Below are 111,891 nucleotides of genomic sequence, written 5' to 3'. Positions count from 1 at the left end.
AAAATAAGATGAGAAACAATTGGTCAATATGTTTGGCCATGTGAATCGAAGACTTACAGATACTCTGGTTAGATGAAGCTATTATAAGAATGAGACTCAAAGCAAAAGGGCATGAAGACCTAACAAGACCGAAAAAGAGACGCTACGAAAAAAAATATGAAATACTTAAAAGCTAACAGAAAACTTGGACCAAAACCGAGCTCAATAAAATTCTAGGATTCATACAGCCCACTTCACTTAGTAGAATAAGACATTATAGTATTTTATATAAAAGAGAAACTAAGAAAAGGAGATTCTAACACAGGACCTTCGTCTTCAAGGATAACAGCTCTTAAAGAGGCGAAATTAGCAGAGTACTCTCAACTTTATACTTTGAAATATCTTAAAGATTTGACAAATCATGAGCTCCAACAGTATGGCCAAAACAACTACAGCAGATATACATAAGAAACGTTACACATTGACGATTTATTTTCGAAGTGCTGAAACTTATTTCATTTCGATGAGTTCTTATTGGCCCCACTCGCTCTTCCGAGCGACGCCTCTGTCGGATAATGTTTACCAAAACCAGCAGACTTGGCCAAGGAGCACCAGAGGATGAACCATAAACAATCACAGCATCGGCAGGAGCACCAGAGGCTGCATATTTCGGTTTTTCATCCGGCAACCTGAAATAAATTTATGTTCTATAATGGAAACTCTTTCTGGAGAACATCTAGATTCCGAGAATCGCAAGCTTCTAACATGTCATTCCTAGAAGCACAGCTGCAACAAAGACAAGAATAATAACGTAATTAATAGGTATATCGCAGAGAGAGGCGATAGATTTTTCCAACTTTGATATTAACTTACCTCAAAGAAATTCTTAAATATTGCCAACCGTTATCTGCCTTTGGATTCATGGTCAGTGCTCGGACATAGTAACGTATGGAATCCTCATACATACCCTAGTTGCAAAACAAAAGGGGAAAATAAGTAACGGGTCGGGCACTGTTGTGAATCGCAAATTTAAGACACTGGGAGACAATATTCTGAGTTCGAAATTCATGCCCACATGAATAATTAAAATCATGGACCGATAACACGCTCTCTCAGCAGCGAAGTTTCACACCAAATTCAAACTCAAAACAAGGCAGGAAAAAATAAAATTCATTCCCCGTCTAAAATTTCAAAGAGATACTAAGCATGAATCAGTGGAGAGATAAACCTGGTTGGCATAACTGATGCCCATATTTGCCCATGCACGAACATAGTTAGGCTTCAAATCTAGGGCCTGACACCCAGATAAAGAACCAAAAACAAAAGTTAGTCCAAAGTCGATAAGATAAAATATTCACAAAAGTCGATTAAACACAGAAATACAAATATGCACACTATAGTAATAAAATTGTACGATATATCACGTAGTCTATTTAATTAATTGAAAGGAACAAAAGGAACATAAGTAATAATTATAAATAAAAAAACATTGAATTGTTACTTTGTAAATGAGGAAAGATGTGAATAAAACTATTGTTACATTCTATCCTCAAGCAATGACAATAAGTGCTGCAGGAAAATTGTAAACTCGTCTTTGAACAATGTTGGAAAGCCGCTAGTTCAAGAAGCGTATGAGTAACAATTTCCTTAATACTCACTAACAAAAGCTTATATTAGTATTATAAATGGCAGACAGTTTCTTATTGTTACAGTGACTAAGGTGACTATTTTGTCCTACATTCAGTCTTTCAAATGCAAGGATTCATTTGCCTTTTTCCATATAAGGTAGTTTAGGAAGAAGAAACCCTGTAAGGGTTGATAACACAAATTACCTGTTGATAAGCCAATATCGCATCAGCACTCTGAACACTGTTTGCTTGTGTTGCTCCAAGCTTGTTCCAAAGTGAGTAATCTTGCGGCTTTAGTTTCAAAGCTGTCCGGAATGACTCGATAGCTTTGTCATATTCTCTTGACAAGTTGTAAAGCACACCAAGTACTATGTGCACATCAGCATCATCAGGTGACATCTGAGCAGCTTCACTGAATAATCTTGCTACCTGCGCATTAAAATTTTATTCATACCCTATATAGGCTTAGGGGTAACAGTAAGCAACTCAAACCTGAATCTAATATGCACTAAAAACCAATTTCGGGAAAAGAAAATATCCTCTGCTGAATATATTTGGAATATTAGGACCCACAAAACTACAAAGATTCTAAAAGTGAACACTTACATCAGCATAGTACAAGGAATCAGACAGCTCTGGTTTGGCAAGCACCCCATACTTTTGGTGATGGCGTAACCATCCATATAAATATTTCAAAGCAGCTGCCTGCTCCAGTTCTGCAATTTGAAGAGTCATATCAGTTCTTAAGTACTTTAAAGAAGTATTTTCTCGGGTTCCTAGAGTTTTGATTCTAAAGAAAAAGACCACATTTTTTGGCAAACAGAAAAAACCATATATATATATGTATATATGTATATACAGATTTATGTATTTGAGGGGTGTCATTGACTCGATACATTGACCAATTCTTTAAAGAACGTTCAACCAATGAATACTCAAATGAGGTTCTACTATTTTCTTATACATGCAGAAAGAACGACTGACCATTTGTATGACTCACTCCGAGAGCAAGAAGCACTTCGAGATTTGTCGGATCAGCCTCCTGTGCACGCATCATACCTGCTATAGCCTGCAAAGATTACAATTGAGGACATTAATTGTCATTCCATAAAAATAAACACACGCTGAAACACATGTATGAGTCAGACACAGGGTTGAAATAAGGTGATTCTTTGACTTAAGCTTGTTTCAAGGAGTTCATATAGTACGACTATATGGAGACCACCAATTCTATAGGGTTATAAACTTACATGGATAATACCACAAGTATACAATTTCTAAACACTAGATAGTAAATATCAAGATAGTAGGATTACCTGTTGATCATCATCATTTTCTGCATGCGCTATTCCAAGTAGCCTCCAACCTTCAGCATTGTCAGGGTTCTTGAGAACTTCAGCTTCTAATGCAAGCACTGCTTCACTCAGAAGACCCTTGTGGAACATTTCCTGGCCTACTTTTAGTGGGTTTGGGTGACCAACATATGGATTCATATCGGAAAATACGTAAACTCCCCTTGCAGCATCACTATGCTGTTTAGTAGCTACTTGCTCATTAATGTACCTGTTTGTCGTGTAAGGAAGGTAAGTTGCTTTAAGGAACTAAATAATGAATACCATAAAAGGTGAGTAATAACACACCCCTTTGACGAATGAGGACTTGGAGCAACATTTATTACTCGAAATATCTCAAACAGACAGACATATAAGTTGACAAACCCATTAAGTATCTATACAAATCTTTTTTCTGTTTTTGATCTAAAATGATAGGATACAAAGTTGGTAACAATACAAGAAGAAACAAGAGAGCGGGGAATCTCACAAAGCCCATGCTCATGAACTGCAAAATCCACTCTTCATTACTCAAGTTTACCTCTTTTGCGATAAAGAAAGTTGAGTGACGCTTAAAAGGGACCAATATTTGAACATTACATCACTTGAATTTCCAGTACTTAAGTCATCAGATACATTCGTTTCAGCAATAGGTGTCAATGTGCACACCAAAACCAACAACAGAAATGCATGATTCACTTAATTGAAATAACTGCAAACTTAAGGGACATGCTTAGTACCTAGGATTGGATTGAATAACTCATTAGATTCAAGGTATGGAAGGAAGAAATGGAGGCCAACTTCCAACTTTTGTCCAACTTGTCCCTTTCAATTCCCCACAAAATGGTAGATATCAACACCATATAACTAATTCAAATAATTATTTCACCTTGGAAAAAATTAAGAAGTTCGCCTTCATTTCTTACTTCAACTAACATACCTGAATCTAGTATGTTATCTGATTTAATCCAATCCTAGGCACCAAACGTGACCAAGGTTACTGTTGTGTATTTTACAAATATATGCCACAAATTCATTAGCTATTGGATTATATATCATACCAACTTCTCCAAAGTAGAATATAAAGCTCATAAAGTAGAAAAACATTTTATTTTTTTAAACAAAAGAACAATTTGACTTACTCATCGTATGAATTAACCCAGGTATCAGCTGAACTGTCCCCCAAGAGTCCTTCACCAACCTGATTTCCAAATTCCTCTGCCCAGTCATCAACATGCAACTTAGAAAACTGATTGACCCACTGATCATCAACTGACCCATGCTGCTCTCGTTCAGAAGTAAACTCATTTGCCCATTGATTGGGTCCATGAGATAGCTGGAAAACCATCATAATTAAGACAGCAGAAATTGGAACTGGAGTGAACTCATTGCATAACAAATCAAGGTCGTACCCAGTGCACAAGGCTCCCGCTTTACGCAGGGTCTGGGAGAGGTGAATGTCGGCTAGCATAACAAATCAAGGTATTAAAAATAAAAGCTTATATATGAGTTTGCTACCTTATAGAAGGATCGTGTAGATCAGTATTATACTCCAATTGTGACAACAACTTACCAACAAAAAAGTTTATAAATGGTTTCATTTTCCTTCAAGTATGAATGTCTGGCCTTGTCGCATTACAATCGAATATTTTATTTTATTATTTTGTAAACATCTTTGGTTTTTTCCGCTTCAAAACAAGCTCGATCGCTCCAAGATGTAGAAGCATATTCTTAATTTAGTAGTATTGTGTATGTTAAACTTTGTTTATGTGCAAAAATTTAATTGCATTTGAAATACAACCACCTATTCAGTTACATTAGTTTTTGTCTGTATAAGCTTTTTCTTGCGAAATGATTTTCGGACACCCCTGTTTATTTTTGTCCTTGATTCTCCTATGATTTATTCAATCCAAAGGCCCAAAATAAACAGGGTTGTGCATGGGAGAAAAGGGTCTGAGGAAACCACTTCCCCTTTTCTTTTATGTGTCATCCCGCACCATAAGTCATGCAACCCTTCTTAATATCATTCATAAACCAGAACCATGAACACCTCACCTCAACACCCCAAAATAAGTAATTTGGTAGAATCACTTGTACAAATAGGAAAAATTATCTCAAAATGTGTTGGTATATTTCAGATACTGAAAGGGAAAATAAAAGTAGGGAAACAATATTTTGCATTCAGACTAGATTCCTACCTCGCCACGTGTATATTCGTCAGCCCAACTAGGACCTGCATTATACTGCTGTTGATATTCTGATGCCCAGTCCCCTGATGATGTGGCCGGCTTGACTTGATTATCATCAATAATGAGTTCACCACGACTCATTTTTGACACAAACTGGAGAAACCTTGACTTCTACATGCCCCAAAAAGTAAATATATGAATTATGATAGTAATAATTCCAAAATGCAATGTAAATAAATCATTAGTAATACCCTTCATATTTGAGAAAACTCACATGTGATTGGGGCCATCATAACGTTCTGACTAAATGTCATGATAATTAACAGCCCCCAAGCTATTTAATGCCCAAACATCCAGGGATTAATTCATGTAAGCGTTTGCTTACAAAAACTGAAAGTGACACAAGCTAACAAGGACACCTAAAACGTGAATACAGTTAACAGAATTTGGAGCATTTCATGAGAATTTTTATGGGACTTTGCATGATGAATCATCCTTGGGAATTCTATGTTTTTTAAACTTAGAAGCACTAAAAGTAAAAAAAATTGTGTAAAAATGACATAAGCTCAAGGGAAAATTTTATAGGACGGCAATAAGGCCGGCGATGCTGTATGGCACATAATGTTGGGCGGTGAAGCATCAACACGTACACAAAATGGGTGTAGCGGAGATGAGGATGCTTCGTTGGATGTGTGGGCACACGAGAAAGGATAAGATTAGGAATGAGGATATCCGGGGTAAAATAGGAGTAGCCGAAATTGAAGGAAAGATGAGAGAAAATCGGTTACGGTGATTTGGACATGTGCAAAGAAGGCCTACTGACGCTCCGATTAGAAGATGCGACTATGGGACAGAGGTTCAAGGCCGAAGGGGTAGAGGAAGACCTAGGAAAACTTTGGAAGAGACCCTAAGAAAAGACTTAGAGTACTTGGATCTAACGAAGGACATGACACAGGACTAAACACAATGGCGTTCTAAGATTCATATAGCCGATCCCACTCAGTGACTGGGATTTTCCAAGTCTCCAACCGAGAAGTTTTCCTCACTCGGGAAATTAAGGGAACACTACCTCAACCTATATACTCCACTCACAAAGCTTCAACATACAAGCTTCAACAAAAGAAAATTCAAAGAACTTAGCGAAGAAGGCTTTGGTGTATTTAACACAATACGTTGAAATGAAGGAAAGCTTATTTATTGATATCCCCGATAAGTTACAAATATGTACATATACTTGAGTCAAAATAAACAAACATGAGGGAGCCTTCACAAAGGTTGCTTAGGAGAAGTCTCAGCAGTCGGTAGAGCCCCAGAAAGAGAAGGCATCGGAGAGGGATCATTCGGAGCCTCAGTACTGGACAAAACCCTAGAAGGAGGAGGCATCAGAGGTTGATCATTTGGAGCTTCATTACGCGGTACAGCCCCAGAAGACGAAGGCAATAAATGCCTTTGGAATAAACCCACACATCTCTGATGATCAAGTAAAACCTGACCATCAGATTCCTTCATCCGGTCAAGCTTCCTCTTCATGTTTGTAGCATAGTCATGTGCGAGCCGGTGCAACTGTTTATTCTCATGCTTGAGCCCTTTAATCTCCTGTTTGAGACTCATCACTTCAGCCGCCAATGATTCAACTTGGCGGGTTCGAGCAAATAGGCGTTGGGCCATATTAGACACAGAACCTGCACACTGAACACTGAGAGCCAGAGAATCCTTAACAGCCAACTCATCAGACCGTTTGGAAAGTAGTCTGTTATCTTTGGGAGTCAGAAGGTTCCTGGCCACTACCGCAGCGGTCATATCATTCTTCATCACGGAATCCCCAACGGTAAGAGGACCAGTAGGGGAGACGAAGGATGGGCGCCATATGTTGTCTGGAGAAGACGGGGCTGCCTCTTCAACAAGGTTCAAGTCAAAACGACGGTCGGAGGGGCCAGACATTTTCAAAGGTGTTGAAGAGAGAAGAGGTCGGACAAATCAAGATCTTAGAAGTGCAAGAATGGAGCTTCTACCGGTGGATATTCAAGTGTGCTTTGGAACTTAATGTCAGCCCCTATAAAAATCTGCACTCGACGAAGCTTCAGAAATCGAAGAGGCGCCTGCTCAGAAATCGAAGAGGCGTTTGCTTTCTCAAAAGCTGGGCTGCTTAGAGATCACGAGGGTCGATCTCAGAAATCGAAGAGGCGTTTGCTTTCTCAAAAGCTGGGCTGCTCAAAGACCACGAAGGCCGATCTCAGAAATCGAAGAGGCTTGCTTTCTCAAAAGCTGGGCTGCTCAGAGACCACGATGACCGATCTCAGAAATCGAAGAGGCACCTACTTTTCCAGCCTTGTCATATAGCACCTGTCACACGCACACTCAGCTTTGCGGAAATTATGGGCATTTTGTCGAAGATTTCTGGCGAAGTAGAAAGCACATGAATCGTACTGTTCAATCATCCACTTCCCACACGCAACAGTAGCTCATGGGTACCACAGATAACTTTGCCAAAGTTCTCTGACAAAGTTGAGACACGTGAAGCTTGCAGCTCCCACTACATCGCTCTGACCAAGAAGGGTAAAAGAATTGCAAAGAAACAATACTAACAAAGTTTAGACACATAAATTTTGAAGGTCTAGCTACCATATTATTACCCACAAGGGTAAAGGAACAGTACCACTGTTGGATAATTGGAAAGTCCCGGTGTGTCAACCTCTGTGCTTCGTGGCAAGGTAGACTAGCAAACATGCCCAACCTTTACTCACATTCGAGAAAACACTCCCAACAAGATTGCTTGCTCCAAAATCGAAGAGGCACCGCCCTCCGAATCTCGAGAGCCAGACTCCCAACATGATTACTTTCTCAAAAATCGAAGAGAGGGTAAAGGAACAGTATCACTGCTGGATAATTGGAAAGTCCCTGTGTGTCAACCTTTGTGCTTCGTGGCAAGGTAGACTAGAAAACATGTCCAACCTTTACTCACATTCGAGAAAACACTCCCAACAAGATTGCTTGCTCCAAAATCGAAGAGGCACCGCCCTCCGAATCTCGAGAGCCAGACTCCCAACATGATTACTTTCTCAAAAATTGAAGAGACACCGCTCTCCGAATCTCGAGAGCCAGACCCCCAGCAGGATTGCTTTCTCAAAAATCGAAGAGGCATCGTTCTCCGAATCTTGAGAGCCAGATCTCCGACAGGATTGCTTGTTCGAAAACCGAAGAGGCACCACTTTCCCAACTTCAAGAGCTGGATCTCCTTGGATAAAGCTTGTCTGTAATCTTCACACGTAACATCAGCTTTCCAAATACCACAGACCACTTTTTCAAAGTGCTCTGACAGAGTTAAAACATGTGAAGCTGGCAGCTCCCACTACCGTGCTATGACCAAGCAGGGTAAATGAATAGCATTATTACTTGATGTTAGGGAGACTCCTGTATATGTCGACCTCCATCTGTAACGGACAGGCAGACCTGCAAAAATGCTCAACCCTTTCTCTTATCTGAGAGGGCACTCCCAACGAAGCCTTTCGAAATATTCAGCTTTCTTTCCCCCCGATAATACCTCTGTAAACAAGCTATACTAGAGCAAGAATATCTCATATCATCAGGGTTAAAAGCAAGAGTATCCCATATCATGCTTTTTCCCTGTCTTTTCCTTTGGCCTTGTTCTTACCTGCAAGACAAGGAGAAAGAGAGCAATCAGTCAGAACTTGGAATCAAGCTTCCAGCCAGGAACTGACTGCCTGGAACCCCTTACCTGATTACTTACCTGGCATTGCTCTCGAGTACTCATCTTCAACATCTTATGCTTCCAGGGAAGATACCGCATCTGCCTGAGGAACAGATAGGGCAAGTGAGAAGGATACAAGGAAGCATGTGGAGACAAGCGTAACAGCACACGTGCCGATACATCCACTACTCTGTCAAAAGCAAAAGTATCCCATATCAGCAGGGTCGAACGTACTCTAGATTTGATGGACTTGTTTTGACCCTCAAATTCTTCAGTCGGCCTTATACTCTGGAGGAAACCAGAAAACCCTCCAGCCCAGTTCAAGAATAAGCCTGTGGAAAGTTACTTCTTCAAAAGCAAAAGTATCCCATATCATCTCTTCTCATTTTTCTTCTCTTTATCCTTCATGCTGCCTGCAAGATAGGGAGAATGTGAACAATCAGCCGGAGCTCTGATTGCTTACCTTGTCTGTCACCTCTTTCAGCAGATCCCCTAGCTCGGCGACTTGGGGGACTCCTACTACATGGTTTGTATCGCGCTTGACCAAGCATGAAACTACAAGTAAGCTTCAAGTGAAATTGATACATTACCTTGTGCATCTCCACCAGTTACAGATACCACCCCTGGATGGAGGAAGAGTACTTCCAGAGAAGATGCCACATCTACCTATGAGACAGATAAGGCAAGTCAAGACGATACCACACTCCGGTACTTAGAAGTTTCGTGGCTACGAGATCATTCTCCCACAATATTTCCTAATGTCATTTGTACTAAATCATTCACTTGTACTCACTAAAGGAGAGCTTGAACCTATGTACTTGTGTAAACCTTTCACAATTAATGAGAACTCCTCTATTCCGTGAACGTAGCCAATCTGGGTGAACCACGTACATCTTGTGTTTGCTTTCCTATCTCTACCCATTTATAAACTTATCCACACTAATGACCGGAGCAATCTAGCGAAGATCACAAAAAGTGACCGTTTTCGCTACCTAGGATCTATCTTGCAAGAGAACGGAGAATTAGATGGAGATCTCAACCATAAAATACAAGCTGGATGGATGAAGTGTAAGAGTGCATCCGGCGTGTTGTGTGACCGTCGTAGGCCACTGAAGCGCAAGGGAAAATTTTATAGGACGGCAATAAGGCCAGCGATGTTGTATGGCACAGAATGTTGGGCGGTGAGGCATCAACACGTACACAAAATGGGTGTAGCGGAGATGAGGATGCTTCGTGGGATGTATGGGCACACGAGAAAGGATAAGATTGGGAATGAGGATATCCGAGGTAAAATAGGAGTAGCCAAAATTGAAGGAAATATGAGAGAAAATCGGTTCCGGTGGTTTGGACATGTGCAAAGAAGGCCTACTGACGCTCTGGTTCGAAAATGTGACTACGGGACAGAGGTTCAGGGCCGAAGGGGTAGAGGAAGAACTAGGAAAACTTTGGAAGAGACCCTAAGAAAAGACTTGAGTACTTGGATCTAACGGAGGACATGACACAAAACCGAGCGCAATGGCGTTCTAGGATTCATATAGCCGACCCCACTTAGTGGGAAAAGGCTTTGTTGTTGTTGTTGTTGTTGTAGTCATCATTTACAATGGTCTTCAATTCTGTGACTATTGCAGTTCAATGGGTTCAGCAAAAAATGATAAGTCAAGTACAAGGCGTGCAAAAGCTTGGAAAAAGTAAGCTTGATTCCAAAACTAATTTGCTAATGTAGTATTCAGAAATAAAAAAAGTTTAAAAATTCAGTCTTGGAAACTACAGAAGCACATGATTGAAGAACGTTTATAAACCTGAAACTTTGGGTCTTCACTCTGTGCTAGCGTATTTGCAAGCATACGAGTTTGCTCCATTGCAGCTAAGCTTGCCATATTTACACCTCTCATATGATCTGCAGACATCAACTGGGACTGTTCCTGTAACCATGCGAAACAGAAAATTATGCATCAATATAGCTCTCATATAAATTTAAATTGATTATAGTTTTGAAATCCAAATCCTGTTACAACGGGGTATCAAGCAGCATATAAACATAGTCTTACTCTTTCAGTTCAAGGTCAACTCACATACAATAGTGTGATGCACCCAAATTAAGGTTGATAAGCCTAGCGTATTTTTGAGGCCAGAACTTGGACATTCTTCTACTTTTCTTTTCTTTTCTATTCCCCTTATGTTAAATTTATTTTGGTGCTTCTTTATATTACAAGCATACTCCACCATGTATTACGTGTTCGAAACCTCAAAAACATCTTTAGGGCTCTTTTATCTTCATCTCGAACAAGGCCCCTGGTTCCAGGCCAAATACATTTTCCAACCCCAGAATACTGCAACTTAACCTAAAAAACTCAGATACATTGACACCTAAAACCCTCAAACCCCAGAATATTGTAACTTACCCTAAAAAACCTAACATATTGTTACCAGCAATTTTAACTCAAGCACACAATTCCAACCTCCTTGATTAGTAAATCGATTATAGCAAGAACTAGTTGCTAGTGTCGTTCTCCATCACATTATGAAGGTCAATGATTGATCAATAGAAAGTATAGAAACAATGAATGCGATTGAAATACAAGTTACAATACTCCTTTACCTGCTCAAATTCAGAAGCCCAGCCATTGGCACCATGTTGTCGCTCAAATGAGTGAGCCCATGAATTAGGATCACCATGATCTACCCTATGTTGGCTAAATTCAGTGACCCACCCTTGCGCAGCATGAGCACCAGGTTTTGTTATAGCTTGGGATTCATTCCAATAATCGTCTAGTTCCCGAAACCTTGAAGGCAGAGGTCCTTTACTATTGACATCACTGTCAATATCTAAAGAAGATAAAAGTGCATTTACCTGGAAAAATAAAAATAACAAACTTAACATAAACTGTTGAGACTATGAATCTCTTTGGAGAGAAATGGAGCAACTCAAGATACAAAATTCTGAAACAAACCCCTAAGACAAGCAAAAAATGATAATGAGGCCGAAAAACATGCAGAATTGAATGCTCATAAAACAAACCAAGCTGACATCTTCTACTAGAAAAAAAGATACATTTCAAATATAACATAGGTATGAGAAATTTCAAACCTGCCCATTAATAAAATCTTCACTTTTATCAGCAAAGAAGTGCCGTGCCATGATGCTGGTGCGATCACGTATACATTGTTTGTCACCAGCAGACAATCCTAACACTGGAAGTGGAGCAGGACGAAACGGCATTCCACCACGACTACTTTCAACAAATGAGTGCAAAAAGCTTGACAACACCCTTTGTGGTGGCCCTGCAACACATATTTAGAAGGGAAGAATATAAGATAAATCTCAAAATAAACTTTTTAATCCTTTATGCTGAAGATAGACACTACCCCTGGTTGTTTGATGATCAGAAGCACAACCAGACGTTTAGGCTAAGCATAAAGTACTACTGCTACCACAAAGCGGGAAGATGATAAGCAACATACAACTCATCCAATAAGAGAAAGTAACACAAAAAAGCTTTTCCTTTTTCTGGATGAACTATAAAATCTCAATAAAAATGCATATTGATCACTTTGCGAGCTCACTTGAGCCAACGAACTGTTACGTATATTAACTGGCAACTGAAAAAATAAACTAAATTTTCAAGATTCTACCTCACTTCAAAGTTAAACCTTTGAAGATATAGCATGATTAAAAGTAGGCCTGAAATCCAAAACACCAAAAGTATCACCCATTATGTGTTTTTCTTATTCAAATGCCAGGTTTTGTGTATTAATCCTCTGACAAACACTCGGCCACAAGCATCTCTACTAATCTCCGATGTTGATAAACAGAGAAACCATTATCCATTCTTGATCAAGCAATCTTGCCATTTATGTCGTTCACTCATTACTTATTTATAAAAGCGAATAACATGTACGATGCGAAAGTCCTAGCAAGTTGTGAATGAAGTGCAACAACCATGAGGTAAATACTACAAAGACAAGCACTTCGAGAAATTTACCATCCAAAGTCGGTTGAAGCTGAGGAGAAGCTCCCATATCATAAATGGGGTCGTGTTGAGGCATATGCATAGGCCCGGGCTGAGAACTCTGTATCTCATCCCACGCATTGTCAAGCAGTCTGTTGCCATCAACGGAGTTGAAGTTCCGAAGAAAGTCCGAGCTCTGACACAAAACGAATGCCAATTAAGCAAAATTAACAAATGCTAAGCAAGTAAAGACCAACGCTAAAACTAAAGCAGTGGAAAAAGATTGGAGCTTTGGAAGTAAAACCTGAGTGCCGGGCTGCATAAACGGCTGGTCAAACTCGGAGCCGGGGAGCTGTTGCAGGTGGCCATGGCCGTCGGGATAAAACTGCGGCTCAGAAGCAGTCGGCGTCGACGAAGGTATCTCCTTCAACCTCTCCTGCTCACAAAAGAAATCGATTTTCAACAAAACGACGCCGAATTGCTGATCGAAATGAACGAAATACAGAGAGATAGAAAGGACGAAGAGAAGACGAACCTGCTGCTTGGAGGAGGAGCCGATGAGGGCGTTGGCGAGGGCGCCGAAAGGATTGGAGGAAGAAGATTGGCCTGGAACCGCACAAGCTGCTCCGCCGGTAACGAGGTCGCGCATCGCCATGGCGGCCGATGTTCTTCTCCCTCTTCAATCCACACCAGAACTACAAAACAACCGCCACCACTGTATAAATATATATCTCTGTATATCTTTTTTTCTGCGAATTATTTAAATATGAATTAAGAAAAATATGAAGAAATTCTAAGTGGGGTTGTTGGGATTTGTATTGGGGAGATAACAGGAGAGAGAGAGAGAGAGAGGAGAGAGATTTGATAGCTGTTTGAGTTCCTCTTCCTCTTCTTCTTCTTCCCCTGATGGGCTAAAATTGTCTTGGTATGTCAAACTTATCAGATGAATTTAATTAATTAATTTATTTATTTATTTTGGTTCGTCTTCCTCGTTGGATCGTGTGACGCCGCTGACATGAGTAGAGAAGGGTGGTCAAACGGTTAAAAGTAAAAAGTTAACAAGAAAACTAGTTTGGTGTCTTTTTTTCTTTTCTTTTTTATAGGAAAAAGGGAGACAGGCAAAACAAAAAGTGAAAGTAATGAAAAATGATTAAAAATTTTGAGTTTTAACGATAATGATAAAATAAAGGGTAAATTGAATAGTACTAGAATTGACTTTTTAGTGTAAAAATGTGATTTTTCGTTAAAGTGAACAGTACCGTAAGTTTTTCATTATAACTCCCAAAACAAAATCGGAAGATAGAATATAAAGATGGATATTCTTAACCGATTGAATTATAATTACCTTTTAAAAAAAATGGACTAAAACTTTCTCACTAAAATGTTTAAAAAGTTCTAATTTTGTTGTCAAAACTATAGTTGGTGTGTTAATTGATCACTTGTTTGGAAGAACTTTTAAAATGATGAAATGACTTTTGGTGAAATTGATTGTGCACTTAAAATGATTTTTCAGGATCTACTTAAATTTGTACTAATAATTGGTTTTGAAAATATCTTTACCAAAAGTGCTTTTAGTTATTTTAAAAGCACTTCCTAACGAGTTCGAACAACAAAATTGTATGAGAGTTGGGGAAATTTTTGCTTGTGATCAGAATACGGGCCGGTACAATACATGAGTAGAAACAATTTCTTGGAAAAAAAATGCAGAAAATTGTACAAAAAAGAAGTTGAAAATTTGAACTTCTAGGGGACAAATGTTTAATCAAATTCTTAAAATGAATAAATATGAGTTTAAGAAATTAAAAAATAAGGCGTTTATTTCAAAACGGCTCTTAAAATTATTTAAAAATAGTTTAACTAAAAGCGCTTTTAAATCACTAAAAAAGAGTTTTTAACTAATTATAATAAAAAAATGCTTATTGATAAAAAAATGGAACTTTAACCAAAAGCTCTCAATACGGTTTATTTTAACGAAAAATCACATTTTTAATCCTGATACTATTCACTTTACTCTTTATTTTGTCATTTTTGTTAAAAATTCAAATTCTTTTTATTAGTTTTTTTTTTAATCACTTGCATTTTTATTAAACTTTGACGGAAGTGATGAGTAAGCGCTTCGGTTAGTTGGGCTTATATTTATGGGCTTGCACAGATGCCATAACATCGTTTCAAAGCCCACTAGATTCAGGCCCAACCCCTGCAACGAGCTGAGCGAGTCACTCGGAAATTAAAACAAAATAAAATCACAATTAAAATAAATATAAAAAAAAATAAAGAGAGGGGAAAGAAGAGCAAAAGCAAAAGCAAAACCCAAACCGAAACCGGAGCTCCGAAGAGCCAAAAACCAAAACCACCAAATCGCGAAATCGACAAAAAATGGCAGAATCCTCCAGCAGCGGGCTGACGTTCAAGCTCCATCCACTGGTGATCGTCAACATCTCCGATCACTACTCTAGGGTTAAGTCCCAGATGCACCCGCCGATCACCAACACTCCAACACCACCACCCAACAACAGCGCTGAAGGAGCAGTAGAAGCAGCAGCAGCCTCCTCTTCTTCCTCCTCCTCCACCGCCTCCGCCTCGTCTCCGCGGGTCTTCGGCTGCGTTATCGGGGTTCAGAGAGGCCGCACGGTCGAGATCTTCAACAGCTTCGAGCTCCTCTACGATCCCGAGACTCACTCCCTCGACCGCGCCTTCCTCGAGAAGAAGCAAGAGCTCTGTGCGTTCTCGTTTATCATGGCTTTTAATTTTTTTTTCTTAATTTTTTTGTGCGGATTTAGGGTTTTAATCAGTGGCAGTATTTTGCTTTTGCAGATAAGAAGGTGTTTCCACACTTTTACATACTGGGGTGGTACTCCACTGGAACAGATGCTCAGGAATCTGACATGAACATCCACAAAGCTGTAATTTTTTCCGCCCTGTTCTTATTTTATCCGCAATTTGTAATTTATATTATTCGAACCCGTAGATACTGCATTATGTGATAATGTGCTGTTAGGGACCAAATCATGTCAACTATGAACCCGTTAATGATTCTTGAATTTGAAAATCTATAACCAAAGTTTAACTAATTAAACTTGTATAGTTGTAACCGTTGTGTTCTAGTTTTTCGGCGATATGGTTATGGTGCATTTGGTATTCCCCATGATAAGATTGTGTGTTTCTATTGCCACAGTTGATGGATATCAATGAAAGCCCTGTTTATGTTCTTCTCAACCCTTTGATCAATGCTGCTCAAAAGGATCTCCCAATCACTATTTACGAAAGTGGTACGTGTGTATGTAAGATTCTGTGGGCAATTCCAGTTAATTGTAAACTTATAGTTTCCAATTCTGTGAATTTCTGCTATCTGGTTCCTCCATGGCTGAAGCGTGTATTTTTATCATGGCATCTGCATGTAGTTATTTCTCTTTCGTGTATATACTATATACCCTGATTGTTAATGCTTATTTTGGTTTGAACTGGTTCGTTGGAGTTTGCTTGAGATACTGTATTGGATTTCGGCCATTTTTGGTGTTTCTTTGGAAGTAATCCTTAACAAACTACAAGGGCTCTAGTGCCGGTTCCAGTTCTTTCTTTACTCTGTCATACATAAGTCTGTCAAATAAACTTATCTATTATTCAGGGTTGGTCATTTTGAAATGAGTCGCATGCTGTTGTTTACGCTTCTTAACATGATGAGAATATCCATTTGACTAGTTTTCCGGAAAAAAAAAAAAAAAAAAAAAACCCACATTGATGGTGTTGTGCTACAATGTTATCTATTGCTTGCTGCCATTTTCTCAATTTTAATTAAGATTGGTATTGGGTCTTTCTTTTTCTTTTTTTTTTCGTTGCCTTCTGTTGTACAATTACTAGTTCTTGCAACATTTATTAGTCATATGAAATCGTGGTCCTAAGTGAAATCCATTGTGCAATGATTTTTTATCATATCAATATTTGTGAATGATGGGGCTTGCTTATTATGTTTCTATTCGCCTAGATTCCTATCTTATGGAAAACTTGTGGGATTTAGACAGATTCTTGGTTCCTATTAGAATCATTTAATGTGGTTTATCATGTTATCTGTTTAAACTATTTGTGGTCTTATGAATGTTAAATATTACAACTGTAGAGATGCATGTCATTGATGGGATTCCACAGCTAATCTTCGTCAGTTCAAGCTATACTATTGAGGTTAGGCTTATTCAATCTTATCTATTTTAAAAGTTATTATTATCAACTAGAGTTTACTGAGACATTTTCTTGTGTGTGCGCTTCAAAGACTGTGGAAGCTGAGCGCATTTCAGTTGACCATGTTGCCCATCTTAAACCATCTGATGGAGGTTCAGCAGCAACTCAATGTGAGTCCTCAGTTGATCACGTTGCTTGTCTCACACCGATTCTTCCCCCCAAAAGATAAGTGGACGTTCGCATCTATTTCTGATACAAACTAATACAACCTGGGTTGTGTGCAGTGGCTGCTCATCTTACTGGAATTCACAGTGCCATCAAGATGCTAAATAGCAGAATTAGAGTGCTTCATCACTATCTTCTTGCTATGCAGAAAGGTAAGCGCATACTTTTAGTATAATTACAAGTCTTTGCCTGGAGCCATGTTTTAGAAAGGTCCAGAAGTCATACTAATTGCTCTTGTTTCTCTACCCGCAGGTGATATACCTTGTGAAAATTCACTGCTAAGACAAGTATCAAGTCTTCTGAGAAGGTTGCCTGCCATAGAATCGGGGAAATTTCAAGATGATTTCTTGATGGTGAGTGTTACTTGTTTGAATTGTGAATTCACTAGTAGAGGCATGCATTTAATTGTAATATTAGAGAAATAAGCATTATTTAAAAATGGGAAGATGGCATAATAATTTTGGATGGTATTGGGCAATGGTAAAAGATTTGGTCGTACTCTTCCCAGTTTTATATGTTTCATCAGAATAAACTAGTTATATTAATCGTAAGAGCTGTATTCAGTAGAGCTCATTGTTTAAGCTTTATGGTTCAGAAAAGCTCTTCATTTATGATTCATTTCTCCAATAATCAATTTTATCTTCTTGTTTATTTGAATTAAAAGATTGTGTAATCCATAACTGTAAATAAGGCCTCTTTGTCGAGATTTTTCCTCTCTTTTCACGATTTACATATAATGTATGATTGTGGATACTGGATGATGATTAAGCTGACATATTTATCCCGTGAATTACTCATGTTGCTGACTCTTTTTTTATTTTTGGTAGGAATACAATGACACTTTGTTGATTACATATTTGGCTGTGCTGACCAACTGCTCAAGGTATGAGATGTTGCCTTTCTTGCACTAATATGTTTTCCCTTGCATGTGATTCTTAACGAACTGAATGAAACTTTTCAATGTCGATTATTTTATTACAATTGAAGTCATGTAAAAAAGTTGTTGCACCAAAAGGAAAGATAAACATAGAATGTAACCAAAACTTTTTCTATGCCAATGACTTTGAAACGCGAGAGTACCTATCTAGCAATTGCTAGTACTTCCTGCCCTGAATGATTGTAGGGTTTGGCAAATGGGCGCCATTTTACAAGCTTTTGTCAACAAATGCTGACTGATGGTGTCCTGAATTATATACGATAAGTCTTTGATGTGCGGTCACAAATATTGTTCTTACTCCTAGACTAAACTTGTTTATAATGCGGGTGTTGTCATAAGGTTGAATATACGAATTACGTTCATAATTAGGATCTTAGTCGATACTAATGCAATTACCAAGTTTGCATTCCTACAGTTGCACTGTACTCTTCAGTAGTTGAATATGGCATTGTATTTTCTATTCATTGATCGTTTGTTACAATATTTTGACAAGTTCTCTTTGTTTCTTTTTGTTCAGTACAACGAATGAGCTGGTCGACAAGTTCAACACCGCATATGATAGGCACAGTCGAAGAGGTGGACGGACTGCTTATTTCTGAAAGCTGCTTTGCCATAATATGTAGTAGTGTTTAGTTTCTTTGAGAACCTTTTGGGTGCTGCTGGATTTGTTTGACTGCATAATGCATAGCACATAGAAGTGTAGAAATTGAAATATTACTCGGACCTTGATCATTCGAAAAGAAAATCACACCTTACATTATTTCACCGTATAAATGCTATAATTTGAACGGTTTTTCTTTTTATTATCATCCAAACAAGGTTTTTATTATCGGACAAGGATTGTCTGCTCTCCTTGTTCCCGTGCCCTCCTGTTTGTGTGATCACGGTTAAGTCACGTCAACATTTTATATTACTATTCATTTTTGTCTTATTATCTCTATAAAAAAACAATATGAAATGTTGACGTGGTTTAACTGTGATCACACAAAACAGGAGGGCATGGGAACAAGGAGTGCAGACAATCCTTGTCATTTATTATCATCCAAAGAAGGGAATACTAGCAATTGCTAGATAGGTACCCTCGATTGTCAGACTTTGCCTTGCTACCCTTGATTGTCAAACTTTGCCTTTCTTAATGTTCGTGAGAGGACGTATAAGAATGTGAGGACAAAGTCCCGCCTCAGGACCCTAATGTGCAATATTGCATATATTGTTGAGTCGTTCAGGGATTTTATTGGCCCTGTTGAGATTCTGTACCTGCTTCTAAATGACCCTCATGCCATCAGCGCCAAATCAACATTTGAATGGTTACGATTAAACCATATTAACATCTTAGATTGAATTCTTTAGAGAGAGAGAAAGAGAAAGAGAGAGAGAGAGAGTGGAGAGAGAGGAATTAGTCTCAGAGAAGCAACATCATGGACTTTTCTAAGGAGTTGAACGACTCCCTCTATTGTCAATTAGTTTCCTTCGCCACATGTCTCAGCTAACATTACTAAACTATCATTAATTTCAAACATGGGTTTTATAAACTGATTGTTGCAAGCCAAGACTGGAATTTGTACCTCTTCTGCTGAGCACGCTCTCTATTTTCAACTGGTGATAGCAGCTAGAGCAGATTAGGCCGCCATCTTTACCTCGTCAATGGCTTTGTTGCTCGGTACTTCGACAGAGAAATAACTTTCGATAAAAGGGGAGTTTCATAGAGGATATCTATTTCCCTCCATGGAATTGCCATCCATCATAACATCCCATTTCACAACATTCCAGACATATCTTCAGCCATGGCTTTTGGTTACAAATATCACTCAGAGCTCCGTATCCTTTGCTAGACAGATAAGTATTCCCAATACCAAGCCAGTGTAGTCCCGCGAAGGAAGGCCTCTTCAGCAACACCAATGAATCAATAGACAAACCACTGCAACTTGTAAGGTCCAGCCTCCGAAGTGGTTTGCATTCGTCTCGGAACCTTTTCCTTGCAGCCAAAACTTCCAGGGAAGAATCAGTCACAGAGAGGCAACATCTTAAACACAACTCTGTAATCTCCGTACCGACCATGGCAATTGTAAGAACGGCTTTATCTGATATATTCGGGATATATCCTAAATCCAGGGACGACAAAGTTTTGCCAATTGTGCCTCCACTATCGAATAAAAGAGAAACTCCTTCGTCGGTCACCCTTGTACAGTATCTGAGACACAAATGAGTAATGGGTGGAGTCCCCTGGCCAAGAATGGACAAGCCGTAATCAGTGATATCAGCTCCTGTGAGATTCAGCGTGGTTAAGCTACGCAGACATGAGATGGAACTGAGGCAGGAATCTGCTATGCTCTTACAGCCACAGAGGTAAAGCACCTCCAAGGTGCTGGAACAGGTCAGCTGCTTCACAGCTTCACTGGTTATAAAACTACACGACAGCAATTTTACCTCAACAAGGGAACATGGGAACTCATTAACATTAAGAAAGGCCAAGTCTGACAATCGGAAGGCATTTCGAGCTTCAAATTTCTTCAAGTTCAGACATGATTGTAAGATCGATGTATAGCCTGCGTCACTGACTTTGGAGAACCCACAGAGTCTCACTGACTGTAGACCTTTGCAGCCCTCAGAAAGAAGAAACATGCCCACATCAGTTACTCTTTTGAATGAAATTTGGTAGTTTTGTCTCCTTCGTACAAGAGACAATCCAATCAAATGATGACAGGATGCCACATATTGAAGCCCGGTGTTTGTCAAGTCGAGGTTCGGAAGTGGTTCCATATGTGGTCTATCTTCAAGATCTAGCTCTACCAAATGGGGAAGACTGCGGGCAATGACAATGATCAGCTGATCAGATATAACATCTAAGACGAGGGACAAGCGCTGCAATGTCAATCCAGATGACAATGGAGAGATGGGAAAGCTGATATGAGCTCTTTGCACATTATTCCTGCCAGCACCAACTCTACTTTGATCAACTAGACGAATCGCGTCATGCTCAAGCACCGACTGCAACTTCATGCTTTTAAGAGTACTAGGTAGGACGAAATCAATGGACTGAAAAGCAGTTGAATCGAAATCTCTCCCTCGAATCTTAAGAGATAAAGACTCCAAGAACAAGCATCCATTAAGCATGCAGTCCAGGTAAAACTTAAGTTCCTTATCCGAGTCTACCAATTCTAGCATAAGCACCCTAACCACACAAACAAAAACTTCCCATTACAAAAAACATCAAGATGCGGTCTTTCGTGATTATAGCACGTGAATTAGTAACACCATGTAGCTCGGTGACAAAAATAAAAAATTCGGATACCTCAGATTAGGGCAGGTCTGTCCAATGGAAGCAAAGACTTGATAGGACAGCATAGAGCAGCTCAACAAATTCAGTTCTTGGATATGTGGCCCCAGAACATTTCTGATTGCCGAATTTTCGAGGCGGAGGCAGTTAACGGTGAGGCTGATGAGGCCTGTGCAGCCACCAACAATGCCACTCAAAATCTGCGCATCCGGATAAAATGCCTGCAAATACAAAAATAACTTCAAAATTTCCATCTTTTCAACAAATTTCAGTTCCAAAAACAAAACCCAGATAATAATTTCAACCAAAATTCAGAAAGTGAGAGAATTTTACGGAGAGATCGAGAGAGGAGACAAAGGGAAGGGCCCGAGAGACTGAGAAGTTCATGGCTTTGCTGACGCAAGCAAGCGAGGAAAGAGATTCGATGTCCAGCTTGAGAAGAATCTCCTTTATTAATAGGCAGATGTGCAGTCTCTCCAAACCCATCGTCCTTTCTTCTTCTTCTGCTCCGTCTTCTCCGATCTCCTGTTGCTCGCTGGTTTCGAGCTTTTTGTGTAATCAGAGGACGAGTTTTGGGAAATGCATTCTCTCGGTTGGGCTTTTATGTGGAAACGGAGCTCGGCTGCTGAAAAATCAGCAGCAGCTCTTGATAGCGAATTACGGTCGATGCATATCCAAATAATTAATTTTTTAATTATAATTTGAACACATGTTTATTTGTGTGATTCACTAGCAGTAAGATTGTTTTAGCAGCCAAGCTTTCTCTTTTATGTGGCGCTTCTTTTTTATTTTTTTATGTTTTTTTATGGGTTTACCCGATAATCCATCACCATTAGTTTTTTTTTTTTTTTTTTCTTTCAAGAGAGAGATGGTGTTTTCTATTTTGGACAAGAAGATTGGCTTCTAAAAAATTGAGGAAACTCGAGTAGGATTATCTTCATTCCTAATCTATCTTCCCTCCCAATCTCTCTTTTCTGTCATCCTTTCTTATTTAAACAGTTGCGATTATGTCACGTCTACTTCTTGTTTTGAATTTTGTATATAGAAATAAAACAAAAAGAAAAGTGTGAGAGGAGGGGATGGAAGGGAATGGAAATAGAAGGGGAGATAATTCTACTCCCTTTAAAAGAGGCCAAGATCTATTTACAGAATTTCATGTTTATAATATATATCACTACATCTTTATAAAAAATTAATTAAAATTAATATTGTTTAGTTATTAAATTATATAAAAATAAATTGATGGATCCGGTAAATACATTATGAACCGTTTATTTATATGCTATGATAGATTGACTAAACGGTCTTACATTTAATTATTTTTTTACAGAAATGATCTTTACAGAGTGATTTGTAATATGAGCAATTTGATCATAAATACGAAGTTTTGTGAATAGCTCACAAAGTATTCTAAGGTGGAACTCCTCCTCAACCTAACCTTCAAATCAACAGTACTTAAAATTTGGTATTCCTACTCAAGTTTTAGGTGGACGGTTCAATACTTTGTTGAGATTTGGTATTCCTACTCAAGTTTTAGGTAGACGGTTTAATACTTTGTTGAGTTAGATATGTAGATGTGGCAGACTTATTATGTAGTTTAACCTTAATCGCTAAACTTTAATATTGTTATTAAAAAAATTAATGGCAAGTGTCATGCATAAGTTCTTCTGGTTCAAGGTTGTGGATATGTCTTTGCGCTGGTGGTGAGAGTAATCAATCTCTCCCTAACTTTTTCATTACAAAAAAAATTAAAAAATTAATGGCAAGGGTAACATGAACTTTGATGGAGTAAATAGTAGTGAAACAACAAATTCCAAGTAGAACTGAATTTGAGAACTCAATCCTCTTATTGGTACGACAAGCATAAAACGTGAACCAACAATGCTGATTCAAACAGACAATTCAGATGTCGAAATAAGGACGCCATCGTTATCTGCATACAACCATTCGCCTTCACGAATCATGGTTCCCGCAATGTTGATCGGAACATGCTTTTCTCCGACGCCTTTTTTGTTCGATTTCATCGGATGAGATGCCAAAGCCCTCACCCCAATATCACACTCATTGATCTCATCTACATCTCTAATGCAGCCATTCACCACAATACCTGCCCATCCCATGTTTTGAGCCAACTGTCCCAAGTTCCCTCCAACCAAAGCACATCTCATGCTTCCTCCTCCGTCAATGACCAAAACTCTTCCCTCGCCTTTGGTTTCGAGAAGCTGTCTGACTAAGACATTGTCCTCAAACACCTTGAGTGTCGTAATGGGGCCTGAGAATGCTCGGGATTGTCCATATACCTGGAAAATTGGTGGCAGCACACGCAAACCTCCGCTTCCCACAAGAGTTGTATTCGTATCACAAATTTCAGCAGTTGCTAAGGTAGCCATATTTCGCCTGCAGATGCATACAGTCTGCATATCATCAAAAAGTGGTAATGCACATAAAAACTACCTAAGAATAAGCTCAAGCAAAACAACCAACAATAACTTCTCGTCGCAGTTACAGATTCCTAGCATGCTAGTACACTCGAGAAAATAGAGGGAAAGAACCGGAGTTTTGGATAAATATAGGAGCAGCATTGTGCATATTACTGGTTTACTAGCTCGTAAATTCATAGACTGACCACCATATTTCCATTCCATATAACCAAATAAGTGAGAAAACATATTAGGACACACTTTGTTAGGACAATTCATCCCACAATCTGAAAAATAGTGTATCTTGGAGTGGTTTACGAGCTCCTCGACACCCTTCCTTTACAAGCCGGATTTTGGGGGCAAGTTCTACTCATGACCTGTTAACAATTGGTATCAGAGCCTTATTTCAGCGCGCAGCTAAGCCGCCTCAAACAAAAGGAAAGGACTACCACCGGGCCAAAGACAGAAATTTCTTTGTGCACAAACGTGTGTGCAATTTCACTAAAGAACACCAAGGTTTTAAGACATTCAGCAATTCTCAATCCATACATGCAAATTTGGATTCACGAGAGATACAGTGACCATCACAAACATCCGTGCCTAAAATTATTTCTTTTCCAAAGTATGGATCAAGGATAGCACAACACAAATAAAACTAATCGAAGGCGAAAACCCCGATCTTCATATGGAAATCTAGAGAAAGCTAATGAGGCCAAGCTTAAATCTTCCTATATGTTCCAAAAGTTGAAAGAGCAGCATGAGATTAAACAGTCTTAATTAGCAAAAGGAAAGAGGCGCAGACAGGGATGAATAAATTGATCAAGTTAATAGCTAGAGGCATAAATTCACAATATTTTAATAAAACATGAGGATTTCATATAAAATATAACAGAGAAGCCAACTAACATCTCTAATCCATAAGAACTCATCCAATTATACAATGAATTAATCAGTAACAACTGAGAGGATGCTAAAGGGTAGTTTTCCCCACTCCCAAGTTTCTCGTCTGCACTCCTCTCCTTGTCTTTGTCCATTGATTCCAGGGAGGAGTGCAGCGGAGAAAATGAGAGTACGAAAATCACTTTCTAAATACAGATACGAACATAAACTTATTTATCTATACCTAATGCCACATAAACTTACCTAAATTCAAGATAATAACGGTATTTCAAGCCAAATACTTGTCGTAACATCTAATTTTCACACACTCTCAACATGAAAATATTATCTTCACCAATCTCCGAACACAGACAAATTTACACAAGGAAAGCAGAAAACAGGAAACTGAAGCTTACCCAGAAGAGAGAATGAGATGACAGTGTTTGTTCCTCTCTTTTTCTATGTTTGCTTACAAGTTACAACTCACAAGGTGAAGTCTTTCATTCCCTTTTTTATAAAAGTAATTATAAAAATAAAAATAGTTAACAGAGAGTCAAAAGAAGCTGATATCAGCCCTGAATAGGCTCACTGGTCGTTACCAATTTGGCTGCAGATTATCCTGTTGAGTTCTGTGCCCCAGAAATTTCTTGGAAGTTGCACTACCCGCCAAAGTTAGTTAATTAGCCTTTCCGTCCCTCGAGGGATTCTTGGGCTGGTCCAAGTTAGAAGGGTTGGGCTGCTAATTTCCTTAGGTTTCATGGGTCATGTTGTGGACTAATGCCAAGCCGAACCAGATAATGTGGTTCAAATTGCTACACATAATTAGGTACATAGGCCGACCCAGCACTGTAAATTGATCGAGCCGAGTCGACTGATAAGACGAGAGCCGGTTTGGGTCAATCTATCAGGCTATCCCTGATTTTCAGAGGATAATCGGTTAGGTTTTCAACGATGATTATGGGTCGGTCCAGCCCAATGCAGGAGTGAATCGTGATGTGGTACCAAGAAAACAACTTGGTCTGAACGAGGCTCGAACTTAGGTATGGCCGAAAACAATTGGCCTCTTCACTAGTTCGTTTGGCAGTGCGACGGACAAAATTCTAATTCAGCCTCAACCGGTTCTGTAAAGTCTCATTTTGAGACACGATATGTTAGACTTTTGTCCGATTTAATAAGTCAGGTTCGTTTACTAAAAGATCACCAAATATTAGCCAAAATAGCACTCCAATTTATTGAAATAGTTAAATCCATACCAAACAACCAAATAGCTGTGTCACTCAAAATTATGATACCATGAAAGAAACAAAGATCAAATACAAGAAAGTGGAAGTTGAAAAACCCAACAGAAACTTACATTTTTTTATTTTGTGAACGTTTACACAGATGAGTAATCGTAGCACAACTCTTTCTTGTATCATTCAAATACCACGTAATGTCATTGTTAAACACAATACACAATAGTACAATACCACCTAATGGTCAAATGCAATAAACCATTTCTGAATATACTGAATTTGGCTGCTAACGTTTCCAAGATTTACACATTCCCTCCAACTTCGTTGACCTAAATTGAAATGTCGGTTCCTGCCCCACATTTGCTTCTTACAGGCAGAGCAGCTGTAATTTTTATAGGGCAACATCTGCAGCAGCTTTTGTTGCCAAGAATATAGCAGCAGCTGCCCCCATTGTAGACTTGTAGTAGATAAATACATATTGCTCTTTTTATTCTTTTTGTGGCATTACAAACAAAAACGCAAGGGATTACCACCATATCCTTTGTTTTAAGAGAAATAATAACAAATAAGGCCTATTTGAAATTGCTTTTGTAGGAAGCACTTCTATTTAAAAGTGCTTTTGCTAAATGACGCTTATAAATATGTTTAAAATTTAAATTTTTTTAGTTCTTAGAATTGTATTCTGAAGAAGCACATAGCAAACGTTTCTGCATAAACCACTTCTTCAACATATAAGTGTTTTTAAGTTTTTCTACAACATAATATATAAGAATCAATTTTAAGGTGCATATATATTTCTCTTTCTCGATTATTCAAATGTTCATGAAAAAAATGAAAAAGCAGTTATATATATATATATATATATATATCAATATCATGAAAGGTGATGTTATCAACACTCCTTATATTAATTTTTATTATTTGATTTTCTTTAATTCAATCGATAGCCGAAAAATAAAAAAAACTTGTGAAAGATAAAAAAATAATGCGTGAATATCACCACGAATCATGAATTGATATGATATCACAATACAGCCACACGGCCTTGGTTTATATGTAAGTTATAATGAATTCAAAATCACGAAAACGATATGTAGCATAATCATGGCTAGCTATTGCTTTCACTTATAATTTGGTCGGCTCAAAATGTCAAAGCAAAAAGGTTATTAGGGAAAGAAAAGAAAATTTGAACAACATATGGGCTGGTGGGTAGGTCAGAAGAAGAAAATAAAGATTTAAGAAATAAACGTGGTACCCACGATTTATAACTTTTGAAGAAAATTACCTTGCCAACCCATGATTATATTTCATGATTGCAGGTAAGAAATATGGATCCCTTCAATCTTCCATAATCCATATCACTTAAAGCATTTAGCTATATATGGGCTATTTGATTTGATCTAGTCAATGAGTCCACAATGGTGAAAACGAGTTACTCAAATCGATACCTTTCACATGGCTCAAAGGTTCGATATTTTATCCGAGGCTTATTTTGGTTGGGTTTATTTTTCGAAATGAAAAATTAGTATCCGATCCTTAGTTTCTAATGTTAATTGATTAGAATTTTATCAGTTTTCAGATTTTGATCAAAGTCTCTAGCATTAGTGTATTAATGAATTATATGTCAGTTACGTAATTTTTTAAAATAAAAATTAGTAATTGATTTAGAGTTTTAATACTCACACCCTTATTAAACTCTTAAGGAGCTTTTAGATCCAAGTCCAAAAACATAGAATTTTTTAGGAGTGAGTTCAGTTATCTAATTATATGTTTTTATTTCTTTTATACTCATTTTATATTTTCTAAAAATATTAAAAATCAATTAAAATCTTCTAATATTATGCATTTTCCAACTCCAAAAAATATAATTAATATATTATAACAAAAAAACTAATATACTAACATAAATTTATCTGCAAAACATTCTACCCTAACTCAAGTAACAAATATATGAATGTATATTATACCTATACGTGAGATATGAAACCTAATTAAAAGGTAGAAAAAAGATAACATACTTACAAGTAAGACACATTAATCTGTGACAGGTTGATTGTTAAAAAAAAACTGTCATATAGGTAGATAAATATAATTAACCTGTGATATAGGTTGATTATAAAAATTAAAAATAAAATCTATAAATAGGGTTTAAAGCCGAAGGAAGAATGAGAAATAACAAAAAGATAAATAAAAAGAAATAAGCAAAGAGATAATTGGGAATAAATTTGATTTTAACAATAAATCTTATCATTGAACAGATAAGATAACTATTGATAATTATATAATTAAATATAACAAATTGGACTTATTTTAATAAATTGGACTATTCCTACTATTGGCTCAAAAAATTGGACTTATATCAAGTTTCCCCAACTCTTAATTAGTTTTCAATTCAAACATTTCCAAAATATTAAAATAAAAATAGAATAAGTTTATTCCCATTAAATTTTTATCTTATATGTACCCATTCATATAATTTTTCAGTTTTTTCTAATCTTAAATGACCAATTCTTAAATATATCAATGTGTTATATGAAAAATGTATCCTTTTTAATATAAAATTCATTCAATCATTTCTCTAATCTATTTTTTAAACTTATAAGGGTACATTGTAACATCTCACATCGTCCATGGGAGTTGATCATGTAAGCCTTATATGTATATTCTCATCTCTACCTAGCACGAGGCCTTTTGGGAGCTCACTGGCTTAAGGTTCCATCAGAACTTCGAAGTTAAGCGAGAGTTCGCGCAAGAGCAATCCCAGAATGGGTGACCCACTGGGAAGTTCTCGTGTGAGTTTCCAGAAACAAAACTGTGACGGCATGGTCGGGGCCCAAAGTGGACAATACCGTGCTACGGTGGAGTCGAGCCTGGGATGTGGTGGGGGCCCGGGCCGGGATGTGACATACTTTCTATTTCGTTAATTTGAGAATGTATCCATGTCAAGTTTAATAGAAGAAATTTAATAATGTTATTAAGCCTAATATCATTTTTTTTGTGTGTTTTGAAAAATGTACCCATGTTCTGGTACAATAATATTTTGGTTAGTTTTGGAATGTGCCAATGTATATATATACCCAATATATTGGAGAGTATAATTTATCTTTAATATTTTTTTAATCCCATAAATTATGGGTTTTATATAAAATCTCATTAATATAAATAACTACAAATTTCATTTTTTATTTTAAAATATTATAACCTATATAGAAATACATTATTACATTAATGTTAGGAACTTCGATCAAAATATAACCACAAAGGTTTTAGTAAAAAAATATTGGTATTTAAGGACCACATCCAAAGTCTCAAGAATGAAAGAAATGATAAGGATAACAAATTTAAAAGATTTTAACAGCGTCGAGCATGTTCATGCACGGATGAGTGAAAACTATTAAATAAAGTAAATTTTAGGGGAGATGTTAGCAATCTTTCACTCGTACATTTTTATTTAATTTATTCAGTTTTCACTATTTAAATATTACTGTTGAGAAAATAATCAACCAAATTAATTAGAAACTGTTTAACCATTTAATTAATATTTTAAATTTTTTTGTATTTAACTGAAAAATAGTTCGCTTATTTATTAAATGATGTATAAACGATTTATTTATTTTTGTAAAATGATCTTTAAAGGGTGACCTAAATAGAAAGTAAACAATTCAGATATAATTGTGCAACATTTGCATGATGAAAAGCTAATAAGTTAAACGAGAAAATCCAAATAAGAAAGTTGTTGACATTGCTGGTAAGTGGATTTGTGTTTTTGTTCAGTGATCCAACCGCCTTGCTTCCGGTTATATTTATAATTCTGTCATTGATCTCCGTATAATTCACAGCTTTGGCGCTTGTAATAAAGTTCGCCGCAGCGCAAAAACTGTAGAGGTTCTTTGGCATTCACCTCCTTTCGGTTGTATTAAAATTATACTGATGAATACTGATGGTGCCCTTAAGGGTTCCTCAGGTACGGTGGTGCTGGTTACGGAGGGGTCTTTAGGGCTTTTCAAGGTACAGTGCTGGATGCTTTTTGTGCTAATCTTGATATTCCTAGCTCTGTGGCACCAGAGGTTGTGGCTGTTATAAAAGCCATAAAGGTAGCATGGCTTCATGATTGGAAACATGTATGTATTGAGGTTGATTCCATGTTGATTTTGAATTTTTTTTCGCTCGCCTAATCTGGTGCCCTGACGGTTTAAGGTGGAGTGGAGAAAATTTGTTTGTTTTGTTTGTCTCAAATGTAGTTTCGAATCTCTCATATATTTCGGGAGGGAAGGTAACCAAGTTGCAGACGCTTTGGCTATCAATGATGTTTCTGTTTCGGATTTGGTCTGGTGCGATTTTCCTCCACCTTTTATAATGAATTTTGCAATCGGGATTTTTTGAGCTTGCCTAATTATCGTTAAAAGAAGAACGTAAACCCTACAAGGATTACATTCATCAATTAACGACTATTAACGTAAACCCTACCAAGATAGTATCCATCAATTAATGAATATTAATGTAAGCCCCACAAAGATAACATCCATCAACGACTATCAACATACACGATCGCGGCAAAGCTCTAGATTTCAAATTACTTTTTAAAGAAATCAAAGTCATGATTTTAATTAGGGATTTTGCGTGTGTACCACTTGAACTTATAAGCATGTGCGATAATTCTCCATGAATTTTCAATTTTTACATTTTACCATTGGACTGTCTTATCTATTGAAATCTACCACCTACGTTACTTTCAATCAATTTTGTTGTTAAAATATGTCGCACACCCCCTCATGTGGAGGGATATTTTTGACATTCAATGTTTACCATAATTTGGGGTTTGCCCAGTAAATTTGAACTCATTATCATCCATCCCTCTTCACTTAATGTCAATGTAGATGTCAGCAACCAATTTTCACTTCAATTCTTCAACAACCCTTGCCAAAACCAAAGCCAAAATCAACTTCTCTCTTTCTCTTCATGACCTATCTCCACTGCCACTACAAAAAAAAAAGCATTTTGCCTTTGTACAAATTGATTACAGTTAACGCTAGAAAGTGAATTGACAAAAATATTCCTCCACGTCAGGGCATGTGACATGTTTTAACGGTAAAATGGATAAAAGTAACATAGCTAGCAGATTCCAACAATTAAAAGAGTCAAGCAGTAAAAATTAAAAGTTCAAACGGTATTGACGCACATACTTGCAAGTTCATGTGGTACTTATGCACAATCCCTTTTAATTATTTATATTTAATTCCTACTATTGTTATTATTTGCTCACTTGACTCACATCCAAAAAGTTTAAAACGCTTGATCTCCTCATCATAAAAGTGATCGACCTCGGTCCAACATTAGAAAAAGTACGAGCATGCAAAGCTTTTTTTCCTTAGTATTAGAGACAAAAATCTCATAATATCAACATCTTTCGTAATCTTTTAAAAAGAAAAGAGAAAAAACTATTCGTGTCATCGAACCTTTTTCCTTCTCTTGTGAACAATATCACCCAATTAAGTAATGATATTATAGTTATATGGGGAAGGGTGTATTTCACGAACTAAAGCGTTTTTGTTAACATTTCTTTCGTATTTCCTTTTAGGTTCTCATTAATTTGTCACATGTAGTTAATAGTACTTATCGTAAATAAATAGGTTTAATCATTTTTGTTGAGTAAAACAATGATTTTGTAACTTGAGCAATATGCATGAGGTCTTATATTCGATTCTTAAGTCTTAATATCATTTGTATAGAAAAAGAAAGAGAATAGGATAACATAAATAGGACTTCCGTGCTGGTGTGGAAGAAGCAATCGAGACGTCTATTTACAAGCCAACCAATATTTCAACTAACCCTAGCTAGGGTCTCAAAGACAAGTTCTAGAATTTAGAATTCCCCATGGAAAACGCAATGTACCAATTCACAACTAAAGTCAAATATTTCGGAGGGTTCTACCAGCTACCGACCAGTCTCCCCTTCTTCCTTAGACGTCCCTACTTGGGGCTGACCATAGTCCCTGGCCACCGGAAGAGTCAGCACAATTTGTTGCTTTGCCTTTTGGTGCACTCCAAGCTCTTTATTCATTTGATAATTAATCTTAATCACATGTATATATCTAATCAGATTGTTTATTACATCCTTTGCATAGGTGAGATTAAGTCATATATATTACTGGCTACATACATCTCTTGTATACGTAAATCTCGCTTATGAAAGGATTTATAAATGTATAGGAGACGTGGTTCACAAGATGATGGTAAATACTAATAGAGTTCATATAATTAAATCGTTTTCCTCTAAAGAGATAAATAAAACAAAAACTGAAATATATTTTTTCCTTATGCTAAAAATGATTTTGGTTCTTATAGTTGGAGCGGAGTTTTATTTTATTTTTTGTGATTTTAGGTATGTAATTTATTAATTGTGGCAATTCAAGGAGAAATTTTTAATTGTGACGGGAACACAAGTGGTACACTACGTGTTTTAATAGAAGTTGTGAGAAATTTTATTTTTTAAGTTATTAACTTTTTAGCACACTTAACCCATCATTTGAATAGTGACACATGATGTACCAACTTATGTACTAGTCACACTGAAAAGTCTCTCCAATTCAAGAAGCTTGTTTGGAAGTGTTTTGCATGAAAATATTTTTGGAACTATTTCTTAGTAGAAAAATACAATAAATTCTAGAAAGCTTCTTGCAGAAAACATTTCAAGTACTTTTAGAACCCAAAAATATGTTCTCTAAAAATGCTTTTAGCTATTTTAAAAGCACTTTCAAACGAGACCTTAATTTTTTTTTAAAAAAAGTACTATATGAGCGAAAAATGTGAGAGTAAATGTAATACCCTGAAAATGTAAATATAGGAATTGGGTATTCATAATTATGAATATGTAAAAATAATTGGGAATTTATATTAATTCATAAAATTTTAGTTTTAATTAAACTAGTTACGAGGTTTAAAGTTTGGATATTAATTATTGAAGATATGTAGACCTTTCAAGGTCAAAATTTATGTTTTTGAATAAAGCTCAATCTCACGAACGCGTAGGCGTAAACGGAACGCAATTTGGAGATATAACGAAGAAGTTATTAACGCTTAAAATCGAGGGTAAAATTGTAAATTTATCATTTATAGAATGCTCCAGATTTTTGGAGCCAAATCTGGAAGGCCATGTGTGTGGCCCAGATTAAAAGTAAGAAAGTTAGGCGGTGGAGATGGAAGATAAATGAGAGAAAGGAGGGAGAGATGAGCCAATCAGGAAAGGGGGAGATGAGAGAGTGACTAATGAGAGAAGAGAGAAAGGAAGGGAAAGGAGAGGAAGGAAGTGCACCGGATCATTCGACCCAGTTCTATGCCATCGACCCGACCCAGCTTTCTCCACCTCCTCCGGTGGCTTTTCGTCGGTTTTTCTGACGAATTATGTTACCAAACCATCTTAAAAACGTTCCATGACCTCCCCTTGACTGATTCTATCATAAATTAGATAGATATTGGCCCTGAAACTGTGCAAAACCTCACCGGTGGGTGCGTGAGTTCATAGGTGGTGATCCACCAAATCTGAAACAAACTCTTCCAATTACCACCACCAACATGTTCCTTGAGAACCCAGGAATAAAGCCCAAACAAGGTTTGGGGCGTCGGAGCTGCTATGGAGTCGAGTCGAGGACACCAAAATTTATAGGGTTCCGGCGAGTTTGGGCCAAATTGGAGCATTTCTAGACCAAATTGGACTTGGTAACAAGTATAAAGTTTTATCTACTCTTTGAGATCTTCATTTCTGTAATTTTTGAGAATTTTTAGAAATAATTGAATTTTTCGGCAAGTCGGAGCCGCCGACCGCCACCCGTGGCGGCGCACGGCCAAGGAGCCGACAATTATTCTTTATGCGAATTTCGTTATTCTAATTATGTTTTTGAGATCAAATTGTTGTGGTTTGAATATTAATACGATTTTGGTATATATTGGATTAACTGAATATATTCAGATTTTGTTTAATTTTGGAATATGTAAACTACGAAAGGTATAATATTCAAATAAAGATGACTAAAGATATTATACATGACAGTTTTAGTTACTTTATTATATTGTTTAATTGTTGTATTTATTTACTGGATTAGGGTGCAAAGGGCGAATCTAGCGGGAACTGCTGATGGGGTTTTGGGCCTATATTTTTTTTGCCCTAATTTTTGTTTAGAAATCGATGCACTCGTGTATAAAGCATACTGACAAAATGCACCCTCACTCAGCTACAAGCTCACAACAATTACAAATATTTTGGCAGACTTGGAGTTTTAGGGTTTTGGAGTTTTTGAGTGAGAGACCCCCGATCGAGAGAGATCCCCCAAACCCTATGTCCCGCGGGCCGCGCCTTCTCTCAGCTTTTCGAAAATTTCTATTTTTATACCATCCACCACCACCACCACCTTATTATTTTAGTGACTCGAAATGGCCGTATACGCACGAGACGCGTACATAAAAAATAAGTTATCTATTCATTTTGTAATGCCAAGGTAAATTATATATTTAAATCAAAAGTTGCAAATCATTTTATGTGATTTTTAATGGTTGAATTATTACTTAAGTATTGATTGACTAAAATGATTTATTCAATTTAACGAAGGTTTTTCACATAATGACTAAAATAGTTTACGATAGACAATTTCATGGATCACTTCTATCTATTTTAAATATCAAAGACCATAATGAAGGATTATAACAATCTCATAGACCATTTTGACTAAAAAGTCATACTAAAATATTAACACTTGCAAGAAAAATCCTAAGGGAATGGCCTCTTGTAAAGCAAGAATTTAGTATTTAAACATACAATATGTCTTTGGAGGAGCAGCTTATCGGGGACCAATACACTTACTCAATGACGATATTCTTATAATAATTATAATATATATTAGTTGCTCCATTCTCTCATGCAACAGATAAATTTTTTAGTGTGCTAGAAACACGGTTTGATATATCAAATGTCATATACAATTAGTTTTATATATATATATATATATATTATTTTTTTTAAGTTTCAAAACTAATTATATTATTATATTTAATATACCAGTCCGTGTTTCCGCCACACGGAAAATATATACATGCAATGAACGTCCACCACTTTAAAGTCCTTGCTTGGTTTTTTATTAACTTTTTTAGTCTTATAAATATATTTTTTAAGACTTTTATTCAATGTTATGACGTATGAAACCTCGCTTAATTTCTTGCTCCTCTTTTTCTACGTAAATAGTGGAGTATTATTCAGCATAACTTATATACTAGCCTTCATGCACGCGCCTTAAAGGTATTTATATGTGTAATTTGACAAAAGAAAAATCAAATATTTGAAGTAAATGAATAATTTTAAATCATACTAGAAGAAACCCCTCATAAACCAATTAAAGCAACTGAATTCACATAATAAATTCGGTTTCTATAGAATTTACATTAAGAATAGAGAAAATAATATTTAATAAACAATTGATTGAATCACATTATTGCTAGCGTATTGTGAGACTAAGCCCACCCGTACCCCTTAGTGTAGATAATATCTTTTGTTAAAAAAAATCATTTGACAATTAATTTAATCACATTATTATCCGCTTGCGAAATACCTTTTTTATAACCAGCATTACACTCATTTTAAGATGTTTTGAACGTGTTTAAAAATAGAGAAATTGAATCACATTATTGCTAGGCTATTGTGAAGTACTAATTATAAAAAAACTGCACAAAAAAAATAATTATTAAAAAAATACTGTTAAAATTACAAAATTACCCTTGTATTATTTTATGCAATTTTTTTTGGCTGCTTTTGATTTTTGATTTTTTATTTTTTGGCTGAAAGGTATTTGGGCCATATTATTTTTGGTCGAAGCGGTAACCCCAAAGTGGGGCTCTATCTTTATATATAAGATATGTGATAGTCAATGTATGAAGAGGCCTTAGTAATCACTCAAGTCGAGTAAATAATGATATATTGTATTTTCAAGTGAAAGATGAAAGGTAGAAGTATTGATAAATATTTAAATACACTAGATTCGCATACATGTTCAAGACAAGATGGAAAAACTTGTAATAAGTAATAACAATTGGAATATTTTTGCTTCTCAAGTGATGGTGATGCTGCCACTCAGTACAACGGTTTGGTGGTATTTTTTTTCACTTGGTAGTGAAAGGTTTTAGGTTCGAATCTCGTGAATGGCGAATTCGATATCAAATTAGGTTGTCCACTGTGTGGCTTAGCTGAACTCCCCTCCCTTTAGTGTAAAAATATCGACGTACTAAAAAAAAGTGATGGTGATGCTCATCACTTTGTTTATTACCGTTGGATGAGTTTAAATTTCGAGATCTGTGTAGTAGATAGACACAAATCTCAAAAGGATGGTACCCACACACTCATTTTTTCTTCTCACACACTTTTTGTTAATTTTTGTTCTTTGTCTTCTTTAATTCACAATCGAAAATTGAGAGAGATGTGTGAGAGGTAAAAAGGGTGAATGGGACTTGGCTGCTGAAGAATTAGCAGCACCTCTTACTGATCACCAATCACGGCTGGACACATGTCTAAGTTGTTGATTTTTTAATCACAACTTGGACACGTGTCCAGCCGTGATTGGTGATCAGCAAGGGTGCTACTGATTCTTTCAGAAGCCAAGTTCTATCCAAAAAGGGGTGTGTACACCCCATTTCAAAATTTAAACTCATTCAACGGTGATAAATAGGATAGTGAGCATTATCTCCACTTGAGCGTGGTGAACAAAAATACACTCTTATAACAATTTAAAGAGAAGTACAAGAGACAAATCCTCTTTATCCTACATTGACTGATATATCTCAATGCCTTTTTATTTTGTTAATGTATAACCTTGTTGATATATATTGAGTCGATCTCAAACTTGTTTTTAATCTATTTGTGTTGGGATTTGAAGATTGTGTTTCCAAAACTACCAAGGAATATATCCCGGCCACTTTGAATTTGGTATTTAATATGCTTGTATAGTATATACAAAAATGACAGCGATGAAAGCAAACTAATCACATTTCTTGTGGATAGAAAGGAGAATAATATAAGAAAATGAGTCATACATATAAAAAAATATCCTATAGAGATACTCAAATTGGACCAATGATCGATTTTTAGGTTTAATGTAAAAGAATATATACTTAATAGTAGATGTGATATTACATTAGATGAACGCTTTGTACTCCTATCTGTTTTCTTCCAACAATGTAATTTGATCTTGAAACATTGTAAAGTGTCCATTTTATAGGGTCCTTTTTAAAGTTCATCTAAGAAAGCAATTCAAACAACTTGAAAATTGTTTCGTCATTTAACTGTTATTAAATAAATAGGTAAAAACTCAATGTTTTTATTAATCACTAAGAAAATAAATCGACAAACTCAAAAATCATTTAGCTAATTGTTATTAAGTAAATATATCAATCCAAAAAAATCAACCAACTAAAAAGCGTTTAACTTATGTAACTGTTATCAAATAAAAAGTATGTTCACTATTTTGACTATTGACTATTGCAATTATCACAACGTTAAACAAATGATTAAATATTTTCCGACGTTATTGAATCTAATACTTTGTAGCGATAATCTTTGAATAATAACTTAGAAAAGTAAATATTTCCAACCATATTTCTACCTTATTACAATATGAGAATGAGAACAAAACATACTTAAAAAAGGTTAAACAAAGAGAAAACTAGCTAACATTACTCTAACCCAAACATTTTTGGGCAATTAACAAAATTGTAAACATTGATAAAATTAATCAGATATTTGCACATAATTCTACAATGGTATTAACAATCAAAACCCTATAATAAAGAAAGGAAGAAAATCACAATCACGTTTCAGAGACGTACGTGCGGGGTAATCCGTCCAAGTTTCCAACCAAATGCCCCAAGAGCCCCGAAATTGCCAGAAATTGACACGAGAGAGAGAGAGGGAGCATATCCAAAGTTTGACTGGACCCAGAAGTAGAGAAAAAAGATGGGGCACCGTGACATCACTCCCCACAATTTACTCTCTCTCTAGACTTTATCTCTCCTCTGCCCCAAAAGCCCACCAACTTGTCTTGTATTATATTCTTATTTTCTGTCTCTCTTTACTTCCCCTAAAGCATCCTGCCAGCCCTTCCCTCCCTCCCCTTCTTGTCCAAGGCCATTTTTTCTTTCTTTTTCTTTTTCTTTTCTTTTTTTTTTCTCACCTTCCAAACAGAACCATTTATCATATGACACTTCTGTGTGTCACATTCACAGGAAATATTTTTGGGGTTTCTGCTTCTTCTTCTGGGTTCTAAAAATTCATCACTCAAAACACCAAAGAAAAAGAAAAAACAGAAGAAATATTATTAAGGTTGTATCATGTGAAATGCTATATAGTATGTACTACTACTGTACTTTGGTTTGATGTTTACCAGAGACCCGACAGTTCTGAACATCGTATCCAGAGACTCTGTCAGCTCCGAGGTCTCTCTCTCCCCCTCTCTCTCTCTCCCCCCCTTTCTTTTTCTTCACCATCTCTGACTGCCCATTATTTCTGAGCACTTGCCCTTTAAGTTGAAGCCCTACTTTTCTTTTTTCCATTAATATCATCATCTTTCTCTATCATTATTCATTCATGTTATTATTTTTCATGGTATTTTCTAGCTCTTAAGTCTTAAATGTTGTGTTTTTGATGGGTTTCTTTCAAAGTTTGATGCTTTCATAAATTTTTGATGCTTGACAGTGATTTCCACCACCAATCCCACCAACCCTTTTGTTTATTTTAATTGTTTTATTTCTGAATTTTAATTGGGTTTGTTTAAATTTTCAATTTTGCAGCTTCCAAGCAAGCCCCACTTGATGAAATGTGTGGAAGAAAAGATATGGAAGTTCAGACTTTCAGCTCAGATCTGGAATGAGGAAAACTGGTTGAGTTTTAGGTGAATGAAAATTGTATAGTTTCTATATTTTTCTTCATTTTCAGAAATCTGCAAAAAAAAAGATACCTTTCTTTCATGGAATTCTGAAAGGTTGATGATGTTGGAGAGAGATTAGAAGTTCAGATCACAACAAAGGATGATGGGATTTTTTTCCTTTCTGCTTTTGTTTGTTTTTCACTTCCACCTGCTCCTAAGTTTGACCTCAGGCGCCAGAATTTTGTCTTCAAGCAGCGGTGGCGGTGGCGGTGGTGATGTGGTGGAGCTGTTGTATGCATTCAAACAATCTTCTGTTGTATCTGATCCCCATGGCATCTTATCTGATTGGAAACCTGATTCCACCACTCCTCTCTGCTCTTGGAAAGGCATCACCTGCTCCTCCGACGGTGCAGTCACCTCCCTCAACCTCTCTAACGCCGGTCTCATTGGCGGCCTCCACCTTCCGCCTCTCGCCGCCCTGCCGAGCCTCCAGCAACTCCACCTGCAGGGCAATTATTTCTCTGCTGTTGATCTCTCTGTGTCCAATGTAACATCATGCAGACTTGAAACCGTTGACTTGTCCTCCAACAACATCTCCCAAGCGCTTCCAATCCGATCGTTTCTTCAGGGTTGCGACCGCCTTGTTTTCGCTAACCTGTCTCACAATTCAATCCCCGGAGGCGATCTAGGGTTTGGTGCTTCTCTGCTTCAGCTGGACATCTCTCACAATCTGATTTCGAATGCGGATTCGTTGACTTGCAACAGTCTGAACTTGCTCAATGTTTCACACAACAAGCTGACCGGAAAGTTGAGTGATTCTTTCTTGTCCTGCAAGAATGTATCAACCCTTGACCTTTCAAACAATGGCTTTTCCGGGGAATTACCGAACAGCTTCATTGCAAAGGCTTCAGCTTCTCTCGAGTATTTGGATCTCTCAAGCAACAATTTTTCGGGGACGTTCTCCGCCCTTGATTTCGGGCAGTGCGGCAGCCTCACTTTGCTTAGGCTATCACACAATGCACTCTCCGGGGATCAGTTTCCTCCGAGTTTCGAAAACTGTCAGGCTCTGGAGACGCTGGACCTCTCGAATAATAAGCTTGAGAACGAAATCCCGGGTGTTTTGTTGGGAAATCTCAAGAAATTGAGGCAACTATTTCTTGGTCACAACTATTTTTCGGGTGCAATTCCAGCCGAACTAGGAAAAGCTTGTGGGACTCTTCAGGAACTTGATATTTCTGGTAACATTCTCTCTGGAGAGTTCCCTTCGAGTTTTTTGTCCTGCACTTCATTGGTTAGCCTCAATCTCGGACACAATCAGCTCTCAGGGAATTTTCTCAATACCGTTGTAAGCCGTCTTCCGAGCTTGAGATATCTCTATGTACCATTCAACAACATAACTGGTTCTGTGCCGCTGTCTCTTACCAATGGCACGCGGCTTCAAGTGCTTGATCTCAGTTCGAACATCTTCACTGGGAACATTCCTTCAGGGTTTTGCTCCTCCAATGCTGCATCAGTTTTAGAAAAAGTGCTTCTAGCTAACAATTTGCTGTCCGGGAATGTGCCCTCGGAGCTTGGAAACTGCAAGAACCTGAATTCCATTGATCTGAGCTTCAACCACTTGAGTGGTCCAATTCCTTTAGAAATTTGGAGCTTGCCGAAGCTCTCTGACTTGGTTATGTGGGCAAACAACCTCACCGGTGAAATCCCAGAAGGCATTTGCATTGATGGAGGAAACCTGGAAACTCTGATTCTCAACAACAATCTCATCACTGGAACCATTCCGCGGTCGATTGTCAACTGCACCAACATGATTTGGGTGTCACTATCTGGTAACCGCCTTAGCGGAGATATCCCATCTGGCATTGGGAATCTCCATAAGCTTGCTATACTCCAGTTAGGCAACAATTCGCTCTCGGGACAGATTCCAGCTGAGCTTGGCAAGTGTGAGAACCTCATTTGGCTTGATTTGAACAGCAATGACCTAAGTGGTTCTATCCCACCAGAGCTGTCCAACCAAGCCGGCCTAGTCCTTCCTGGGATTGTTTCCGGGAAGCAGTTTGCATTCGTAAGAAATGAGGGTGGGACATCTTGCAGGGGTGCAGGAGGACTAGTTGAGTTTGAGGGAATCCGAGCAGAAACACTAGAAAAGTTTCCTATGGTTCACTCGTGCTCGTCGACTAGAATTTACTCTGGATGGACAGTTTACACATTCACCAGCAATGGCAGCATGATCTTCCTTGATCTATCCTACAACTCCTTGACTGGAACCATTCCTGAAAACTTAGGTATGCTGTCCTACGTACAAGTCCTTAACCTAGGACACAACAAGCTATCCGGAAACATTCCTGATAGCTTTGGAGGATTGAAAGCAGTTGGAGTCCTTGATCTCTCTCATAACAACCTTCAGGGTTTTGTCCCAGGATCGTTGGGGACTCTCTCTTTTCTGAATGACCTTGATGTGTCTAACAACAACCTCACCGGTCCCATCCCTTCCGGAGGTCAGCTGACCACTTTCCCAGCATCTAGATATGAGAACAACTCCGGCCTTTGCGGGGTACCCTTGGCGGCCTGTAGCTCTCAAAGGCACTCAACAGATTCCAAAGTTGGAGGGAGAAATAATTCTTTGACTTCAGCAATGGTAATTGGCGTCACGTTCTTTTTCTTCTGTATCCTTATACTTATGTTAATGCTGTATCGGGTGAAGAAGTACCAGCTGAAGGAGGAAAAGAGAGAGAAATATATCGAAAGCCTTCCAACTTCCGGTGGCAGCAGCTGGAAACTTTCCAGTGTTCCCGAGCCTCTGAGCATCAATGTAGCCACATTTGAGAAGCCTTTGAGGAAACTGACCTTCGCCCATCTGCTCGAAGCCACTAATGGTTTCAGTGCAGACAGCTTGATAGGCAGTGGAGGATTTGGCGAGGTCTACAAGGCACAACTGGGAGATGGCTCTGTTGTTGCAATTAAGAAGCTAATCCAAGTCACAGGCCAAGGTGACAGGGAGTTTATGGCAGAAATGGAAACTATTGGGAAAATCAAGCACCGAAACCTGGTTCCTTTGTTAGGGTACTGTAAGATCGGCGAGGAGAGACTTCTCGTGTATGAGTACATGAAATGGGGAAGTCTGGAGGCTGTTCTTCATGACAAATCCAAGGCAGGGGTTTCAAGGCTTGATTGGGCAGCAAGAAAGAAGATTACTATAGGTTCCGCGAGAGGTCTAGCTTTCCTTCACCATAGTTGCATACCTCATATTATCCACCGTGACATGAAGTCTAGCAATGTTCTTCTGGATGAAAATTTTGAGGCCAGAGTATCTGATTTTGGCATGGCAAGATTGGTCAATGCCCTTGATACTCATCTCAGCGTGAGTACCCTTGCAGGCACTCCGGGTTATGTTCCCCCCGAGTACTACCAGAGTTTTCGATGCACAACAAAAGGGGATGTCTACAGCTACGGTGTTATTCTGCTAGAGCTTCTCTCGGGGAAAAGGCCTATAGATCCGTCAGCATTTGGGGATGACAACAACCTGGTTGGATGGGCAAAGCAGCTTCAGAGAGAGAAGAGATGGAATGAGATACTGGACGCCGAGCTGTTGACGCAGATATCTGGTGAGGCTGAATTATACCAGTATCTGAGGATTGCCTTTGAGTGCCTTGATGACAGGCCATTCCGAAGACCAAACATGATCCAAGTTATGGCTATGTTTAAAGAGCTTCAGGTTGGTTCAGAAAATGACGTCCTCGATGGCTTTTCGCTGAAAGAGACTGTTGTTGAGGAACCATAAAAGAAAGACTTAGTTCATAGCACATGTCATCCGGAGGTGGTTCCAATGATGAAAGAAGTTTCTGCAATCGAAGACGGGAGGTCCTATCCTTCGCAGTATGCGTGCTGTATATAATAGAACCGTGAATCGGAGAGAGATGTAGAAGAAAACGCATAGGGAGAACAGAGTAAATGATGAAGTCTCTTGTTAGCTCAAAGTTGGGGTGAAGTGTATATTCGTTTATTCGAAAAATCGTGTGTATAACCAAGGCTTCGAAAAGGACTTTGTTTCTTTCTATTTGGCTTGTGTTCCTTCCTCTCTCACAGTTTTGCTAACTAGTTTCGCCATTGTCCATCACAATTGGTTTATGTTCATAGAAAGCTGATATGTGGTTTTGTAAAATTGTAATAGCAGTCTTTGAGTAATTGGAATCTTTTGCAGTTTGCTTAATATATTTCTGTGATTGTTTTCATACATTGTTCATCATTTATCGTCCTGCTTTGGTGCTAAACTTCCACCCTGCACCAGATTGTTAGCTCCGAAACTCCAACCTTTTCTCTTGAGCTCACTGCTGAAGACAAGAAAAGGTTCTTGATATTGTACTAGTGAAGTCAGTCTCTCATCCTCTCATCCCTTGCCTTTGTGGTATTGTAATTCTAGAAAAAAGAAAAAACCCGAAAGTCTTACGCCTCGCCTTGCAAAACCCTAAGTGCCTCGCTCGCTCTATGCCTTCGCCTTTGAAGACACTAGTAACCCAACTAAAAAAATTCATATTTTTCAGTTACACCGAGAAAATTTTCATCTCCAAATCCTCCTTATCAAATTTGTTTAACATGTTTGTACATAATCTCAATGTGAATGCACTAGTTCTTAAATTTATTTTATCTTTAGGGCTAGCAATTCCTGTTTCAATTTTACCTTGAATTTGAAAGATATGCATGGTTTTATATGAACAAATATGACTCAACTTTATCACGTATTTTCTAGTAAAAACTGAAAAGCTCTATAGAACTTAAAGTGAGCACTTCCTTCACCTTGTTCGATGTCTTCTGTTACTGTTTAGTTGTTGAGGGTACAAGGCCCACTGCAGCATGACCTCGAATGCGGTTGCAGCAGCACATTCACATCCATTTTTTGTGAGTGTGCCGCCGTGTATAGCAACTGTACAGTATAATTTGTCCACATACTTGAATTTTCAATAAAAATGTTAGTTAAGTAAGTGTGCAGACTAAAACAAACTAGGTAAAATTAAAATTACCATTGACCAAAAAAATAATGAACTAGGTAATATTAAAGCTTTTTGTCACATGTTTTGAGGTTTAATTGGTGATTAGTCCTGAAAAGTTAAGGTGATATGTATGGTGCATTTGAGGGGCAAGCAGTTCATGATGACATTCTGAGGCCTACCATAGACTTCATTCCAATGTTTTAAATTTTTTGTGGCAAATTTACCGCTATCAAAATTCAAATAATTTCCTTCAATATCCTCCATTCAAATTAGATGTAACAGTCGTATCACGTGTTTATGTGACTACACACATAACTCGAAACCCACTGCATTTTCTCGACATCTCTGCCCATCCGTAGCCCCACCCTATAAGAATTTGTATCCTGCTGGTCGCACACAAGGCCACCCCACGAGGATAGATTATCAACTGATTAGCTGACCATTATTGTTGTAGGTCGAACTTAGTCAGCAAACTTAAGTAGGAACCTAATTTCGAGTTCAAATCTTCTGTATTTATTTTACGTGTGGTTTTTTTGTAGTCTCCACCATTTATTGACACGTGTTCGTAATTTTAACCCCATTTAACTCTGTTTTCATAAATTTAACACGTATCAATTCATCAATAATATAAACTACCGAGAGACTACACTCAAAATTAATACATAAGATTTGAACTCATTAATCTCAATGTTTTGAAGTTTTAGTAGTAAGTTGTCTTCAATGATGATGACAAAGCATGTGGATTCGTTTTCTCTGTTGGAATTATGAGCCCAAATCATTAATTAGTCTCTAATCACAGGGCTAAGTTTAGATTACTTTATGGAGCTTTATGCATTACCTCCATAATATCTGCATTTTCTTTCGGTAATGTTGGGTAATCTTGAGGACTTTGTGCGGATTTTCTTGTCGGTTCTGCCCATTAAAAAATGAATAAGTTGAAACTTCTTTTGGTTTTTTGTGGTGACTTCTTCTTTAACCAATATCTAAATTGTGATTATATTCTAATTACTCATATGCTTATATGTTTATCTAATCAATCTTTTTCAGATACTGGTTTACAGCCTGAAACTTTAAATTTGGTCTTGACTAATCAAACCCCTTTCCCATTGTGATCTAAACATGTGAGGAAGTGAGAGAGAGAGCTATGTTATATCGGAAAGTTAAAGAACCTTCTATAAGCTTATACGAAATTGTTTGGTCTACTCTTCCGATTAGTTTTGATGTGGAATCTAAAATTTCTTTATGGTATTGGATGTGGAGAGTCGCCCCACATCAAAGAGCTATGTTTTATCGGAAACTTGGAGAACCTTACACAAGCTTATATGAAGTAGTTAAGTTGGTCTACTCCTTCGATTAGTTTTGAGGTAGAATCTAAACTTTTTTCATAGTATTAGATGTGGAGAGTCGCTGCACATGAAAAAGGTGAAAGACTCTTAAACATTTTTCCTATTGACACATTGGGCATGTTTTGAACTTCTTCTTCAAGGTATTTGAGTCAATGAATGGTTATCCGTCTCATGAATTCAAACATATCAGTGGTTCTTTATCAATTAGTCCAAGTAGATTTTCTCACACTTAGTACATAAGTAAGTAGTTTTATAAACACTAGCCTTTCAGCATGGGCTCACGCTTAGGCTTGTCAATTTTTTGCGCGACCTGTTAATCCGATACGAAAATAACAAGTTTCGTATCAACTCATTAACAAATTGTCGTTGTTGGATCACCAGTCAAGAACCCGTCACGAGATCTAGACATTAGGTATGTTAATTCTTGTATGACCTGTTAACCCGACACGTAACGACACGATCTGTTAACCAATTGGGTTGTTATCTGCTCACATGTTAAGAACTCGTTAAGATAATTAGTTTGACACGACACGACACGACCCGATAAGATAACATGCATGACATGAAAATGACACGAACAAGACAAACACGACCCGTTTACCAGGCCTAGCTCACACGTATGCCAAGTGACGTTCTCTATCTTTGTTGTAATTCTATTCTTTTTATTTTTCAAGAGTAACAACTATTTATTTATTTATTTATTATTATTTTTTTTTTTGGAAGTGAGAGTGACAACTATTTAGGAGCAAGAGAAATATGGACTTATAAACACAAACTCTTAGTCACGAGATTATGCAATTTTTTCTTTAATAGTGAAAATAAACTTTAAGAAATGAACGATGAAAATTGTTTAAAAAGTCAAACTATTGAATAGACTGGACTACTAAAGACAAACCTGAGATTATGATTCTCTTGTTTTTCCTTCAACAACCAGTCCTATTGAATTGACGGAATTTTATTTTTTAAAATTTGTGAATTTTTTTTGTTTGGTTAGCCTAAAAGAACAATGAAATTGAAAACGGAATTTGTTATTTTTAGTTCTCAATCATAGAATTGAGAAATAACACCTATTTACATGGAATTTAAACTTAGGAATTGGAGGTCCCAAATTCCAAGTTTTTTTCCACGCGGAAATTCTAAATTTCTATGTTTATGAATCCAAACAAGAGAATTGGTGCATGTCAATTTACAAATTCTAACTTTTATCCAAATTCCAAGTTTATTTCACTTATCCAAACATAGTGTTAAGAAATGAACGATGAAAATTATTTAAAAAGTCAAACTATTGAATAGACTGGACTACTAAAGACAAACCCGAGATTATGATTCTCTTGTTTTTCTTTCAACAACCAGTCCTATTGTGTTTTATATGATTCCATGCTTTATCTTCAAGAGCCTTAAGCCTTTAATTGTTATTAAGATTTTTCTTCTAGTGGGGTAAGCTCTCCAAGTGCTTTTTGTGTCCTTTAAGACGAACAAAACAAGCTTCAAAGATCCTGATGGCCAAAAGAAAATCACATACACTGTTAGGGGATTCTAGCGCTAGTTATAGGGGCTACCCGAATTCAAGATTCGGATACTAATTATCTATCATCATCGATGGTATATAACTATGTAATGACAAAGCCACAATGCAGTTAGTGCAGTCATTTGACTCAAACAATTTGTATTTTCTTTCAATCATCTTCAGTTGAGATATATAATTTGGCCGTAACATTTGATTTTTTCTTTAACGTGAGAAACAATATATTTGACGAAATATATCTCATAAAGTTTTTCTCTGTAAAAAAAAACCCATTACACTCCCCCAATCACCACAAATTCATGAGTCCGTCACTTTTAACTATATACATGGTTCTTTACTCACATTACTTACGCGAATTCAAACCACGTTATTACTATCTCATTGCGGCTAAACCCACCCCTCCCCCTTAGTGTATATAATATCATTTGTTCAAAAATAAATTGGACATCCGTTTGGTCATCAGTGTTAAGTATTGAAGCGAGATAGATGTCATTACAGCATATATGACTGTCACATGATGATAGGACCAAGTATTTGTAAGTATTGTATTCAAATTCAAGAATTTGAGCTGTATTTCTTATTCGTACGACTATTTCAAACTTGAGACGTCTTTCAACAAAATGAAGAAAAACCACTTTCAAGAAAAAGGTTATTTATGTAGAATCAACCGTTGCGCATCGATGATTTGTATTTCATTTCATGTTTTCGAACCATTTTGCTTGCATTATGATTTTCATTTATAAGGTTAGATCATATGAATTGTGCTTTCCATGTACAATGAACAAATTGGTAGGTTACATAAAAGAATATGTGGTATCAAAAAAACCCCGTACGAATTCTCAAGCTTCAGATGAAGGGCCTGGAAATATACACTTGGTTTCGAAGCCAAACTCCACAAAATCAAAGAAAAAACCAGTCTGACAGATCAACTTTCGTTCTCCCTCGCTTTGCTCGGAGCTTTGAGCTTCTCTTTCGCGTTGGCAGTCCGTCTCGCATTAAGGCCGCCTGGCAACGGCTCTGTCGCTAAAAGCTAATGGCCATTGTTAATCTCGTCGAGATTCTCTATTCTATGTTGATGAACTGTTTTCCTGTGATTTATCTCCTCTCTGCATAAACACGATATCATCCAATGAGACAAATTATGGCATCAAAATTTCTTCAAGTGCAACCATAAATTATCACGAAAGGAAAAAGCGACTAGAATATACAGTAAATTTCCCAAGCATAAACAGCAGCATGATTTGTAACTAATGAACGGGCAATTTCACATTTTTGTTTACACGAAAGCGGACAACAACAACAACAACAACAACAACAACAACAAAGCATTTTCCCACTAAGTGGGGTCGGCTATATGAATCCTATAACGCCATTGCGCTCGGTTTTGTGTCATGTCCTCCGTTAGATAAAAGAGGTGGGGGGGATGTGCAACACGAGGACTTTCCAGGAGGTCACCCATCCTAGTACTACTCTTGCCCAAACTCGCTTAACTTCGGACTTCCCACGAGGGATTCAAAGTACATCCTTTAAGGTCCATATTTTGCAGTTTGGCCGTAAGTATTGAAAGTAAAAGAGAACAATCAGATGAAAATATGAGGTTAAGGGCAAGGTTATTAGTGCCGGTGTAGTTTAAGAACAGGCATCAAATATAGGAGAGGAAACAAGGTATCATATCGTATAACCATAAAGTGAGAATGTATTGAAAACCTGAGACAGTTCAAGATTGAATCGTAATGAAGAATAGCAACGATTCTTCGCTTTATTTCTTTTGGTGGCTCTCTGACACGCTTAACCACAGGCAACTGCCTTATATCCTTGGCCTCCATTAGCTCCTTGGCCATTGCTAAATCTGTGTCCGGATAACAGGTAAATAAACCACGCGCTCGTCCACTGTAGAGAGCTCGTCGAGTGCAAACAGATGAAACAAGACATTTATTTGCCTGCAAAGATTCCAAGTTCGGATATAATTAGAAGACCACAAACTTTTATGGTAGAAATAACACCAAACACATTATGAAATAAAGAAACTCGGGATTAACTAAGAACAAAACTTATGGAAGACATAACACGTGTGCATGTCATCACATACATCCAAAACTCTAGTATCGCTCTCTGATGTATCACTAGAATTCTTCGATTGAAATCGTCTAACATCACCGTATGTTAATACTCCCTCCAGAAAATCTTCACCATCAACCACCAACACACAATTCTGATGACTCTCGTGCATGCATTTTATTGCCTCTTTCAGAGTCAAGCTCACAGGAACCTTCACATATTTCTTTGACATGGCTTGCGAAACCTGATATAAGGGATAAACAAGTGAGCAAGTCAGGTATAATGAAAGCAAAAAATGAATATAGATGCTGCAGTTGCAAAAGAAAGTGAAACAAAATCAAATTAATTGATAACAACTTGAATTACACATTGAGGGTCGATTTATGTGTGAGTGAGTGAGACAAATAGCTCTTGATAAACAATTTTAAAGAAGAAATGTGAAACCTTTAGATCTTCCAGAAGCAATTCTTCACTAACTAATTCGGAGTCAGAATTGTTTCCAACAACAGTGAGTTCCAAGTCATCTCCATCATCACGTTGTCTCCAACTAACTTCGTCTTTTTCTTCATCAGCCGAAACATAAGAATAAACTCTTGCTGAATTCTGTGTTTCAGATGGTTCAGTCTCCTTTGCCTGGTTTACCACAGTGGGCACCCATATTGCCAATCCAACAGCCCCCTACTTACACGCAACAAATATTAACACCAAGCAATAAAAACTTGTGCACCAAATACAAGAATTAAAAAGTATATAAGCATAAGAATACCATGAGAGGGAGCAATATCCGGTAGTCTTTTGTGAGCTCAAACAGAAGCAGAACTGATGTCAATGGTACTGAACAAACTGAAGCTAGCGTAGCAGCCATTCCAACCTGCCGAAGTTTAAAACTATTTCAGTCATATCATATGGACTAAAGTACATATTTACCATTGCAGAGATCAAAATGAGCCACTTATAATGAGCTGTACCAGTGCATAAGCCTGTGGCTGGGCAACAGCAGCATTTCCTGGAATTGCTGAGTTTATCAGTTCTGCAGCTGAACCCCCAAATACAGCACCAACAGCAGCCCCAATCATCAAGCTTGGTGCGTATAGGCCACCTACCAGCCCAGAACCCTTGCATAAAGCTGTTGCCACAACTTTAGCTGCTGCTAACTGAGTTAACAGCCAGATTCCAGGAGCTGAAGCAGTCCTCCCAGTGTGCAAAATTTCTTCAACATTTGTAAATCCCCAATACAGAATTCCAGGATACTTAAGAGCGATAATCCCAGCACCTAAACCACCTAAAGCTGGGCAGGCAACATCAGGAAGACCAAATCTTTCCTTGATGAAATCAAAGAACTTTGTGAACCAAGCAACCAATCGAGTCAAGGCTACACTTACAGCACCACATAGCATTCCCAATATCAGGTATAGAGGAAGTTCTACAAGGCAACATCAAAACATATAAAAAGGAATCTCAGAACAGATGCACTGAAATCATTTATCTTAAAATTGAAAAATGCATGCAAGACAGAAATTCAGCAGTTTAGTTGTCCTAAGAAATTTTCATACCAAGTTGCATTTTGAACAATTCATTAATAGAAAAAAGGAACTGATGGAATCAAAATGTGGTACAAATCATATGCAAAGTGACTGCTCCACACCATCAAGTCAGTAACAGGTCAAAAGCATTCCAACAAAAATCTCACTAAACAATCAAGCACAAAACTTTTGCCATAGTTGTTTGAGGAACACTCACATGAGCGCACATAAATCAGATAATGTATATGCATATATGCCTAAATAAATTGAAAACATTACCTATATGCCTAAATAAACTGAAAACATAGTAAACACATACATACACACATAAAATAAATTAACATTACGAATTAATTTTATTGAAGAAAAGGAAAAAAAAATTATAAATGAGAAAAAGAAAGAAAGAGAGGAGAATATACACGTACCAGCAGCAGATTTTAAATCATATGTAGGCACTGTAAATGCTGACTGAGTCCCTTGTAAAACATTAGATACAGTGGATGATATAACAGAAGCCAAAATAATCATTGCAGTTGTAAATGGAGGTGAGTTTTCTGCTCGAAGAGGCCTTAACACCGTTTCAATAGCGAAGAAACAACCAGCAACTGCCGCGTTGAAACCTGAAGAGAAAACATCCTAAAAGTTTACTACCAGACTTGTTCACTGGTAAAAAGATTCTCACTGTTATAGGAGTACAAAACTAAATTTGTTCATATTTGTGATTAAGGCACACAAGTGAACATAATACGAATGACAAAAAGGTGAGTGCATCTCATATCGCAAGGTAAAGTTACTCAAACATGTTACTCACATTTAGAAACAAATTCTGAGATTAACATCAATAAATAGCACATTCGTTATCTACATAATTTGTATTTCATGATCTCAAAGACAGCTGGATGTTGCAAAACTAAAGAAATGAATCAACTGTACACCACATAATTACATTCAAATGAAGTTTCAATCTCCCACAGTTGTTAGTCATAAAGAATAGATTCTTTTCTTCTTTTGAAAATAATATATAATAATTGTTCAAGACAATACTAAATTAGGGTGTTTCCTATAAAATATTGTATCAGTGAAAACTAATTGAGCACAAGAAAGTCTAGGTAGTACCTGAAGAAATTCCAGCTGCTGCACCTGCTGCAACAAGGGCAATCTTCCTTTCTCTGTTGTTCTCCATCATTAATGAGATTCCATTGGCACAAGATTTTCCAATATCTACACTAGGGCCTTCAGGACCCAAAGAACAACCAGTACCTAAAGTGACAGCTGCTTGGACAGCCTTTATTGAGGGAAAGACTGCAGCAAGTAAATCAAATCCTTGTCTTTGAGAGGAACCGGACTGCCTTATCTGGCCTAATATTTCAAGTAAACCATGCATCATGCCAACAATAACCCCACCCGTGACGGGTATTAAGAGAATTCGATGCCAAGTATCACCCAGTCTCTGCAGACGAAGCCATGCAGCACCATCACTTGGAGTACCAGCCCAGGCCCATTCATGTATAACATGTACCTAGATGAGCACTAGGGCGTCAATCAATGTTAATAGAATAAACAAAAAAAAAACATACTGTTATATAGACTCTACAAGCTAAACAACCGTAACAGGAAGCACCATCTTTTATTTGTTATTGGTATCATTTCAAAATGTAGACCATTTTGGATCACACCGAGTCATACAGACATTGGCATAGAAACAAGCAACAAGTTTCCACATTCTTTTTTCTTAACTTAGGAACACTGTAAGTTTTATCACAATAGGCAGATTTAGAAGCTAAACAATCGAATTAACTAAAAATGACACATACTTTTACAGACGATAAAAGCCAAAAACCATGCAGAGAAGCACAATATTTTTATCTCTTATTGCTAACCACAAGAACCATGCCCATCAAAACAATTGACATTATTTCCAAATACAAACAACTTTTGATATAACGCAATACATTCTAACAGAGAAATTGAGGTTGGAAATGTGCAGAATCAGCATCCTAAGAACCGCATCAAATGTCAAACACAAAAACCAGTGCTGTAAAACTAAGCAGCAAGTTCATACCTTTTCATAAATTTACAAACGTCAGAAGTTTTTTCACGATGGGTAACAATTGGATATCCGAAACATCAATGGGTTTAAGCATTGGAGGTATTAAAGCATTCTAAGAAACTTAACAAATATCGAACACAAAATACAGTGCTGAAAAGCTAAGCAACAAGTTCCCATCTTTTGCATAAATTTACAAAAATTACAAGTATTTTTCATGATGGGTAGCAACTGGATCTCCCAAAACATTACTAGGATTAAACATCGGAGGTTTTGAAGCATTCTGAGAACCGTAACTAGTATCAAAAACCTAATCAACAAGTTCACATCATCAAATCATTAATGGTATTACACAATTGGAGGCTCCGAAAGATCGAAAACTTACCCCTTTGTTAAATGCGGCAACAAGGAGACCAGTGGCGAGGCCGAGAAGGCAACCAAGGAGAAGCAAAGCCCATTCGGGCGGCGCACTATCGGCAAGCTCATCATTACCGTCTATTCCAGCCGAAGACTCATGATGCTGCTGATTATGATGGTGGTGGTGATCTACAGGGGGCCGTTGCTGGTCTCTAATCTCTCTGCCGCCGTGATTTGGGGAATTATCTCGGCCGCGCTTGACATTGAGACGGCGGCCGGAAAGCCCACCTCCGCCGTCCAAATGCTTGATCAGCAGATCCTTGAAGCCTCCGACTCCGCCTCGTCTACTGGTGGGACTAATACTGCTTTTCCTGCTGCTTATTAATCCCTCCTGAGCTTCCAAGTCGTTGTCTTTCTCTGCCGAAACGCCGGCGTTTTCGTCGTCGGTAATGTCGTTGGAGGATCGCAGCAGATGATTCTCATCGCTGTATTCCTCTCCTGACATCTTCTTCCCCAACACCACCCCCAAACCCTAGAACCCCAATTCCCTCTCTCTCCTCTCTCTCTCTCTCTCTCTCTCTCTCTCTAGAATTCTGTACAATCAACAGTGCTCTGTTGCATCTCGATCTTCCTCTTGTCGTAATTCACTGTGCAATCACACGCATTCCGTGTGTGCTTCGAAAGCTTGCAATGTCGTTTTTGTCTTTCAAATCTATCATTTTTGTTTTTGGGGTTTCCATCCTGTCACTATGTGTTGGTAACTACGCCTTTTTACTTTATTTGGGTCAAACCGTTCGAGTCACCAAAACACCTCCTAGGTTATGCATTACCAGTTGCGGGTTGGAACGGTAAATTGGATTTCAATAAAGTATATGTTCACGTATGATGGTGCAGATTCGATTTTTATTGTTTTTTTAATAACTAGTTATTTAGCTTATTAATGTTAATTTTTTGTCAAATAAATAAAGAATTATTCTTTTTCTTAATTGAAATTCTTAGCCCATAAGTTAGGATGAGGTTTTCGATTCCGCTAGTAAAATTTCCGAATTCAAACCTAAAATTTCGAATCAGAATATTTTCTGAAAAATTAGAATGGACATTGAAACACATTTAGAGATTTCTAAAATTTCTAAATTTCTGATCTGGATTTTTCCGAAGTGTTTCGAACTTATTATAACAAATTTAAAAAAAAAACTTCCAAAAACTTTCGGTTGTTTATACTCACATTATATACTTGTAAGCAACTTTTTGATTTTATTGTTAACTTTGAATACATTTTTTTCATTATTTTTTAAGGAAAATTAATGAAAAGGGCTTCACAACTTTGAATCTTAACCAAAAACCACCTACTAATTTTATTTAATGGTTAGGACAAACCCAACATTAAATCAGCCTAATAAAACTGATCCAAAGAATGAGTTTTCAATTATACCCTGACAACAACTTCTCCCGTTTATTTAATCCGTTTCACTTCAGACGAAATAAAAAATGCTTTTGTACGGTTTCTACAAGTTTCTACATATCTCATGTTATTTTCTCTTTGCTATTTTCTCAATTTATAATTCTGATCTGATCATCGATAATGAAGATGACATCACCCTTGTGATCCATGAGGAAGCCAAGACCAAGAAGTGTTCGAGAAGTTCGCGATGCTCCCGACCAGTCTTCCTTTGATAAATGGAGGTTCGAGCGAGTGCTGCAATCATCAGAGATGGCTTAAAGATGGACTCCAAGAGGTACCTCTAACATTGGTTTCGAATTTGTGAAAAAATGTGGATTTGTATTTCCCAGAAACAAATTACAATACAATTTTCTTTTTTCCTTCCATATCTTTGCCCGCAAAAGATAAATTGGATTATTAATTGGTTATTAGCATTTGGGTGCGAAATATATTGCTTGAAATCTTGAAAATCTGCTGCTAAATATTGGACAAATTCCAGAATTATTATTCTGTTTTTTTCTTTGTTTATGGTAGTTAACTTAATTTTTTCATATATTTTTTTGTTATAATTATTGGTTCTTAAAAATTTAGGTTGGGTCCGTCACCATTGGTGGATTCCGTGCACTAAACGTCACTTTTTTAGCACCGTTAGTGGGTTAGAGGCTGCTGCCACCGCCGGCAGGCAATGCTTTCTACTGTTTTGTTTTTGTGGGCTGTGCAATGTCAATGAGATTGGGAGATGCTTCTCCAGATTATTAGAAGAACCAAATTGAACTATACTTAATTATAGGATTATGTTTGTACTGCTCTCTCTCCCACATTTATTTTGTTTTGACATTATAATCATTATAATCATTTTTGTTAAAAAAAAAATTTCTCTATTTATTTTCTGCATATTTGGGGTCTTCTAGTTTTGATTATGTTGACTATTTCTAGCCTTTTGCAATATTTTACTCATATCTTTTTCAAGTGAGTTTTTAAGAAGATGAAATGATTAAGTGTTTAGTTTACGAAACAGTGATAGTACTAGTGTTCGTTTGATAAATAGTCAGTGTTTAGTTTACGAAATAGTGATAGTACTAGTGTTCGTTTGATAAATAGTCAATGTTTAGTTTACGAAACAGTGATAGTACTAGTGTTCTGTTTAAGAAATAGTCAGTGTTTAGTTTACGAAACAATGATAGTACTAGTGTTCGTCTGATAAATAGTCAATGTTTAGTTTACGAAACAGTGATAGTACTAGTGTTCCATTTAAGAAATAGTCAGTGTTTAGTTTACGAAACAATTATAGTACTAGTGTTCCGTTTAAGAAATAGTCAGTGTTTAGTTTAAAAATTAGTGATAGCGCAATTTAAGAAATAGTGATGGTACTCTTGTTCAATTTGAAAAATGGTTAGAATTTAGTTTAAGAAATAATGATAGAGCAAGTTTTCAATTTAATAAATAGTCATTTTTCAGTTCTAGAAATAATCAGTATTTAGTTTAAGAAATAGTGACAGTACATGTGTTTAATTCTAAAAATAGTTAGTGTTTAGCTTAAAAAATAATTAGTATTCAGTTTAAGAAATAGTAATAATATTAGTGTTAAGTTTAAGAAATAATGATAATACGCGTGTTCAGTATACAAAATAGTGAGTATTCAGTTTAAGAAATAGTGATAATACCAGTGCTCAGTTTACGAAATAGTTAGTGTTCAATTTAAGAATAGTGATAGTACCAGTGCTCAGTTTAAAAAATAGTGATAGAGCTAGTGTTCAGTTTAAGAAATAATAATAGTAGTGTTCTACTTAAGATATAGTAACGGTACCCCTATCCAATTCGAGAAATAGTTAGTGTTCAATGTTTATAATTGATAATTTTGTTTACTTGGGGAAATATTGTAGCTATTTGATCTTTTTTTTTCTTTTTTTTACTTGAAGATGTAAAGTATCAAATTGTTAGTATGATATCAATGCATTTTTTGTTGATTTGTTGTTGTTGCTGGGACAGAACAAAGCCACAAGCAACACTTCCGGTAAAGGCAGATAATAAGGAGAAGGTGGTGGTGTTGAAAACACCCGAGGCGGTGAAAATACCGAAGCTTTACGGGCAAATCTACAAGACCATTGTTTTATCCATCAAGAGTTGAGACCCCACTGGCAAATCTACAAAGTCTCAAAAACTAAAAATGAAACTGGGATAATTTCCAATGGAAGTGGCTCCTGCATTCTAAGAAAGTGGGTTCTATGTGGTAAGCAAAATTAAGGGTGAAAATTGATCAACAAAAGAATCTAAACCACCTAATTACAAATAAGTGATCAATTAATAAAATAATATTAAAATATATATAATAAAAAAGGTAATTGGGGAAGCAATTGCTCCCATTTTCTTTAAACGTGCAAAATGGTTTGAGGATGTGGCCACTCTCCATCACCCACGATGAGTTTTACCTCCGTTTCAGGAGGAAGGCGGACGACAAGAAGAAAAAAAAACCAAAACCTGAAGGGGGAACGAACAGCCACAAGAAATAAGAAAGAAAGAAAGAACTGGCTGACATAATGGCATACTTGTAAATAAGGGAAAGTTTATTTCTAACAGATTTGGCTGACAGAATAGCATCGCTGTTAGGGGCAAAGGTGGAAAAAAAAATCATTTCGTTTTGGGCTTTTAGTTCAGCCTGTGTGTGTTAAATGTTTGTGGGTCTAATATAAATTAGTTTTGTCCTTATGATTAAATATGAAGCCCTTTTGGTTAAATAATAGTATAGGGTGGTTTTTTATTAAAATAAACTTAGTTCAAGCCCTTTTCATTAAAACTCCCTATTTTTTATTGAACATACACTTATATATTAAAAAGGGTAAGCATACTACTATACTATAAAATTAATCAAATTTATACATAGGCATATACCATTCTTCTTTGGAGTATAGGCATATACCAAATATTAAGAAAGAACAATAAATTGCATGTACGAAAAAGTTAGAGAACATTAAAAAACATATAGAATATATGAGTTTCGAATTATGTTATAAAGTTTTTGAGTTTACTCTGATGATTGATTTTAATCGGAATCAAAATACGAAACTGAATTTTGGTTATGGGATACTTTGGTATTTACTAAATATTAAGGAATTAAAAAGTTGGTTCCCATGCAAATTTTTGAACTCTAAAATTTGAAAAAATTGGATTCCCTATATTTATGTAGTATTCAGATCCGAGAACAAAGAAGAAATCAAGAATCCACTTTTTGTACCTATTATACCCTCACATAATCTCTAAATCCCACACTTGCCCTTCACTTTAACCCTACAGCAGTTTCCGCGTTCGTTCTTCCTCCTCTGCGCGTTCTCCGAACAACTGTCTCCGTCCACCACTAGCAACCCCCTCAGTTGTACCTTCCCCCACCACATGCAATTAGAAGATTCTCAACGTGCAGAACTTCTAGTGGAGCCAAAATACTATCAGCTACTACGATTTTTTTTACAATAGTCCAGACTGCTAGGGAGTTCGAAAGAAGAATTAAATAAGACAACAGGTAAGCGGTTGAATTACGGTCCTACCTCTTTCATGCAGCCATCCCATCTTCACCGCCAAAGCTCGTCGTCGTTATTCAATCTGGCCTGGATTCGAACGTCGAGAGTTTCATAGGCATGCTCTCCCCTTCGATATCCAGTCTGCATTCAACGTGAGGGAGCACCGGAGCAGGTGGTGATGGTGGTTGTCTGTGCATCTGCGGGAGAGGTTTTTAGAAGATTCTCAATATTCAGAACTTCTAAAGGAGGCAATATTCAGAACTTCTAAAGGAGGCAAAATATACTGTCAACTACACGGGTTGATAGATGGATTACAAGACCTTTTGAATAAGAGCAAATTAAGGTTTAAACTCCGATGTCACTCGTGCTGATATTATAAAGTACTATCTACCTGGGAAAATCATCAAGCTTCGAGGTCTACTAATCTTTCTGGCATTGATCTCTCTGGATTGAATCTATGGAAAGTAGACTTCAGCAATCCATGCATGAGAAATGTTCTTCTCTCAAATGCATTTCTTGAAGGGGCTATGTTCTAGAACGTGGATGCTGATGAAGGTGCTATTTTTGGCCATGCAAATTTGTTTAATTCCAATTTTGCTGGGGCAAATCTACGAGGAGCTTCTTTTGTGGGTGCTAAAGGTTACCTTGCTCATGCATCATGTGTGAAAGATTGTAGGAAAATGAGGATTACGATGGATTTGCTCAATGTTCTATTTAATTAATTTAAGAAAAACTAACCAAAAAAATCCAAAACAAAACTTTAGTTTCAATGAAAAATGACAAATAAAGGTGTAAATGAATAGTACCAGCAAATGTAAAAATGTCATTTTTCGTTAAAAGTGAACACTACCGGGAGTATTTCGTTAAAACTCTCATTATTTTATGGGTGGAGTTTATTTTGCTGGGTAAAAGATATTACTTTTGACATTTATTTGTTTGTAAAATGATGTGTTTTTTAAGTTTTTATTCACAGTATAGTGCACGAATTGTATTTGGTCAGAAAAATTTGTTCCCCAAATTTGAGAGCCAAGTGATAGAATACAATCCTAATTAGGATTCCTTGTTTCACGAATAAATTTAAATAATTGTATTGTAATTAGATTTCCTTCCTACCTAGGAATCCTAATTCTTATACACCAAAGGCTTGTGGATTGTATATGAGGGGGTTTAACCTATGAATGAAATTATCCCATTCAATTTACTATTTTTACATGGTGTCGGAGCCTAGGGCAGGGCAAATAGTATTTTCCGGCAGTTCCGTCTAGGTTAAGGCTTGCATATTGGCATATTGCCAACTCACTCGTCAGTTTATCTCTCTCAAAGTTTCGAAGCCATGGCAGATGGCTATGACTCTTCATCCTTGGTTCACCTCAATGTTGGAGGAAGAAAGTTTTCCACCACTGTTGGTACTCTAACTCAGCGCGAGCCTGATTCGATGCTAGCTGCAATGTTTAGTGGCCGTCACACTTTACGCCAAGATAAGAAGGGATATGTTTTTATCGATAGGGATGGTAAGCTTTTTCGGCACATCCTTAATTGGTTAAGAGACGGTGATATTCCTAAACTGGAAGATACCCAATATGCAGAACTTCTTAAGGAGGCAAAATACTATCAACTAGTTGGGTTGACAGATGAATTACAAGGTGAACTTCTGCATAGGAGCAAAGGTGAAAGTCTAAACTCAGATGTAACACGCGCTGATATCATGAAGTACTATATACGCGGGCAGCACATCAATCTTCGAGGTGTTAATCTTTCTGGCATTGATCTCTCTGGATTGAATTTATCGAAAGTCGACTTCAGCTATTTGTGCATGAGATATGTTCGTTTCTCAAATGCAGATATTCGGGATGCTAAGTTTAATTATGTAGATGCTGAGGGTGCTACTTTTGACAATGCCGATTTGTGGGATTCTACTTTTTATGGAGCAAATCTACGAGGAGCTTCTTTTGTGGGGAGTAAAGGGTACAGACTCTTTGGGGCATCTTGCGTGGAAGATTGTAGCTGCTGAAAGAGATCCTTGACAATGCTGATTTATGTTAGAAATGCTTCAAGGAAGCTAGATTAATCAATTTTTTGTTCTATTTATTTTGATTTATCGTAATTGCAATGGGATGATCTCTGTGTATTTCATGCGTGGAATTTACCTAATGATTATCAATGGATTAAGTTTTGCAGAGTAAAATTCTTTATTTTAAGTTTGTTTTGAAGTGTTTTTTAAATAATTGAAAGCATTTTTCTTAGTAAAAATTTAAATAAATCCTTGAAAAACACTCGCAAGAAGCATTCGTTAGAAGCACTACTTTAAAAATTAAAAAATAATTTCACCAAAAGTGTCTTTAGTTATTTAAAATTATTTCTAAAAACGAACTATTATTTCTACTTAGAGCATCGCTATTTTATAAGTTCATTATTATAGATAGTTCTTTGAAATGATCTTACTAACGACATATACAGTACTTAAATTTTCTGATATAAATGCTATATAGTTGGTTCTCATTCTTCACAAAACATAAGTGTATAGAAGCATACGTCGATGAAATGATCACCCTAAGGTCCTTCTAGCTCTATAAAATGGTACCCTTGTAGTCGGGTTTTGGATCCGATTATTGGGGTATGGGCTTGGAGCCTTGAATGACCCAATACTAAAGTGTTGGGTAGTAACAACTGGACCTGAAAGCCCAAATTCAACAATTTTCTTCCTTCATTTTTTTACCAAACTCAAGATTTTATAATTTCCGAGTTGAAAATTAGTTAAAATACGCCATTACCGATTTTATATAATTTAATTTTCATCCTTTTATTTTAGGAAACTTCAACGAAAAGCTCTCGGTACTGTTCACTTTAACGAAAAACCATATTTTTACACTAAAAAGTCAATCATGTTACTATTCATTTTACCCTTTATTTTGTCCTTATCATTAAAACTCAAAATTTTCAAGCCATTTTCATTAGTTTTCTTTTTATTTTTTATTTTATTCCTCTCCTTCCCAAAATGTAAGTACCTAAAAAAATCAAAATTTCTGAGTTTCCAAAAAAATAAAAAAGAAGAAGCTGCTGATCACAAAAAATTGACTGATAAACAAGCTCGGGTTCCATTTCTTGGAAAAAGGGGGAGAAAAAATGGAGGGAGCCAGGGTTCTGAGATTGTGAGTGGGAATTTGACGCAGATCCGCTATTGAATACTCCGATGACACAAATTGGGAGTTGGGTTTGAATGAATCGAATTCGAAATTCTTAAATTCCAGAAAGTAAAGGTCGGAATTTCAGCGGTTATTCCCCCATAAAGACCGAATCTGTTCTTGGAAGCTTTGAATCTTTGAATCTTGGGTATGACAATTTGCGAGGATCAGAACAAAGGGTTGTGATTTTTCGGTGTTTCGATTTGTACGAACAGCTGGTGATTGGTGGGTAACCGCCATTTGAGCTCAATTCTGTGGATTTGCAAGGTATCTGAAACCCCCAAGAACCCTAATTTCAGCGATGCGCTGAATTTCTGAGGATAATTTGTAGAAATAACTTGTATTTGATTTGTGTAGACACAATTAAAATATGCATGCCCGGAATCGGAATCCAGGAAATGGGTACAGGTCCAATTCCATGGGCATGGGGATGAGCATGGCTCCCAACTCTCGGATCTCCCCGGAGGGTTCTATGAGGGGGCATGGCTTTTACAGCACCGAACACCGCAATTTCAATCGGGGTTTTGGCCGCCCGAAGTCTTTCCAACCGCCTCCAGCTCCGCCACCGCCTCCACCTCCTCCACCCCGGAAAGGCGATATTTTTATGGAGGCGGGGCGCCTCGCGGCGGAGTATTTGGTAGCTCAGGGACTGCTGCCTCCAAATGTGCTGTCTGCCAAATGGCAGAACTCCAAGAAGCAAGTGGGGGAGTTTCAGGAGGCTGATCAGTTGCAAATTGCAGCAGAGGGCCGGACTTCAGCTCTTGCCCGGTTGGGGAATTCGGTTTCGGATGGAGGTTCTAGAAGGGGAAGATTTGGTGTTGATGAATTCTGCAGCAATGCAAGGAATCAGTTCAAGGGAAGGAGGAGAAATGCGGCTGGATCAAATAGGGGCGCTTATGGTTCCGACTGGGGCCAAGACTATGGGAGGGGTGGTTCGTTCACTGATAGGCACAGTAGGGCTTCCTCTGATATGGAGGGGGATGAAGGTTCTGTATCTGGACAGCATGAGGAGCAGAAGCTCAGTAAAGATGGTTGTAATAATGGGTTGCAACAGAACTCCAGTCCAAGTGAGTTGGGGCCGAAGAGTGAGGATGCAGTGGATTCAGAATCTAAATTGGACAAGAGTCAAAACCACGATGAGGATATGAGCTCAAAGCCAAGTTCTTCTGGTGCTTGGAAAGATGGTCCAATTGAAACCGATGAAGTTGGTGAGGAACCCTCCAAGGTATCTGATATAGAGATGAAGGATCAAGATTCTGCTACCAGTTATGAAACCGAGAAACATAATGTATTGGAGAACTTACCGATTCAGCTTAGTGTTTCGGAGGCTGAGGTTGAGGGTGATTCCTCAGGAAAGAATGGTACTGATTTGCTGACACTCTCCAAATTTGCCAAGGTGCCCACCAGAATCCGCTCGTCGTTGACTTCTAGGGGTCCAAAGGTTGATCCAGTTACAAATATCCAGGTGGGGAGCACCTCTGACATTGCTGTCCAACCAGAAGATTGTCAAACTTTAGTTGAAAGCGGTTCTCTTGATGTTCCCACAGGTGCCACTCTATCAGATAAAACTCCTCATGATAATGATCTCAACCCCGAAACTTCTAAACCTCAGTCCAGTCAGTCGGCTGAAATTTTAGTAGAATTAGATCCTGAATATGGTATCGAGCAAAACAAATATGGAAGATCTCAGTCTTTGCCAGGTAGAGCTTTTGTTCGTGAAAACGAGCAAGAATCAAGTCAGGGACCAGTAGGGTTTAGGAGTTCCAGCTTTGTAGTTAAAGAAAGAGTTGAGAAAAGAGCTTTAGAAGTACACGATAACCTGGAGGGAGCCAAAAAGCCGAGACAATGGCTTCCTTACATGGTTGCGGACACAGATGAGTGTTTCCAACTTTCTAACTTGGGTGAAACGAAAGAAAGTTCAAAGGAAGAAAGCGATTCTGCTGATGAGCAGGTAATTATAGCTAATGATCATGAGAGGTCGGTAATGAATGATTCCCTTTTCCAAAAAAATGGAAGTGAAGCCTGTATCGAGTATGTGCAAGAAAAGCAGCTTTTTCCAAATTCATTCAAGATCTGCGACCTTAATCTCATGGATGCACATGAGAATCGTGATAGTGATCGTGCAATAGATTATCCAACTGTTTCTGGAATAAAGAAAGAAGCAGAAACTGTTGATATTGATTTGTCAATGAGTAACTCAAACGTGTCTGGTGAAAACAGTAGACGGACTATCGATGTTAAAGAGATTGAAATCATAGATTTAGAAAATGACTCCATCCAAGAAGATAAGACCTTCAACAATACCGAAAGAAAGTAAGTTTTTCCTAGCTGCATTCCAGTTCATGATTATTGATTTAGTTCTCCCTTCAGTATAAGTTTTTTCTGGGTGTGTCAAGTAAAGCTGCTAGTAGTTTGTACTTTTATATTTCTTTCTTAGTTTCTTTTACATGTATTTATGTTTCTGTTTTCATGTTGTTCAATATACAGGACAGAGGCTGAATTTACTCCTCTAGATGGCTTTACCAACCATGCGCAGAATCCTAATGATATCCCTGATGTTCAAGATGGTTATGGGCTTATGATTTCAGAGTTGCTGGGAACTGATTTCCCAAGTTGTTCAACGGTACCAGGGGATCTTAATCCAGTGCATAATGAAGTTGACCTTCATAACGGACAGGTACTAACATTTGTTGCTAGATTCAGTTGTTAGTTCTGCAGATATGAAACTTATTTATGAATCCATTGTCCTGGTGGTTATTTGGTCTCAAAAACGTGTAAATGGATTACTTGAACTTATACAACTGCACATGCGCTTCTATTACATAATTGCCCATGTGGTGTTTTGTCCTTGGCTGCTTAATGGAAAAGCACTGCTAAGTGATTTAGCATACAGTATACAACTGATATTTCTGTTCTTTTACTTCTTGTTTCAGCCGGCTCTTGCTGACGATGATTCGATATACATGGCACTGGGAGAAATACCATTAAGTATGCCACCTTTTTAATCACTGGTTTGTTTTCTAATGAATCTCAAATACCTTATACCTGTCAAGTTCTGTTGGGATGGTGTTGGATTTTTATTGTGTGTGTTAGAACAGAACATGTATAAGTTTATGTGCTTTTAATTGTTACATGCCTTGTACCAACTACCTACAAGTTGGGACACAAATGTCCCGATATTTAATCAATTCTGACAGCATTTGGTCTGCTGAATCTTACAATGAGTCGAATAAGTAGTTTCTTTTATACACTTTTAAAACTGTTTCAGTACGGCGATGGTGGGTGAAAGTCTTGAGGGAGATTTTTCCTTTCCCTTCAACTGCTTATTTGTTTGAATGTGTTGCATGCACACTTGAGATTGGTGATACTTGATGTAAGAACATGTTTCTCTCCAAGAAAAAGCTGAATTAAAAAGCAAAAGGCTAGGGTGAGTTTTATTCTTTGCTTGTGGTAACGAATAGTCAGTAACATACGTTTGCTTTCATAGTCTTGTCTTCCATTTTGCAACATTCTGGAAGAGAACAAAATCTGATTGATTAGTCCAGGAAACTTCTTTCCGCAAAAATTTCGGTGACCTAAGAATCATTATGTGGTTTGGGAATTACAACTTGAAGGGTTATAACGCTATAAGAAAGGAAAGGAGAGGTTGCACTTGGTGCGATGGCAAGTGCCTTTGCCCATGAGCGGTAGGTCTCGGGTTCGAGACTTGGGAGCAGCCTCTCCATAAATGGGGGTAAGGCTAGCCGACATTCATCTCTCCCAGACCCTGCGTAAAGCGGGAGCCTTGTGCACTGGGTACGACCTTTTAGGTTCTGATTATATAATAACTGAGAGGTAAGGAAGTGTGAAGTCTTGGGTTGATCAGCACATTTTGCAGCTAGGACTGGAACTTGTACTAACTTGTGGGTTTTCAGTTTCTTCCAAAGTCTAGGAAGTGCAGCTTATTACATTTTGTTATGCATTTACCTTTAACTGTATTGTTATGAGTCTTGTGACAACAACGCGCCAGCAGTTTTTTATTTAACAGGTCAAAACTTTGTTCCTCTTTTAAAAATGTTTCTCTGTTCGTTTAATTTTCATATCTAATACTTCTTAAATTACCTGTGCAGCCTTTTTGAGGCCTTGGGAGCAGCCAACCCCACAGGAGTATGAGAAGCCATTTTGATCCAGCCATTCATAATATTGCTCGGATGTATAATTCGGTAATGCTTAGATCATAGGGGTTTCTTTTGTCCCATATTTTGCTTCATTCAAGTGGCAATCTTTGCTTTGATTGATTTTTATTTTTTCAGTTTGTTAAGGGTGCAAGTCTCTTCCTCTGGTAGGAAGTTTTAAGGATGTTAAATACTTTTAATTTCCTGTTACACCTTGTTTTTAACATGAAACATGTTAATCGTTGATTCGCATTTGGCGGTAATGGTTGATCATCGTATTTGGTGTTTGATACTTGGAGGAGGAGATTGGTTCCTTCTTCCAGCAACGTGCATGGCATTGGCTTTTGCATTGCACTTTCCAATAAGCTTAGGAAAATGTAGAAAATATTTCTCTTGATTTGTTTTTTTTTTTTTTGGAACACTCTCTGGATTTGTTTGCTGCACGTGGTTGGCTGCTATGTTCCATATTATTTAACCCAAAAATTAAATACCAAAATTAAACTTTGGCACTCTATTCATTTGTATTTACTATTTATAGCTAAGGAGTCATTTTTCTTCATAAAAGAAAAGTTTATGTATATGTTTTTTTATTGTAATTTGTTTGTAATGAGAAATAAGTTATCATATGCAAGTAGTTAGGTGTTTTCTCGCACTCAATACAAAGAACTTGATATAAAATTGGCAAAACTAAGAGTCATTTGATAAGCTTTTACTCTTACATTACGTTTAGTTGAGAGAAATAAACTTGAAATTTAAAAAAAAAAAGTGAGAAAATTGATATGCATAAATTTTCTTGTTTCGATTCATAAACATAAAATTTTAGAATTTCAGCGTTAGAAAAAAAAACTGTAAATATGTGTCATTTTTAAATTTCAATAAATGAGTGTTTAAAAAAACACAAAAAAAACTCAATCATGAGTGTCCACCACCACCTCATGTCCCCACCACCTACCATTACCCACCAACACAACTGCCACTACCACCATATGTCGTTGTGGCCCCTGCTGCTGCCATCGCCACCACGGTCCACCCACCACCATCGCTACTATTGCTGTCACCACCCCCACCATCATAACCGTCGTCACCCACCGCCTCTATTAGCACATTTCATAACCACTATCTTTTATTTATGTATTAATAACTCAACATTAAATTTCTTATTCAAAGTCCATTGTTTTTTAGGTTAATCAAACAAAAAAGTTCACATATTCTAGAAAATAAAAGTCATTATTTCTATTTTCGTCATTTTGAAATTCTTCATCCAAACACAATGTTAACCTCACGGAAGAGATAAGAAAAGTACGTGACACATAATTTGTAATTGCAAGAGTATATTTTTAGAATCATTATTTCTTTCTTGGATTGATAATTACCATGTGGGAAGTAGATATGAGTGAAGAAAGCTATGCGGTGAGACATCATCCTAAAGACATTTTGGACTAACCAAAGTAAACAAAGACACGAAAAATTCTATGACAGTTAAACGCCAATAGCATGAACCAAGTGAATGAATGGCTGAATATACAGTCAAATATGACTAAGATTCACGACATATACTATACTCAGATCCATACTAGAAAAAAAAAAGACCCAAAAACAAGTTATGGTGCTGTGAAGTTGTGAACAGTTATCATGTTTGAGGACATGAACTCTCTGTAGTAGTACTTCGGTCGCACAACTAGGAACCCTAAAAAGGAAAAATGTTCCTCACAGCTGCAGATGACATCTATCATTATATCCTGGCAGACAGCGGCTGTACAAGAGTTCTACTTGATAATGGTAAAATCCTCACGGTCACAGTAATTATATTTTATCGACTAATTTAGCACGACAAGGACTCAAAAGTTTTTTAAACTAGCTAGTTTTAGAAAGTTTTTTCATTTACTACAAACAATGTCGTTAAACTGGAGGGTTAAACCTCAAGTCCAAACATAGATTTTTAGTCGTAATTTTTTTCTATCTATTGTTCGAACGGTGATTTTGAAAACGAAGAAGATGCCAAATGAGTGGCGAATGAGCACTTTGGTGCCTATCTACAAGAATAAGGGCGACGTACAAAATTGCATGAACTATAGGGGTATTAAGCTAATGAGTCATACAATGAAGCTCTGGGAGAGAGTCATTGAGCATAGATTGAGGCAAGAGACACGGGTTTCGGACAACCAATTCGGGTTCATGCCAGGGCGCTCAACCATGGAGGCAATCTATCTCTTACGAAGATTGATGGAAAGATATAGAGATGGGAAAAAGGATTTACACATGGTCTTTATAGATTTGGAAAAAGCGTATGATAGGGTCCCAAGAGACATTCTTTGGAGGATTTTAGAGAAGAAAGGAGTACGAGTAGCATATATCCAAGCTATAAAGGATATGTATGAAGGAGCAAAGACTGCCGTAAGAACTCATGAAGGACAAACCGAAAGCTTTCCCATAACTGTAGGATTACATCAAGGCTCATCCTTAAGTCCTTACCTTTTTGCGTTGGTAATGGATGAGTTAACACGACATATTCAAGATGATATTCCTTGGTGTATGCTTTTCGCAGACGATATAGTGTTGATAGATGAAACTCAGGAAGGGGTAAATGCAAAGCTTAACCTTTGGAGAGAAGTGTTGGAATCTAAAGGTCTTCGCCTAAGCCGATCAAAGACAGAATATATGGAGTGCAAGTTCAGTGCAAATGGAGGTCAAAACGAGTTAGGGGTGAGGATCGGAGATCAAGAAATACCAAAGAGCGACCGTTTTCGTTACCTAGGATCTATCTTGCAAAAGAACGGAGAATTAGATGGAGATCTCAACCATAGAATACAAGCTGGATGGATGAAGTGGAAGAGTGCATCCGGCGTGTTGTGTGACCGCCGTATGCCACTGAAGCTCAAGGGAAAATTTTATAGGACGGCAATAAGGCCGGCGATGCTGTATGGCACAGAATGTTGAGCGGTGAAACATCAACACGTACACAAAATGGGTGTAGCGGAGATGAGGATGCTTCGTTGGATGTGTGGGCACACGAGAAAGGATAAGATTAGGAATGAGGATATCCGGGGTAAAGTAGGAGTAGCCGAAATTGAAGGAAAGATGAGAGAAAATCGGTTACGGTGGTTTGGACATGTGCAAAGAAGGCCTACTGACGTTCCGATTAGAAGATGCGACTATGGGACAGAGGTTCAGGGCCGAAGGGGTAGAGGAAGACCTAGGAAAACTTTGGAAGAGACTCTAAGAAAAGACTTAGAGTACTTAGATCTAACGAAGGACATGACACAGGATCGAGCACAATGGCGTTCTAAGATTCATATAGCCGATCCCACTCAGTGACTTGGATTTTCCAAGTCTCCAACTGAGAAGTTTTCCTCACTCGGGAAATTAAGGGAACACTACCCCAACCTACATGCTCCACTCAGAAAGCTTCAACATACAAGCTTTAACAAAAGAAAATTCAAAGAACTTAGCGAAGAAGGCTTTGGTGTATTTAACACAATACGTTGAAATGAAGGAAAACTTATTTATTGATATCCCCGATAAGCTACAAATATGTACATATACATGAGTCAAAATAAGCACACAAGAGGGAGCCTTCACAAAGGTTGCTTAGGAGAAGTCTCAGCAGTCGGTAGAGCCCCAGAAAGAGAAGGCACCGGAGGGGGATCATTTGGAGCCTCAGTACTGGACAGAACCCTAGAAGGAGGAGGCATCAGAGGTTGATCATTTGGAGCTTCATTACGCGGTACAGCCCCATAAGACGAAGGCAATAAATGCCTTTGGAACAAACCCACAAATCTCTGATGATCAAGTAAAACCTGACCATCAGTTTCCTTCATCTGGTCAAGCTTCCTCTTCATGTTTGTAGCATAGTCATGTGCGAGCCGGTGCAACTGTTTATTCTCATGCTTGAGCCCTCTAATCTCCTGTTTGAGACTCATCACTTCAGCCGCCAATGATTCAACTTGGCGGGTTCGAGCAAATAGGCGTTGGGCCATATTAGACACAGAACCTGCACACTGAACACTGAGAGCCAGCGAATCCTTAACAGCTAACTCATCAGACCGTTTGGAAAGTAGTCTGTTATCTTTGGGAGTGAGAAGGTTCCTGGCCACCACCGCAGCGGTCATATCATTCTTCATCACGGAATCCCCAACGGTAAGAGGACCAGTAGGGGAGACGAAGGATGGGCGCCATATGTTGTCTGGAGAAGGCGGGGCTGCCTCTTCAACAAGGTTCAAGTCAAAACGACGGTCGGAGGGGCCAGACATTTTCAAAGGTGTTGAAGAGAGAAGAGGTCGGACAAATCAAGATCTTAGAAGTGCAAGAATGAAGCTTCTACTGGTGGAGATTCAAGTGTGCTTTGGAACTTAATGCCAGCCCCTATAAAAATCTGCACTCGACGAAGCTTCAGAAATCGAAGAGGCGCCTGCTCAGAAATCGAAGAGGCGTTTGCTTTCTCAAAAGCTGGGCTGCTTAGAGATCACGAGGGTTGATCTCAGAAATCGAAGAGGCGTTTGCTTTCTCAAAAGTTGGGCTGCTCAAAGACCACGAAGGCCGATCTCAAAAATCGAAGAGGCGCTCGCTTTCTCAAAAGCTGGGCTCCCCAGAGACCACGAGGGCCGATCTCAGAAATCGAAGAGGCACCTACTTTTCCAGCCTTTTCCAGCCTTGTCAGCACCTGTCACACGCACACTCAGTTTTGCGGAAATTATGGGCATTCTGTCAAAGACTTCTGGGGAAGTAGAAAACACATGAATCTTACTGTTCAATCACCCACTTCCCACACGCAACAATAGCTCATGGGTACCACAGATAACTTTGCCAAAGTTCTCTGCCAAAGTTGAGCACGTGAAGCTTGCAGCTCCCACTACATCGCTCTGACCAAGAAGGGTAAAAGAATAGCAAAGAAACAGCACTAACAAAGTTTAGACCCATAAATTTTGAAGGTCTAGCTACCATATTATTACCCACAAGGGTAAAGGAACAGTACCACTGCTGGATAATTGGAAAGTCCCTGTGTGTCAACCTCTGTGCTTCGTGGCAAGGTAGACTAGCAAACATGCCCAACCTTTACTCACATTCGAGAAAACACTCCCAATAAGATTGCTTGCTCCAAAATCGAAGAGGCACCGTCCTCCGAATCTCGAGAGCCAGACTCCCAACATGACTACTTTCTTAAAAATCGAAGAGAGGGTAAAGGAACAGTACCATTGCTGGATAATTGGAAAGTCCCTGTGTGTCAACCTCTGTGCTTCGTGGCAAGGTAGACTAGCAAACATGCCCAACCTTTACTCACATTCGAGAAAACACTCCCAACAAGATTGCTTGCTCCAAAATCGAAGAGGCACCGCCCTCCGAATCTCGAGAGCCAGACTCCCAACATGATTACTTTCTCAAAAATCGAAGAGACACTGCTCCCCGAATCTCGAGAGCCAGACCCCCAGCATGATTGCTTTCTCAAAAATCGATGAGGCATCGTTCTCCGAATCAATCGAAGAGGCGCTCGCTTTCTCAAAAGCTGGGCTGCTCAGAGACCACGAGGGCCGATCTCAGAAATCGAAGAGGCACCTACTTTTCTAGCCTTGTCAGCACCTGTCACACGCACACTCAGCTTTGCAGAAATTATGGGCATTCTGTCGAAGACTTCTGGTGAAGTAGAAAGCCCATGAATCTTACTGTTCAATCACCCACTTCCCACACGCAACAATAGCTCATGGGTACCACAAATAACTTTGCCAAAGTTCTCTGCCAAAGTTGAGCACGTGAAGCTTGCAGCTCCCACTACATCGCTCTGACCAAGAAAGGTAAAAGAATAGCAAAGAAACAGCACTAACAAAAGTTTAGACACATAAATTTTGAAGGTCTAGCTACCATATTATTACCCACAACTGTAAAGGAACAGTACCACTGCTGGATAATTGGAAAGTCCCTGTGTGTCAACCTCTGTGCTTCGTGGCAAGGTAGACTAGCAAACATGCCCAACCTTTACTCACATTCGAGAAAACACTCCCAATAAGATTGGTTGCTCCAAAATCGAAGAGGCACCGTCCTCCGAATCTCGAGAGCCAGACTCCCAACATGACTACTTTCTCAAAATCGAAGAGAGGGTAAAGGAACAGTACCATTGCTGGATAATTGGAAAGTCCCTGTGTGTCAACCTTTGTGCTTCGTGGCAAGGTAGACTAGCAAACATGCCCAACCTTTACTCACATTCGAGACAACACTCCCAACAAGATTGCTTGCTCCAAAATCGAAGAGGCACCGCCCTCCGAATCTCGAGAGCCAGACTCCCAACATGATTACTTCCTCAAAAATCGAAGAGACACTGCTCTCCGAATCTCGAGAGTCATACCCCCAGCATGATTGCTTTCTCAAAAATCGAAGAGGCATCGTTCTCCGAATCTCGAGAGCCAGATACCACAGACCACTTTTTCAAAGTGCTCTGACAGAGTTAAAACATGTGAAACTGGCAGCTCCCACTACCGTGCTATGACCAAGCAGGGTAAAGGAATAGCATTACTACTTGTTGTTAGGGAGACTCCTATATATGTCGACCTCCATCCCCAACGGACAGGCAGACCTGCAAAAATGCTCAACCCTTCATCATATCTGAGAGGGCACTCCCAACGAAGCCTTTCGAAATATTCAGCTTTCTTTCCCCCCGATAATACCTCTGCAAACAAGCTATACTAGAGCAAGAATATCTCATATCATCAGGGTTAAAAGCAAGAGTATCCCATATCATGCTTTTTCCCTGTCTTTTCTTTTGGCCTTGTTTTTACCTGCAAGACAAGGAGAAAGAGAGCAATCAGTCAGCACTTGGAATCAAGCTCCCAGCCAGGAACTGACTGCCTGGAACCCCTTACCTGATTACTTACCTGGCATTGCTCTCGAGTACTCATCTTCAACATCTTATGTTTCCAGGGAAGATTCCGCATCTGCTTGAGGAACAGATAGGGCAAGTGCGAAGGATACAAGGAAGCATGTGGAGACAAGCGTAACAGCACACGTGCCGATACATTCATTACTCTGTCAAAAGCAAAAGTATCCCATATCAGCAGGGTGGAACGTACTCTAGATTTGATGGACTTGTTTTGACCCTCAAATTCTTCAGTCGGCCTTATACTCTGGAGGAAACCAGAAAACCCTCCAGCTCAGTTCAAGAATAAGCCTGTGGAAAGTTACTTCTTCAAAAGCAAAAGTATCTCATATCATCTCTTCTCATTTTTCTTCTCTTTATCCTTCATGCTGCTGCAAGATGGGGAGAAGGTGAACAATCAGTCGGAGCTCTGATTGCTTACCTTGTCTGTCACCTCTTTCAGCAGACCCCCTAGCTCGGCGACTTGGGGGACTCCTACTACATGGTTTGTATCGCGCTTGACCAAGCCTGAAACTACAAGTAAGCTTCAAGTGAAATTGATACATTACCTTGTGCATCTCCACCAGTTAAAGATACCACCCCTGGATGGAGGAAGAGTACTTCCAGAGAAGATGCCACATCTACCTATGAGACAGATAAGGCAAGTCAAGACGACACCACACTCCGATACTTAGAAGTTTCGTGACTACGAGATCATTCTCCCACAATATTTCCTAATGTCATTTGTACTAAATCATTCACTTGTACTCACTAAATGAGAGCTTGAACCTATGTACTTGTGTAAACCCTTCACAATTAATGAGAACTCTTCTATTCCGTGGACGTAGCCAATCTGGGTGAACCACGTACATCTTGTGTTTGCTTTCCTATCTCTATCCATTTATATACTTATCCACACTAATGACCGGAGCAATCTAGCGAAGATCACAAAAAGCGATCGTTTTCGCTACCTAGGATCTATCTTGCAAGAGAACGGAGAATTAGATGGAGATCTCAACCATAGAATACGAGCTGGATGGAAAGAGTGCATCCGGCGTGTTGTGTGACCGTCGTAGGCCACTGAAGCTCAAGGGAAAATTTTATAGGACGGCAATAAGGCTAGCGATGTTGTATGGCACAGAATGTTGGGTGGTGAAGCATCAACACGTACACAAAATGAGTGTAGCGGAGATGAGGATGCTTCGTGGGATGTGTGGGCACACGAGAAAGGATAAGATTGGGAATGAGGATATCCGAGGTAAAGTAGGAGTAGCCGAAATTGTAGGAAATATGAGAGAAAATCGGCTCCGGTGATTTTGAACATGTGCAAAGAAGGCCGACTGACGCTCCGGTTCGAAGATGTGACTACGGGACAGAGGTTCAGGGCCGAAGGGGTAGAGGAAGACCTAGGACAACTTTGGAAGAGACTCTAAGAAAAGACTTAGAGTACTTGGATCTAACGGAGGACATGACACAAAACCGAGCGCAATGGCGTTCTAGGATTCATATAGCCGACCCCACTTAGTGGGAAAAGGCTTTGTTGTTGTTGTTGTTGTTGTATTGTTCGAACGGTATCTATATATATAAGCCAGTTTTACCAACCTTGAATGTTTTAAATCTGAGGGGTTAGGTTTATGTCCCACCTGTCTAGGTGTAACTTCTTTTTTCCTATCAATAAATTTCCCTCGTACCGCCGAGGTTCTCCAAAAAAAAAAAAAAAAAGTTCGAACGGTATCTATATATATATAAGCCACTTTTACCAACCTTGAATGTTTTAAACATACAAAATGCAGCAAAATTTGATTTGTTCTACCATCAATTTCATAGAAAGCACAAAAAATATTTAGCAAAACCTATCAAGTTTCCCCTTTATACCCATCCAAATGTCATCCTCTTGAAGGATTTTGCTTTATACTAACCTTCTCGACAAATTTGTCGAGCTGTTCAAAAAATCGATCTATAGACTCTTTCACATTGGTAAACGATTATATAGTGGACTGATCACTTAAATGTGACTTCATTGTTTTGTGCCCCTTAAAGTAAATAAGCACACGTAGAAGTTGTGCATGAAACAAAGATAACATAGATATTTTAGTAGGTTTGTCATAGCATTGAGTTCATAAATTTTGAATCAAAATAGTCCCGTAACATGGTTAATCAGGCTATCGGAGATGCTCTAATGATGTGGACTAACCAATTATTAAGAGAGGGAGATAGGAGATATGTAGTGGATAGGTTTTCTTTTTCGGATGCGGGATAAATTGTTGACATGCAATATGAGCTTCATATGCATCAACCGTCTTGATCAATCTACGTATGCACATTTGACTAGCGTTGTTTTGTACAATTGATGCGTTGAATTTGATATGCATCAACGATTATGATGGTCACGATTAGCCTACACTTGCACTCATGAACTATTCTTAACCTTTGACAATTTGACGTGTTATGAGTCTCATATGCATCAATGGTCACAATCAACATGAGCACACGTGCCCAAATTCTAGCACTGCTCTGATGAGGCAAAACCTCTTCCTACCTTCCTCATCCGTTCATAATGACTAGTGATATTTACTCTTTCTATACGTATTGTACCTTATATCAATATACTTACAACAATGTCTTTTCGCGATAGCAATGCTGAAGTGGATTTGACATCATTGCAACAAAAAGATTATTTACCTTTCTTCTGGCATCTTATATTCTTAATCCATGTAAGTTCTAGCAGCAGACAGAAAAGTATAGCCTTGAATTGTAAATTGTCAAGAGACCACAAAAGAAAGGAATTTCCCACTAATCCAAATGATATATTTTTAAAATAAATAAAGTTCGTAAACGAAAATAGAAAAGTAAACTAATCCAAATGATATTATTTTGTGCACAAAAATTGTATATATGTGGACCGAAAGGAAAAGAAAAATAAAATGGGTTCCACACATGCAGTCCCGACACCTAAAAAACTCCCAATACTGGTTCTGGTTCTGGATGTATGTTTCTGAAAACAATTCAAGCTCATGAGCCAATTCAGAAATTACCTGTAATTCGTCCGACATGAATCTCTCAGCCACGTTAATATATATATATATATATATATATATATATATATATATATAGGAGTAGAAGACATTTGGATAGAAACCGCGGGTGTTTTTGGAAAGAATGAGAATTTAAGTTTAAAGATGGTATGTAGATAGAAAAGCGAGTTACTCGGGTTAAATTTATAATTGTTGATTGATATTAACTGCGTACATGGAGTACGTACTGTTATTTTCTTATGAAGGCATGATTTCTTGTTCATGAGTATATGATGAAAAAGAGCCAAAGTGCAAAACATTACGTCAACAATGATGAGACATAAAAGGCATTGAGAAAAGAAGTTAGAACTTGAAAGCAATTTACCAAAGGATAAGATTTCTGGAAGCATTAAGGAATGAAAGAATAAATGAACGAGAAGTAGACGCATATCTAAAGCAAATAAGAATATATCCTCAATTATATTAAGAAGGGATACTTTGGATGCGGTACCTAATCCTTAACATTCTTTGACTAAAACCTTAATGGTATTCAAAGTTTGACCAAAGTCCATTGACTTTGTACACCTCATTATATTACAATTAATATTTATATTTTTATAGTTTTGACATTAATTGTTTGATATTTTATGAGATTTATAATCCTATAAATTTAAAATTCCTCATTATAATACTATTAGAAACAGTTACAATACAAAAAATTCAAACATTTTGATTGAATAAATGGATAAAAACTATGTAAAAATAAGAAATAAGAAATGGCAAAAGAATGTATCCATAGGGTTAAAAAATTGGTACATTTTACAAAAAATTGGTACATTTCACATATAACAAAGTGGTACATTAATAAAGAAGAATGGGTACATTATAAATAAATTAGGGTACAGATAAAATATTAAAAAATTATGAGTACAAATGAATTTTTAAAAAATATAGGCGCTAAAAGAAATTAATACATGGGTACAAAATAAAACTAAAAAGAAAATACTACAAATTTAAAAAAATGTTGCAAATTAAAAGTGGGTACAAACTCAACATATAAATATATGATACAAAGTTTAGGCATAAAACATAAATATACCATATGTAATTTTTCTATCATGGATTAAATATACAATGTCACGTGACGGTATACACATGGGTACAAACTGTCACATCCCGGCCCGGGGTGGACCACTTCCCGGGCCCGCTCCACCACCGTAGCACGATATTGTCCGCTTTGGGCCCCGACCATGCCTTCACGGTTTTGTTTCTGGGAACTCACGAGCAACTTCTCAGTGGGTCACCCATCCTGGGAGTGACCTAGCCCCCTTCTCGCTTAACTTTGGAGTTCCTACGTAACCCGAAGCTAGTGAGCTCCCAAAAAGCCTCGTGCTAGGTAGGGATGGGAATATACATTTAAGGATCGCTCCCTTGGACGATGTGGGATGTTACAATCCATCCCCCTTAGGGGCCCGACGTCCTTGTCGGCACACTTCCGGGCATGGATTGGCTCTGATACCAATTGTCACATCCCGGCCCAGGGTGGATCACTTCTCGGGCCCGCTCCACCACCGTAGCACGATATTGTCCGCTTTGGGCCCCGACCATGCCCTCACGGTTTTGTTTCTAGGAACTCACGAGCAACTTCCCAGTGAATCACCCATCCTGAGAGTGCTCTAGCCCCCTTCTCGCTTAACTTCGGAGTTCCTACGGAACCCGAAGCCAATGAGCTCCCAAAATGCCTCGTGCTAGGTAGGGATGAGAATATACATTTAAGGATCGCTCCCCTGGGCGATGTGGGATGTTACACAAACACCAATAAAACTTTAAAAAATATGGGCACAAAAAGAAACTAATATATGGGTACAAATTAAAAATGAAAAGAAAATTGGTACAAATTAAAAATAGGTACAAACTAAAAATAAAAATATATGATAAAAATTTTAGCCATAAATATAAATATACTAATTTTAACATTTTTAACACTAAAGGAATATATTTAAAAATAAAAATATTTTATTATTCAAATAATTAATGATGTTATTAATACCCAAGGACCTTGATCAAAAATTGAAAATGAATAGGATTTTAATCAATGGAGTAGCAAAAAGAAGGATGTGAACCTAATTTATCCTATTAAGAATCTAGACGAGAAGGTACACCCAAGGAGAAGAAGTGGGCATATAATGACCAGGGCCGGCGCTAAGGGGGTGCAAGTGGTGCTACCGCACAGGCCCCCAAATCGGAAGGGCCCCCGATTTTTCAATTTTGCATGCATTTACTTATATATAGTAGTATGTGTAAAATATTACAAACTTGAGTCTTAGTGCAAGTGGAATTATTGCTTCTTTACATCGGCTTAGGGGATGGGTTCGAAACTCATCTCTATCATTTTTTCAGTTTATATTTTTATTAAATGCATAAGCTTCCACAAAATAATATAAAAATTCCACATAATAACATACAAATTCGAACCCTAACCCTCTAAATATTAAGGAAAAACAATACGCCGCATTTCCACTTGTGGATTTGTTAAATTTGTTTGTGCTATTAGAATTTATAGAAGCTTAATTGAAAACTAAAGGAATCAAGGAGGAATTAAATTCGAAACGTAAGATACTTGAACGCGCCATGGAAAGAAGGAAGGAACTAGGCGTGTCTAAAGCAAAGGATCAACAAGGAAGAACTAAATTCAAAATGTAAAAAATAAAAAATTAGTAACATAAAAAATAAATTTCCCACCACTTATATAATAACACGTGATATATCACTTGTGTTACGAGCGCAAGGAAAAATTTCTCCTAGATTTGAGTTTCATTGGTGGTTTGAGCCCGGGTCATCGCTATTTCAATTTTATTTTTCATTTCTATTTGTTTCATGTCTCTCTTAACTTATTGTACCTTAATTTTTTTTTATCAATATATTCACAACGATGCATTTTTATGATATAAATGTCGAAGTGGAATTGACATTGTTGTTTGATTAAAAAAAATTTATTTACCTTATTCTGGCATCTTGTACTCTTAATCCATGTAAATTTTACTAGTAGATAGAGAAATATTGCCTTGAATTGTCAAGATGCCACAAAAGAAAGTATTTCCCACTAATCCAAATGATGTACCTTTAAATAAATAAAGTTCGTAAATGAAAATAAAAAGCATGATTTCTTGTTTAAGGTTATTTGATGAAAAGGAGCCAAAGTGCAAAGCATTACGTGACATCAACGAGACATAAGGGCCAATATATACAATAAGGTATTGAGAAAAGAAGTTAGAATTTGAAAGCAATTTAACAAAAAATAAAATTTCTGAAAGTATTAAAGAAGAAAAGAACAAGTGAATGAGAAATTAGACGCATATCTAAACCAAAGAAGAATATATCAATTGTATTAAGAATCAAATATATCCTAGTGTCACGGGATGACTCTTTAAGCCTTCCGCCCGTGCGGCACTTAGACTTGAATACCTCGATGAACAAGCTAAGTAAGCCTTCGAAGCCTCGCTTCCCCGGATCGAATCACAAAGAAAGCTAAGATAGCTTGGAGAATGCTAAAATCACTTAGAAGATGGGAGAAAGGAAGCTTTGTATTGAAACTTAAGAGAGCTTTACAATTGCTTACAACTCTTGGATGGTTTGGCCAAATGGCCTTACCTCCTATTTATAGGCCTAAGTCACCTCCTCAATGGAGGGTTCTAGAATCCCCTACTTACATCCAAAAATATCTAGCATAGTTCTAGATACAACTTGCCTAATCTAGATTATTCTAGGTGAGGCTTAAATATGTACACTTGTGTGGAATGTTCCGGAATGCCCTAGATTATCTTGAATGCTCCGCCACGTTCTTGATTTCTCCGGGACGTTCCAGAAGCTTCCATGAAGACAGGGCTTCATGGGCTTAGATATATGATGTCTTGGGCATTTTCTTTGTTTTTAACATGCGGCCCGTGACACTAGGAAGCACTACCAAACAAATATTTCCTTGCAAGCACCACGGTAGGAAGGAAATATAAGTGTCTAAAGCAAAGGATCGAATGTATCCTTCAATTGAATTCACAACGTACGTAAGATAGTTAGCGCACTATGGAAGGAAGGAACTCGTGGTGTCTGAAGGAAAGGATCGAATATATCCTTCAATTATTGAATACACCACTTTTTCACGTTATAAAAAGTTAAACCTACTGACATCTCTTGTCTATCATATCATCCTCCATTGTACTTGCATTGTATCCAAGAGAGAAATTAAACACTGTGATTAGCTGAGTTGCAGGAAATTGAAGGAATGGCGGCTGAAGCTGTGCTTACTTTTGCTACCGAGGGAATACTGAAGAAGGTGCTTTCACTTGCTGCTCAACCATTCAGTCTTGCATGGGGTTTCAAAGCTGAGCTCGGAAAGCTTCAAGAGTCATTCACTAACATTGAACTTTTGTTGAATGATGTTGCCGACAAACCACAAGGTAGTATATATTTTTGAATTGTCTTATAATCTCGCACACACATGCTACAATTACAAGGTATTTAACTTATTTTCATTCTCTAACAGGTCGGCCAATAGAGGCATGGGTGAAGAAACTCAAAGACGTAGCTCATGATGCAGAGGATGTCTTCGATGAACTCGAGTACGAAGGTTATCGGCGTAAAGTCGAAATCCAAAACCATATGAAGAAAAAGGTTCTTAACTTCTTTTCACTCTCCAATCCACTTGCATTTCGTCTTCAAATGGCCCATAAAATTCAGAAGATCAATGCATCCTTGGTGGATCTCGAGAGGAAAGCATCTCCTCTTGGATTAGCTTCCAAGAATAAAGTTGCAACCACTCAGGGGATTAGATGTGACAGACAAACCAACGCATTCTTTGGCAAAGACGAAATAACTGTTGGAAGGAAAGATGATGTGTCAAAAATAGTCACAACCTTGACCGACTCCAAATACAATCAAGAAAATCTTGCGGTTATGGCCATCGTGGGAATGGGAGGCCTCGGAAAAACAACATTGGCCAAGTCAGTTTACAATGAGGATTCGATAGACAAGTTTTTTGAAAAAAAAATTTGGATTTGTGTATCCGACACTTTTGACGTTAATTCCATCCTACATCAAATGTCTGAACAACTTAATCGGGAAAAAGCCCCTTCTAAAGATAACCAGAATACTCTGCTTTTGTCCCTCAATGAAGAGTTGAAAGATAAAAAATACTTGCTCGTACTTGATGACGTTTGGAACGAAGATTCCAAACTATGGGAGAGTTTCATGGAATGTTTGTCAAAGCTCAGTTCTGCTAAAGGATCCAAAATCATTGTCACCACTCGCAAAGAGAAAGTCGCATCAATCTCAGAAAAGATACTTCCACGACATGAATTGGGAAAACTTTCCGGAGATGAATGTTGGTCCATCATGAGAAATAGAGCTTTCCCAACTAGCAGTGATCCTAAGTTCGATACAATTGGAAGGGAGATTGCTGAAAAGTGCCGTGGTGTTCCATTGGTGGCAAAGGTGCGTACTATTATTATGTATCATATTCATCACATGGAATTTGCACATTAAAAACATATTTATTTGTTTACATGGAATTTGCACATTTTTTATATTTATTTGTTTGCATGTTTTCATTTATAAACTAAGGATTTTAGACATTAGGGCTTAAATAAGATGATTTTTAGATTATAGTCTGAATAGTTTTGTAATTCTGAGATCCTTCTTTTAAAACACGTTGACACGTCATCTACAATGATATCCATAAGTTTTGCTATTATTTACAAGCTTGCCATTTTTTCTTACCTATTATATGTAATGCTAGATAATTCTAACACGGCAATTTTAATTATCACGTTAATGCTTAAGTCAATTCGATCTCAAATAGAAAAGAAATTCCTATAATCAATTAACGCCATATTTAGGTGCAACTATTTTGCTGAGTTAATTAGTCATTATTTTCATTTGTATGACAACGTTTTGTATTGTATTTATAGTTGCTTAGGCACTTTAACTTAGGTCCCTTTGTATCAAACCAAAAAAGGTACAATATTTTAGGTCCCTTGATTTAGGTGCAAATATTTTGTTCAGTACATCATAGGTTTATGATTGAAAGATATATGGTTACATGCGACCTCGTCATATAATAAAATTTAAAAAAATGATTAATTTGAAAATGTATGGAAGGCATATATGGTTGGTCCTCAAATATGTTTAGTTCAATTCAAACGAGGTAAGAAAATAAGCCATAAATGGCTCCTAAAAAATGTACAACACAAGACACATATCCCTTAATTACACAAGGGTATTATAGTAAAAAAAAGTTAATCTAAAAGGAAAAAAATAATAAATATGATGTGGAATATAAATGTTGACTTGAACACGAAGTCAAATGACTATTTCAATATATAATCCTACACCACACATTTATCTAAAAGTGAAATTATTTAAGGATTAAAGTTAAAATTTCTATTTATAAATTGGGACGGTATTTGCATCCACCTCGTTGGGTGCACCACCTTATAAACAAGGACAAGTTCTTGTGAAAAACGTATTTTAACTGTATAAACTTTAGAATCAAAACCATTCATGTTTGTAATCATCATTTGAATATATATCATCATTACAAAAGTGGTTATTGAGAGATAGGTCATTGCAGCTTTTACTTTCTATACAAAAACTCATCCAGTGTTAAACATTCAAATAAAACCTAAATTTGAAAATCTGCCGTATATGCAAATAAATAACTGGTTATTATAAATATTTGCAACATATGCCACAAAGATGTTATTACTCACCCTAATTTTTCAATAAATGTTATTCCTCACACTAAATTGTGTCTTCCACATATACCAAAAAATAATATTTCTATAAATAATATATAGGTAGATTAATTTATATAAAAATAATATATATAGCTATATTAATCTATCTTGTTTAAATTTCAAGGGATCGGTAAATTAGTTGTATTGCAATATATATAGCTATAATGTGCTAGATCAAAAATAATAATATAAAATTTTGCGTACATTATATAGCTATAATGAGATAAGTAAATTATTTTTACTATTAATATTTTTATTCTATGTAGGTACACTAACATATAGATACATTAAATCCTATGAAAAAGGAAAATAGATACATTATTTTGTGTGTGTTTCAAACCAAAAACAACATAATATATCTATTTATATTTTAGCTAGGTAAAATAGAATGCTAATAGGTAAATTGCTTTTACCGTAAAAACAATTTTGAACCCTAAACCAAAATAGTGGTGGTCGTTGATAAAAAGAAATGTAATTAGAGGTATTTTAGGCATTCAAAAAAACAAACAAAATGTGTGAAGTCAAATTAATTAATGAATTTACTTATGTACAACCTGTTTTCTACATTATTTTAGGACGCATTTGAACTCACTAATCCAATTAACAGGTTTTGGGAGGCATTTTGCACACTAAAAAAAGTATCAGAGAATGGCCGTCATTTAAAAACAATACAATATGGGACAACCTATCAAAAGAAGAAGATATAATTATGCCAGTCTTGAGATTGAGTTTTGACAATTTAGAATCACCATCATTGAAGCAATGTTTTGCATATTGCTCAATATTCGAGAAAGACTTTGAAATTCAAAGAGAGAACTTGATTCAACTTTGGATGGCTCAAGGACTACTCCGAGCTTCACATGACGAAAGTAAAGATATGGAGGACACAGGCAATGAGTATTTTGATATTCTATTGCATAGCTCTTTGTTTCAAGATGCTACGATTAGTGACAATGGCACTGTTAGCAAATGCAAGATGCATGATCTTGTGCACGATTTGGCAGAACTTGTGTCCAAATCTGAAAGCTTGAAGGGAGACTTATGTGGCAGAGATAATACACTTGAGATTCGACATGTTGCTCGGGTTTCTACTTCTACACTGGAAAATATTCCAGCAAGAAGTGCTAGGAAATTGCGGTCACTGTTTTCCGACAACGGTGAAGTTCCTACTAACATTCTTCCACAGTTCAAAGCTTTACGCGTCTTGAATTTATGGAATGCTAATATTGAAGAACTTCCAGTTTCAGTTGGTAGGCTGAAACACTTAAGGTATCTTGACATTTCTGAAACAGGATTCAAAGCACTCCCCAAATCTATAGGCAAGCTCTATAACCTTCAGACATTAAGAGCAGTGAATTGTGCCCTTGAAGAGTTTCCGAAAGAACTGCAAAACTTGATCAACCTGAGACATATTTATTTTGATGAGGATATCAAATTCCCAAAAGGGATACGTCGGTTGACTTGCCTTCGAACATTACCTTACTTTTCGGTGGGTAATGAGATTGGTCGTCGAATTGAAGAGTTGGCTAGCTTGAAACAATTGAAGGGTGAATTAATTGTTTCTAATTTGCAACTCGTAAAGAATGGAGAAGAAGCAAAGAAAGCAAAGTTAGAGGATAAGACGAAAATACGCCATTTAAGCTTCAATTGGACAGAAGATAGGTCAACAACAGACAACAACGAGGACGAAGATGTCCTAGAAGGCCTCCGACCACATCTTGAGTTGGAGAGCTTAAGTATTGCAAACTTCATGGGCAACAAGTTTCCACCTTGGATGATGAGTGGGTCATTACCGCTCAACAACTTGAAGAGGATTCAATTACTTGGATGTGACAAATGTGAAGGAGTCCCACCGCTCGGTCATCTACCCAGTCTTACGGAGCTTAAAATTAGAGGAATGGCTAACTTGAAATGTGTTGGAGATGAGTTCTATGGTTATGATCTTGTCCACAATCTAGCCACGACAAGTGAGGAGGTAATTACTTTATTTCCAGCGCTTAAAGTATTATATATTTCTGATTGTGGTGATCTAAATGAATGGAAGCAAGCACCAACAACGTCAAGGAAAAAAGTTGTGGTTTTTCCTTGTCTCGAGATGTTGACCGTCGAAAATTGTTCCAAATTGAGAAATGCTCCGAGTCATTTTCCATGTCTCCAAAAGTTGGAGATGTCTTCTTGTGATAGCAGAACGCCAATAGAAGAAATAAGCAGTGGATTAACAACTCTTACCTCTCTTGAAATAAGAGGTATTAAGGAGCTTACTTGTTTGCCGCGGGGGATTTTGAAGAAGAATAATAATCTCTATTCTTTGGTTATAAAGAAATGCGATGATTTAACGTGTATTACCCCAGATGTAGTCGGTTCTCGCGGTTCTCTTAAAAAATTAGTCATTTGGAATTGCGACAAGCTGAGGCATTTGCCAGATGGGCTAGACACGCTCCAGCTCCTTGAGGAACTGACTATTAAGGGATGTGATAGTCTAGAGTTGATTCCAATTGCACAGGGCATGGCATCTCTACGGGAATTAGAGATTGGAGGTTGTGGACGATTGTCACTCCTGCCGAGTGGGTTAAAGAACTGCACCTCTCTCCAGAAATTGAGTATAACTCACTGCGATGGATTATCAGGCCCATTGAGTTTATGGGCCTCTCTCGTGGAAGTGAGTTTAATGAATTGCGATGGATTATCAGGCCGATTGAGTGTGTGGGCCTCTCTCGTGGAATTGGATATGAGGTATTGCAATAATCTGACATCAATTGAAATGAAAGGCAACGGGTCCCTCACCGCCTCTCTTCAGAACTTGATAATCTGGAATTGCCATGAATTATCAAGCATACCTGCTCTTCCACAACAATGTCCCTCTCTTCAGTACTTGGAGATAATTGGATGCCCAAAGCTATCATGGGTTGGTGTCCAAAGTAGCAGAGTTGAGAAGGAGGAGAAGTGCATTAGTCTACAATCTACTTCAGATTTGCGCACCATGACCTCCCTTCAACAACTGTTTATTATAAATTGTGAAAGATTAGAAAGTTGGGTGAGCAGCCTGCAATTCCCACTCTCTCTTGACACGCTGTCCATAGTCAAAATCCCTAATTTACAGATTCTTCCAAGTTTAGACAGCCTCAATTCTCTCCGTGATTTGGGGATCGGTGGGTTCTGGGAGGAGCTCGATTCCTTCCCTGATTTTGAAGTTGGATCATTAATGCATCTTAGATCGTTAAGTTTGTCTGGTTGGCCTAAGCTCAAGTCTCTGCCTCAACAAATTCAACACCTCACTTCTCTAACAGGTTTGTTTGTATATGACTTTGAGGGAGTGGAGACTTTGCCAGAATGGTTGGGTAGCCTTACATCCCTTACATATCTGTGGATTTGGGGTTGCAAGAATCTGAAGAATTTACCAAGTGTCCAAGCTATGCAACGCCTCACCAAATTACAAACTCTAGGGATTCGTGGTTGTCATCCCCTTTTAGAGCAAAGATGCACCAAGAACTGCGGCACAGATTGGCCTAAGATTTCTCACATTCCAGATATCACAAGTAAGTTTTTAAATTATTGAAATCAAATATCCTAAGAGTTGTATATATTATATGTTAATCTATTTTCTTATTTTATTCCGTGTCTCCAGTAGTACTACACTCAAATTTAAACTAGTATAACATAATTTGTTTATCCTTCTCCCTCTTCTTTTAAATGATCAGTACGAGGTCCGAGACAATACTTGGATTGAAACTACGCAACTGGAACGATGTAGTGCAGTAGGTGCAAGCAGAGGCCAGGTACTGATGCACAAAATATTAATTCTCTCGATCTACCTTCCTTCTCAATGATGTACCTTTAAGTTACAGTCCTTATCAAGCTAGCAAGCCTCTTTTCGTGGTACCACGTGGGCATTCTGTTTTACATGTTATCTTTATTAGTTTCGGCAACATCAGTTCGGTATATGCTTACTTTATTTAGTTCATTTGTATAAGTGCTGAACCGCAAGCTTGAATATCCATCATAGTATTGAATCTTGTTTAATCACACACTGCCCTCGCCCAAGTAGTGTTAGATGAGTAATGCCAAGATTTGTAGTCATGTAAAACCATGTTCATATAATATATAGAATTACTGCAATTCCTTTGTTATTATCCTTATGAAGATTTTGGGCTGATATAATTTATGGTTACTTGTGATTTATGAACAGTGATTTGAATTTGGTTGATTTCTTTATCTCTATTTCACATCCCTTAAGTAACATGATGAAATGTCAAATGCCCGCATTTTTGCAGAAATTAGGTAAAAGAATCTTCAGTTGCTATGCTAGATGATATTTCCAAGCATTGTACTATGACAAGTTTAAATCCGCGCCCAAGTAGTGTTAGATGAGTAATGCCAAGATTTGGAAATCGGTGGGTTCTGGGAGGAGCTCGATTCCTTCCCTGATTTTCAAGTTGGATCATTAATGCATCTTACAAGGTTATACTTGTATGGTTGGCCTAAGCTCAAGTCTCTGCCTCAACAAATTCAAGGCCTCACTTCTCTAACACATTTGTTTGTATATCACTTTGAGGGAGTGGAGACTTTGCCAAAATGGTTGGGTAGCCTTACATCCCTTACACAACTGTGGATTTGGGGTTGCAAGAATCTGAAGAATTTACCAAGTGTCCAAGCTATGCAACGCCTCACCAAATTACAAACTCTCCGTATAATTATATGTCACCCCCTTCTAAAGGAAAGATGCAAGAGGGACAGCGGCACAGATTGGCCTAAGATTTCTCACATTCCACGTATCTTAAGTAAGTTTTTAAAATTATTGAAATCAAATCACAGAGCTGACATTATATGTTTATATCATTTTTCTTCTTTTATTCTGTGTCTCCAGTAGTACTACACTCAAATATAAACTAGTATAACATAATTTGTTTATCCTTCTCCCTCTTCTTTTAAATCAGTTCGGGGCAGATACTTGTGAGACAACAGTTGGATTGAAGCTATGCAACGCCTCACTGAATTACAAACTCTGTGTATTGAGGGATGTCATCCCCTTCTCAATCAAAGATGCAGGAGGGACAGCGGCACAGATTGGCCTAAGATTTCTCACATTCCAGATATCACAAGTAAGTTTTTTAAATTATTGAAATCAAATTACAGAGCTGATGTTACGTGTTTATCTCTTTTCTTCATTTATTTCGTGTCTCCACTAGTACTACACTCAAATTTAAACTAGTATAACATAATTTGTTTATCCTTCTCCCTTTTCTTTTAAATGATCAGTTGAGGTCTGAGACAATACTTGGATTGAAACTACGCAACTGGAACGATGTAGTGCAGTAGGTGCAAACAGAATCCAGGTACTGATGCATAAGATATTGTTTTTTTTTTTTTTTCCAGAAATGTGTTGTTTGTTGTTTAAGATATTGTTTCATCCTTTCATCCATTGCATGCTAATGACTTTTTATCCTGATCACAATAGTAGTGGTGGATTTACCACATTTGTTTCTTTGATCTCTTACAGTTTGCGTATTTCATTGATTCCTGCACAATGAGGAAATTTGTCTATAACTCTATATTATCTCAAGACTTGTTTTCAGGATAATGATGTTGATATAATAAATAGAACTGCTGTAATTGCTTTCTTATGAAGATTTTGGACTGATAGTTTTGGGGCTACTTGAAATATCTGAATTGTATGCAGAGTGATTTGAATACTATTGATTTTGTGTCTGTAGTTGATATTGCTAGAGTAACTTGATGAATCTGATGAATTTACCAAGTGTCCAAGCTATGCAACGCCTCACCAAATTACAAAAACCATGGATTTCTGGATGTCATCCCCTTTTAGAGGAAAGATGCACCAGGTACATCGGCACAGATTGGCCTAAGATTTCTCACATTCCAGATATCACAAGTAAGTTTTTTAAATTATTGAAATCAAATTACAGAGGTGACGTTATATATTTATCTCTTTTGTTCTTTTATTCCGTGTCTCCACTGGTGCTACACTCAAATTTAAACTAGTATAACATAATTTGTTTATCCTTCTCCCTTTTCTTTTAAATCAGTTGGGGAAGGAGACTTCTTCTGAGACAACAGTTGGATTGAAGCTATGCAAGATTTCTCACATTCCAGATATCAGAAGTAAGTTTTTAAATTATTGAAATCAAATTACAGAGGTGATGTCATATGTTTATCCCTTTTCTTCTTTTATTCCATGTCTCCACTAGTACTACACTCAAATTTAAATTAATATAACATAATTTGTTTATCCTTCTCCCTCTTCTTTTAAATCAGTTTGGGAATGAGTCTTCTAAGACAACTAGTATAAGCATACCTGTTCTTCCACAACAATGTCCATCTCTTCAGGAATTGTGGATAAGAGGATGCCCAAAGCTATCATCGTTTGGTGTCAAAAGTAGCAGAGTTGGGAAGGAGGAGTTAGTCTACAATCTACTTCAGATTTGCGCATCATGACCTCCCTTCGACTTATGTGGATTGAAAGATGTGAAAGATTAGAAAGTTGGGTGAGCAGCCTGCAATTCCCACTCTCTCTTGAGACGCTGGCAATAGTCAGTATCCTTAATTTAAAGATTCTTCCAAGTTTAGACGGCCTTAATTCTCTCCGTCATTTGGATATCGGTGGATTTTGGGAGGAGCTCGATTCCTTTCCTGATTTTCAAGTTGCATCATTAATGAATCTTACAAGTTTAGTGTTGTGGGGTTGGCCTAAGCTCAAGTCTCTGCCTCAACAAATTCAACACCTCACTTCTCTAACACATTTGGAGATATGTTCATTTGACGGAGTGGAGACTTTGCCAGAATGGTTGGGTAGCCTTACATTCCTTACAGAGCTGACGATTTGGTCTTGCGAGAATCTGAGGAATTTACCAAGATTCCAAGCTATGCAACGCCTCACCAAATTACAAACTCTGTATATTTCTGGATGCCATCCTCTTCTAAAGCAAAGATGCATGAGGAACAGCGGCACAGATTGGCCTAAGATTTCTCACATTCCAGATATCACAAGTAAGTTTTTTAAATTATTGAAATCAAGTAACAGAGCTGACGTTATATGTTTATATCCTTTGTTCTTTTCTTCCGTGTCTCCACTAGTACTACACTGAAATTTAAACTAGTATAACGTAATTTGTTTATCCTTCTCCCTTTTCTTTTAAATGATCAGTTGTGGTCTGATCAAATTACAATTCCTAGAGATTTGGATTTGTCATCCCCTTTTAGAAGAAAGATGCAGCAGGGACAACGACACAGATTGGCCTAAGATTTCTCACATTCCAAAAATCGACAGTAAGTTTTTAAATTATTGAAATCAAATAACAAAGCTGACGTTATATGTTTATCTCTTTGCTTCTTTTATTCCATGTCTCCACTAGTACTACACTCAAATTTAAACTAGTATAACATAATTTGTTTGTCCTTCTCCCTCTTCTTTTAAATCAGTTTGGGGCTGAGACTTCTGAGACAACAGTTGGATTGAAGCTATGCAATGCCTTGCGATACTACAACAAATGTGTATTGGGAAAATCAAATTTCATGATGTGCAAGGCCACAGTTCTCCGAGATTACTTGTATTCCAGTTTTATGTACAAACGACTCCAAATGGCTCAAACTTTTGCATTGAAATTAAGTCATGTAAGATTTTCAAACCCACATCTCCTCTTCTCTTCTACTTCTAATTGATCAATACATTCTACTGTTGACTTCTGACTTACTATATATGTTGTGTGTTTCCCAGTGCCATCTATATTTCTTTTGCTATGCTGTGGCGTTTTTCATGATGCTCAATAGCTATAAACTGACTCCAGGTACTGATGCACACAATATTAATTCTCTCGCTCTACCTTCATTTCTCAATAATATACCTCTTTTTATAGTCCTTGGGCATTCTCCTTTACATGTTATCTTTCTTAATGCCGGCAACATCAATCAATATTTTAACTTTCTTTAGTTCATCTGTATGAGTGGAGTGCTGAACCACTAGCTTGATCACCCATCATGGTATTGAATCTTGTTTAATCACACACTGCCAGCACCCAAGTAGTGTTAGATGAGTAATGCCAAGAATTGTCATCATGTAAAACCATGTTCATATAATATTTAGAACTACTGCAATTACTTTCTGTTTGTTATTGTTATCCTTATGAAGATTTTGGACTGATATTTTTATGGTTACTTGTGATTTATGAACAAGTGGTGCGATGGCAAGTGCCTTCGCCCATGAGCGGTAGGTCTCGGGTTCGAGACTTGGGAGCAGCCTCTCCATAAATGGGGGTAAGGCTAGCCGACATTCACCTCTCCCAGACCATGCGTAAAGCGGGAGCCTTGTGCACTGGGTACGACCGACTTGTGATTTATGAACAGTGTTCAAATCGTATAAACAGTGATTTGAATTTGGTTGATTTATTTATCTCTATTTCATATCCCTTGACTAACTTGATGAAATGTCAAATACCCTGTTATTGCAAAAATTAGGTAAAAGAATCTTCAATTACTCAAGATAATTTTCAAGCCTGCAATTCCCACTCTCGTTTGAGGCGCTGACAATAAGAGACATCCCGAATTTAGAGAGTCTTCCAAGTTTAGACAGCCTCCATTCTCTCCATCATTTGGAAATCGGTCGGTTCTGGGAGGAGCTCGATTCCTTCCCTGATTTTTAGCCTTGTATGGTTGGCCTAAGCTCAAGTCTCCGCCTCAACAAATTCAACACCTCACTTCTAACATTTTTGGTGATATATCAATTTGACAGAGTGGAGACATTGCCAGAATGGTTGGGTAACCTTACATACTTTACAGAGATGGACATTCAAGATTGCAAGAATCTGATGAATTTACCTAGTGTCCAAGCTATGCAACGCCGAGCCAACTTACATACTCTGACTATTTATGAATGTCATCCCCTTCTAAAGCAAAGATGCACCAGGGACAATGGCACAGATTGACCTAAGATTTCTCACATTCCACTTATCCTAAGTATGTTTTAAAATTATTGAAATCAAATTACAGAGCTCACGTTATAGGTTTATCTCTTTTGTTTTTTTATTCTGTGTCTCCACTATTACTACACAAAAATTCAAAGCACGTACTATAACAAAATTTGTTTATCCTTCTCCTTTTTAAGTCACACAGCAGTTGAATCGATGGTAGGCAGCACCTTACCAAATTTCATGGTGTGCAAGGCCACAGTTCTCCAAGATTACTTTTATTCCAGTTGTATGTACAACGACTCCACATGGCTCCAACTTCTGCATTGACGGAGTGGAGACTTTACCAGAATGGTTGGGTAGCCTTACATCCCTTAAGAGCTGTGGATTTGGGATTGCAAGAATCTGATGAATTTACCAAGTGTCCAAGCTATGCAACGCCTCACCAACTTACAATCTCCAAGGATTTATGGATGTCATCCCCTTTTAGAGGAAAGATGCAGCAGGGACAGCGGCACAGAGTGGCCTAAGATTTCTCACATTCCATATTTCAGAAGTAAGGTTTTTAAATTATTGAAATCAAATTTCTGAGCTGACGTTATATGTTTATCATTTTTCTTCTTTTATTCCGTGTCTCCACTAGTAGTACACTCAAATTTAAACTAGTATAACATAATTTGTTTATCCTTCTCTCTTTTCTTTTAAATGATCAGTTGTGGTCTGAGACAATACTTGGATTGAAACTACGCAACGGGAACGATGTAGTGCAGTAGGTGCAAGCAGAGTCCAGGTACTGAAGCACAAGATATGTTTTTTTTTTACAGAAATGTGGTGTTTGTTGTTTTAGATATTATTTCATCCTTTCATCCCTTACATGCTAATGACTTTTTATTCTGATCACAATGGCAGTGGTAGATTTACCACATTTGTTGCTTCCATCTCTTGCAGGTTGCTTATTCCATTGGTTCATGCACAATGAGGAAATTTGTTTATATTATCCCAAGACTTGTTTTCAGGTTAACGACGTTAATATAATATATAGAACTCTTGTAATTGCTTTCTTGTGAAGATTTTCGACTCATAGTTTTGGGGCAACTTGTAATATGCACAGTGATTTGAATTCTATTGATTTTGTGTCAGTAATTGATATCGCTCGAGTAACTTGATGAACTGTTGAGTACCTGTATTATTGCTGAAATTATCAAGAGAGATTATTATGAGAGTAGCCATATGAAATGTTTATTTTGCAGCAAGTTCACTGGACCTTGATATTACTCATGAAAGTCTTCGAGGGCTTGTTCATTTATGGAACTCGCTATGACTCAGCGGTGGCAGGGTATTCTGTTGAGGATATAAAATTCTATGGGATAGGAAACGAAAATGCTAGAGGAGAGGTATTCCTGTTGCCAAAATTGCAACTTAAACAGTATGCAAGCTTTTCTGCTGTGGTCATATCAGGCTATCTGTTTTACTAATACTATACAGAATTAGTTTGAAAGTTAAAACTCAATAGTGATTTCTTTCTTGCAGCTTTTCACTTGCTGTTGGCACCAAGTTGGGGCATGTAATTTCTCAAATGTCTCGCGAGGTTGCTGAGAAATATATGATGCTAACAAATTTGAGGGGACTTAATTGTTCATCCTTCAGCGGATTACCTTTGGTTCTACAGGCCCAGACTTGTTCTCTTTGTGATTTTATTATACTGTGTTATGTAATTCTTCTCAACTGGCATTTTCTTCATTAGCTTCAATTGACAATCGAGAATTCCAAATTCCGAGGTACCAGAGGACTTGAAGAGTTTCTCAGTTAATGGCGTGGGAGTACTTATTGTGAATCTAAGTGTTGAACCATGACTGGAATGTTTCTTCAAGATGTGAGAAAGATTGAAATTTGTTGTTTATATTTTTCTTTAAGTTGTTTTGGTGTTATCTTTGTACAGGGATATTGGGATTCCGATCAAAGCTCATAGGCGGATCAATATCATTCTTCAACTTCAATCATGTTTCCCTAAAGGTCCTGAGAGATACCCAGTAGTATTCCACTCAGAAGACTCGTATCGTTCCTGATGTGGGATTAGAATGTGCAACGCTGTCCGGGGAGTTTGGGAGTTAATTATGGTGGTCTTCTATCCACAGGTTGAGTCACAATGTTGCTTACTTTTTTGTGGACATGAACACTGCCAAAATACTCTTTACGTATCAGCCTACGGCATTGTTTCTTCCTGGGTCAGTTATCCACTGACTTTTTCTAAATTCATCTATTTGCATTAGGCGGCTTTCTCAATTGAGAATTCATTTTGATCCACTGTGTTGCTTACTCTTATGTATTCACCCCTTCTCTAGGTTGTGGCAATTCCCTAAAGCGGGTGGAAGCTTCCACGGGCTATCATGTGTACATAAGAGGAAAATGTCCAATCAGAGATATTGACAAGGTAAAATTATTCACAGTTTTGTTATTTATTAAGAAAAGAAACTTTCATTATTTTCATTTGACGGAGTGGAGACTGTGCCGGAATGGTTGGGTAGCCTTACATCCCTTAAATAGCTGAGGATTCTTTCTTGCAATAATCTGAAGAGCTTACCTAGTGTCCAAGCTATGCAACACCTCACCAACTTACAAACTCTCTATATTTCTGGATGTCATCCCCATCTAAAGGAATGATGCACCGAGGACAGCGGCACAGATTGGCCTAAGATTTCTCACATTCCAAATATCACTAGTGAGTTTTTAAATTCTTGAAATCATATTACAGAGCTCATGTTGTATGTTTTTCTTTTTTGTTCTTTTATTCTGTCTCCACTAGTACAACAACAACAACAACAACAACAACAAAGCCTTTTCCCACTAAGTGGGGTCGGCTATATGAATCCTAGAACGCCATTGCGCTCGGTTTTGTGTCATGTCCTCCGTTAGATCCAAGTACTCTAAGTCTTTTCTTAGAGTCTCTTCCAAAGTTTTCCTAGGTCTTCCTCTACCCCTTTGGCCCTGAACCTCTGTCCCGTAGTCACATCTTCGAACCGGAGCGTCAGTCGGCCTTCTTTGCACATGTCCAAATCATCGGAGCCGATTTTCTCTCATCTTTCCTACAATTTCGGCTACTCCTACTTTACCTCGGATATCCTCATTACCAATCTTATCCTTTCTCGTGTGCCCACACATCCCACGAAGCATCCTCATCTCCGCTACACCCATTTTGTGTACGTGTTGATGCTTCACCGCCCAACATTCTGTGCCATACAACATCGCTGGCCTTATTGCCGTCCTATAAAATTTTCCCTTGAGCTTCAGTGGCCTACGACGGTCACACAACACGCCGGATGCACTCTTACACTTCATCCATCCAGCTCGTATTCTATGGTTGAGATCTCCATCTAATTCTCCGTTCTCTTGCGAGATAGATCCTAGGTAGCGAAAACGGTCGCTTTTTGTGATCTTCGCTAGATTGCTCCGGTCATTAGTGTGGATAAGTATATAAATGGATAGAGATAGGAAAGCAAACACAAGATGTACGTGGTTCACCCAGATTGGCTACGTCCACGGAATAGAAGAGTTCTCATTAATTGTGAAGGGTTTACACAAGTACATAGGTTCAAGCTCTCATTTAGTGAGTACAAGTGAATGATTTAGTACAAATGACATTAGGAAATATTGTGGGAGAATGATCTCGTAATCACGAAACTTCTAAGTATCGGAGTGTGGTGTCGTCTTGACTTGCCTTATCTGTCTCATAGGTAGATGTGGCATCTTCTCTGGAAGTACTCTTCCTCCATCCAGGGGTGGTATCTTTAACTGGTGGAGATGCACAAGGTAATGTATCAATTTCACTTGAAGCTTACTTGTAGTCTCAGGCTTGGTCAAGCGCGATACAAACCATGTAGTAGGAGTCCCCCAAGTCGCCGAGCTAGGGGGTCTGCTGAAAGAGGTGACAGACAAGGTAAGCAATCAGAGCTCCGACTGATTGTTCACCTTCTCCCCATCTTGCAGCAGCATGAAGGATAAAGAGAAGAAAAATGAGAAGAGATGATATGAGATACTTTTGCTTTTGAAGAAGTAACTTTCCACAGGCTTATTCTTGAACTGAGCTGGAGGGTTTTCTGGTTTCCTCCAGAGTATAAGGCCGACTGAAGAATTTGAGGGTCAAAACAAGTCCATCAAATCTAGAGTACGTTCCACCCTGCTGATATGGGATACTTTTGCTTTTGACAGAGTAATGGGTGTATCGGCACGTGTGCTGTTACGCTTGTCTCCACATGCTTCCTTGTATCCTTCGCACTTGCCCTATCTGTTCCTCAAGCAGATGCGGAATCTTCCCTGGAAACATAAGATGTTGAAGATGAGTACTCGAGAGCAATGCCAGGTAAGTAATCAGGTAAGGGGTTCCAGGCAGTCAGTTCCTGGCTGGAAGCTTGATTCCAAGTGCTGACTGATTGCTCTCTTTCTCCTTGTCTTGCAGGTAAAAACAAGGCCAAAGGAAAAGACAGGGAAAAAGCATGATATGGGATACTCTTGCTTTTAACCCTGATGATATGAGATATTCTTGCTCTAGTATAGCTTGTTTGCAGAGGTATTATCGGGGGGAAAGAAAGCTGAATATTTCGAAAGGCTTCGTTGGGAGTGCCCTCTCAGATATGATGAAGGGTTGAGCATTTTTGCAGGTCTGCCTGTCCGTTGGGGATGGAGGTCGACATATATAGGAGTCTTCCTAAAAACAAGTAGTAATGCTATTCCTTTACCCTGTTTGGTCATAGCACGGTAGTGGGAGCTGCCAGTTTCACATGTTTTAACTCTGTCAGAGCACTTTGAAAAAGTGGTCTGTGGTATCTGGCTCTCGAGATTCGGAGAACGATGCCTCTTCGATTTTTGAGAAAGCAATCATGTTGGGGGTCTGGCTCTCGAGATTCGTAGAGTAGTGTCTCTTCGATTTTTGAGGAAGTAATCATGTTGGGAGTCTGGCTCTCGAGATTCGGAGGGCGGTGCCTCTTCGATTTTGGAGCAAGCAATCCTGTTGGGAGTGTTGTCTCGAATGTGAGTAAAGGTTGGGCATGTTTGCTAGTCTACCTTGCCACGAAGCACAAAGGTTGACACACAGAGACTTTCCAATTATCCAGCAATGGTACTGTTCCTTTACCCTCTCTTCGCTTTTGAGAAAGTAGTCATGTTGGGAGTCTGGCTCTCGAGATTCGGAGGACGGTGCCTCTTCGATTTTGGAGCAAGCAATCTTGTTGGGAGTGTTTTCTCGAAAGTGAGTAAAGGTTGGGCATGTTTGCTAGTCTACCTTGCCACGAAGCACAGAGGTTGACACACAGGGACTTTCCAATTATCCAGCAGTGGTACTGTTCCTTTACCCTTGTGGGTAATAATATGGTAGCTAGACCTTCAAAATTTATGTGTCTAAACTTTGTTAGTGCTGTTTCTTTGCTATTCTTTTACCTTTCTTGGTCAGAGCGATGTAGTGGGAGCTGCAAGCTTCACGTGCTCAACTTTGGCAGAGAACTTTGGCAAAGTTATCTGTGGTACCCATGAGCTATTGTTGCGTGTGGGAAGTGGGTGATTGAACAGTAAGATTCATGTGCTTTCTACTTCACCAGAAGTCTTCGACAGAATGCCCATAATTTCTGCAAAGCTGAGTGTGCGTGTGACAGGTGCTGACAAAGCTAGAAAAGTAGGTGCCTCTTCGATTTCTGAGATCGGCCCTCGTGGTCTCTGAGCAGCCCAGCTTTTGAGAAAGCGAGCGCCTCTTCGATTGATTCGGAGAACGATGCCTCATCGATTTTTGAGAAAGCAATCATGCTGGGGGTCTGGCTCTCGAAGATTCGGGGAGCAGTGTCTCTTCGATTTTTGAGAAAGTAATCACGTTGGGAGTCTGGCTCTCGAGATTCGGAGGGCGGTGCCTCTTCGATTTTGGAGCAAGCAATCTTGTTGGGAGTGTTTTCTCGAATGTTAGTAAAGGTTGGGCATGTTTGCTAGTCTACCTTGCCACGAAGCACAGAGGTTGACACACAGGGACTTTCCAATTATCCAGCAATGGTACTGTTCCTTTACCCTCTCTTCGATTTTTAAGAAAGTAGTCATGTTGGGAGTCTGGCTCTCGAGATTCGGAGGACGGTGCCTCTTCGATTTTGGAGCAAGCAATCTTATTGGGAGTGTTTTCTCGAATGTGAGTAAAGGTTGGGCATGTTTGCTAGTCTACCTTGCCACGAAGCACAGAGGTTGACACACAAGGACTTTCCAATTATCCAGCAGTGGTACTGTTCCTTTACCCTTGTGGGTAATAATATGGTAGCTAGACCTTCAAAATTTATGGGTCTAAACTTTGTTAGTGCTGTTTCTTTGCTATTCTTTTACCCTTCTTGGTCAGAGCGATGTAGTGGGAGCTGCAAGCTTCACGTGCTCAACTTTGGCAGAGAACTTTGGCAAAGTTATCTGTGGTACCCATGAGCTATTGTTGCGTGTGGGAAGTGGGTGATTGAACAGTAAGATTCATGTGTTTTCTACTTCCCCAGAAGTCTTCGACAGAATGCTCATAATTTCTGCAAAGCTGAGTGTGCGTGTGACGAGTGCTGACAAGGCTGGAAAAGTAGGTGCCTCTTCGATTTCTGAGATCGGCCCTCGTGGTCTCTGGGGAGCCCAGCTTTTGAGAAAGCGAGCGCCTCTTCGATTTCTGAGATCGGCCTTCGTGGTCTTTGAGCAGCCCAACTTTTGAGAAAGCAAACGCCTCTTCGATTTCTGAGATCAACCCTCGTGCTTTTGAGAAAGCAAACGCCTCTTCGATTTCTGAGCAGGCGCCTCTTCGATTTCTGAGCAGGCGCCTCTTCGATTTCTGAAGCTCCGTCGAGTGCAGATTTTTATAGAGGCTGACATTAAGTTCCAAAGCACACTTGAATCTCCACCAGTAGAAGCTTCATTCTTGCACTTCTAAGATCTTGATTTGTCCGACCTCTTCTCTCTTCAACACCTTTGAAAATGTCTGGCCCCTTCGACCGTTGTTTTGACTTGAACCTTGTTGAAGAGGCAGCCCCGCCTTCTCCAGACAACATATGGCGCCCATCCTTCGTCTCCCCTACTGGTCCTCTTACCGTTGGGGATTCCGTGATGAAGAATGATATGACCGCTGCGGTGGTGGCCAGGAACCTTCTCACTCCCAAAGATAACAGACTACTTTCCAAACGGTCTGATGAGTTAGCTGTTAAGGATTCGCTGGCTCTCAGTGTTCAGTGTGCAGGTTCTGTGTCTAATATGGCCCAACGCCTATTTGCTCGAACCCGCCAAGTTGAATCCTTGGCGGCTGAAGTGATGAGTCTCAAACAGGAGATTAGAGGGCTCAAGCATGAGAATAAACAGTTGCACCGACTCGCACCTGACTATGCTACAAACATGAAGAGGAAGCTTGACCAGATGAAGGAAACTGATGGTCAGGTTTTACTTGATCATCAGAGATTTGTGGGTTTGTTCCAAAGGCATTTATTGCCTTCGTCTTCTGGGGCTGTACCGCGTAATGAAGCTCCGAATGATCAACCTCTGATGCCTCCTCCTTCTAGGGTTCTGTCCAGTACTGAGACTCCAAATGATCCCCCTCCGGTGCCTTCTCTTTCTGGGGCTCTACCGACTGCTGAGACTTCTCCTAAGCAACCTTTGTGAAGGCTCCGTCTTGTGTGTTTATTTTGACTCATGTATATGTACATATTTGTAGCTGATCGGGGATATCAATAAATAAGCTTTCCTTCATTTCAACGTATTGTGTTAAATACACCAAAGCCTTCTTCGCTAAGTTCTTTGAATTTTCTTTTGTTGAAGCTTGTATGTTGAAGCTTTCTGAGTGGAGCATGTAGGTTGGGGTAGTGTTCCCTTAATTTCCCGAGTGAGGAAAACTTCTCGATTGGAGACTTGGAAAATCCAAGTCACTGAGTGGGATCGGCTATATGAATCTTAGAACGCCATTGTGCTCGATCCTGTGTCATGTCCTTCGTTAGATCCAAGTACTCTAAGTCTTTTCTTAGAGTCTCTTCCAAAGTTTTCCTAGGTCTTCCTCTACCCCTTCGGCCCTGAACCTCTGTCCCATAGTCGCATCTTCTAATCGGAGCGTCAGTAGGCCTTCTTTGCACATGTCCAAACCACCGTAACCGATTTTCTCTCATCTTTCCTTCAATTTCGGCTACTCCTACTTTACCCCGGATATCCTCATTCCTAATCTTATCCTTTCTCGTGTGCCCACACATCCAACGAAGCATCCTCATCTCCGCTACACCCATTTTGTGTACGTGTTGATGTTTCACCGCCCAACATTTTGTGCCATACAGCATCGCCGGCCTTATTGCCGTCCTATAAAATTTTCCCTTGAGCTTCAATGGCATACGGCGGTCACACAACACGCCGGATGCACTCTTCCACTTCATCCATCCAGCTTGTATTCTATGGTTGAGATCTCCATCTAATTATCCGTTCTTTTGCAAGATAGATCCTAGGTAACGAAAACGGTCGCTTTTTGGTATTTCTTGATCTCCGATCCTCACCCCTAACTCGTTTTGGCCTCCATTTGCACTGAACTTGCACTCCATATATTCTGTCTTTGATCGGCTTAGGCGAAGACCTTTAGATTCCAACACTTCTCTCCAAAGGTTAAGCTTTGCATTTACCCCTTCCTGAGTTTCATCTATCAACACTATATCGTCTGCGAAAAGCATACACCAAGGAATATCATCTTGAATATGTCCTGTTAACTCATCCATTACCAACGCAAAAAGGTAAGGACTTAAGGATGAGCCTTGATGTAATCCTACAGTTATGGGGAAGCTTTCGGTTTGTCCTTCATGAGTTCTTACGGCAGTCTTTGCTCCTTCATACATATCCTTTATAGCTTGGATATATGCTACTCGTACTCCTTTCTTCTCTAAAATTCTCCAAAGAATGTCTCTTGGGACCCTATCATACGCTTTTTCCAAATCTATAAAGACCATGTGTAAATCCTTTTTCCCATCTCTATATCTTTCCATCAATCTTCGTAAGAGATAGATTGCCTCCATGGTTGAGCGCCCTGGCATGAACCCGAATTGGTTGTCCGAAACCCGTGTCTCTTGCCTCAATCTATGCTCAATGACTCTCTCCCAGAGCTTCATTGTATGACTCATTAGCTTAATACCCCTATAGTTCATGCAATTTTGTACGTCGCCCTTGTTCTTGTAGATAGGCACCAAAGTATGTACAGTTTGATATTCAGGGGATGGAACTTTAAGGGGAATGGCTACACAGTTCTCCAAGAGTACTTGTATTCCATATTTTATGTACAAACAAATCCAAACGGCTCGAACTTTTGCATTGAAATCAAGTCATGTAAGCTTTTCAAACCACACACCTGCTCCTCTTCTAATTGATCAATACAATGTACTGTTGACTTCTGACTTACTATATGTGTTGTGTGTTTCCCACTGGCATCTATATTTCTTTTGGCATGATGTGGCCGTTTTCAGGATAATCAATGAGTGGAAACTCTGTCCAAGTGCTGATGTACAAGGTATTAAATTTCCGATCATGGTATTCAAATCTTGTTATAAACTTGGAAGAGTAATGCCAAGACTTGTGATCATGTAAAACCATGTTCAGATAATATAAATATAGATTTACTGCAATTGCTTTCCGTCTGTTATTATTCTTACAAAGTTTTTCGGATGATATTTTTATGGTTACTTGTGATTTCTGAACAATTTTTTTTTTAATCTGATGAACAATGGTTTGAATACAGTTGATTATTGAATTGCTATTTCATATCCCCTTGAGTAACTTGATGAACTGTTAAATGCCTGCATTATTGCAGAAATTAGGTAAAGAATCATCAGTTGCAATGCTAAGTTAGGGATTTTATAATTTGGCAAATTTAAGAAATCGGTGGAAAGGTCTACAAACCCGAAATTGATAAAATTCGCCATTGGCAGGTTCGGGGAGGAGCTCAATTCCATTCCTGATGTTCAAGGTTGATCATTGCGGCATGAATTGTTACATTTTAAAGGGTGGCCAAAGCTCAAGTCTCTGCCTCATCAAATTCAACACTTTTCTTTAACTGGTTTATATATCAACTACTTGAGGGACTGGAGACTTTACCAGACTTGTTGGGTAACCTTACATCCCTTATAGTGCTGGGGATTAGGAATTACAAGAATTTGATGAATCTACCTTTTGCCAAAGCTATGCAATGCGTCACCGCTTTACTGTCGGAGTGAATTAAGCAACGTAAGTTTTTCAAACTCCACCTCCTTTCCTCTTCTAGTAGTTGAGTCAACTTGCTATATACGTTGTGTTTCCAATAGGCATATATAACTCTTTTAGCATCCTTTGGCATTTTTCATGACGCTCTTACTCAACTCAACTGGAACGATGTAGTGCAGTAGGTACAAACAGAGTCCAAGTACTGTAGCACAAGATATGTTTTTCCAGATGTGGTTTTTGTTGTTTTAGATATTGTTTCATCCTTCTTTCAGCCATTGCATGCTACATTTCTCATTCTACCTTGTTCAGTAATTTACTTGCCTTACAGGCCTTTTCAAGCTAGCATGTAATTTCCGAATTGGTTCATAACGTTGTTGAGAAATACATTGAAATCGAACCGGATTTGGTTGTTCAGCCATAAGTCAATCACGATTAGTCACAGACCCAGACTAGTTCTGATTCTGATTCACATTGTTTTGTCCCAAAACTTTTTAAGTGGAATTTTGCCTCTGGCCAGATTGTTGTCTTAAAATTATCGGCTAATGATTTTTTATCCTGATCACAATGGAGTGGTAGATTTATCATATTTGTTGCTTCGATCTCTTGCAGTTTACTTATTTCATTGGTTTCTTATGAAGATTTTAGACCGATAGTTTTGGGGCTACTTGTAATTTCTGAATCATATGCACAGTGATCTGAATTCTGTTGATTTTGTTTGTAATTGATATCGCTCGAGTAACTCGATGAACTGTTGAGTGATATTATTATGAGAGTACCAATATGAAATGTTCATTTTGCAGCAAGCTCATTGGACCATGATATCACTCATGAGAGTCTTCGAGGGGGTTTTACTTTCATGGAACTCACCATGCTTCAACGGTGGCAGATTATGCTGTTGAAGATGTAAAGTTGCAACATATAAAGTAAGCGAGCTTTTCTGCTGCGGTCATATCAGGCTATCTGTTTTAATATGCAGAATTAGTTTGAAAATTAATACTCATGGTAATTTCTTTCCCGCAGCTTTTACTTGCTGTTGGTGACTTGGTCATGTACGATGCGAGGTGACTTAGTTGTTCATCCTTCAGCGGATTACCTTCGGCTCTACAGGCCCATACTTGTACTCTAATTCTTCTCAACTGGCATTTTCTTGTTTCTTCACCAAATTCTTTTCAAGTGGAATTCAAGATGGCATGTGGTCATTCTGGTGGATAGGATGTTAGATTTCTACCCAAGTATTCCGGGTTCGAAACTCTCCATTTCTGTAAATTATTGTAGTAGTTTCGAATTCCTCCCCGTCCCTAATAATCATCAATTTTCTTTCTTTTCAAATGCTTCTTTAAGAACGTTGGGTAAATTAAATTTTACCACCTTGGAGAAGAACATATGTCAGGAGGGTTCTCCTTCCAACAACTCAGAATCTTAGAGAAGAACTTTTCATCTTTAGTTTCATTTGTGTTCCATTCTAAATCCATTTCTTTACGTTCTTTTGTCTTTAACAAAAAAAATTAAAAATTGAATCCTAAAAACTAAAATAAATTCCTTAGCAAACGGGTTTTAGATTGATATTTTTATGAATTCAAAAAGATTATGCCAAAAGAAAGCAAATGATTCGAGTCTTCCGCAACAAATAATTTGATATTGCATGAGTATTTCTTCAGAATCCGATACATTTATTTTCTTTCTTGGATTGGTAATTACCATGTGGGAAGTTGATACGAGTAAAGAAAGCCATGTAGTTACGGCATTTTGGACTAAGGGCTGGTTTGGTATTGTTGTGCTTTGAAAAAAAACTGCTGTGAGAATAAGCGGCTGTGCTGTGAGAATAAGCGGCTGTGAAATAAATCAGCAGAGTGTTTGGTAAACTTTTTTGTAAAAGTGTTTTTGGAAAAAAAAAAACAATCTGATAGTAGGTTTTTTCATTAAAGGAGCATTGTAGCTCCGTGTGCTTTGAAAAAAAAGCCAATTTTCCAAAGCTGCAAATAGCAGCTTCAGCTTTTTCCTTTGATTTCAACTTATTCTCACAGCAGCTTCCAAAATAAGCCATTTTTTTTCAGTTTACCAAACACCTAAAACCCTCACAGCTTTTTTTCATGGGTGCTTTTTTTTTAAGCACCTCACTCCCAAACCACCCCTAAGCCAGGTAACAAAAAAAGGACGGGGTATTCATCAATTTACGTCCTGAACTTACAAGGATTGGCCAATTTCTCCCCTCAACTTTAATTTTAGCCAATTTTCCCCCTCAACTCTCATTATTAGTCAATTTTCATCATACTGTTAATTTTTTTAATTTTCTATCCATTCTTCCGTTAAGTAGGTCACATGTTATCGAGATGACTACCTTAAAAGAGCAAAAAAGTCATTTTCCCTACAACTTCTATCTTCTTCCTTTTCTTCGAACTCTCTTATTCTCACAACTTAGCCGCCAGCAGCCCACCGCAACCAAGCAGCCCATCCCTCAACACCCTATCTCTCTCTCTCTCTCTCTCTCTCTCCTGAGTCTTGAGCGAATAGCGTTTACTTTTGTAAGCCGTCGAAGATTTTGAGGTTTTAGATCTACACTCAGGTGTCGCTTGCGGCTTTGCAACTCCACAATCTTCGTTGTCTCTTTCTCCTCACTTGGCTGCGATCCGGCTCACTATTTGTTAGAATTCCTTTGTCCCACATCGGCCAGAAGGCTTGAGAACAAGTCATTTATATAGAATTACCTCACTCTAATTAAAACCGAGGCCTTTTGTATTAAAATCCTACACGTGACGGATTGAGCAGGTGCCCAAGTGGGGACAATATCGGTATTGTTGGAGTGGGCCCATGACCCGTCTACCTAAAATTTAAGATGGTATCAGAGCCAGGGGACGGGCCCGTACATCCATGTGATCAGGTGGGTCCCCTTTGACCCCGCGCGAATGGGTGAGCCCCTAGTTGGCTCCACGTAGGCCAAGAGATGCCACATGCATTGGCCCAGCGCGAACGGGTGAGCCCCGGCTTGGCTCCACGTGGTTGTCGATGTGTGGAACTCCACGTGTGACCCATAAAATAGGGTCTCACGTGCAGGGGAGTATTAGAATTCCTTTGTCCCACATCGGTTAGAAGGCTTAAGAACAAGCCATTTATATAGAATTACTCCATTCTAATTAACACCGAGGTCTTTTGTATTAAAACCCTACACCTGACGGATTGAGCAGGTGTCCAAGTGGGGACAGTATCGGTGTTGTTGCAGTGGGCCTATGACTTGTCTACCTGAAATTTAAGACTATTGGCCCCAATCCGTTTCCAACTTCTGTCTCCCTCCATTTTTTTTCCCTTTCTCCTCAATTCTTTCTCTCACATCATCTCTTTGATTCAAGCTGCTGACTGACTCGCTCTCTTAACTCAGCTGGAAACTGCAAATTGCAAAACCAGCATATCAAATGGACTGGGCTGCAAACAGCGGAGGAGGGAGGCGTTGGCGTCAACGAAGGTGACGAAGTGGAAGACTGCGTTTTGGGGGCAGGAGTGTTGGAGGATGAAGAGGCAGCGGATGTAAGGGTCTACGTTGACTGCTTGAGGACGGCAAATCACGTGGCCGTCGTCTGATTCGTCGGAGTCCACGCCATCATCGGGGAGGGTGGTGATTGAAGGGCAGTCTTGGGAGCTAAAGAACTGAGTTGCTTCTCTAACAGAGAAGAAGACTTTGGGGAGTACAAAGTGTGGGTGGAGAAAAGGAAGTAGATGGAAGGTGTAGGAAATGACTTTTTTGCCCTTTAAAGGTGGTCATACGGATAGCACATGACCAACTTAAGGGAAAAATGGATGGAAAATTAAAAAAGTTAACTGTAAGGTGCAAATTGACTAATAATGAGAGTTGAGAAGGGAAAATTGGACAAAATTAAAGTTGAGGGGGGAAATTGGCAAATCCTTACAAGTTCAGAGGGTAAATTGATGAATACCTCAAAAATGAAATATTCTGTAACGGTTAACTGACGGTATCACAAACTAAGTGAATGAACAACTAAATATGTAGTCAAATATAACTAAGCATCACAATATATACTATATTCCTACCCATACTAGAAACTAATATAATCGACTAGCAATCTAAACTTGACATCCCGTGGATTAAAGGAAGTAGGAGGTCAATAAAAAAAAATAAAAAAAAAAAGATGTTAATTAATTGAAGATTCAATTGATCACCACGTATGTATTGTAAATAGACAGTTAATAAATAATTAGATTGATTTTTTGATAAAAAATAATATGTGAAATCTTTGGTTATTTATTTATTTAATTTTTTTAAATTTTAATATCCTTATCCTGCATGTACAACGTCTGAATCAATATAGGACCCTTTTTTCTCTCTATCTTATATATAAAGCCAACAAGCCCAATGAATAGTGTTTTTTAGTGTCACAAGCTTCAACAAAAATAATTAGACAAAAATGTCCCTCAAATAAAAAAAATTCAAAAGCAACCCAAAATAATGCATCAAATGTGGTAGGGGTATTTTCGTCATTTTAATAATTAATTTTTTTGGATATTTTTTTTAATTAGTACTTTACAATAGGCTAATAATAATATGATTTAATTAGCTATTCATTAAATATTATTTTCTCTATTTTCAAACAAGTTCAAAACATCTTAAGAGGCGTGTAATGTCGGTTATAAAAATGGTCTTTCACAGACGGATAATAATGTGATTAAAATAGTTGTCAAATGATTTTTTTTTAACAAAGAATAGAGAGGGTGGGCTTAGCCTCACAATGGGTTAACAATAACGTGATTCAATCAGTTGTTTATTACATATTATTTTCTTTATTCTTAATGTAAATTCTATAAAAACCGATTTTCTTATAACTGCTTTAATTAGTTTATGAGGAGTTTCTGCTAGCATGATATAAGATTATTCATTTACTTCAAATATATAACTTTTCTTTTATCAATTTTCATATATAAATACATTTAAAATGTGTAATTTACGCATAGCACACTGCAATTCAAAAAATCACATGCATACATAAAGACTAGTATGTATAAATGCATCTATATAAATCAATATTATTACATTTCAATTTCATTCCCGCTACCTCCCAATAAAAACTCCAAATTGTACCTCAAATTAACGGAAACCCAAAAACAAAGTTCGGGTAGTGCGAACGGCTATTATGTTTAAGGAAATGAATTTTGTGTGGGAGTCAAACATTGTACGGACAATTTGGTAGACAGTACATGCTGTTCTGTAATTCACTGTTATGTCAGATGGTATGGTCTTCGATTCTCCATGTCTTTGAGAAAGATTTTTCAACGTGATTGGAATATAAGATGATGTATCATTATATAAATAATGAGATACGTAGATTAAAAAGTTAATAATTTAAAAAATAAAAAATTCTTACCGTTTATATAAAAATATATGATGTAATATTCTGGTGCCAATTACAATAAAAAACTTCATAACTTCATTCATTAATGCATGATGACATAGAAAAATTATAACTGTACTCAAAATAAATTTGGATATATTTCTCTAAAGAGATGTGATATCTACACATCCCATTTTACTTTTCACATATTTTTTTAATTTTCGATCGTCGGATCGGATGAATTGAAGAAGATAAACAGATAAAAATTATCAAAGGGTATATGAAAAGTAAAATAAAATGTGTGAATGGTCAACTCCTTCTCCAAATAGGTCGACAGGACAATTAGGTGCACTGAACTTGGGTCACAACCAGGAACCCTAGAAAGTTAAAAATGTTCCTCACAGCTCCACATCTATCTTTTTATCTTGGAATTATAGGGAGGCAGATTCTTTGCCCTCTCGCTTCCGATGCCGCCTTCCTGTTTGTGTGGTCACAGTTAAGCCACGTTAACATTTTATATTACTATTTATATATATATATATAATATTGACGTGACTTAACCGTGACCACACAAAACAATAGGGCACAGGAGGACACGGAAAGTGGGAGGGGAAAGATTCTGCCTCCGAATTATAGCAGCTGTAACTAGATTTTTATGAGCGGTGCTATTTTACTGCTTTTAATTTTTAGTCGTTGAATCAAATAGATAATAAATGTGTGAATAGTACCACTTATTTTTACTTTGTAATGGGTAAAATCCTTGCAGTATTTATATTTTATTTATAAGTTTACCATCTACAGGAATTGAAAGCTTTTTAAACTAGCTAGCTTTAGAAAGATTTTTCAGTTGATAAAAGACAATATCATTATACCAGGGTGGTTAGACCTCAAGACAAACATAAATGTTTTTAATCACTTGAATCGTAAGTTTTTCGCATCTAATTTTTGAACATTATCCTATAAATATTGCCACTTTTATTAACCTTGAATACTTTAAACATGACCTACTTGTTTTAGTTGGTTTGTCATAGCACTGAGCTTATAAATTTTGAATCAAAATAGTCACGTAACATGGTTAACCAGGCTATCGAAGATGCTCTAGTGACGTGGACTAACCCAATTATCACAAGTAAGAATATTGGTATGTTGTGACATTTTAAATGTTGTAAATTTGTTGTCACTTTCTCATAATTCATTTTAGAATTATCCCAATTATAAGAGGGCAGAGTGGTATAGGTTATTTTTTGTGGTGTTGGAGATGGATAAGATCATAAGAGGGCATACTGTGCATGTCCTTGTCAAACTTTGCAATGCCAGGCGTGGCTTCAACAGTTCCTTCCTGGTCATGGACTGGAGAAAATTTTGCATCACTACGTTAAGAGACCACTTTTGCTAGTGACGAATTATTATTATTATTATTATTAATTATCCCATATATGAAATGCATTGGATTACATACGAGCATTGTGTTTTAAAAGACCCCGTCTGGATGCTAGATAGTTAACTACGGCCACGATTAACCCTTAAGTTGTTAATGAATAGGGTAATTCTCATTTTATTACTTTGAATTATCGTTGTTGATGCACAATCGTGATTTTCACCCACAATCGTGATTTTCAATTTTCATATATCAAGTTTTTTTTTTTTGCATTCCAATCTCATACCTAAAGTTTGAGTTTTGTGTCATTTTCATACTTTCCGTCAACAACTCAGTTAACTGATGACATGGCACGCCATTGGACTATGATTGTGCAGAAACGTGACACTGCTCCTGCAACTCTTGGATCCACTTCTTCCAGCAGCTCGAGGAGGGCGAAATCCGCTGCGCCCTAGATTCCACCCTTGTCAAGCCCGTCTGCACCTTCAAATCCCACAACAATGCTTGTCGATTCTCCACCGTCTACACTTTGACCAGCTGTTAAACTGATCGGAAACTCGTCCTTTCAGCATCCCGAGGTTGGGAAATTTGCTCAGCCTCCAGAAGTGCCGTAAAAGTGGTATGTTATTTAGGTTTGTTGGCCCATGTGAAGCTGGACCGAGTAAGTTTAAATTTCAAAATTTATATAGTAAATAGATATATAACATTTAAAATTTAGACTCCTTTAATAATGATAAATAGGATAGTGAGAAAAATACACCAAAATATAATTAGAACTCTTCTGCGTGTGTTGCGTTGTTGTGGGATCCACTTGATTAGATTAACACCAGACATCTAAACCTTTCCATCGCTTTCGCGGTTTTATTTTGATTTCGTGGAGTTTACTCCATTGTCATTTGTTGTCTTACTGTAAAACAGTAAATATGTAATGGCGTCAGATTGTATCTGAGACCATTCTGTGGCAATGGGTCGGATCGGATCAAGTCGGTCAAGTCGACGTGTTGATCGGGACAAACTGGTAAATCCAACGCGACCGTTTTATTAAATTAATACCATGACACGATTTGCGCAACCCGTTTATTAAATAAATTGGGTTGATTTGTTAATTAGGTTAACTTGTTAAACACATTTAACCTGTTTAAACCATTTAGCATACTCAAACTCTGTTACCCTAGCCTATTTAATCATGTAGATATTCAATCGATTACATTTTCATATTTATCATCAGGTCGCGTTATGCAAGCTACAAAATTTAGCATGTTTGAGATGACTTGTTTATTAAAAATGCTGAGTAGGTACTACACACATTCGCAAGTTATCCTAAAACCCACCCGTTTATTAGTTGTGTCTCGGTTGGTTGACCCATTTTTACTTGCATAAGTTTTGTGTGCTCATGATTCGAGTTTATGAGTTGTGTTTAAATTTGTCACCCTTACTATTACAACTGCAAATCTAACTTCAAGCGCACTAATATCTATATCTATACAATTATTTGAGACGATTATCGTTGCTAACCTCGGTCTAAATACAATATGAACTAGGTCATTCACTCTTTTTAACGCTTTTAGCTAGTAAATTTAACAGCTACGAATATAGCATGGTAATTGTAAGGAAATATGTTAAATCAACTAATTTCACACGTCTCACTTCCTTTCTATACATATTACTTTTTAATGTGTGTGCATGCATAACATATGACATCCTATCATCTAAAACTACGGTTTAATGATATTACTCTTCATTTGTAAATAAGGGGTCTTAGGTTCAATTTTCACTAAAGACGAATTTAAACCACATTATTATTAGCAACTGTGAGGTTTAACCCACTCTTCCACCTCTTTAGTGGATATAATATCGTTTGTTTCAAATAAAAAAAACATGTGACATCCTTTTAAGTATCTATTAACAGAGAAACAAGGATAAAGAGATCCAAATTATATAATCGCCCTTGTAAGCATCTATTTTTGAGAGCCTATAATCTTCTACAATCATCTACAATCATTATAGAAGTCGTCCTTACCAACCACATATAATCAATTTTTCCATGTTGGAGTGTTTAACATGTTAAATAATCAACCACCATCATGTGGTCCAGTAGTTAGGGACAAATTTTAGATCAGTATTTTACATGGTATGTCCTGAGTTCGACTCATGACGCTAGTAAATCAAACGATAGTAGCAAATGAGGCTGAAATGTCTTTGTAAATCCTCTCGACCTTCCAAAAAAGTAGACTACAGTGACGAAGTCATCCCACTTATCCCTTTTAAGGAAAATAACATGTTATATAATAAGTTCTCGACCACAGATCAACTACTAAATAGAATGATCATGTTTAAAATGATGTAGTACTCAGTAAATATTAATATCACTAATTATTTTCATCTCCATCTACAATTTAAATTTAATCATGCAAAAACAGGTTTATAAAGTTATAATATATATAGCATTGCCATTCCCATTGGTAGGGTAGAGAAACATCTAATTGGGCAGACCTAATATTATATTAAATAGTTGCGTCTATTCCTTTCAAATTTGAGTAAATTGTAACAATGATCTCTCAACTTTAATCAAATTGGAGCAATGATCCCTTAACTAAAAATTCATTACCTTTGTTCCCTCAACTTATTGTGTAGCTATAGTCATTTTCATCAATTTCGTCAAAATTTTGTCAAAATAAGTTATGTTGGAATAATCATTTATATAAAGGAACTTTTATGAAAAGCACTCGGTAATGTTCACTTTAACAAAAAACCACATTTTTACACTAAAAAGTCAATCATGATACTATTTACTTTACCATTTAATTTGTCCTTATCATTAAAACTCAAAGTTTTCAAGTCATTTTCATTAGTTTTCATTTTATATAATTAAGGTCCCTTAACTCATCAAAGTATGTAATTATAGTCATTTTCGTCAACTACATCAAAAAAATTGTCAAAACGAATTATGTTGGAATGACCATGACTATTTCTCCAGTTAAATTAAAGTTGAGGGACCAATGGTAATGAATTTTTAGTTGAGGGATCATAGCTGCACGTTTTGATGAGTTGAGAGATCAATGGTAATAGATTTTTAATTGAAAGACCAGTACTTCAATTGAATTAAAGTTAATGAATCATAACTGCAATTTATTTTTCTAATTTCTATCATGATTTCCATGTTGTGCTGCAGTTTATAACCAATCGTAGCATGTGTGAGGGTTTGAAATATTGATATAAAATTGCCTTTACATTTATTGGAAATGATTGTACACACTATGTTTTTTTTTTGTTCGATAATTTTTTATACTCTATTAATTCAACGGTACAAATAATTATACAGTGTGGTTCTTGCTAATTTATTTTCTTCGTAATTCTTACATCTTCCATTCTTGCAGTAGGGTTACCTAGCCGACATCACCGAAATGGATTACGGGCCGGCTGACCAGGGCCGGTCCAGGTCCAGTCTGGCAGGTTGACCGTTCGGAGCCCAAAGTAATTGGGAGCACCAAAATTATTAGAGTAATATATTTATATATGTTTTCATAATAGTATAAATTTATAAAAGTTGGTTTAATGACAAAGAAATTTAACTAGAATTGATGATTTTGTTGTTTCAAATTAATGAGGAGATCTTGGGTTCAAAACACCATGCGTGCTTATTTACTTTTCAATTTTTACAAATTTCTTTTCATAAGAGTATAAATATATAAAATTTGGCTAAATGATCAAAAAGTTCAATTAGAATCAATGGTTTTTGTTGTTTAAAATTAACGAGTGGTCCTAAGGTTGAAATGCTAAGTGCATGTTTATTCTTTTCAATTTTTACGAATTTTTGTTGTGTTGTTAATTTATTTTTAATTAGTAGTTTGTTTGAAATTAATGAGGAGGTATTGGGTTCAAAACACCATGTGTGCTTATTTACTTTTCAATTTTTACAAATTTCTTTTCACAAGAGTATAAATATATAAAATTTGGCTAAATGATCAAAAAGTTCAATTAGAATCAATGGTTTTTGTTGTTTAAAATTAACGAGTGGTCCTAAGTTTGAAATGCTAAGTGCATGTTTATTCTTTTCAATTTTTATGAATTTTTGTGTTGTTAATTTATTTTTAATGTAGCTAGTAGCTATGTGGCTTGTTATTTTTAAACATTTGTTCCAATTCAAGTCTAATCTTCAATGAAGAGTAATGCGTTGACCAAATTTTTAAACCAAATTTGCAAATCATATGACGTGTCATCAAAAAGTTTAATTTAGTACCCATTTATTACTTATACATATCAATTAAAGACTCAAAAACATCATTATTTTTTTAGTACCATATTGACAAGGTTAGTAAATATGAAAAAAAAACTGCACGATTTATACAAAAACACTTCAAAAGTTCAGATGGAAAACAAAACTCATATCTATCTACTTGTAAACCCGGAATTTTTTTTGTTTCCTTCTCACGATACAAAATAAATTAGTTTT

At 37.7% G+C, this 111,891-nt stretch overlaps 9 protein-coding genes across 26 annotated transcripts; 5 read left to right on the top strand and 4 right to left on the bottom strand.

Annotated features, from left to right (window-relative positions):
* Positions 1 to 345: 345 nt before the first annotated feature.
* LOC103447566 (peroxisome biogenesis protein 5-like) lies at positions 346 to 13,731 on the bottom strand. Its single transcript, XM_029088070.2, has 15 exons — positions 13,322 to 13,731; positions 13,091 to 13,222; positions 12,820 to 12,982; positions 11,925 to 12,118; positions 11,436 to 11,687; positions 10,636 to 10,758; positions 5,137 to 5,298; positions 4,081 to 4,274; positions 2,924 to 3,170; positions 2,592 to 2,676; positions 2,214 to 2,323; positions 1,812 to 2,036; positions 1,208 to 1,273; positions 853 to 947; positions 346 to 765 (listed from the first exon to the last, which is right to left on the bottom strand). Exons 1-15 carry the CDS (start codon positions 13,439 to 13,441, stop codon positions 687 to 689), a joined length of 2,247 nt encoding a protein of 748 aa, XP_028943903.2. The 5' UTR covers positions 13,442 to 13,731; the 3' UTR covers positions 346 to 686.
* A 1,299-nt stretch (positions 13,732 to 15,030) lies between these two features.
* Positions 15,031 to 18,881, top strand: LOC103447247 (COP9 signalosome complex subunit 6a-like). Its single transcript, XM_070807488.1, has 9 exons — positions 15,031 to 15,505; positions 15,601 to 15,689; positions 15,962 to 16,055; positions 16,901 to 16,962; positions 17,051 to 17,129; positions 17,244 to 17,336; positions 17,437 to 17,537; positions 18,012 to 18,067; positions 18,639 to 18,881. The coding sequence occupies exons 1-9, from the start codon at positions 15,163 to 15,165 to the stop codon at positions 18,718 to 18,720; spliced, it is 999 nt and encodes a 332-aa protein (XP_070663589.1). The 5' UTR covers positions 15,031 to 15,162; the 3' UTR covers positions 18,721 to 18,881.
* Positions 18,882 to 19,517: 636 nt separating this feature from the next.
* LOC103422632 (F-box protein At-B) lies at positions 19,518 to 22,089 on the bottom strand. The gene is made up of 3 exons (XM_008360684.4): positions 21,732 to 22,089; positions 21,414 to 21,619; positions 19,518 to 21,293 (listed from the first exon to the last, which is right to left on the bottom strand). The coding sequence occupies exons 1-3, from the start codon at positions 21,882 to 21,884 to the stop codon at positions 19,835 to 19,837; spliced, it is 1,818 nt and encodes a 605-aa protein (XP_008358906.3). The 5' UTR covers positions 21,885 to 22,089; the 3' UTR covers positions 19,518 to 19,834.
* A 1,069-nt stretch (positions 22,090 to 23,158) lies between these two features.
* On the bottom strand, positions 23,159 to 25,260 carry LOC103422633 (putative 4-hydroxy-4-methyl-2-oxoglutarate aldolase 3). 2 transcript variants are annotated; one of them, XM_008360685.4, is made up of 2 exons: positions 25,114 to 25,260; positions 23,159 to 23,795 (listed from the first exon to the last, which is right to left on the bottom strand). In XM_008360685.4, the coding sequence occupies exon 2, from the start codon at positions 23,786 to 23,788 to the stop codon at positions 23,288 to 23,290; it is 501 nt and encodes a 166-aa protein (XP_008358907.2). In that variant the 5' UTR covers positions 23,789 to 23,795; positions 25,114 to 25,260; the 3' UTR covers positions 23,159 to 23,287. The 2 variants fall into 2 exon arrangements, with proteins under 2 accessions (XP_008358907.2, XP_017184249.2); XM_017328760.3 differs by having other exon boundaries at positions 24,962 to 25,184.
* A 12,776-nt stretch (positions 25,261 to 38,036) lies between these two features.
* LOC103429859 (receptor-like protein kinase BRI1-like 3) lies at positions 38,037 to 43,042 on the top strand. Its single transcript, XM_008367985.4, has 2 exons — positions 38,037 to 38,399; positions 38,754 to 43,042. Exon 2 carries the CDS (start codon positions 38,991 to 38,993, stop codon positions 42,609 to 42,611), a length of 3,621 nt encoding a protein of 1,206 aa, XP_008366207.2. The 5' UTR covers positions 38,037 to 38,399; positions 38,754 to 38,990; the 3' UTR covers positions 42,612 to 43,042.
* Positions 43,043 to 47,402: 4,360 nt separating this feature from the next.
* On the bottom strand, positions 47,403 to 53,420 carry LOC103429860 (chloride channel protein CLC-f-like). Its single transcript, XM_008367986.4, has 9 exons — positions 52,703 to 53,420; positions 51,387 to 51,789; positions 50,696 to 50,890; positions 49,716 to 50,170; positions 49,514 to 49,618; positions 49,192 to 49,425; positions 48,779 to 48,991; positions 48,397 to 48,629; positions 47,403 to 47,795 (listed from the first exon to the last, which is right to left on the bottom strand). The coding sequence occupies exons 1-9, from the start codon at positions 53,177 to 53,179 to the stop codon at positions 47,720 to 47,722; spliced, it is 2,391 nt and encodes a 796-aa protein (XP_008366208.3). The 5' UTR covers positions 53,180 to 53,420; the 3' UTR covers positions 47,403 to 47,719.
* A 5,540-nt stretch (positions 53,421 to 58,960) lies between these two features.
* Positions 58,961 to 59,638, top strand: LOC103447565 (FH protein interacting protein FIP2-like). The gene has a single exon (XM_029088778.2). The coding sequence runs from the start codon at positions 58,961 to 58,963 to the stop codon at positions 59,636 to 59,638; it is 678 nt and encodes a 225-aa protein (XP_028944611.1).
* A 957-nt stretch (positions 59,639 to 60,595) lies between these two features.
* Positions 60,596 to 65,226, top strand: LOC103412752 (uncharacterized protein At4g26450-like). 4 transcript variants are annotated; one of them, XM_029088067.2, is made up of 5 exons: positions 60,596 to 61,076; positions 61,167 to 63,122; positions 63,297 to 63,486; positions 63,743 to 63,797; positions 64,919 to 65,226. In XM_029088067.2, the coding sequence occupies exons 2-5, from the start codon at positions 61,180 to 61,182 to the stop codon at positions 64,972 to 64,974; spliced, it is 2,244 nt and encodes a 747-aa protein (XP_028943900.1). In that variant the 5' UTR covers positions 60,596 to 61,076; positions 61,167 to 61,179; the 3' UTR covers positions 64,975 to 65,226. The 4 variants fall into 4 exon arrangements, with proteins under 4 accessions (XP_028943900.1, XP_070663989.1, XP_028943899.1 ...); XM_070807888.1 differs by having other exon boundaries at positions 63,743 to 63,820; XM_029088066.2 differs by having other exon boundaries at positions 60,602 to 63,122.
* Positions 65,227 to 78,998: 13,772 nt separating this feature from the next.
* On the top strand, positions 78,999 to 102,167 carry LOC103447244 (putative disease resistance protein RGA3). Of its 14 annotated transcripts, XR_011572993.1 has the most exons (22): positions 86,569 to 86,708; positions 86,866 to 86,942; positions 87,321 to 87,499; positions 87,654 to 87,729; positions 87,883 to 88,614; positions 88,772 to 88,893; positions 89,047 to 89,238; positions 89,342 to 89,411; positions 90,079 to 90,222; positions 90,353 to 90,576; positions 90,725 to 91,083; positions 91,241 to 91,317; positions 91,476 to 91,543; positions 91,778 to 91,921; positions 92,058 to 92,305; positions 92,467 to 92,752; positions 92,870 to 92,958; positions 93,183 to 93,246; positions 99,992 to 100,035; positions 100,454 to 100,748; positions 101,525 to 101,647; positions 101,745 to 102,167. XR_011572993.1 is itself a non-coding variant. In XM_029088041.2 (5 exons), exons 1-4 carry the CDS (start codon positions 79,098 to 79,100, stop codon positions 85,334 to 85,336), a joined length of 4,080 nt encoding a protein of 1,359 aa, XP_028943874.1. In that variant the 5' UTR covers positions 78,999 to 79,097; the 3' UTR covers positions 85,337 to 85,385; positions 85,881 to 86,019. The 14 variants fall into 14 exon arrangements, 1 of the variants encoding a protein (XP_028943874.1); XR_011572994.1 differs by lacking the exons at positions 86,569 to 86,708; positions 86,866 to 86,942; positions 87,321 to 87,499; ... (1 more) ...; positions 87,883 to 88,614; positions 88,772 to 88,893 and adding an exon at positions 99,712 to 99,854 and having other exon boundaries at positions 89,075 to 89,238; positions 89,395 to 89,411; positions 91,863 to 91,953; positions 93,053 to 93,289; XR_011572997.1 differs by lacking the exons at positions 92,467 to 92,752; positions 92,870 to 92,958; positions 93,183 to 93,246; ... (2 more) ...; positions 101,525 to 101,647; positions 101,745 to 102,167 and having other exon boundaries at positions 91,863 to 91,921; positions 92,058 to 92,298.
* Positions 102,168 to 111,891: the final 9,724 nt, after the last annotated feature.

This window comes from Malus domestica, chromosome 11 (assembly GCF_042453785.1).
Source record: "Malus domestica chromosome 11, GDT2T_hap1".
Lineage (NCBI taxonomy): Eukaryota > Viridiplantae > Streptophyta > Magnoliopsida > Rosales > Rosaceae > Malus > Malus domestica.
Note: the sequence above shows the minus strand (reverse complement) of the source record. Positions and strands in the feature narration are given on the sequence as shown.

Excerpts from the sequence above, each read along its gene's own strand:
- LOC103447566 (XM_029088070.2), bottom strand. The coding sequence starts at position 13,441 with ATGGCGATGCGCGACCTCGTTACCGGCGGAGCAGCTTGTGCGGTTCCA. Across the intron at positions 3,171-4,080 it reads TGGGTTAATTCATACGATGA|GTACATTAATGAGCAAGTAG; the intron begins GTAAGTCAAATT and ends CACGACAAACAG. Across the intron at positions 1,274-1,811 it reads CGATATTGGCTTATCAACAG|GCCCTAGATTTGAAGCCTAA; the intron begins GTAATTTGTGTT and ends TCTGGGTGTCAG.
- LOC103447247 (XM_070807488.1), top strand. The coding sequence starts at position 15,163 with ATGGCAGAATCCTCCAGCAGCGGGCTGACGTTCAAGCTCCATCCACTG. Across the intron at positions 15,506-15,600 it reads CGAGAAGAAGCAAGAGCTCT|ATAAGAAGGTGTTTCCACAC; the intron begins GTGCGTTCTCGT and ends TTGCTTTTGCAG. Across the intron at positions 17,337-17,436 it reads TCTTCTTGCTATGCAGAAAG|GTGATATACCTTGTGAAAAT; the intron begins GTAAGCGCATAC and ends CTCTACCCGCAG.
- LOC103422632 (XM_008360684.4), bottom strand. The coding sequence starts at position 21,884 with ATGGGTTTGGAGAGACTGCACATCTGCCTATTAATAAAGGAGATTCTT. Across the intron at positions 21,620-21,731 it reads TCTCCTCTCTCGATCTCTCC|GCATTTTATCCGGATGCGCA; the intron begins GTAAAATTCTCT and ends TTGTATTTGCAG. Across the intron at positions 21,294-21,413 it reads CAGACCTGCCCTAATCTGAG|GGTGCTTATGCTAGAATTGG; the intron begins GTATCCGAATTT and ends TTGTGTGGTTAG.
- LOC103422633 (XM_017328760.3), bottom strand. The coding sequence starts at position 25,011 with ATGTTACGACAAGTATTTGGCTTGAAATACCGTTATTATCTTGAATTT. Across the intron at positions 23,796-24,961 it reads CGTTATTATCTTGAATTTAG|GCGAAATATGGCTACCTTAG; the intron begins GTAAGTTTATGT and ends ATGCATCTGCAG.
- LOC103429859 (XM_008367985.4), top strand. The coding sequence starts at position 38,991 with ATGATGGGATTTTTTTCCTTTCTGCTTTTGTTTGTTTTTCACTTCCAC.
- LOC103429860 (XM_008367986.4), bottom strand. The coding sequence starts at position 53,179 with ATGTCAGGAGAGGAATACAGCGATGAGAATCATCTGCTGCGATCCTCC. Across the intron at positions 50,891-51,386 it reads AGCAGCTGGAATTTCTTCAG|GTTTCAACGCGGCAGTTGCT; the intron begins GTACTACCTAGA and ends TTTTCTCTTCAG. Across the intron at positions 48,630-48,778 it reads GCGATACTAGAGTTTTGGAT|GCAAATAAATGTCTTGTTTC; the intron begins GTATGTGATGAC and ends GAATCTTTGCAG.
- LOC103447565 (XM_029088778.2), top strand. The coding sequence starts at position 58,961 with ATGGCAGATGGCTATGACTCTTCATCCTTGGTTCACCTCAATGTTGGA.
- LOC103412752 (XM_029088067.2), top strand. The coding sequence starts at position 61,180 with ATGCATGCCCGGAATCGGAATCCAGGAAATGGGTACAGGTCCAATTCC. Across the intron at positions 63,123-63,296 it reads TTCAACAATACCGAAAGAAA|GACAGAGGCTGAATTTACTC; the intron begins GTAAGTTTTTCC and ends TTCAATATACAG. Across the intron at positions 63,798-64,918 it reads ACTGGGAGAAATACCATTAA|CCTTTTTGAGGCCTTGGGAG; the intron begins GTATGCCACCTT and ends TTACCTGTGCAG.
- LOC103447244 (XM_029088041.2), top strand. The coding sequence starts at position 79,098 with ATGGCGGCTGAAGCTGTGCTTACTTTTGCTACCGAGGGAATACTGAAG. Across the intron at positions 80,306-82,216 it reads GTGTTCCATTGGTGGCAAAG|GTTTTGGGAGGCATTTTGCA; the intron begins GTGCGTACTATT and ends TCCAATTAACAG. Across the intron at positions 85,146-85,307 it reads TCACATTCCAGATATCACAA|TACGAGGTCCGAGACAATAC; the intron begins GTAAGTTTTTAA and ends TTAAATGATCAG.